We start from the raw sequence: 144,179 nt of genomic DNA on the forward strand, positions 1-144,179 counted from the left end.
ATGGGGTGCGTGTACGTAGTCCTGAATATGAACGTTTTTTGCAAGCGCTATTCAGGCATTATGGGGTTGTTCAGGAAATTATTTTGGCAAGCTGTGAATCTGCTGCTGATATTTCTGATTTATATCAGTGCGGATTCTTTCGTGAGGATAGTATAAAAAATCAGGCTTTTGAAAAGTTCAACCAGCTGATATTGGCAGGTAAAACTGATGGTTTACTTGCTGATGCCGCTGCTGAGCTATTAGGTAATCCTGTGAACTTACCATGACCAAGTTCTGCAAGTTCTGGGGAACCTATAAACTTGCCAGGGCCAAGCTCTGCAAGTTCTGGGGAACCTATAAACTTAGTAGGATCTGGTTCTATGAGTTCTGAGGATGTGCCTAAGACAATGGATGGTACGGGCGTGCCAAATTTTAAGATTGTAAGGAGTACATCCCGTAATTATGCGTATTTCGGGCTAAAGGGGACAGAGCTAACCATTAAGTGTATGGGTTCAAATGGAATCGAAGACCCGGAAAAATATATACGAAATCTGTTTGATTTTGTAATGACCCATACAATAAAGGATGTTGACAAGAACACCTATATAGGAATAACTATCGAGAGCAGTGCCTCGAAGTTAAATAAGCCAATTTATCCCTCATGGCGAAAAAAATCTGAATTGAACCCGGAGGCCCTCTTCTCCATAGTGGAAAATACCCTCAATAACAATGAGGAGTTCCTAATCGGAGGTGATGTCACGTTTAAGGTGCATAGTGTGCATCTCCGTAAAGGAAGAGGAAAAAGGCGGGATCGAACCATCAAAAAATACGCACCGTTGGGTGAATTTTTAGGAGATAAAGTAATTCCAATGGAGAAGGATGTGTACTGCCTTCCCAAGAGCATTATCCTTGGGATGGCAAGGGCTGACCAAAAGCGATCTCAAGTATATAAATTAAAGAATCATTCACAACGTTTGTTAAATCAGGCTGTTAAATTATGTGAAAGATTAAACATAGAACCTGGTGAACAAAACGGATGTACTCTTGAAGACGCCAAAAGGATACAGATCCATCTCGCGTCCAAGTACCAAATCATTGTCTTTGAAAGGAAACTTAATAGTCGTGAATTTCATGTGATATATCCGGGGATTAAGGGTGGTAAACAAATATATTTGTTGTACGAAAATAATCACTACCAACTGATAACTAGTGTCCGTAAACTTTTGGGGACAGAGGGCTTTTGTGATCATTGCTTGCAGGGGTACAATAAGGATGGACTTTATCATAAGTGCGAATTCAAGTGTTCAGCTTGTGAAAAATTCCATGAATTATTTACTTCTGAAATTAAACGGGAATGTGATGATTGTCATAGATTGTTTTCATCCGATGAATGTTTCAACAATCATAAAGATGTAGCAAAACGTGGCAAGAGTTTATGTGATTTAGTTAGGGTTTGTAATGAGTGTGGCGTAATGTATAATTTACAACGACGAAAATCCGAACATAAGTGTGGTGAGCGGTTGTGTAAGGCGTGTAACATGCATGTAGACCGTAAGCATGCTTGTTATGTTCAAAAAGAAAACCTTACCCGGGTCGAAAATTATTTGTACATTGTATTCGATGTAGAGACTATGCTACTGGATATGAATGTTAAGGGGGAACAACAACATGAGGTAAATCTTGTGTGTACACAACTAATTTGTTACTCATGCAAGGGTAATCGTTGGATGATACGTACCATATATGTGGAGATGAAAACGGAAATCTTGAGTTTTCTTTTAAAACTCTTGGCGGGTTTGTTAAGTTCGTGTTAACACCTCGTCAAGGGTTTGACAAGGTCATTGTGTTATCACATAATGGGGGTCGTTTGTCCATTTTGTAGCTAAACATCTTATAGAGACCGAGCATCTTTCCGTAAATTTAACAATGACGGGGCAAAAAATTATTGAATTGAGAGTCGGGAACGGGCATATTGTGTTCAGGGATAGTTACCTTTACATGGGAATTAAACTGTCAAAATTACCCAAAACTTTAGGCTTATCTGGCAACTTGCGGAAGGGATCTTTCCCATACTTGTTTAATACCCCGAATAATCAACATTATGTAGGCAAAATTCCGGATCTTAAGTATTTTGATCCCGACAGTTTGTCCCCCGAAGAAAAATGACAGCTAATCGCCTGGCACCAAAAACGTGCTTTAAGCGGCGAGGAGTATGATCTCCAAAAGGAGATGCTCGCGTACTGTCAAAATGACGTAAGAATTTTAGCTGAGGGTATCATAAAATTCTCAGACCTAATCGAAGAAAAAACTAACGGCATCCAATGTTTCATTTCTTCAAGTACTATAGCCAGTCTTGCTATGCATGTTTATTACACCTTATATTTACCTAAAGATTCAATTGGTGTAATTCCACCTCTTGGATTTGATTATCGTGACCGTCAAAGTGTGAAAGCACTGCAATGGTTGCGATACATGAAATTAACAAGAGGTACTGAAATTCAGTGTTCGGAAAATGGCACCGAAAGACGCTTTGGGAAATATAAGGTTGACGGATATATGAACCAAGTAGTAAAACTGTGCTAGAGTTCTATGGATGTTTTTGACATTCTTGTCCCACTTGTTATCCAGAGTTACGTCATGAACAGCTTGACGACCCCACGTCTTATCGTACAATTATGCAGCAACGTTATGAGCAAACTGTCATTAAAGCAAATTACCTACGTGGCCGAGGTTTTAACCTTATTGAAATGTGGGAATGTGAGTGGGATGATCAGGTGAAGAAGGACAAGTCCATACAGGAGTTTATCAAAACGCAGTGTAAGGATATTGTCGATCATTTGATCCCCAAGCATGCATTTAATGGTGGTCGCACAGAATGTTTTAATGCGCTGTATGAGTGTACTGATGATGAAAACATTCAATATCTGGATGTTACGAGTCTCTACCCCTGGGTAATGGCTCGTAAGCCGCTGCCAATAGGTATGCCAAAAATGCATAGGGGGCCGGACTTTCAAGATGTGGGAAGTATCAATGGGCTTGTTAAATGCACCGTCTTGCCTCCAAAGGATCTTTATTTTCCGATTCTTCCATATGTTGCGGGAGGTCGATTACTTTTCGGTCTTTGCCGTACTTGTATGGAGGAGGAAAGTGTCAATGATTGTTTGCATTGCGATAAGGACCGGGCTATTACTGGCACGTTTTGCACCCCCGAACTTCATAAAGCAATACATTGTCGGATATAAAATACTCAATATTAAGAAAATATGGGAATTTGAACTCACCGGCTCCGAGGATCGTAATGCGCATAGTTTGTTCCGCAACTATGTAAATTCTTTCCTCCAAATGAAGCAGGAGGCATCTGGTTTTCCTGCTTCGTGTCAAAATAAAGGAGACGAAGAAAAATATATTAACGAGTATCTTGCCCATGAGGGCATTCAATTGAATCATAGCAATATCAGGAAGAACCCGGGATTCAGGTATATCTCCAAAATATTTCTCAACTCCTTATATGGAAAATGGGGGCAGCGAACAGACTTGCCGCAAACAAAAATTAAAAATCCGGAGACGTTTTTTACATATCTTTTGTCGGCGCAATATGAGGTTCAATCAGTACTGCCCATTGGTGACGAACACCTAATTATCACATACAAAGACATCGAGAATGAAAACAAACCGTGGAAGTTCTCGAATGTTGTACTTGCCGCGTTTATTACGTCATGGGCAAGGCTTCGACTTTATGAAATATTGACATCAGTAGGACCTAAAAATGTTTTGTACTGTGACACGGACAGCATAATGTTTGTCCAGAGACGAAATGATAAGTCCAAGCGTACAACTGGGTCCTACCTGGGCGAGCTAACCAATGAAGTTCCGGAAGGGTGGGAAATAAACATGTTTATTGGCTTAGGGGCTAAAAATTATGCGTATAGGCTAAAAGAAATTGGGACGGGAAAACTAGATTATGTATACAAAATCAGGGGTATTATTTGGACACTAGAACGCGAAAAGAAATTAATTTTGAACATTTTTACAATTTAGTTCAAAATAAAATTGAAAAGGAGTTAAACTTCCCAGGGAGGATTTCACGTAAGACTGGGTTTATCATTGTTTCACGACCAGAAACAAAAACTCATCGAAAAGTAAATCACAAAAGACAAAGATTAAACCCCGACAATATGACAGATTACCGTACCATTCCTTATGGTTATCAAAGTCAAAGTCCTGTCACGTAATAGCTTGTGTGAGTGAATGTGTGTATATATGTATATATTTATCTAATTTTACATGTAAATATAGTGTAAATAATAGTGTAAATGGAGGAGAAATCATCTATGATAATCATACATTTTCGTTAACTTGACATGACCTGGATATAGCATATAAATATTCTATACTATCAGATTCCTTTCATATTCACAAGTACTGGTTATTATACCATCTTTATAACATATTTGCACCCCTCACATCGCACCCTCATTTTGTAAATAATATATTATATATTGTAAATAGATTTTTATACAAATTTTGCAAATAGATTTTCTTATAGTAAATAGTTTTTATATTTTGTGAATTTTTTCATATGTTGTAAATAGATTTTCATATTGTAAATATTTTTTATATATTGTAAATACCATTTTTCAAATATTAAATTAGTTTTGTTAATCAAGTACAATCAATCAATAGAACACTGTATATATCATTATATTCAAACACTTGTTATATATTTTACAATCTTTATTTTTATTATATATCGACATTTTTATTTTTATTATATATCTATATTTTAATTTTTTATTATGTATTTCACATTTTTATTTTATTATATTTACAATTTTTATTTTTTATTCTGCTATATAATTTTTTATCATTATTTTTACAATAATTTTTTTAAAACTAAATTCATGCCTTTAATTTCTACATCCTATAAAATTAAAAAGGTACTTAATATAAAAAGCATGTGTATTCTGTATAAGATAAAGGAAGAATACATATGCTTCATATACTATTATATAAACTTATTTACGTATATTATACTAAAGTATGTGTATTCTGTATAAGATAAAGGAAGAATACATATGCTTCATATGTATAAAAATAGAATATTAATAAAGGCACAATATTTATACTTTTCATAAAATTACAATATCAAATTCATATATTCACTCAATGAATTATTGTTTTATTAAGTTTAATAATAATCTGAATCAAAAGTCAACCGAGGTTATAAATATATCCTAAAAACCAAAAATTACAAAATGCGGTATCGCAAAATTTGCTTGTTCGCTCAACAAGTTCTTCTACGTCATAGAAAGATTGTCATCGTCAATGAAGCAGTGGCAGCAACCAGGAAATAGGCAGCAGCGGAATATTATCAAAGGTAAGTAAAGTTTCTCTTCTTACTTAAGTTAAAATATTAAATAAACATACAAAGTGTGCCGGAAAATACCATTAGCGTCCACGGCTATCGAGCGGCAAATTACAAAGCGGGCGGGCTGAAATCTCGCGACGGTAATGGCGCCAGCGGAAAGCTAACGTTCAATACTGCGCGGCTGTCGGGCAGTCGGTAATATACAAAGTGGACGGGCGGAAAAAGTATAAAGGGAACTCGCACTACAGGCAAACACTAATGGCGCCAGCGGAAAAATCACACATACGTAATAAAATATACAACGTGCGTGGTGTAAGTATAAAGGGAAGTCGCGGCATAACCAGACAGTAAGGCCGCCAGCGGCACCATCTGCCACGCGTTGTCAATCCAGGATAATTGCAGTCATTACTTCAATTGAAAATCTCATTGCGCTCTTAGAGTAACTAGACTCTAATTACAAAAACTAATTATCCTATATACATCATACTATATGATGAAATGTCGCCTTTTTAACAAAAGTTCCGGCTTAATTTCACGTTAATCTCTTGGTTACTTAACGTAATAAATACATAAAACACTGTAATCATAGTTTAATCCCCTTAGCATACCTGGGACAGGTAAAAGAAGATAACCCCTGTTTAATTCAGGTAATATACGTGGAAGGCGACGTTTTCCCCCCCTTACTACTGTCCGGTCCAGATGCAAACGAAACACAACACTTGTAAAATACACATTTTACAACCAATTCATAAATGTAGTCTACAAAGAAGGTATAGACGATTATTTTGGAGCATTGCTCTAGCAGAATGCAAGCACCGTTCACATGACACTTATTGCAGGGAGTAGTGTGACAACAAACTGCCTGCACGAACTTTACCAAGTTGCATTTTTCAAGCTAATTAACTATAGTAAAAGCAATATGTTCTCCTCTTGATGATGACAAATTGAGAACACCAATTAGCCTCTCGTGACCATCTCCTGTAATAATTATTGATAACTTGTCGACAGTCTTCCTACCAGTCAAATTCGGCGATAGTTTTCCGTTCCATTGCACAACTAACGCACTTGATGCACTTCGAAAATGTTTTTGTGGTCTTATGCAACTCCGCTACGGATTTTCTTTCAGCATCGGTGAATGGAAGACCTGTTTATCACTAGTTCCTATACACTATGGTCTAATGCTTCTGCCGTCGCTGTCCAAATATGTATTGTTGCTCTATCAGTAGCCTTGTATCGATCAAGAGCATCAATCTGTCTCGGAGAAATAAAATTAGTTTTCCCCTTTTATATCTCTTGTAGAGTCTGGGCGCACACAAGCATCCATATTTACATCTTCTTTAACATTCTTAACTGGGTTTTCCTTTTCATTTCTTGAAATGCTTACGTGCATGTATTTTGGTGTATAAAATTCAAACAAATCATTTTCAGAAGTGCATTTTTCTTTTGCGTTCCTCTTTTTTTTTAAGTCGTGCTTTTTCTTTTTCGACAAACTCATGTCTTTACTTTTAGTCATGTAAGTTATTACCTGTGAAAAAGGGATCATTTCACAGATAATAATTCTTCGACTAAAGCTATCTTTTAAACAGTGCCAGATTTGTGCTTCTGATGAAACGCCATCAAAACGATATCTCACATGACCCTCTTCCTATTTAAAAATTTTGACCTGAATCCAAGATGGCGGACTTCAAGATGGCCGCTATGACAATACTAGGTGTGTTTCTTCATCTAGTTCCATTATCCAGGATATCTTCGCATTCCCTTAAACCGTTTCTAAATTACATGAGTTTATTCCAGATTTTTTCCATATGCTATGTATTGTAATCGGCTTCAAAATTTTAGGTCTCTTGAGGCACAATTTAATATTATTCAATGGAGCTAATTCTTCTCCTGGCTTAATTTGGTCCCATATGGAATCATTTTAGGGGATTCGTTTAAAGAAATTCACAAATCAAAAATTAAGGACCACCCTAATATATATATATAGTAACAAAACTAGACTTTGTATCAGTGTAAGTTAAATATAAATGGGATTAAATTTTCTATCTGTCAGTCATTGGGTGTCCCTTTCTACAATTTGTTATGTGTATTCAAATGGTCTTCTACTGAAAATACAGTTAGTTAAATTCAAACGATGCGTAACATAAGGCTATATAGGAAAGCATTATTGAAAAAGAAGCATTTAGGCACCTCATCAACATGGGTTTCAGCTTGTGACGATTGGCACAAGCCATGCAATTTCTTGTATATTTGCTTGAGTTGCTTGCGGTCACAGGGTTGCATAAATCAGTTACTTTACGAGTAGTTTATTATAGAGATCCCGTGATGAGTCACTAATAACACTAGTCAACAAGGTTTTTGCCACATGAAAGAAGAATGCTGATCTTTAAGGAACTTTGGCCGCTGAATTCGAATCTGCAATCCGTTTTTCTCTATCATGCACAGTTTTCCCGTGACAGAAGGATTTTCGGGAAATTTCCCCCAAAATTTCCCTTTTTCTTCATTTTTGTACCTCTAGCTCGGGTACCCTTAGGCATATAAACATACAAATTATATTCTAGGTTAGCTTGATTTATACTTAGTAAACTCTGTAAGTTTCATCTGAGTCGCATCATTCTTCATTGAGAAATAAATATATTTCAATAAATATATGCTATGTGTACTGTCCATTTTACCATATAAAATAGGTGCAGAAAAATAGCATGTAACTTCCACGGAAATTACAATATAAGCAAGGTTTATAATTCATTGGATTTGTAATGGAACATACTTTACAATGATGTATACACCATGTTCGCCATTTTTATAAGAGGGAAATACTAGAGGGATTTTTCGGGAAATTCCCTAAAAAGTAGATTTTTTGTCTCATGTCACTTTTCATATAGTGATACAGAAACGGGAATTGCGCCAGATTAATCCTATTGAAAAACTGATCTTTAACTCAAAAGTATACAACAAAATTCTTAGTTTCCACGCCTTTTAAACGTTATTCAAGATAGTAAACAAAAAATTAATATTGACCTACAAAAACAAATATCAATAACTCACAGTGGATCAAATGCACAACTGCTTTACAAAGTATGAAAATAAAACATTTGTACTTACAATTAATTCTTCCTTTTGTAGTGCCAGTCACTTTCTCTAACTAAAAACCAGCAGTAGTCGCCCATCATATGAGGATCCCATTTACCTTGATAACGTTGCTCCATTTTTTGAAAGTCCTGATGGAATCGTTCCCCTTGTTCGTCACTTACAGCTCCTAAATTCTCGGGGGAAAATTCCAAGTGGGAATGAAGAAAGTGAATTTTCAGGGACATTCTACATCCTAACCTTTGATAGCTATCCAAAAGCTCTTGAACCAATTGACGGTCATTTTCTGCCTTATGATTTCTCAAAAATCCATACACCACTTTACTGAAAGCTCTCCAGGCGGATAGTTCATCATTATTTAATTTTGTCTCAAAGATGTTGTCCTTTAATAGTTTCCGAATTTGGGGCCCGACGAATATCCCCTCTTTTACTTTCGCGTCACTAAGTTTTGGAAACTGACTTCTAAGGTACGCAAAACCTTCTCCATTCTTGTCCATGGCCTTAACAAAGTTTTTCATTAAGCCTAATTTTATATGTAAAGGCGGCAGCAGAATTTTTTCTGAATTAACTAAGGGAAAATACTTAACATTGTGTTTCCCTGGCATAAATGTTTCTCTTGGGGACCATTCTTTTTGAATGTAGTGTGATTCAGTTGCCCTACTCTCCCACAAGCAAAGAAAACAACAGTATTTTGTAAATCCTCCCTGAAGCCCCAGTAATATAGCAATGACCTTTAAATCACCACAAATTTGCCAACAGTACTTGTTATAATGTATCACAGCTAACAACACAGACAAACTTTCATAAGTTTCCTTCATCTCTATGGAATATGCCATTGGAATTGATGGTTTAGTGTTCCCATTATGTAGCAAAACCGTTGTGTGCATATGCTCCTGAGTCTTACCTGGTCTCAGGGCACAGCGCACATTAAACGTTCTTGTCTAGATGAGGTTTCCGTACCTGCAACCTAGAACGTATCTTCATTTTTAAGTTATTAGGGAGAGCATTTTGGGTGAATGAAAGGTACACAGTTTTCGAGGAGGAAATGGGCGAGTAGAAAGGAAACATTCATTCACAGCAAAGGCAATGTGTGAGGCTTTAATGCGAGTGCCTTTGTTTCTTAAAACGAATCTAATTTGAAATTTAATTCCCGATAAAATTTTGGGTTAGTGTTGGATTGGAAACAACACAGCCTAAAAGGAAACATTCAGATATGAGAGCAGAATGGAGAATATATGTATAGAAACTGCAACTGACTCGGATTTGCCAATAAATGAGTACTACTTACGGATTTGATTCCATCCATTCCAATTCGTTGTAGTCTGTATTAACACTCACACTAACACATCACTAATACACAGTTCTTGAAGGTTATTCAGTGACACTTGTCTTAGTCCGAAAAATGAGGTGGGAAGGTCTTTAGTCCATTAAGCATCTAAATTGCTTGAAGATTAGCTCTGGGCGGCGACCAATTAGGAATCTGGACTCCAGCATCGTAGACTGCTAGGCAACCATCTCTTCCTTCTTTTCTGTATGGGCGAAGTTTTCGGCGATTTTCCCTCTTTTGGGAGGACCACGAGGGTGTCTCCTAAGGTTCTAAAATACCCTAAAGGTCTATTACAGTCCTTTTCTCATTTTAGGTATTTTCTTCTTCAGATTCGTATATGCTTGAATAACAAAATAAGACAAATCGGAGTATCTCGCACACGGAGGTGTTGCGAGTTTGAAATATCGAGGTAAAAAGCTTAGTGTTACAAGTTCTTGCTTCTATTTGTAACTTCGCTCGGCGTTGTTCGAAGGATCTGGCGTCCCTATCTCAGCAAATCAATTGCTTGTGATGAGAATGTTCTCTTCAATGTGTTTCCATCTTATGTCTGCAGTTTCGTTGTTTTTTTTTTTTTCTATTTTCTGCTCTATCTGCATGTTTGCTTCCGGCTAATGTTGAACGATTGCAAGCTAATTGCATGAGACACGAAAAGAAATCGTTTCTATGCAATGGAAAATTAAATTTAGAATAATCGCGTTTCTTGATTATTTCCTTTGTACTCTTTCTGATTTATTTTGTTTTCCTTTTAGAAATTACAAATTAGATCTGTTTTTCGAAACAGCTTAAGGCTTGTTTTAGAGGAGTCGATAAACAACCTCCATTCTTCAGGGATGTGTTGGAAACCTAGTGCATCCATTAAACCATCTATATTTGTACATGCACAGAGGGAATTTTGCATTATATAGTAACCTGAAAATTGTTCATGTCGGTTTCTGAAAATTGAAATTCTGGTGGTAGGAGCCAGTAAATTCCATTCTTGAAGTCTCGATCCGAGCAACTCAGCTTGTTGCTTACTCAGATTTAGATCCCTCACTAAGTCATTCAGTCTGAACTGGTTAACAAGAAGAGGTGTGTTTTTGGTTGGGCTATAGTTTGGATCAAAGGAAGTTGATGGTTCGGGCAACTCATCTACTTGCTCTTCTACTGGAGAAGATTCTTCTGACTGTGCGTATGGATCAGGGATTGGGAGTTCAGGTCCATGTGGTATGGGTTTTAGAGCGGATGGAACATTTTGGTACTCAATATTAGATTTTGTTCGTTTAGAATGACCCCAAATTTTTGTTAGACAGAAATAACAATCTTCAGCATGACTGGTTGGTTCTCGCCAGACCATTGGCACCGCAAAAGGCATAGCTCGAGTTTTATCGCCACTTTTCCACTTAATGAGAGTAGAATAGCATGTTACACAGCACACTTGGGGAGCCCACACTTTGTCTTGATCACCCACATGACACCTAAAATAGCTATAATAAGCTTGTTTTAACGTTTCTGTTAATGCACGGCGCTGACTTTTCACAGTATATTTTCCACACGTAACAGAAAGTGTTCGGTGAGTTTATACACACACGCCGCGATCTCTTCATAGCGGAGAAAGAAAACAAACACGCACACGCACTTACGACCACTTGTCACAGGTAAATCCAAATTAAAACTAAACCTACAATATGCATGCAGTTATACAACACTTCCTTATCTATTTGCCATGGACCTGACAATTTATCAGTAGAGTCCGATTTTGCGCAGCTTTATTGCATCAGCTAAACACGTGTTGTTGTACAACTGTATCAATGCAATCACATGCCAGGTGATAGAAAACCACAGACCTCTTACTCCATGTCGTATACTCTCATTTTTCGTATTTGTGCCTGTATGGGTAAATGAAATTGTGTTTTTTTCTTTCGGTGCAAAGAACGCAACATCACGTCTTAAAATAAGTAGTACAAACAACATACATGCAGCTATATTTATTTCTCTAGAAATAATAATGCGATTGTTCTGAAACTTGCGAGGTTTCTTAAGTATAAACCAAAGTTTTATATGGTGTCATTTTTGTATATTTCAAGGGCCAATGGTACGAAAATTTGGAAAAAAGGTATATTTTGAGAGAATTTCTCAGCCCCCCTCCCCTTGTCATGCAAAAAACTGTGGGTGATGGAGAAAAACGGATTGCACTTTTGAATTCAGCGACCAAAGTTCCTTTAGGATCAGATGTTTTCTTTCATGTGGCAAAAACCTTGTTTACTACTGAGCTATTGATTTATTGAATTGATTTAAATCTATATTCTGGCGCAATTCCCGCTTCCGTATCACTATATGAACAGTGACATGAGACAAAAAATCTACTTTTTAGGGAATTTCCCGAAAAATCCCTCTAGTATTTCCCTCTTATAAAAATGGCAAACATGGTGTATATATCATTGTAAAGTATGTTTCATTACAAATCCAATGAATTATAAACCTTGCTTATATTGTAATTTCCGTGGAAGTTACATGTTATTTTTCTGCACCTATTGTATATGGTAAAATGGACAGTACACATAGCATATGTTTATAGAAATATATTTATTTCTCAATGAAGAATGATGCGACTCAGATGAAACTTACAGGGTTTACTAAGTATAAATCAAGCTAACCTAGAATATAATTTGTATGTTTATATGCCTAAGGGTACCCGAGCTAGAGGTACAAAAATGAAGAAGGGAAATTTCCCGAAAATCCTTCTGTCACGTAACTGTGCGTGATAGAGAAAAACGGATTGCAGATTCGAATTCAGCGGCCAAAATTCCTGTATGATCAGGTGTTTTCTCTCATGTGGCAGAAAAAAAAGTTAAAATTTGTTGACTAGTGTAATGAATCCGAATACTATTTTTTGGGGCGTATTGTGGGTTACAGGTTTACTATGGAAACTAAAAACGTGGTTTCTAATTTGTTTTCCGATTGCACTTGTCAGTATTAACCTACACGTCACAGAAACAAGAAAAACAAAGTACACTAGAGCTAACTGGATTTGGTGACCACAATCCGAAATACTTTTTCTGTAGACTTTCTATTCCCCTAGAGAATTGCTGCCTTACATACAAACAGATAAAGGGAAATAATTCATGTCACCCATCACGGGCAAATAAATATATCTAGCAGTAAATAACAAGACTTATGTTTATAAATATTAATACTTTATTTGTGCATTCAACAACATATGTACAAAGATGTTAATGTACCGAAACTCGTCTTTTTTTGTTTACAGCTTGTTATAGATCAACGTTACTGGGGTTTCATGAATTCAACAACGTTAACATATATTCAACTATATTATTGACTTCTGCCAATAAACAAATACATCAATCAGAGAACAAAAGTACTACATGACACTAGTAGATCTCTTCTTCAACTTCTCTGCTTTCTACCTGTCATGACACATCTTCACTTCAAGTACGTCAAATTCTTCAACATATTTTTCGGAATAAACCAATAATTAAAACTTAGAAGTTAACACTTCTCTCATTTTAATGCAAGCACAGGGGGACAATATACAACAGTTAGAACTTTAATAGTGGCAAACTGCTTTGTACATGCACCATGAAACAGAAACAGTGCTTCTCGCCTATATCTAACATTAGTTTCTCTTTAATTTACCTAACATTTGTTCGATACCTAATTTCTCATAGTCAATGGACTCTCCTATCCAACTCTATAGACATGCGCCGTAACGAGAAGAACAAGAATCTCCTAAGTTCAAGGTGTGAAGTTCCGCACCCATGATGTTCTCGAAACAGAAACTGCAGAGTAGGATAAAGATTTAATGTGTCCGCAGTCTTACAGAACGACAGTATGATCACGGTTTTCGTGAGGCGTCCGGGGAATGTGCGTGCGTCACAAAACAGTGAGTAAACGCTTTTAAACGAAAACGCTAGTATCAGAAAGTGATGGGTACTGGAGCGTTGGTGGAAATGGATAGATGTCAGACAGTTCGTGAGTTAGCCCGAAATACAGGATTACCTCATACGACTGAGCTTCATATTCTAAAGAAACAGATCACTTTATTCGAACCATCAATAAAACAGATGCTGCTACAGGTATTACGATTTTTACATTACCGTAAACGAATTGTACAGAACGCTAGTGACTACATCTAAAGACAGGAAAAGTTTCACAGAAATATCTTTTTTGTATCCATTGTAAATAAATAGTTGCCATTATTAAAGTTCCCTTGCAACTAAATAGATGGTATTTTTAAACTCATAATATTTGACAACCTCATCCAGTGCGCTTAAGCGTTTTTTTTTTTTTTTTTTTTTTTTTTTTTTTAGATGATCAAATTCTATACAAGGTATCTATAATACGGCTACTGTGTATATTGTGTAGTATCAAGAACAAAATTGACATAGGATACAAGCTTTATTTAGAAAAAAAAAAATTAAAAATTAGGAAGAAACTAATTCGCTTTGCTGAATAGATAATGAAAAAAGTGGAGCTCAATCACTACTGGGACAAAGGATGGAAAACAAACTCCTATGTTTCTTTTGACATCATCTTACTACTGATGATATACAAAAACCTATAATTTTCATACGATATTTACTTCATAGATAGGTTTTCTTAAGGTAAAATCGAGCTGGTCTAACATCACGTGTAGGCCTTAATAATTCTTTATTTATTTATTTATTTTTATTTTCAACCTATCAAATTGTAAGTTTTTATTTTTTCGACCAAATAATTGAGATTAAATAAATTTCTGCTTTCATATTTGCTCACGCTAGTTCGGTACTACTTTCCCTACGAGACTGAAAATACATTTTTTTCCCTGGGTACACAAATTAAAATAGTTGTGAAGAAGAGGGAATGACAGAATCTCTATCCAAAATACCTGTCAAGAATTTTACTTTATGGAAATCTTACAAATCTTCAGTCAGGATGATCTGAGAAAAACCTGAATTACAAGAAAGATTTTCGCAATCATTAACGCAATTTGGTTACTTTAATCTTACATATACTTATCTAAGTTAATTATTAAGTTATCTAAGTTTCATAATTTACGAAGCACCCTATTTTTATTTTTATTGTGTAACTAGGATGATTCACCAATGTTTTATCTTGTCGTTGCGACTTAATGATCGAAAAATAACTAACTAGCAAAGCATTATTATTTCCTTCTCGTAATAATTTGAAAAGTAACACTATTAATTTTTGAAACCTCAGAAACATACGAAAATCTCATCTCTATGTATTTCTATTAAGTCTTAACATTACTAGGACTTTAAATTCCATGACTATCTTGCAAATATAGAGAACATATTTGTATGGTTCAAAGATTTCCACTTAACAAAAATTACAATAAATTCAGTAGAAAAGTACTTGTTTAGTAGGTCAATCTATTCTAATAGCTTAAAGTTGAATACTTTTCTTTGTAAGCATTCATCTACACGCATGATTTCATTTATTTCCATGATTTGTTTTCTCTGTCATGGAAAACTAATACATATGTCATACATCCTATTAACAAGTTTCTTCGATATGAACTTCATGTATTTATGAATCATGTATAAATATACGCATGATTCTAGGAAAACATGTGTAAAATGAAAACACGTCCTTGTGAGGACAATACTATCTAACCACTAAAGACTGGTAGAACTATTACCACATACAAAATCGCACATCAGACAAACTCCTTTACATTCTTAGTACACTAAATTTACGTTGTTTCTCCGATTTCTTCGGAACAAAAATATTTTCCTCTCACTACTTAATAGAATTTGACATACTTGAAGCACAAAAACTAATGTCATCTTTTATTCCCTGATCATATAGTATTCGCAATTCAACAAGTTTCATTATTTTCCAACGCACTAAACAGACAAAACATCTTTAGAAACCACTTTTTACCTTTCCTCATACTCACGAATACACATACATACACTTATCGTAATCAATTTACATACATTCATTCGGAAAAATAATAATAATCAATAAAAACTTCAATCTAGTAAGAATAATACCAATACCGTGTTTCAAATTCTACAAAAAATTGGAATAGGAAGAACTATACAGCTATTAGAAGTACATTTTTCAATTCAGAAAAATACTTTATCGAAGACAATATCTCATCAAAGAGACTATACGCACAACTGTTTAAATGAAGCTCGCGGGTTTAAACCTACAAGCCTTCGTATATATTTTCAACCACTAATTTCACTGAGCAAAAAATATTCTGCCTTCAATACAACTCGTTCGTTTTTGGCATATTCAACAATAATGTACATAAAAAAGGGAATGTTACGCAGCAGGTAAACAATTAACTACAAAAAATCATTTTAAATTTTGTATTATGTTCTTATTTTTTCATTTTATATATATATATATATATATATATATATATATATATATATATATATATATATATATATGGTAACCCTGTAAATATAAAACTATAGTCTGCAATTCACAAATACAAGCTTCTCTTAATATATATCTCTTATTATTTTTACGTCAATTAGGATACTTTATCATCATTGTTGCTTGAATCTGAAAGACTTTCAAAATAATAAAGCATAAGAAATGTTACAATTATTTCATATTTTACATTTGAGACAGAAAAGTTTAAATTTGTTTCTAATTACACATTCCAATCATCTGAATAAGGCCCACTCAACATAATAGACTTCATAGAAGTTGTTTAATTATTGTTATCAGAATAATATTCCTTTATACAAAATCTTGGCTTTTTACTCACATTTGTCTTTGACAGTTACCATTATCATATTTGTTTGATGAATCAGGTACAAGGCGCTTACGAATACTGCATTGGCCCTAGAAGACAGTAAAAATCGTATCATGAACAACCAAGTCTCAAATAAGTACGTAAGATCCTAAATATTTACATAATCAATTAGATAAAAATGAAATTGATCTTGTGGGTTATCGAATCACTGGAAAACGCCAGGACCGATCGAAATGAGTTTTTAAAATATAGTTATTACTCACTAAACTGTATCGAAATCAATCAATATTTGTGTCAACTCCATAGTTTTCGGGATCGCAAAGCACCCCTAATAGTGAGAGGCGCTGAGATGCACTTTAATCAAGCAACCCGTTAAAATACGTACAGAAAGGGGTTTCAAGTGGGTCAGCAACCTTCTCGCAGTAACCCCTGCCAACTATGATTGTTCTTGCATAACTACAGAGCATTTCAAACCAGAAGACTTTTTGTAAATGTAATCACCATATTGGATCCGCCATTTTGAATTTTGTAATTTTGACGTCAGATTCTGCATCAGCTGATCTAAACCCCCCCTGGCAGTATTTTTTTTTTCTAAAAACCCCTTGGCAGTATGTTTTCTTCTACATTAAATGATGTTTCTTTTCTTTGCTTGGACATCACCCCTACCGTTCAAAGGGTGGTTTCTACCCTTAAACCCCCACCATTGCCGAAATAATAGAAATGATGCGGTGAAATGATGGATGACGTGTAAAATTAATCGAGTGACCGATATTAGTGTCTAAGTTTTCGAGGTCGCTGAGATGAATAGTGATTATCTCGATGCCGTTCCAATTTAGTCCCAGTGAGAGGACAAGATTCATAGAACTCCTAGGGAGGGGAGGGGCGAAAAAAAAAAACAATCATACACGACCGATAGTCCATAGTTTTCAGGGTTGCTGAGATGAATAGAAACACTCCCCATGGCATTTAAATCCAAGTTTAGCCACTATCGGCATGCAGGTAAGGGGTAGAAAATAAAATGTCCTAAATAGACTGAAATAGTGATGTCGTCATTTCCTCTCCGTTACCATGGTGATCGCCATGTTTTTTTCTATACAAACGCGTGAAGCGAATGGTGTATTTTAAAGTCTAGTACAAACAAGGACAACGGCTGTAAATTTATTTATAATTATAAAATGTTTTAACGACTAATAAGGCTGGTGAGAAAGGGTACGGATTTAGAAAATGGAAATGCGTTTAGGAAACTACAAACAAAATCAAGGGAATTCATAACGAAAGACTAATATCTAAGGAACTTATTTCTAAAAGCGTCACATCTCTAAGTAATAAGATAGAAATTAAATAATTAATATGAACGTCATTATCATGTAATTCACCTTCAGAAGCAATTATACACAATATAAACTCCCTAACATGCAGATTGACAAGCTGTCGGCACAAGCAAAAGTAAAAATATACGATTTAAAAAAAGAAAAAGTATCTGTTAGAACAATGTTCATTCTATTGGGACATTTACTTCTCTTATATCCAGTCTTCATCATGGAAGTGCACAATATTAGTGCCTACAATATTATATATATATATATATATATATATATATATATATATATAAAGCCTTTGGAAATTTTCAATCCGGACCATCAGTGGATCGTAGGTGTCAGATCTTTCCTTATATTCTCTATCACTTTTTTTTTTTTTTTTTTTTTAATAGAAACAGTATAATAAGAAAACATCCAATTATGAATAGTTCAGCATATATGCTTAACAACTGTTAAACATTAATCCTGACCACGTATGCAATGTTATGAAACTTATATTAATGAATCAAAAATTTTCCAGAATTATTTGTTATCTGATTATATGAACAAGATGAGTACATTTGTTTTCTCTTTCTTTTTCTATATCTCTGTTTTTTTAGTTTCATTGATTAGAAATATTTAAAAACATAAATATTTCATTCAGTCTTATGTTCGCAATTCTGAAATTTTTCACCACTATTTTCGTTTTGCATTTAGGTAATTTAGGTATTTACGCTACTTGATGTTTAGAAAATAAAATGGCGATCACCATGGCAACGAAAAGGATGTGACGTCACACCATTTCAGTCTATTGCAAATTAGTGTCGGCTCCATAGTTTCGGAGTCAGGAATACGACTGACTCGTTTAAAAAGACTTTTAGAACATATTACAGACCTCAACCTGGGTTTTTATTAAGTCAATTTCATTAAAAAAAAAAGTGGGGGGAATAGGACATTTCAAAATTTATGCCTGAAGTAGAGTATCTTATGAATTTTTATCATTACACTTTCACTGAAATGTGTATCCTATATGAGATCCATGAACCTATTAGCGCCGTGCGAAGAAGGGTCAATTCAACTAATCTTATAAATAAAAGTGATCGCATAGTGGAAAAACGGTTGAACTGTCTGAAGTAAAGTTTTTAATATTCGTATCATCTACCTCGAAATGGATGTTTACAATGTTACTTTGATTACAACGCATATCCTAAGAGGGATAGAGGCGGATTCATAGTTTATGCCAAAAAATGGAGTATCTCATGATACCCTCAATTTCGGAAGATATAACTCGGTATATGAACTTCTCGTTAAAAATACGCGAGCCTATCGCAGAGATTTCGAAAACTTCTGCTTTTAAGGGGGCATTTCCCTGTTTAAAATTTACAATATTAATCATGCTTTGTTTGCTCGGAAACATCATATTGGCTGTACATTTAATTAAAAGTGATTCTAAACAAAATTCAATAATAATTACCAAACAATTATTAATTAATTATGCAATTTCATTGCTTTTTTCTCTGGAATCAATTACCGAAAAAAGTAAAACAAAAGTATGAGCTTTTTACATATTTCTCTTTGTCATGAAATATTATTGTAATAGATATTGTAATAGATATTTAATCAGAATTAGATAAAGATTGAAATATGCATTGCCAGCACTGCTGAAATCCAAGTGAGACACAAGCTTTTAGTTTTAGTTTTGTAGTTTTCGTAAAAATACTACGCTTTTTTCTGTGCACTGCATTTCAAGATAAAGCCTATATATTTGTCTTTAGGTTGGTACTATCTTTTTCTGGTATAGACATATGAATTTCAAAATCAACAATAAATTGTGACGCGACATGTAAAATGTCACTCTCTTGATGTATGCAGTGGCGCCACCCGATGTGGACGACGGTCGCTTGTGGAAGTTCATACGATCTTGTCAGTTTCCTTGCACTGTGAAGTTTGTGAGCTAACCACGGGAGAAACACGGGCTCAAACAGAAAGAGAAAACAATACTGTTTGACTGCTGATAAGATCAAAACTTGTTTCTTTCTTGTTAGTGAAGGCTTTTAAATTTCTTCTACACGCAATGTAAATATTGCCACTGCGCTCCAGAGTAAAGAATAAACTCGTCTTTCCCTTATTTGTTACTTAGCTGACAATAGTTTATATATAAAAATCAAATCAATTATTTACTCTGTTCTGATGGATGGTTAAATATAAAATAGTGGTATGCACAGATGCGGATATCTGCGCCGATATGTATAACTTTCTGTGCAGTGGATACAGTTTTACTAACTCTGTGCGGTTTGCGATCATTCCAGTTAGAAACTAGGTCAGTATCGTTCATATAACGAGTATCATTCACAGGTTAAATTTGAGCCAATAAAAACTACAAAATTATATTTATGTTAACCGACTTCAACAAAAGCGCCAAACAGTAGGAAATAATAAAAGTGCTAAAAGGTAGAAAATAATTCATTACCATTACCTATGAAAAATTTTAAAGTAGGTGCAAAGCGAAACCAATTAAAGCTTAACATTAGTTTGGATGCTAATTTTATGAGGCATTAATTTGACTTGGTACAGACTTCAAAAAATTTTTCATATAGATAATGGTAATGAATTATTTTCTACGTTTTAGTGCTTTTGTTGCGAAGTATATTGTTTTTTAACTGCCCTTTAGTGAGTTCTTGAAGTTTCTTTTATTCACATTTATTTAATTTTCCAGTTTTTCGATACCGCAATAGTTTAGTTAGATACCTAAATTGGTTCAATTCCATCTTGCTTATCGACTTATCAGCTACATATTTCTCCAAGATGAAAATTTAACCCATTTTAGGCTAGATGGGAATTTCCATCTTGCCTGAAATAGTGACAAGCAGGGTTGGCAAAAACCATGGTTTTTACTGAAAAAACAAAAAAAAAAAACAGATTTTTGGTTTAAACCCGGTTTTTTGGAGTTTAAACCCGTTTTTTTTTTTTTTTTTTTGTTTAAATCCGTTTCTTGGTTTAAACTTTTTTTTTGTTTAAACCAAGTTTTTTTGGTTTAAATAATTTGCACTATGTATTTATATTACATATGCACTGAAACAAGTTTGTTTAGCCTTGGTGTTATTATGCAACAACCGGGTTATGCTGAAAGGGGTCACATAAGCTTAAATCGGAATCCAAACCGCTTCTCGTCTTACATCCGAGAGAAATTGTTCTCCATTTGGACTCGAAACCGGGACTAATTGGATACAAATGCGATACGTCTGCCGACTCACTCACGAAGGATTCCTGATAAAAAAATACGTTGTACTAATCTTTACATAATTGTTAATATAACTGTCAAGAGTCATTTCAGAAGGACAAAAAGATAAACAGCTGCACAAATGAAACCATTATACAGAATTACATATGGACAATTTCAAAATACTGCAGAGTACAGAAGAACTAATTTAGCTCAAGTTAGTTCACTACAACTTTTATTAGTCCAAGTTATAGAAATACGACGACTTAATTTGCATATCAGTAAGAAAAGTGAATAAAGATACAAATTATTTGAGTCCACTTTGGCTCTGACTCATTTATACGTAAATAGGTACAAAAGGTTCTTCTAATTTCAATAAATGCCTCTCGTGGAGTTTGTATGATCCCCTCCACCCCTCAAAAAAAATATGACATTTCAATGAATTTTATAAAAAGTAATTATTAAACGAAACCATATTTAAAATTTTCCTTTTATTCCAATTGCATATTAATATTGATTAACAATATTAATTAACCATAAAAAAATTACAAAAGAAACATTCATAAACTTATATATAAAAAACATATATTATTCATATTATATTCAAGTTGTTCTTGTAGTATAATTTCTTTGAGTAATGAATTGGGACTTCAGGTCTGAATATAATATGAATAATATACGCGAGTGAAACTGAAAACCCACAAATGTGTGTTTAACAAGATTTTACGAAAATTTACACTTTTATCAACATTTTTCGTTTTTTTGGTTTAATTTTTTTTAAACCAGCTGGTTTAAACCAGCCAACCCTGGTGACAAGAGAATTTCTATACTCATGAGGGATTTCTTTCTCCAGATTAATAACCATCAACACTACGAAATTCTGAAATTATAAACACATTTGAAAGGAAAACAAAATTATTTATTTTTCTCTGTTAAAGATCCTGCATCGGCTAATAATAATAATTAACAAATCAACCCGGATATATATTTGTTTCAACACTGTACCTATTATAAGATACTCGTATTTAAACGTACGAACTTTTGTTAATTGAAACGCTTTCTGAGAATTCTACTACCTCCAATTTGCAATCATCATTGTTACAATACCTCTCTAGTTTTAGCCAAACTCGACACGAACTTTTAACCTTAATTTTCTTATATAAAACTATAAAGCTACTTACCAAGTCATGAGTATGTAATGATAGCCAATATTTAGAGATAATCAACAAGCAAAGCTCTATATATATATATATAGACGTGTTCAAATTATTAGACTCAACATTCAGTTTCTGAATATTTTACTGTTCTTACAATATTACGTAAGAAAATACGTGCGAACTTTGTCCAAATTACTACTTTGTAACTCTGTCCAAATTTCTAGTGGGTGTGGCATATGCTTTTCAATATCAATGAAACAAATGCGTACGTAACATTTAAATATAATTACCATAAAATGTGTATATCCAAACTGAGAACAAAAAATAAGTGGTATACTTACAAGAAAATTCTCTCTCACACAAAGATTAATATTTCTTATGAAATCCCTTATTCTTTATTAAGTCTTTAATCCTTTGTGGCATCCTATGTACGAGTTTAGCACATTTTGCCTTCAGCATCGTGATACCACAAATTGTTGATCTCCTTGATCAATTGAAGTTTGGTTCTAATGTGTTTCTTCTCTAGCTTTTCTTTCATTAAGCTCCAAAAGTTTTCAATCGGTATATCAGAACTAGTGCCTGGTCACGAAAGAACACTAATTTCGTTGTCCTCGAAGAATTTTGTCACAGCTTTGGCCCGGTGGTATGGGAAAAAATGAAATGAAATCATTGTTTTACGTCCCACGATTATGTCGGTTAGGCTAAAAGAGACGGTGATGATGAGTAATGAATGAAATGGTGGAATGAAGAAAGTGGGAGGAAACGGGAGAACACCGAGAAAACCCACGCACACGGTGTTTGTCCACCACAAAGTTCACTTGGGGGTACGGATCGAACCCGGGACCCCCAGCACCAGAGGTGAACGCTCTATCACTGAGCCACCGCCCCCCTCCTCCGGGTGGTATGGGGTTCCATCATGCATAAAGATGAATTGTACGTCATCAAACCACACCGAAGTCTGGGAAAGCAGTTCTTCTTGAAGAACTTATAGGTATTAGTCGTGCTTCATTATCCTCTCTACTATATGGTGCCTTCCATTTCAACTCAGGCAAAAAAATAAAAAATTGTACCATCACCATCTCAGATATTGTTGAAACTATTTTTTTTTACAGCAACTAGACATGTTTTTAAGAGACCCATATTTTTTGTTTTGTCGAAAAAAATTTTCCGACAAGTAATGGGCCATCAAAGACGGGGAGTACAATTTATGAATTGTAGAAGACGGAAAATGGTCAACTTCGGAGCCACACCATTCGGCTATGGAGACAGGTAGAGTTTTAATTCTTGTTGTGGTATGTACATAGGGATATAAATAAACTATATTTTATTATAGTTTGGTTTGCGCATGCGTATCTTTTTGTACATAAATTAACAAATGAACGTCAATTTATCTGAAAAGTCGAAGTTTGCGAATTTTTTTTCGAGCACTTCCGGTTCGAATTTTAAAATTCTGTTTTCACGGTTGGTAAGACCTAGCTACCCGCTTTCCGAAAAAAAATTTGTATCGCTTCTGTGTGCAACTGTTTTGTCGCAAAAAATTCGAGTAATTGTAAAAATTTCAAAAATCACCATTTTTGGGCGCCATTTTCTCGAAAACACCATCTTTTAAAATTCTGAAATTTTGTCAGATGGTTTAACTTTACATGAATAATAAACACACCAAATACCATTCTCGACCAATGCTTCATGAATTAACTGCAGCCTTTTAAAGTTAGCGAAGTTTCGTTAACTTTGATGTCACAGTTAGCAACACTGGGAACAATAAAAGTGCAATGATTTGATGATGTTTGTGGTTCACATTCATTAAATGAAGAATAAAAGGTTTTCTTCACTGCTTTTTTTTTTATTTATTTTGATCAAGAAGGCTCTCTGAAATAGTAAAATGAGCCTCCCCCTACTCCTCCGTTTTCTTAAACCGAAATAATCTGAAGTGGAAATTACGATTACGAAACGCACAAATTTCAAGTTTACTTACTTAAAATGGTCTTGGGAAACAAAATTTCACTGATTTTTTATTATTATTATTATTTTTTTTTTTTTTTTTTTTTTTTTTTTTTTTTTTTTTTTACATGGACCAATCAGTTGCTTGGTTGGTGTCTTCTTCGTTAATAGCATGTAACCGTGCAGGTGCTCCAATAGGTGTTGGCTCACTCACAACTCGTCCAGGAGTGGATCTAGGGGTAAGAAACTTTTTTATTTTATATATAAATAAAACCGATCTCAGAGTTTGGAGCTCTTAAAAGTACCTCTAAGTAGCAGTATTACCCCCCTCCCCTTCCAGAAGTCCGTCCTGGATCCGCCCCTGCGTAGCACATTGTCGATAGTCACAAATGCTGAAGGTCCATGTAGAATTATAAACAGCACTTCAACTTCACGTAATTCATGATTTATTCATAATATTTCTGCTACGCACCATTGGTTATCATACATATATGTATGTAACAAAAGTTCCTTTTTGCAGATTTCTTAAATCTACACTTTGAATTGCAGAAGTTCGATTTTGGGGAAAGCATGAAGTTAGTTCATGGTATCCCGTTACTGCCATAAAACCTTCGTCATTTTCCGAAAGCCAAAGATGACTTCGTTGAATACCAGTTACCGGTCGCATACTTTCCCTTTTTTTCTTCCGGAAGTCGTCGAATTCAGTTCCAGGCAACAAAACGAAAGTAATACCCGGAGTTTGTACTTGCACTATACTCACGATTTTTTCTGCGGTTTTAGTGGGGGCGCGGTGGCTCAGTGGTAGAGCGTTCACCTCCGGTGCTTGGGGTCCCTGGTTCGATCCCAGATCGCGCCGTGTGGGCTTTGTGGTGGACAAACACCGTGTTTGTGGGTTTTCTCGGGGTTATACCGTTTCCTCCCATTTCTCTGCATTCCACCATTTCATTCATTTCTCATAATCACCGTCTTCTTTAGCCTAACCGGCATAGCGTGGGACGTAAAACTTAAAGATTTCATTTTATTTATTTTGTTCTTCTGCGATTTTAATACTGTGTATCTGTTTTTGCTTAAGGTTATGCCGCGTTGCCACATTCTTTACATCTCCCCCCTCAATACTGTCGCAGAGACCCTTGCATGGCCGGTTTCACTGCAAAACCACTGCTTTATCGGACCTGTCTCCATCTTGAACATCTGAAAGCGATTTTTAAAATGGGATACAGCACCATCAGAAATCACTGACACGGTTTGGTAAATTGCAGACACTTATTTTCACGTATTCAAACCTTTTTCTATAAAATATGTTTTCGCTTTTCTTCGAGTATTTTTAGAATCTTGTCTATGGCTATGAGTACATGAGCCGAATCGTATGTTTTATCGTCGTTTATTACAACAAAACTGTCAGATGTTTCATATTCCGGTGATAACTCTGAATTTCCCTTTGCAGAATAACAGTCCAGTTTTCAGCGAAGTCCAAATGAAGTAAAATAGAATTTGTATCTTGAAATTTTATACGGTGCTTTTCGGTAGCAATTAATTCTCTTTGGATTTTCTGCATGTAGTCATGAATTACAATTCTTACAGTTAAACCAGCAATGTACGATACGAAAACAGAAAGTGGCACAGTTTTTTAACGATATTATTGTTTTCCCATATGGCATACGTAACACTTTCATTTTCATCAGGATCAATAATTAAAGACTCCACACTTATTCCTTCCACTCCAGGACATTCACCACATTGTTGAAGAGAACAGTTGTCATTTTCTACGGATCATACTACTAAAGGAAATAGGTCACTCATGACAGCTTCAATACAGGCTGTACCTTTGATTTGTAGCAACGCAGTAGCAGCTAAGTAGCAACGCAGTAGCAGCTAACTTAAAATTTGCACAATACACACACACACATACACACTTCCCTCGCAGGTTGCGGACTGACCCACTTTAGTCGAATACTGTAAAATTCCGAGTGACCCATTCTTATGTTGGATTGTTCTGTTTAAAAAGTCAGTAAATTTCTTTGGAACACGTAAGAAAATGTTTCGATTTTTTGTCCTTTTTCGATCACTGTAATGACATCGCACTTAATTGAGACTTTGTCTGGAGCATTTCAAATCATCACTAATGTAATAGTTCAGACTTTTGGTAGATCATCAGGATTTGTTGGATGGCCATTTCCGGTAAACTTAAAATTTGTGTGTTTCGTAATCGTAATTTCCACCTCAGATTATTTCGGTTCAAGAAAACGGAGGAGTAGGGGGAGGCTCATTTTACTATTTCAGAGAGTTTTCTTGATCAAAATAATGATAAAAACGATCAAGAAAACCTTTTGTTCTTCATTTAATGAATGTGAACCACAAACATAATCAAATCATTGCACTTTTATTGTTCCCAGTGTTGCTAACTGTGACATCAAAGTTAACGAAACTTCCCTAACTTTAAAAGGCTGCAGTTAATTCATGAGGCATTGGTCGAGAATGATATTTGGTGTGTTTATTATTTATGTAAAGTTGAACCATCTGACAAAATTTCAGAATTTTAAAAGATGTTGTTTTCGAGAAAATGGCGCCCAAAAATGGCGATTTTTGAAATTTTTACAATATCTTGAATTTTTTGCGGCAAAACGGTTGCACACAGAAGCGATACATTTTATTTTTTTTTTTTTTCGGAAAGCGGGTAACCAGGTCTTACTAACCGTGAAAACATAATTTTAAAATTCGAATCGGAGGTGCTCGAAAAAAATTCGCAAACTTCGACTTTTCAGATAAATTGACGTTCATTTGTTAATTTATGTACAAAAAGATACACATGCGCAAACCAAACTATAATAAAATATAGTTTATTTATATCCCTATGTACATACCACAACAAGAATTGTAACTCTACCTGTCTCCATAGCCGAATGGTGTGGCTCCGAAGTTGACCATTTTCCATGTCTTCAATTCATAAATTGTACTCCCCGTCTTTGATGGCCGATTACTTGGCGGGAAAATTTTTTTCGACAAAACAAAAAAATATGGGTCTCTTAAAAACATGTCTACTTGCTACAAAAAGAGTTCTGAGATGGTGATGGTACGTGCTCTGCCTGAATTGAAATGGAAGGCATCATATACAGTCTTCCAGGCTCGAAGACAGAGATCACACCCCAGACCATGACTGAAGTAGGATGCTTCACGGTTTATTAAAGACATTCTATCTTGAATTCCTCCCAGGTCAACGTCGCACATATTGTGAACATTCATCAGACACAAAGGTACATAATTCATCACTGAAATACACTATTCTCCAATCGTCAGCAGTCCAATATTCTATGCCTCGTGCTCATTCGAGGCGCTTCTTTGCCATAATTAGAGTAGACTCTAATTTTTGTTTTCTTTCTTGACCGTGTGCTTTTATTCCCTCGGCACAAAGAGTCCTTCGAACACTTTTAGGCCAAATGTCTACGTCATACTCACCCATTTTTATGCGTAAGTTTATTAGAAGTTGCACTTCTGTTTCCCAGAGCCAATCTTTTTAGTTTTGTGATACCTGTTAGCGATAGCTTTGGTTTTCGCCCACACTTCTCAACCCTATTTTGGCTCTTGTTCACTTCAACAGAGATTCTACTCACAGATTTTTGTTCTATCCCAATTCTACTAGCAATGTATTGCCGTGTATATCTTATTTCCACCAGAAGAATTTTGTTAACTTCCATTTTACGCGGAGAAAGATCTTTTGCTTTTCCCATTATGCTGCAATTACAGGACTACACAGAATAAAAGATTGATACACGAAACACGTCGATCATTTTAAACTGGCCCATTCGAACTGTTGAACGCTTTGAATGTCGTTAACTTCTTACGACAGCAACCACAACACTTCACAACTTGTTGATGAGAACCACAACAGCTATCTACAACTGAAACACCACTTTCAGAATTTCCCCCTCTCACTAATACTAAATGCTGTTCAACGGTGATATCACCACTTCAACTGTACAGTAAACAAAAGAAGGATCCTATATTTGTTGGTTTAACCATTACATTAAATGTTCTAAAACTCTAAAATTAGGACTCCTACATTAATTTTGCATTTTTCGAGCATGAGTCTAATAATCTGAACACGTCTGTATATTATTATTATTATTATTATTATTATTATTTACTGTGTTAAAGGAGACAAAAAGAAAAGCGTCCCTTTGATATTAAATCTATTTCAAGAAACACACAAACTGAGTTTCTAGAGAACCAACAAAACATTTACCACAAATAAAAGAAATTTACTTACTGTCCTTCTTTGAAGTATTCCTTTAACGTGTTACTGAAGCGTTTGGAAAATTTAACAAACTCCCTTTTCCGCTGCTCTAAAGCTTGCTTCCCAGTTGAACCTGGGATAAAACCAGCTACTTCATTAACCGCATCAAGCAACTTCTTTATGGCACTAGCAATCTCCCTAGGAAAATACAGTAATATTAGTTACAATGTACTTAATCAATTGGAAGAAAATTTTAATTGTTTCTCTAAATATCCCTATTCATTATATATATATATATATATATATATATATATATATATATATATATATATATAGTACCCACAGTTTACAACAAATTAATTACTTACCAGAAAATAATGAAAATATTATCACACAACAGTAAAAAAATAAACTAAAAGAACTTTCGCTGAAGTTTCATGAAATAGATATTGCTCGGTTAAAAAAAAAAAGACACAAAAAAGCAAAGTACAGAAAAGTACGTAGCTTGTTCTCTCCTCAACTCTTCAGTCAAAAATAATTTTTAAGTATCACTGCGCCCGTTCCAAGAAATGGATCACATACGAGCTTATGATCGTGTATATATATTAAACATATTTTATATATGAGGGCATTGCCAAAATTTCCTACCCTGGAAGTCATTTGAGTTAGTCAATTGTACGCTAAGCTTGCATACTGCGTTACAGTCCACACGGCTATTGCTGCCAAAGCTGCAGTGAAAGACTAACTTCGAAGAAATTCAACAGCACTGCAGCCTTGGTAACAAGAGCCATATGGACTGAAGTATTGTCATGTGGTAGTCGGGTTCAACGCACAGCGACTGCTTCAAATGACTACCTGCAATGAACAAACGCAGCTAGACAGCTGAAAAAAAAACTATTACATTATTTCTTCCATAGATGGCACTAAATGCCATGAACAGCGTAATACCAGTAGTGTAATATTTCAGTGTCAGGGTGAAAACTTATGGGAACATTTTGAGAAAGTAAACATGAATCAGTTAAAATAGCTTTTTGGATTTCATCAGGGCTCCATTTACTTTCACATTTGTTTCAATGATGTTTCGGAAAAGATTCCATTCCATACGTTTGCAACATTTCTTTTACGCCGATTTGTATTTAAGTACAGCATCAGAAAAGTGCATATGTTATCTATGAAAGTAAGACAAACTGCATTCAGTGAAATAAACAAAAACTATTTCTTGTTCAGCGTAAGCTCTAAACTCCGATAAACAAAATATTTGTATCCTTCCGCTTGTCACAAATACTATTGGCTAGTGATGTATCACTTCCAGTCCCCACGGGGAGGAGCAAATTATACACGTGCATTTTGACAATACTTTGTCGTGTTGTCCAGATACCTACAGCTGCAGCAGAAATGAAAGAAAAATCTCGAAAGATTATATATATATATATATATATATATATATATATATATATATATATATATATATATATGAATTTCGCTGGTAAACAATTGTTGCTTAGTGAGTAAAAGTTTACTTTGTTGATGTTTCACCACAAAACTCGCGGAACCGGGATTCATGTGAGCCATCTTTCAGACTTAAAAGCAGAACACGCTTCCACAATTGAATTGGCGCCGTAATTACTGCACATGCTTAGCATTTATTTCCATTGTTTTACTAACCACACTCGATTGCAGTATCATTACATAATCCATAATATATTTATGTCATTTACAATAATGTAGCAGTTTAATATGGAGCTTCATAGTAAAAGTAATAATTAAATAATATGAACTATTTTGCGGAGGAGCACAAGCGTCGGTAGGCCAACAGCAAATCAGCGAGATTTAGTTTCACGTGGCTTTGTTTATCGCAGTTTAGAGCTTACGCCGAACAGGGTATAGAGACGTCGTAAATGTATACGTTTCTTTCTGAATGTGAACAAATATGCATAGGGCAAACCGAACTGCGATACAAATTTTCAACTTCTACAGCAGATGAGAAATAAGTCAAAGTTCTCAAATGGAACATAGTTACTTCCGTTTTAGATTTAGAATGTACGCAAGAAAATACGGAACCTTGTTTCAAAAGTTTCTTTCTTTCTTATTTTTCTCATGTTTTCTTCGTCATTAAATAGTAACGGAGACAAATGGTCTCATCGCTCACGTCCTGTTTTCGTAGTACTTTTCACGATGCAGGCGAAAAGATTGCTTTCTGAAACAATATAAATATTCAATATAAATCAAAACCTACAACATTCAATTTATAAATAAACTTCTGGTCTGAATACAACACTTGCAGCTTATTGCAAAAGTTAAAAATGTCATCATTTAATTGAGTATTGAGTTAATTGGGAACTCTACCTACTTTGGCTTGCCTATGTGCTCACTTAAACAAAATGAGTTGAAGAAAGTAACTGAAGGTTCCTTTCCTTCGGAAAGGAACCTTCCCACCCCTTTTTCGACTTAACCCAATTTAGTTTTTCAGTATAAAGTTTGATTAGTTTTATACTTCATCTTCTTCCATTAAAGCCAGTGAAAATAATGTCAATTTACTGAATTATTTTTTACAAATGCGTAGGTTTCTATATTTTTGTGTATATAACATGTAATCATATGTGTATTTAGTTGCATGTAATGTTTGATTAGTAAGAATGGTGTGTGTGAGTGGAAATATTTCTATTGATGCTATGGTGACAATTTAATTAGCGATATGAACCTTTCATCTCTGTGTGTACGATAGTATTAGTGCGCAAATACGTACAGTTCCCTTTATGTCCAATTAAATGTTTACTCAATCGGTTTAGATATCAAAATGCATTTAGTTAATAATACAAAGGCAGGATTCAGATATTTATCCTATTGCGTTTCACTGTTTCAGTTTTGTATAACAGCGACCCCCAGCGCGAGGCTACGGTCGCGCCTCGTAGGTCATTTGTTATTACCGAACTGCCAAGATAAACAGCAAAGTAAAGTTCAAAATCGTATATTTTTTAAGATTATTCGTTGCTAATGAATAGTACAGCTATAGTATGTAGTCAATTCGTAAGAATAAGATATCGAAAGGATTTGCTAAAATTTTCATTCTGTTTTAATGTTAAATAGCTGAATAATATTCAAATTTAAACTTTACTTTAGCTCTTAACAGGAACCAGCTGTTATGAAGCAGTTTTAGCAACTAAATGTTAGCGATTGTTTACCCATGCGTAAACTCAGTCGTTCTAGGCGTATGTGTTAGTGAATAATCTTCAAAATATATAAATTAGTGTGATCACCGTGCTAATATATATGAAACATTCCGGACAGCCACGTAAATACTGGATTATTATTATCAGTAGTTTAAATGCAAATGAATGGTTGTGGTATATGTTAAGTCATCGGTGTATGTTGTCACTCTTAAATGTAGGAATTTTAAAGTCACGAGTCAATGCAGAAGTTTTTGCAGATGGAATAATTTTAGTATTAACGTAAGCAAATAAAAATGAAATCTTTAAGTTTAACGTCCCACGATTATGCCGGTTAGGCTAAATGAGACAATGATAATGAGAGATGATTGAAATGGTGGAATGAAGAAAGTGGGAGGAAACGGAAGAACCCCGAGAAAACCCAGGAGCACGGTGTTTGTCCACCACAAAGTCCACACGGCGCGAGCTCGGATCGAACCAAAGACCCCAAGTGCCGGAGGTGAACGCTCTACCACTGAGCCACCGCGCCCCCGTAAGCAAATAAATAGTGATAAACTTTCATTCGTACCTATGATATAACAAGTCACGAAGAGTAAATGTGGAGGAATGTCAGGGTTTTCGTAACAACAAATGTTGTGTAATTTCGAATCTTCCGTTGCAGTAGCCAGTGCTTGACAACTTTTTAGCCGAGGTTTATAACATCTATTCGACTATCCTTTATAGGATCGATGAATACAGATTATAAGAAGTAGCTTTGAGTAGTAAATACTCATATACAGTGACATATATAAATGAATAGGACGCGAATGCGTTAAGTGTTGGCATTGCAAGTGTTTTTGTCTTGGGGAAGCACTCCTATTATACAGGGTAGCCCAAAAGTAGGTATACAGACTAGCATCGATCAAGTATGGCATTTTGATTTATTAAAATAATGAATTTATTTGCTTCGGTCTGTTCCGAGTTTAAGTTATAAGTGAAAATAAATTAAGAACAGGTAAGGAAGAAACTAAGTCAATACCTGTATGGATAACGATAAGTAAATGATATAAAATGTCATGACCGATCAGTACGGGACTGTACGCCTACTTTTGGGCCACTCTGTATAAAGAAATAAATGATTATATATATATATATTCAGGGTGGTAGGTAACTCCACCGACAAACTTTGGGAGGTGATTCCTTATATGAAATGAAAGAAAAAAGTTCTAATAAACATGGGACAAAAAAAGTCTGCTTTCAGAGTTATGAATCGCCGAAAATTCGAAAAATCGTGTTTCGAAACGCCCTGCCTTAGAAACTATAGGACCTATCCCAAGCGATTTAAGAGATTACACAGAAACTAGTATGCAATCTATCTAAATATCCATGTTTTACCATTCTCCGTTATCGGCGAAATAAATGTGCCATTAGTACTTAAAGGAATATCCGTATACCTCAACTTCCTTTTTACAGTTCGTTTCGCCGATCACGGACCACGATAGAACATACAATATTTCGATAGAGCGCATACTAGTTCCTTTGTAATTCCTTAAACCGCTTGGGATCGGTCCTGTAGTTTCTAAGGCAGAGCGTTTCAGAACGTGAATTTTCGGTAGTTCATAACTCTGAAAGGAGACTTTTTTGTCCAATGTGTATTAGAACTTTTTTTTCTTCCATTTCATATAAGGAATCAACTCCCAAAGTTTGTCGGTGGAATTACCTACCACCCTATATATATATATATATATATATATATATATATATATATATATATATATAGGGTGAGTCAAAAGTCCTTGGACACCTGCATAAGTTTGAAAATCGACGGGAAAAGTAAAAAATGATGGGAACAGAGGTTTGATGAGGGGCCGCAACTTTTGGAATGTATGCCATTCATGGCCGCCATTTTGGATTCAAGTCATTTTTTTTTTTAATGGGAAGCGGGGTGTATGACACATCAAATAACACTAGCTTGAGCTCAGGAATTTAGTGGTGTGATTTTTTTTCTATCTTGTACTGTTTAGAAGTTATTAATGTTCAAAGGTGGGAAATTACCTTGATCTCTCTGTTCCAGGTGATCTAAAATGGGTCTGACACGTGAACAGAAGATCGAAATCATCCTTATATCAGGAGAACGCAGCTACCGAACAATAGCAGCTGACTACAACAGCAGGCACCCAGATAGAGAACCGGTATCGCACAGCACGGTGGCTCACGTGATCACCAAATTCCGGGAGACGGGCTCTGTTCAAGATAGGGCACGTAGTGGGCAACCAAAGACTGCCACGAATGAGGACACTGCAACGGCGGTTGTTGCGTCGTTTGTGAAAAGTCCTAAACGAAGTACCCGTCGTGTGTCCCTAGCACGTGCAATAAGCCAATCCTTCGTTGTCCGGATATTGCACGCCAATCAGTGGCATCCTTACAAGCTGCACACGCAACATAAACTGAACGAGGATGACCCTGATCGCCGGTTAGAGTTCTACATGTGGGCTACTGAACAACACGAACTGGATCTTGCGTTTGCCAAGGGCATACTTTCAGCGACAAGACATATTTCACTTTGAACGGGGAGGTTAATCGACATAATTGTCGATACTGGTGTGACGCAAATCCGAACTGGGTTGACTCGAGTCGAGAACATAGTCCAGCGAAGGTGATGGTGTGGTGTGGCATATGGGATACCCGCATCATTGGACCATTTTTCATTTACAACACCTTAACTGCATCACAGTATCTGATGCTGCTACAGGACTTTGTGTCCCCTACCACACTGAACGCTAACGGCACTTTTCCATCTTATTTTCAGCACGATGGAGCCCCTCCTCCACACTATGGACTTGGTGTCCGTGAATGGTTGAATGAGCAACTGCCAGGGAAGTGGATTGGTTGCCGTGGTCCTGTGGAGTGGCCACCCAGATCCCCTGACTTAACGCCCCTTGATTTTTATCTATGGGGATATCTTAAGCAGATAGTGTATGCTGAGACAATCCGTGATTTGAGACACCTGGAGGAACGCACATTTAACAGGCCTGTGACCAAATTTCAGGAGACATTCTCCTCCGTGTGCAGTCAGAGTGGTTGCGGCGACTACAGTTGTGCATTGCACGGGATGGACAACATGTAGAACATGTGTTGTAACATTCAGTATCAAGGTAATTTCCCACCTTTGTTCATTAATAACTTCTAAACTGTATAAGATAGAAAAAAAAAAGAATCACACCACTAAATTCCTGAGCTCAAGGGTAGTGTTATTTGATGTGTCATACACCTCCTTCCCATTAAAAAAAATGACGAATCCAAAATGGCGGATTTTAAGATGGCGGCCATGAATGACATACACTCCAATAGTTGCGGCCCCTCATCAAACCTCTGTTCCCATCATCACTTTTTACTTTTCCCGTCGATTTTCAAACTTATGCAGATGTCCAAGGGCTTTTGACTCACCCTGTATATATAGGGTGTTTCAAATCAACACCGACAACGTATGCGACGTGATTCCAGACACCAAGATGAAAAGTATAGACCAATCTGGGTGCACAAATGCTTCCTTTCGGAGCTGCCGAAAACATGAAAAAATGAACATGAAAATTGTGAGACCTACCGTTGTCGGGTCATGACTTCACTTAGGAACTAGTATATGCCCTATCCAAATATCCAACTTTCAGAATCCTGCGGTACTTCCGCAACGATTTTTACAGATGTAGTTGGTGAGTACTTCAAATTATATGCCTGTAGCCTAACTCCCTCTATAAAAATTGTTGAATGAGTAGTGCAGGATTCTGAAACATGTATATTGGGATAGCCTTTCCCCTCACCCCGTCTCCTTTGTCATTACGGAATCTCCACAATATGAGTACTTTTCATTTGTGCAAATTGAAGCTAATAGTGAATAGTGACGTAGCAGTAAATTACATTTAATAACACAGTTACACGATTTTCAAAATTTATTTGAGGCACTTCTATTGGTGACACTTTCCTTGCTGGATAATAACTTACCACATATCGGTACGTTCTTCAACATTACATGAAATTGTCGTTCATAGCTCTCAGTGTTTATATCAATAAATAATCTTCGTTCAGATTAACCATCATTTGAGAACCAACTAAATAATAACCTATTTTGAAAAATGGAATCTCGAATTATGACAATGATAATTTTGTGGACCCGACGTGTGACTATTTCGATTATTTTGATATCTTTCTTTATCTATATATTTTAGTATGGACAAGTACAAACGTTAATTTCGTAGAACTGAAATACTGGATAAGTGCAATATATATTGAAGCTCAAATCGTGCATGGACAGTGCAATCAGTAAAAGAGTGAATCCGATATATAATAGGAATAAATTAACAGAATCTGCGAGAAAGTTGGACTCGTTTTGAGATTTTCTGTTGCTCACCATCGAGAACTAGACCACATGAAGGTCTCGATTTAATTGTTTTATAAATACTCGTGTAAACATCAATGAGAATTCGCCCCTTTTAATGTAAACGTCATATATTAAATATTCAGCTACTTTTGTCATTTTGCATATGATTTTAACTTATGTTTAATAAGAAATTCTGATGAGGCGATTTGGAGAACGAAATATGTTTAAATAACTAACTCGAATTGTTAATTTAAATATTTGTCTATATAATTCAAAGTATAACTGAACCCTTGTGATCTTATAACTGAATTTATCTTTTTTCTTAGCTTTCATTACTGAATGTAATACAAGTGTATGAAATGTAGCTAGTTGATTTTCTTTTCTAAAACAATGATTAACCTAACTTATATGTTTCTATCCTGTTTGATATGGTATGAATGTGTGAATGGTCTTAGTTGTAAGTATAGAAACCTACAGCATAAGGTAAAAGATTGGTAACTATTTCACTGCATGAATATATATGACAGTTGGGGTTGTCACTGATGCATGACGTAGGTCATAAAGGAAGTAAATCTTCCGTATAATCAGCTATGGTTCTACGATGTAATCCAGACAACAGAACTAGTGATAATAGCCATCGAGTTTGAGAATATTCGAGAACTTCAAAATATGAATAATGCAACGTTTCAGTTGATTTTTCTGCCCTTCGTAAGTTCAAGAATGATTTAACTGTTGAGTAAGAAGCATCAAGTTAATAAATGAATACACTTTGACTAGAAACAATTATTACAGTAATCAAACCTAACATTTTTCATCGTCTAGGATGGGTTTGAGTAACACCGACTTGTATATTTACTTAGATCCAGTCTGAGTTGTATGGCTTAACATGTGTTACGCAGCAACGAGTTTAACCTTGATTCTCAGGAAATTTAACGGGAGTACAACATACGTACAATACTCATTTAGGATCTTAACTATATTTCAACGGTTATCCCCTGCATCATCTCCCTCTTTTCCCTTCTTCCACCTTTATTATGGACTTTCCTACATTCTTTACCTGCATTGTTTTCCTTTTGCCTCCTACTATTCCGAGTCAACTTATTTCTTGAATAAGATCATTCTAACTCCTCCTTCCTATCCTCCCTCTCCCTTCTTTACCTTCCCCTGAACTTTATATTTTCCTTTATTCATCTCTCTATTTTAATAAAACTGAAGACGTCATAACTGGGAGTCATTACCATTGTGCGCCATAACGCATGGTCAGTTAATTCATATTGAAATAAATCTTCGGAAGTTCGATATCAGATAAAAGTAAAACCATAATACCCACCATTTAACTATTAATAATACTTCTTAGTGATCATGAGTGAACATGTACAGTTTTAAAATGGCGACACCTCTTCTTATGTTATGACTTTTCAATCAGTCTCTCTGTCGACAGGAATCAGAGCAAAAAAACGTAAGAGATACTGAGAAGTGGTTTCTTGCAAGCGATTCAGCATCCCAAATCTTCCGTTAACCTTTCATTCAAATCGGAAGTAGTAGAAATCAAACGCTTCCAGTTTTAACGTTGATCGCCATATAACAAAAAAGGTAGCGACAACTAGATTTCAGCAATCGATTCAGCGTCTCACGAGAACACACCATCACTATCTGCAACACTACCTAAACCGAAAGTGGTTGGAATTTACATACTAGTATGATACTTTCGATTTCAATATTTATTTCCATAAAGCAAAAACGGTTTTTGACAAATTCAGCACTCCAAGAATACGTCTTGTCTAGACTCTTACCTATCTGCTGAAACCGGAAGCGATGAACGTTTATTCGATTACAATACTAATTGCATAGTGGATAAAACGGAAATAGTTAGCAACAAGTAGATTTTGTAATTAATCCAATGTTCTCGGGATTGCTGCCAGAGTGAATGTTGCTGTGCTGAGCTTTCGTTACCCTATGGCGGTAACATCTTCAGAGCTATGGGTTGGAGTGTGCTGGTCATACAATTTATATTGTAGTCTTAAGGGTTGCTGTGCTTCTATTGGTTGTTGTTATTGGCCAATAGTGTGCTGTAATGGTGCCGGTGGAAATTGTTCTCTGGCTGTTGGTTCTTTTCGTACTGAGAAGCTGAAGCCAGATGTCAGGTAGATGATAACCTTCGTCTCTGTTGGGGGACTTGTGTGTACGAATGAATAGAGTTTCAAGGATTTTCCTGTCCCAGAACTGTTTGCTTTTCTTTAGAACTTCACTTCAGTTCCATATAAAATTACGACTGTATTGTAAGCAGTGTTCGGCTATTGCAGATTTTTCCGGTTGTTTCGATCTGATGTGTCGCTGGTGTTCTTTCATTCTGTCTTCAAAATTCCTTTCCGTTTCGCCTTTGTAAGTGACGTTATATTCACATGTGCTCCTATAGATGCCCGGTGTCTATAATCCCAATGGGTCTTTTGGGGTGGGTAGTAAACTCTTGATCTTCGGGGGGGGGGGGGTCAGTGTACAGTCTCGATGTAGAATTTCTTCAGTAGTTGTGCTAGTTGATTGGAGTTTCTTCCATGTATGGAATGACTGCAGTATTTTCCTTATCTGCCATATTGTCCTCTTTTGTGACGCAATTTCTGTTGCTGTATTTTTTCATGGCTGTCTTGATCTGTTTCGACGAATATCCGTTGAATTTAAATACCGTTGCGAGGTGAGAGAGTTCTATGCTTATATTATCTGAATCTGCTATTTGATGTGCTCTATGTATTAGAGTATTTAACACCCCCATCTTCTGTGCAGGATGATGAAAACTTGTACCATCGAGGTAGAGATCAGTGTGCGTGGGTTTCCTATAGACTGAGTGGTCTAGACTTCCATCTGGTTTCTTGAATACGAGTACGTCCAAAAATGGGAGTCTTCCTTCTGTTTCTGTTTCTCTTGTGAACTGAATGTTGTGGTGTATAGAATTCAGATGTAAAAATTCGTCGAGTTCTGTCTGCCACGGGGCCATGTGACGAATGTGTCTTCTACATATCTGTAAAATACCACTTACAGTTTTAATGTTAATCCTCATAAAGCAAAAATAGTAAGATATAGCGAGTAATGACTTTTTAATATGGATTCAGTTTCCAAGAAAAGACGTCTGAGGAACAGAATCTATCTTTGATTGTATTCCTCTATTGCAATCAATTTCAACTAGTAGTTTCAGATGTATTGCAGTTGGAGTATTGAATTTACGTAGTCTGGAAACCTACTGTAGTTTCACATTGTGAAACGAAACTCAGTAGTTAATAACTTCGGAGCTAGCTGTCCAATTTTTATTGTTTTCTTTGATGTAGAGAGCATAATTTTATCCGCAGTACTGAAAACTGAATTCCAACTGATCCATTCGTTTGACAAGTTATTCATTTACCAGAAAAAGTAGAACGTATATACCTATTTTAATTAGTTACTGTGAACTAATAAATTATTATCAATAATCTGGTAATTCTAATCCAAAATTTCCTCTAATTATATTAGTAATAACAAAAAAGCATACAGTAAATAATTCTTCAAAGAATTACTTAATGACATTAACAGTCTTTATATCAAATAATCAAGACAAAAATGTTCTCACCAAAAGCACTCTCAAACAGCATCGCCATATTCAATGTGTGTCTCTTAAGAAATTCTGCCCTTGTAGAACTAAATGTTTTGATCAGTTTTCTCCATTACAGAAACATTTATGGTTCTAGAATTATTGCTATTAAATCTTCTTGGTAATAATCTATGCGAGAATTTGTCGCCGAAACGTTTGTGTTGAACTGCTATTTGGGTACTTTGGTAAGATTTTTGTTTTGATTAATGCTTGATAAATTTAAAAATTAAATAAAATTCAGTGAAAAGAAAATGAGAAATGTCACTAGCTTCACATTGATGCATTTACTTTACAATTTACTGAACATTGAAGGTGGTCTGATTAAAAGTAATCAATTAATTCATTATAATCATAGTAATGTGTTCTCTCTATACATATGATAAACACTTTTATGCATTTAAATATATATATATATATATATATATATATATATATATATATATATATAATGTACCTACTTTTATGGTACTATAACTCTTAGTTAAACAAACTGAGTAAAAACTAAATATGATTAAAAAACTTACAGTTAAGTAAAGGACGTACGGAACATTAGTTGAAATTAAACTTACTCATTTTCATGTTCCTGATAATCCAAATGTTTCGATTCTTAAGATCTGAATAGTTCGGATCACTTAACGGCTTCCTTTATTCAAAAGATCACGGTCTCTCCTCTATCTTGTATTGATAATATATATATATATTTTATATATATATATATAATGCATGTAATATCTTACGGAAGAAACGTAACGAGAGAAAATTTGTTAAATGGAAGAATGCATAATCGTTAAATCATGAGTTTCTTGGAATTGCTTTATATTACTACGTGAATTATTTCCAATAAAAATCTTTCACATAGTAAATTTTCTTTGATTATATTTCTTCCTCGAGATGTTATAGCCATTTACAAAGATGTAAATATTACCAACAGAAGATAAAATAGAGACCTTATTCCGTTGAATAAAGAAAGCCGTTAATAAGTCTTTTGAAATATTCAAAAACTGAAACTCAAACTACTGATTTCATTAGGAATATGGTAATAAATAAGTTTAATTTAAATCACAACTTACTTTATAGTCTCCAAAAAGGTTTTCCTATCATTTATTTCATCTGGAATACGGCTCAAAATTTTCTTTAAGGCAGCAGACTTTCTATTCAATTCTTGGAAGGCATCTTCTGAACGACTCAACCTATATTCAACAGCTGTAACACAATATATAAAAGTAATGCACAAAATGTTATATTCAACTATTTTCAGTATGATAGAGGCTTTACATATTAAAAACTTAGTATCACGGTCTACTGCTCATTGTCAACTAATACCTTGCCTTAAATATTATGTACAATAATTTATCTAGTATTCAGCATATTACATGGTTAATTTTTTGTAAAGCGTCTTTTCATTTCCTTTGTAACGTTATTTCCTGGCAATATAAGGCTCGAGTAAAAATGTGTATCTATCCACCCGTACTTATTCTTCTGTCGGCAACTTAAAATCAAAAGAACCAATTTCAATGAAGTTTTCAACGTCTTGCAAATCGGCACATTTTTTACGTCAAAGAAAGAAAACTTCTACAGTGTGTTCAACAATAATTTCGTTCGCTGCGATATCTTAATTTATGGTATGTAAAGAACAGAATCTACTTAGCGCATGATTCCGTAATCTTGAAATTTGCTAATGGCTGCCTTTGCACGAGTATTTTTCTTGTCGTAAGGACTTACTCCTGCTCTCTCTTCACTCCTTTTCCCCGTCGGTGCCCGTTATAACGCTCAATTAAGCTGTTGTTTCTCGTGATCGTCCAACGCGCGACGATGTAGAGTATGACGCCATGATTTAAATTTGTGATCTCATTGGTGCTGACAAACATTTGTTAACTGAACGTCAAACAAACTCGACAAAACAAAGGTTCCTTGTTTGGAGCGTTGACTGATTGATTGATCGATGTTTAATGGAGGCTATTTGTCCCCATCACGGAAAGGACAATGGCCAACACATATTACTCATAAAAAGACCGCCAATAAATAAATACAAAAAAAAAATAATCAAAACCACTTCTAACAGAGAGAAAAGCAAATGAAAGCTCGATAAAATGTAAAAATAAAACAAAATTATAATAAATATACCCAAGATAAAAATTAAAACAAATTCAAGAAAATGCAGGGTATCTACTAAACTTCCAATATGAAATTTTGTGCATTTTTCGTGATCTTTGCTTTACCAAACCATACAATTTCGTAATAACAATCAAAAATTAATAACAGTACCTATATTCTGTAGCACTTATCTTCATCTTCTCTCTACTTTCAAAGGCTTTTCCCTGGAGCAATAAGAACTTGGTGACTTCTCACATCACTTTCAGTATATTCACTGTACACTGTATATTCTGTTCTGTTCGGTAACTAATCAACAGCAAACACTCACAAATACACTAATCTTAAAATTACATAGATCCTATCTATACATGATGTACATATATTGAGAAATCCTTAGCAGTCCTTCAAAAATGTCACACTGATTGTAAACAGTTGTACTGGTGGATTCTATCTCTCTTTTAAGTTGACTAATATTGTTTTACCCTTGTTTGAACTTTTTCGATCTCCTTCTGAAGTGCTTCAACTTCCTTTTCGGTCTGTTGTAACAATCACCTTTTCTTCTCCTTCAACTCTTTAAGGTATTCTGCTTCCATTATGATTTTGTTCAGGCTTTCGCGTTCATCTCGTTTTTGCTTCAAAGCTTCCATTCGTTTCAACGAGGGATTTCCCACAGCTATGATCATAGATTTTGTTACCGACACCTTATATAAACCTCCAATGGATAGTACGGCACAATATACGGAACGTTGGGAAATCAAAGAATGTTCAGAGAGGTTCTCTACTGAACACTCTTTGTTAACAGAAAATCCTCTTTCTACAACACTATTTCCTTGAAACATTGTGAGTATACTTTTAGAAAATTCTACAAGTTTTTCATCATGATCAAAAATTTTCGTAAGAAATACATCTAACCTGTCTTTCTTCCAATTAAACGATTTACACACTTCTTGAATATGTGGTTTCTCACACAGCGATCAATAACTTTCCTTAATTTAATCTGCTTCGACGTAGGCTACATAGCTTTTCGAGATCAGTTCCAGTGTAGCACTACTAATAAAGATTCTCTCCAAGAACTATTTGTCATCACATACGGAGAAAGGCATGATGATTCTCTCACCGTAACTTTGCGCAATGGTGATTTCTAATGATATACTTTTCTTTTCTTTTTTTAAATCCAAGTTCTTATATTCCTTTGCATGATGCTGTTGAACCAAAACCAGTATCCACTGATCTAACATCCAGAAGATTCTCTGTCTCTGTCAAATCCACAGCTATCAGTTGCTTGGCTGTTTTAACAGAACACATTACACTCTTTTTCAAGAAGAGAATACCAATACTACGGACCACAGTTCGTCAATAATACGGAAAATACAGTTCGTCAAACATGAATGGTAAAAGAGGCTTGTCCCGACTGAAAATTTGTCAGATAGTGTATTAGTTCCAATGCTACTGGTTACAGGAATGAAAGTTTCGCTAGTTTCGCTTGTAGCAATTCGTCCACTAAACTCTTCCGTATAACGTAAAAATTTTGTATCCGGAGAGTTTGGTGACACTTGATTGACGTATTTCTTCAAGAAAGGCAACATCTCGATCGCTCTTTTGAATCTGGGTGCGAATTAGGCCGAATTTTCATGCATTGTATAGAAGCGTGCTTTGCGATTTGCCAGCGTCTAAAGTCGATCATCGACTATTTTGGAGGTGAATTTTGACGTTTTACAGAACAAAATGTTCCACTATCTATTTATATTTGTGAAAAAAAAAAAAAATCGTGACCAAAAGCTCAATTTCTTGACTTTCATGACTGTTTTGTGACTTCGTGACCGATAGACACCCTGGAAAATGTAAAAGGATAAGTAACAAAACAGAAAACAAACGAGAAAAAACAAAAGAATTGCAACAATAGCAAAAAAAAAAAAAAAAAAGTAAGAGCTCCAAACAAAGGGTAACTCGGTAATAGGTATCTCACCTCTCGTGTGAGAGGTTAATGATTCGAACCCAGCTTATGCCAAGTGAGCTTTGAACGGACAAAGACTAATTCTTTTAGGGCAAAAGCCACATTTTCTTTCGGAGAAATTCACCAAATTCACTCACAGGCAATAACCTTGACGGGCAAAAATCACGGAGCTGTGAAATGTTCCTCGTTTAGAGCCAGAATTTCCAAACTCCCTGGACTCGTCTCAACTTACTTTAATAAATATTTTATATACAGAGTTCCATCTAACTAACTAGAAGGGCTCGTGAGATAAATATTTTCGTCATAAATTTTGAACTCTTTCCCTCTTAGGATACGCATCTTGGTAAAGTGATAAGATAAAAACTCTGTCTCCAGTCAAGTGCTAACTATGTTCAAAACTTCATTTCAAATAGTTCACACCTTTTCCTGTGATGATGAAACAGACAACGTCGATATTATTTTTTACATACTGAGGATAACATAAAAACTGTATTCCCCCTTAGAAGCACAATTCTCTAAAACGCCAACTACTTATAATAAGGAGATTTTATACGATGTTACATCTTCCGAATATAAGGATTACGTAAGAACATCTTGGAATACATTTTAAATCCTCTCTTCCATAGCATTTAGGATATGCATTTCATTGAAAATGACATGATAAAACTGGTTCGATCCCAGTGTTATGTTCAAAAATCATTTCAAACGGTTCATCCGTTCTCACGTGAGACAAGACAAAAAACATCGATTTGAATATGAAAGAAAAAGTTATGGAAAAATTTTCTTCTTTTCCCCTTACAAGTGAAATTGTTGAAAACATTGCAACGCGTATCCAATTCTTTTTAATGAGGAGTTTATATAACAAGTTTCTTTCTCCTAACATGAGATGCTCCTGAGACCAGGGTTTGAAAAAACCCGGGTTTTTTTGAAAAAGCCCAACCCACCTGGGCCCATGTGGGTTTTTTGGGGTATTTTCGGTTTTTTCGGGTTTAATTGGGTTTTTTCGAAATATTTCAATGTCTTTGGGGTAAAAGTGTTAAAATGTGATTTATATTTCAAGATTATCATTGTCACAACTTGCAACAACTTTCTATTCTCTGCTGTTTTGAAAAAATGGCCGCCATTTTGAAATTTTATGTTAGATAGCCGCCAAAATATATACATCTAATTTAGAGTGTCTCTTGCTTATGTTCTAAAAAAATTCAACTTAAAAGACCGAAAATTGCACTTTGTAGCGTGGATACCCGCTATTTTTTTTTAAAGCCACCATTTTGAAATTGTACGCTGGTATGCCGCCAAAATCTATACTGGAAATTTAATGTGTCTCGTGCTTGTACCCTGAAAATTTAAACTTAAAACATCGTAGGTGGTACCCTGTAGTATGTGAAGTACAGGCAGACGAACGAACAAATGTAGATCCCAGAAGCCTCAGTGACGTTTGCCAAATACGAACACCAAATAACAGCGTGTTTAATAGCGTAAAATAAATGGTTGTATTTGAAGGTCACTTTCGGTATTTTGTGCGTTCAATTAGGTGAAATTCCCGATCATTTGTTGCAAGACGTTTCTTTCCAGAAAATTAATTTAAAACAATTAACAAAGATATAATTCATATTTTATAAAGTAAATGTTTCAAAATGTCTTAAATGGAATTAATTATCTTCCAGCGTAAAATAAATAGTTTTATTGTTGAAGTATTCAGTTCCGATGCTTTGTGCGTTCAATTGCGAGAATTTCCCGAGCATTTCTTTCGCGATTTTTCCCCCCCTCGAAAATGCAGCTTTCTTTACTGTACATCGAAACTTCCACTAGTACGGAAGTTTGAATTCAGCACTTGAAGTAGTAAGTGTTACGTAGTTTTCGGAACTCTGAGCATTAAGCTTCTTAAATTTGACAAGAATTTTTACGCTGTTGTTGGTGTTGATTCTAAAGAATGCTTATTTGAAGAGTACCAACAAATAACTGAACTAAACTGTTATTGTTGGAAAACTAAATTTTACTGAAGAATACTTGTGCTACCATCAAAGGTAAGAAATAATACTAATAGTTTTACTAATGCACTACATATTTACTGGTAGTACCGGCACATACGGCTTTAAACTCGCCAAACGTAGGGAAGACTGGGGCACGTTATCACAGTAGCAATTCTGAAAAAAGCGAAAACATTAGCGCGCCGGTGCTGCTTTCTTGTTTACTTACTAGATGTCACTACTAACTGTACTCGTTTGGAGATGCGCTGGAACAACGGTGCTGCGTCAGTTGAACTTTGTTTTCAGTGCCGGAATGTAAATTTTCCGAGTCCTGAAATTGTTGTTTGGTGTGCTCGTGAAAGCGATAGAAGCAAATATTTTTGTGTGTGTTATGTAGGTTAGAAATAGAACTTCATAATGTGCTACTTTGAATGCGCCTACTTTTGTCGTTTGGTATAGATATTTTGTAAAAAGAGTAATGGCGACGCGTTGGGCAAGTTGTCACAAATAAGACGGGGCATGTTATCACTGTGACAATGTGCCCCACTGTGTGTTATGTATAATACAAACGATAGGGTTATCTCGGTTTCACAGACGGTGAGAATATACAAAAGAAAGACAGAGAGGAAAGCACCACCAGTGGAAGATCTACTAGTTGCAGCAAGAGTTATGAAAAGAAATAACAACCCCATATCAATACGTAGGCCTAAAGCTACTAAAGAATTTCATGTCCATAACAGAACATTGGCAAGATTTTGTGCACGTGTTACAGATGGCGTACTACAGTTCGGCCAATGCTTATTTACATTAGGTTACTCTTCGTAATACTAATACTAGGAAGAATTACTAGTATCATACCAAAACAAGTTTCGCACATATAATTTGGATTCACTACAAAAGAGATTCGCGATTTGGCTTACAACTATGCAAAAGCGCTAGGATTGAAATGCCCAGAGTCGTGGAATGAAAAGGCCATTGCTGGCCCAGATTGGTATCCGGTATTTCTGAAAAGACATGGTGATCTTGCTATAAGAACTCCCCAAGCAAATAGTTTTGCACCTATAAACAATGTCAACGAAGGTCCACAGAAGATTACGATTCTTCCTCAGAGGACGACGATACATTGTGTTTAGTTTATGGCGATCCATACAGTGCGAGTACATGTAGCGAGAAGTGGATTCAGTGCATTCGATGTACGGAATCAGCCTATGAAAACTGAGGGAAGCAGAACTTGTTTTACGTGTGTATTAACTGTGACTCTGAGGATGATCTCCAGGTATGGTACTTTGTAGAAGCAAAAGGATAAACGTTTTCAAACTAGTTTGCGGTGCGTACTAATAAAACGCACTAAACTTCATAATAATATTTACTCCTCTTCTAGCTATACAGTAGTCCTATCCGAAGAATTCTTTGCAATTCATCAACTACAACAGGAAACAACTTAAATGCAATTGGCTAATTTTGTGTAGGCCTATTGTAGACGTAGGCTATGATTTGATAATTTCGTCATTTTGTTATGACCTTTCAGTTTGTAGTTTTGATTCCTTAGCTATGAGTTAGTTCCGTTTTGGTTTTCCTACAAAGCTTGATGTAACAATAAATCTTTTATGTTGAGAAAATATAAGCTACAGGTCCCCCTACTTTCTTTCCTATTTAACTAATATAGTTTCCCCTTTCATTTAATTATGTTTTGATTCTCTTTCAGACGCTAAGTATTTAATGCTGGTAACATTTACAGTCTTTTTGCATTAGTAATAGTTGCATTAATAATATCTACCAATTTCTGGAAAGTGCCACAAGAATAACATGTGACAGTTTGCCCCATATATTGTGACAACTTACCCCGAATATGGGGTACATTGTCACAACTGTATTGATCATAAAACATAGTACATAACTTAAGTCCAGTTCAGAGCGAGTTACATTGGACAGAGAAATATACGTTATGCACAAGATAACAAAGTATGTGTATACTAAAAATTATAATTTTCGGCCTTACACGAGCATCACAAGAAAATAAAACGTGAAAATTGTGACATACTCCCGGTCCCCCCTATGAGGGATAACGTCCCTCGGCATAGCCGAGTCGGCGAGCACACTATTTACGGAAAGTATTTTCTAAAATATAAAATTGCATTTTTTTTTCAAATAGGCTATAAGCATAATCAATACATTAATTTGTTATATAATTATCTCAAGCTAAGGTAAGGTTTTTTTTTTTTTTTTTTTTTTTTTTTCATTTATTCAGTGCATTCAGAACTTTATAAAGGTCTTATGTAGAATGTTATTGTATACCTTAACGTGAAAGCATTTAATTCGCCCGAGGAAAGTCCAAAATTTGATAAAAATCACTTTCAGTGTGATCAACTTAGTTGTAGCAATAATATATTAACAAAAAGCTCAAAAACCCAGGTGGGTTCAGCCCGAAAAAACCCACCGGGTTTTTTCGGGCTGGGCCCACTTGGGCAAACCCTGCCTGAGACACAGTTCGATCCTCCCCTCCCGTGTGGACACGCATTTTAATCAAACTGGCATGGCAGAAAGTCACTTTGAGGTAGGTACAACTATGTTTAAAATTCATTTTCAAACGGATCAGCCCATTATATATACGTAGACGTTCTAGTTACGGTAAAAAGGCTATGATATGCATTACTACGATATGCATAATTCTGAACTAAAATTGTGAATCCAAATGTTAAATGGATTCATGCATTTCCTTTAAGTCTCCTATACAATGTGAAATGATTACATCAGTACACTGCCAAAATTCCTGGCTCATTAATTGTAATCTAAAAAACGATATACAGTACTTTGTTTAAAATTGCATTACGATCTTATCATCATACGGATTAAGACGCGAGTTTTAGACTTACACTCGATTAGTGTTTTAGAAAGATTCAAGATATTGGATTTTATTTCTGCTTTAACCAAAATAAATTTGATTTAAATCATTTCTATTTGAATCAATCAACTCTCCATAGAATACAACGATATAGTGGGTAATACTCATAATTCGACGGCATTAAATATATTTGAGTTTCAAGGTAAATTGGAAACTTCGAACTTAATAACGAATTTATTATAATTTGTTTTTAGTCCATTTAAATATAAAAATCAGAAAACTGGGGATAATGTTAAAAGATAAGCTTGGTGCTAGAGTTGTATTTCTAGATGCCATGGCAACCTAGCGCCTGGAATAACCATTTACAGCCACGAAAATACACCAGAGATTTATTCTTATGCATTGTCCATTTTCTAAACTTAAAGGACAGCTTTTCCTCAAATTTACCAGCAATTTCAAGATTCGTATCCAGTATGAGTGAAACATGTACTGTCAAATAAATGAAACTAAAATTTAACAAATAAAATAATATTCGCAAAGCCTACGTAAAATGAAATAATGTAGCATTAAGAGATTTATGAAAATTATATAATGACTTGTCGTATGGAACATACCGTCAGTGTCAGATGCTGCACCCTGAAGTCGAAGAACACTTTCATTCATATTCACACTAAGATCTCCACGTCGCATTATACCAACAACAAAGTCGTACGTGAAACCTGGATGTGCCGATTCAACCTTTGACAACGCCGCCCTAAGAGTCTGTGATGCAGCCACATCTCGACGCTCGAGCTGTACATATACATATAGGGGAAGAAAAGAAGAAAGAAAACATTAATAAATCACACAATTTAATTTCTATAACACACAAATTGAAAACTCTAAGTTACTTTAATATTAATTACTCAATTTTCTAATAAACTTGATAAACAGAATAAACTTGAAAATATAACAATTATTGTATACAACAGAAGACGGACTGCTAAAGCAGTCCATTGGCACCAGCTATCATACAAAACAACAATTTCTTATTGTACAGGGCACTATAAGAAAATTTCTTCACATAGCTAGTTTCGTACAGTAACATTATTACGTAAAAATACAGTAGGTAAAACACTGGAAAAATCATGTAAATAGAATTATGAATTCGAAACTAACGGTGTCTGAAACCAAGCAAAAATATTTAAGGTCAGTTATGCTTACCAAGTTCTAGGATTGACACAGCATGCTGCTTGTCCATTCCTAGAGGCGAGGACGAACTGACTCCTGAATCGAACTGTGTTTTTGGTACCAACTCTAGAGTACCATTCGCCGAAATATCCGACACTGCTGACTGAAGCGTTTTTGCTATATCACGACCATGCCTAACTTCATCTAGCATAAACAATTTAAGGCGTCTTACGGAATTTGGATGGCAACTCCCTCAAGCCGCTGTACAGCTCATATTTAGCTCCAAGTGGTTTTCATCTGTTTGATTCCAATTATTGGTATACATTCCGCATGAGTTGGGAAGTGGAACAGGAAATACGAAAATGACTGACAGCAACCGACTGACAGTACATATTGGAGCGCTCATACATCGATGTATTTCGAGGTTATGTGATCTATTTATGTACATATATACACTAATATGTTATATCAGTTTATTGAAGACAGGGTTTGAAAAAACCCGGGCTTTTTTGAAAAAGCCCAATCCACCTGGACCCATATGGGTATTTTCGGGTGTTTTTTTTTTTCCGAAATATTTCAATGTCTTTGGGTAGAAGGGCTAAAATATGATTTATATTTCAAGATTGTCATGGTCAAAACTTACAACAATTTTCTACTCACGAAAAAATGGCCGCTAATTTGAAATTTTACATTGGATCGCCGAGAAATTCTATACAGCAAATTTAGCATATCTGGTGCTTCCACAGTCAAAATTTCAACTTTAAAGACTGAAAATTGCGCTATGTAGCGTAGATACTCTCTATTTTGAAAAAATACCGCCATTTTGAAATTTTACGTTGGTATGCCACCAAAATCTATACAGGAAATTTAGAGTGTCTCGTGTTTGTACTCTGAAAATTTTAACTTAAAGACCGAAAGTTGTACCCTGTAGTGTGTGTGATATAGGCAGACAAGCGAGTTGAATTGAGCTGATTTTATGTTTAACGTCCCTTTCAGCAGCGAGGCTATATGAGACAGGACCTACTGATCACCGTGGAAACCGAACAACATGAGCTCCTGCGGGAACCGAACCCGGATCTCCCACGCCGAAGACGCGTATGCTAACCGCTTAGCCATGAAGGAGCTCGGCAGATAAACGAACAAATGTAGATCAAGTCATCCAGAAGCCTGACTGACGTTCGCCAAATATAAATACTAAAAGGGATCTATTAATTTAAAACAAAGATACAATTCATGTTGTATGAAATAAATAAATGTTTCAAAATGTTTTACATGAAATAAACATCTTCCAATGTAAAATAAATGACTTTATTGTTGGAGTTCACTTCCGATACTTTGTGCGTTCAATTACGGAAATTTCTCGCAACATATAAGAGTGAGTGGTCCATTGAAACAGTTTTCGCTATTTCTTAATCTGACAGAGTTTGCAAAGGTACTACTTTAGCGCAGTAATACAACAGTGATGCATACGTAGTTAGTGAGGAATAAAGAAACTAGGATATTAACAAATATATGCGAAATACAATTATACCGGTAACTGGAGTAGCGAAATGAACAGGAGTAATTGTAAGTAGAGATGCAAAAAAGCCGGCTTTTTTGGGGGAAAAAATGAGAATTTTGGAAATTTTTGCTATTTTCATTTTCATGATTTTTCTATTTGAATAGCCTTCTTATAGTATACTCTAAAGTTAAATAAGATTTCATGACCTAAATACCATATTTCGCTCTGGAATTCACCATTATGATGGATGGAGCACGTGTTTTATGAATTCAAGTAAACATACAGTACGTAGTATTTGAGGACAATTGTAGAGGATATTAACTTCTGAGTTATCGACATTTTTTTCTTCTCTACGTCATTTCTTTTTAGTCATCCGTGTTCCATTTCTTAGAGATTAGTAGGCCTTCTAGCACACAAGTTAAACTTATGTTTTTCAATATATCCGTCAGAGCGTACTTCCACATTTATGTTATACCGTAGCTGTGCAATGATTTAGCAATAATCTTCCGGATACAACCTTGAATACCGTTTTATAGAAATAATCAGTAGCGGATTCAGAAAAGTATTTTATGAGGTGTTTCTCTGCTTAATGTTTGTTTTTTCTAAAATTTCCTAATTTTTATTTGGGAGGAGTTTGAAGTTTATGAGGAAAGGCATAACAAATATTTTGACTGTTTTAATTTCGGGGTACAGGCTTCAATCTGTAAGACATCCCCAACCTAACCCCCTTCGCAAATCCGTCACTGCTGGTTAATTAATAATAACAACGATTTAAAAACGATAAAGGAAGTCGGCCAGGATTCACAGTACACGGACTACCTCTACATTTACAGATGGAATTAAGAAAAACTTTTTTTTATCAAAATGCTCGATTTCGGGGTTGAATCCCGGACTTCCCAATAGAAGTGCAAAAACTAACTCCTCACTCATGGTTGTTGTGCAGTTGTGCTTAACTTAAATATAATCTCTCTCTCTCTATGGCTTATGGAAAATCCGAAGGTTCAATGCCCGTTCACAAATGCTCTCCACTGACTTCTATCCTTAGCTAACTGGATCCAGTTTTTACTTTGTATTCCCATTTGTGCAAGATCCATCTTAATAATATCCTCCTTTCTGCCCCTAGGTTTTCCTAATGGACATTTTCCGATTGAATTTCCAGTTAAACCTTGAAAGCGTTCCTACCTTCTTCCATTCTGACTGCATGACTTGCCCACCTGATCCTCCTAGACTTGATGACCGTAACGATTTTTGCAAACCGTATAAATTATACATTTCTTCGTTATGAAGTTTCCCCCCCTATTCCCGTTCCTCTTGTGTCCGAATATTCGTCTCAGGATTTTATTTTTAAACACTTTCAGTCTATGTTCTTCCCTCAAGCAACCATGTTTCACAACCACACAGGGCAGGCATGATTATCTTTTTTATATATTTTAAGCTTTAAATTCCTCGACAGAATTCGCAACGACAAAATATTTTGAACTAAATAATAACACGAATTTCCTGATTTCAGTCAACATTTAGTTTCTTTGGGGATATGATTTTGGTCTGGTAATATTGATCCTAGATATTTGAAAGTATTTACTTTGTCGAAAGTATTATTTGATAATTTAACGCATCAACAATTTGCCGTATTACTAACCCCGTGAACTTCCATGTATTTAATTTTCTCTGCATTTACTTCTAAACCAATGTCGCTGCAAGCGTTTAGTAAGGCCTATGCATTCCTTTTTATTGTTTTCCTATCATCCCCTATTAAATTTATATCATCAGCATACGCCATAACCTGGTGAATACCATTCAGCTCTACGGCCTGGTTGATATCTTTAATTTTCCTTATGGCGTACTCCGGAACAATGCTGAATAATAATGGCGATAATGCATCTCCTTATTTCAGACCATTCTCGACGTTGAAGCTCATGGACAAGGAATTTTCTACTCGGGCTTTACTTTGGGATTCATTTAAACACATTTTAATTAGTCTAACTAGCCTTTTCGGTATTCTGAATTCTGTAAGAATTGTACAATACTTCCCTTCTATCCGAGTTGTAAACCTTTTTAAAATCAATAAACAGCTGATGTACTGGGTAACATATTCCCATTTCTTTTCGAGTATTTATCGAATAGTAAATTTCTGGTCGATAGTTGATCGATTTCCCTAAATCCATACTGATAACCTCCATAGTAAGATTATTTATGGCTTTGGATTAATTGTTTTAACAAAAGAGACACTGACCAAAGCTTAAAACTTTACTTTATTTTAAATTATAATTTGTAACTGTTTCGGATATCTAGCATATCCTTCTTCAGACACGATCGAAATTAATGAAAATACAGACATATATATAAATGTTGTTATAACAGAGAGTTACAAATTATAATTTAAAATAAAGTAAAGTTTTAAGCTTTGGTCAGTGTCTCTTTTGTTAAAATGATAACCTCCAATAATTTCATCTGCGTATGGAATCAATCTTGTTAACATAATGCTAAGAGAAATACCTCGCTAATTATTACAACAAGTTTTGTCCCCTTTCTTGTGAATTTAAACAGCGATCGATTCTTTCCACTCTTCTTAAATATATTCCATATTTTTTTTTAACAAAAAGTTGAATTCCTGTCGTTAAAAATTCAGAAACATTCAGGACTGGGTAAACCGAGATGGTGGTTATAAGCCTAGGAAACCACACGATCAGATGAACGGTCCATTACGCATATGATCCATGAACAGAAAATTCGGAACTTGCCAGATTCTAAACAAGCTTAAAGAACAGTCAGTGCATTATAGGATTCGGAATTTTACCGATTTTGCAGATCCGAAGCACCTGATAGGTGGTAACAAATTATTACGTATGTGATCAATGAATGAAAAATTTGTCCGAAATATCCATACAATGTATATGAAAGTTAAAACTTAAAAATTTCAGGAATGTGCAGAGCCACCCGAAACCAAGCTCTTGATGCGCAGCCTTTAAGACTACTCTCATGTTTTATTTTATTTCGTTTCAAAAAGAAGGTGTGTGATATTTTGAGGTAAAAATACTACATACAATTTTGCTAGTTATTTGTGTATCATTTTTTTAAAAATAAAAGTACTTACTTTTGTGTATAAGAGGTTAAAAAATTATTACATCCATTGGTTAATACTTAGGAATTCATAATGTAAATATGTTAAGAATTAAAATAAAAAAATCTTTTCGAAATTCATGGTTTATTTTAGGTTTTATATTATTACCTACATGAACCACTAATTAAATGAGTTTCTGTGCTGTTGAGAAGCGAAACAAAGTCTGCTTAATCAATTTAAAGCACAATTTTGAAAAAAGCCCAAAATTTCCCAAGCAAAAAAGCGAATCAGAAAAAAGTTTTTTTTTCGAGTTCTTGCATCTGTAAATGTAAGTAAGTATATCAACACAACCATAAATAACCAGAAAAATAATGTTAACAACTTTATGTTCCTCCAACCACAGGAGCCATCAGCAAAACGTTGGCCGTAATTTCTAATGTATACGTAAGGACACAAACTGGAGCAGATATTGTAAAGTTCGTTCCCTTCCGTCTAAAAAAAATTAACTTACAATGCTCAATCCAGTTGGTGTCCTTCCACAGACCCGAAAAATTACACTCGATTTATTTTAACGAAACGGGTCCAAACTTCCCTAAGCTAATTTTATCTCTACGATACTATACCCAATGAAAGCGGTCCTACTTACTGATGTACAGCTGGGGCGTATGACTTTTTTTTTTTTTTTTTTTAACCATTGCCACAAATATCTGTCTTCTAGCATACAAGTGCAACCTTTTAAGGGTTAACTGCCGCAGATGGCGACCCCGAAATACAAAGCTTACAGAGAAATGAACAAATCACACGAGAAATCAGCATGAGAGTAACAAAAAAAATCATAAAGGTCATAAGTGTAGGATGATAAATTAGGGAGAAAAACGAAGTTAAATTCTGGAATATATGACTTTGCGTATTGATGCGAACATATGACAGTCAAACCTACTTTCTTAATAACTAACCTTAGATATGTATGCTGCAGTAATACAGGGAATTGACAAATGTAAAGCAGACACTAATAAGAGGGATATTGCATCTTAACCCAATGTGATAAAATTTTGGATGCTATCTCATTTTGTGGTGGCATAATTTGTAAAACCCATACATATTACTTGACTTCATAATATGATTGAAAAGTAATTAAAATATATCGAAATCTACGTATAATAAGATAGAAATACAAAAATGAAAAGTGAGCTGTTTACTTCGTAGTACTCCATGAGACATACAGGATAAAGTACTATGTAACGGCAATGTACAAAATGATAATACGAGTCTCGCAAACCTTTGTCACACGCAAAGCATGTGCTCTTATGCCATATAAAGTATTTTCGACTAGCCTCGTCTATGCGTATGTCTATCAACGATGACGGCAAGGCTCTAGGACCAGGTCCCCTTTCCCATTGAGCTGTAATAAAGACAAAAATAACATGCCCTACGGGGCTCTAACCCGCCTTCACTCGCTAACGCTCGCTCGGCAATACTATGTAAATTAAATATAAACTTTAGTAGAGAAAGGAACAAATCTAGCTACTAACCCATATGAGCGACCTGTGTTCTAGAACCTTCCCGACGCGGACACGCCAAACTCCCAACAGATGTACTCCTCGTTACCGTCCGGTTAATCCTGCTGCGCTTCTGCCCTGACTCAGTTATGTAGCATCCATCCTTTTTGCTGGCCACCTAACACAAACTGGTTTCTATACTCAAGTTGATTCGTGTATCTTGTACTTCAATTTTTATGCCACATATACACAGGTTGTAGTTATACTCACTCAGCAGCTCTAAAGTCACACTTTCCAAGGCAGAAAGAGTGCATTTTTTTCTAAAACAAGTTCATATTTCATAAATATAAGTATCCCCTTGTGTAGTAACCTAGTACAGGAAAGAAGTATTTTTATATGCGTTTTGCATATTTTGAGGTCCCAGGGACATGTATTTGATACATGGATTTGGATCTTCCCTGTAAAAGCTTATTTGACATTACTCGAACAGACGGTTCTCCCAAATTTAACACATTTCTTACATTTTCAAGTTAGACTACAACTTTGTATTTCTTTTAGCAGAGCATGCGCTAGATGAGGAACTCCATTACTACTAGCAGATTGCCTTCAGGGCGGCTCAGTATAAATACAGGGAGGACGTATGGCATAAAACACGAAGCAACTTGTGCTAAATGGCCAATAAAAAGCACGAATGCTATCTAACCAGTCATGACAGCAGCGCAGCAGGAGGACATTAGGGTGATCGAGGGGGCGTCCGTAGGGAGCAGACGCGTCAGCAACGGGAATATAGCATAAACGAGGATAGTGGAAGAGCACATCTACACATAGAATACCGGTATTTTCACTATCACTCAAAATTCATTTCAATATGCTGTGTACTGACAGTAAGTACTTATATTCACGCTCTTATTCTTCACGAAAAATGTTTCACATCATATTTTACCTATAAATTTTCTATTTGGTAGAACCGTCTGCTCGAGTGAATTCGTTTACTTAAATAACACGTAGTAAGGCTTTGTTCATAGTGCTGATTGGAAACATGAGAGGGGAAAGTAAGGATTCATTGTTTTCGTTATATCTAAATAGGGGCCTACATAGTTTTCAACAGTTAACAGCTGGAAGGTACAAATTTTGCACAATAATGCAGCATATATAAATACGTATCTACTGAAAAGCAAAGAAAGAACGGAAATAATAGTAATAAATGATTAGCAATTAAGAGGGAACAACGGACATGAAAGAGAAGTAATTCTATGTATAGTATATTAAAATTATAACAAATAGCAGTAATATATCGTTGAACATAGATTCATGTTGGTATAATCAGGGCCTGCCATTTGGGGAAAATGTGTTGTTTTTAATTTCACAATCTACTTGATATTCCAACACAATTCAAATATTTTGCATTAGTTGAAAGATGACCTTAGGAATTCTGAAAATTATTTTCGAACTATTTCACTTACGTATCGGACGAAATACCCACTATTCCACCTTAATAAATCTTGGTTCTAATAGACCAAAGTTATATCCTGAACAAATTTAAAAAACACCTATCTTAATATTTTAAGTATTTTCTACCCAAATGTAATGCTCAATGACGTTTAACCTACCTGAGACAATATAGGACGAATTAACACAGGTAACACAAGTGAAGTAACTGGTGTTTCATCTCCCATTGTCATCCTTCTTAAAATCTTCTTATTTGAATCCCTTACACCAAAATAAGAAGTTTTAAAAACAAACTACACTTGAAAACAGATTATTTATAATTTAATAGTTACATTCAGCTACGATAGAACTCTTCCTTCCACAGACAGGGTTATCTTTTTTTATCTTCTTTTTATCAAGTTTCCGGACCAGTGTTGCCAGATAGGAAGATTGAAAAGTAGCGTAGTTGCGCTTCAAAAGTAGCGGATTTGAACTACTTATTGCCCAAACATAAAAATAAATTACATTGCAGCTTTGTAGTTTTACTAATTTTATTTACATAGGGGAGGGGAGGAATACGGTGTTTTCTCTCTTTTGTCGAAACTAGGGATTTTTTTTTTTTTTTTTTTTTTTTAAGGAGCGACTCATTAGTTTTGAACTTAGAGATGTAGCGACCTCAGCTATTGTTTTCAATTATATAAGTTAATTAACGTAAATTATATGCATTTTACTTTTATTTAGGTTAGGTAAGATTACATTTTGTATGGTTACGTCTGTTTAGACAACATAGGTTAAGTTGACTTTACGGTTAGATTAGGTTGGGATAAGATATGTATAATGTAGGTAGAGTACGCATAAAGTTTAATGCTAATAATCACAGATATCTATTTTTCACTACATTACAGTCGTATTTGCATTGAACAATTCTTGATCAATAAGTAAAAAAATATAAATTTAGTGAATACAGGTCACTCGGAATAAAAATCACATGCTGATGAGAGTTAAGTAATAAGCTTAATTTATATTAATTTTTGTCTAACGCAATAATATTTTATATATCGTAAGATTAATTAATAATATAATAAGTACAAAATTATTTATCACATACTCTCTACTTAAAATTGTGTAGCAGAAAACAATGTCTGTAGTCTCATCATTTTCGTTTTTGGCTGGTTCTTTGTAATAGACTGACAAATTAAATCTGAGTACTTTTGCTGATGGTGTGAAGCTATAACAGCATATATATTTCGATCTTCAAACATCATTTTAACTAGTAGAATCGAAGAAAGAAGTTCTAGCTCCATTCTGTCTCGGAGTTTTGTTTTCGTTACAGTTACTCTCGAAAACACTCTTTCAGCTGCTGCATTGCTAATTGGCAAGCTGTACATAACCAGAAGAAATTGAGGCAATTCTTTCACAACGAAATCACCAGCAGACTTCTTAATGGTTATTGCTTTGCACCAGAAATCTGCTCCATTTATCGGTGTGCCATTAGGAAAAAGAAACATTCCCAGTCCATCGTCAACAGATAACGCCACTGAACTTCTATCTCACCAACCTGAGATTTCTTAAATAATAATTCTAATGGTAGAGCAAAAAAAAAAAAAAAAAAGGTGAGAGTGCGTGAGACGAACAGATTTTAGGAGAAAAGTTACGAATCTTCAGTAGAATCTCCGTATTTTGGGGAATACGATTTAGTGGTTCCTTACCATCGTTTGTCAACTCCATATGGGAATCACTATGCAGAGCAGATCTGTGAAACCACTTATATGTTTCTCTGAGCAAATAAGATGGCAGATGCACTTTATTAATCGTTTTTCGGTTATCATTTCGTTATCGTTTTTCATGCGTAGGTAAAGATAATTATTATTACCACACAGGTTAGATCAAGGCCGGCCTTAGGTGGTGCGGGGCCCGATAAGGGAACATTTTGCGGGGCCCCAGGTAACTTGCACTAAGGTCTGTAGAAGATGCACTCTTCCTGCTAGTTAGTGGTTTTACCCATTTCCTTTTATAACGTTTTTGCATCTGCAAAATATTCTGGTGAAAACGCTCACCTTGTTCATTGCTTATAGCAGCTAATTTTTCATAGAATAACTCAAATGTAAATGAATTTTAAAATATATATTTCAATCTTGTGCCTAGCAATTTTTCAAGAAGGTTCTGTACCAATCGATATCGAAATCTAGTTTCTTGACCAAACATTTCATACAAGGGGTGGAATATGAAGAAACGAGCGTAAGAAAAAATTTAAAACGCTTCAGTCCATAAAGACAGCCGCAGTGGCCAAAAACTTGATTCATCAAAATAAGCCATAATAATGTGTTTCAAGTTTGAAAATTTCACTTTATTTGCAAAACGGGTAAAGGGATAAAAAAAAAAAACATTAATTTACACCGGAAGAAGTAGACATCTATTTGAGGGTACGTTTATCATGCTCGCCATCTTGTATTTCGCTCGACTTGTTTTTAAATAGTGTAATGCGTCGAGCGATCGAGCGGTTAGAAAGATCGCTGCCCCTGGCAATCTTCGAGGCTTTCCTCAACTCTAATTGTTAGTAGTGGTGGCGTTTTTTTTTTTTTTTTTTTTTTTTTTTTTTTTTTAATGAAAACTAACGATTTTTCGTAGAATAGATATATAAAAGTTTATTGGTTAAATTGAAAACGAGTACAAGGCCACTCTCGTTCAATTATAAGTATAAGAACACTATACTTCTGGATCGTATAAGTAATAATTTCACGAGTTAAAGAGTTTGTCTAAGTTGTCGTAGTGAAAAATTCACTTATACGAATGAGATGCAAGAGCTAATGTTCACAGAGTATAAAATTGAAACTTCAGTTCGTAAATTGAAGTGAGTCGAACACACCGATAGAGCAATGAATAGAATTTGGAACTGGAGACCGAAAAAGAATGGAGTCAGAATTTTTTCTACGTTCGAATGAAGAACACACACGCAGACACGCGGTACTACAACGTTGGATTGAAGACGTCGACTGACTCTTGGAGAGCGTCTCTAAGGTTTTATACTACCCTTAGAATTGGGCGTTGGCTAATTTGCATATTAGCTCAAGTTTACTCTCTTTCTGATTGGATTTCAGAAGGACGTATTCGCTTCTTCTGAGTTTTTAGTTTGCGCACAGTGTTCCTATACCCTTACACGGAGAAAAAAAAATGTAGGTGGCATACTTAAAAACGTAGGTTACATTCGTAATTCCTGTAGTTTCTGGACTTAACGTACAACCGTAAATAACATCCTGCAGCAAACGTATAGCTGAGAAAGCATGTATTATACGCACTGTCTGCATAAGTGCAATGACGTCATTCGTGTGACGTCATCTGCAGTAACAAGTATATACGGAGGTGATATCTAGCTTTGTGACGTCAGGACCATATACAGCATATTAGTTAATAATGATGACACACGCTGACTCTCAGGACAGAGCATAATTTCAAGTAATATGTATTATACGCTATGTACGTATGTTTCTTGCGTTCAACCCCGAGACAGCATCTATATTGTACTTATGCACCGTACGTACGACTAGATACAGTGTAAGTATTGTACGTATGTATTATACAGATTTTCCTTATGTCGCACACAGCTTGTCCAGATACAGCATACAGAATATCCGTATGCACCATACAGAGTGCACATATGTAGCTTACAGACTGTCTGCATGCAGCATATAGATGATACGTACGTCGCGTACAGGTTGGCCATATGTAATGTATGGATTGGGTGTATGTAGCTTATAGGTTGTTTGTCTGAAGTATACGGATTTTACGTATGTCGCATACGTATTGCCTTTTTGTAATATACGGATTGGACGTATGCAGTATATAGATTATACGTATGTTTCTTGCGTTCAACCCCAAGACAGCATCTATATTGTACTTGTGCCCCGTACGTACGACTAGATACAGTATACGTAATGTACGTATGTATTATACAGATTTTCCTTATGTCGCACACAGCTTGTCCCGATACAGCATACAGAATATCCGTATGCACCATACAGAGTGCACATATGTAGCTTATAGACTGTCTGCATGCAGCATATAGATTATACGTATGTCCCGTACAGGTTGGCCATATGTAATGTATGGATTGGATGTCTGTAGCTTATAGATTGTCCATATGAAATATACGGATTTTACCTGTATCGCATACGTATTGCCTTGTTGTAATATATGGATTGGACATATTCAGGATCTAGATTGTACGTATAGTGCACCATTATTGAAGTGCTACAACATACTGCAAAATGCATGATACATTCTTACTGTAATGTTGTCGCATAGTGTTTTTCTCTGTATGGAAACAAAAATAGTTTAAAATATGGTTGATCTCCTTTGTGCCAATAATAATAAAATTAACAATACTACACTTTTCAAATCTTAGTTTGGAGCAGTGAAACTGTCAAAAGAAATGTATTTACCTGCAGGGTGTCCTGTAAGTTTGGGCTTCCTGCTAATTCGTTGGAAAGCTACTGCAAAGCCAAGTGTTGAAAAGTGACACAAGCGTTAATTTTAAAATTATGGGCACAAAGAAGGTTAACCATATGTTAAACTATTTTCGTTTTCATACAGAGTAAATCAATATGTGATATATTACTGTAAGAATTTATCATATGGCTTGCAGTTAGTTAGTTGCAGCACTTCAATAATAATGCAAAATGCACAGCCATATACAATCCTATATTCAAACTCAAACAAAATTTACGTACAATCATTTATTAAGCTGTTATCATCCATTGCTTGTACGATATAAAGATTATTTTACCTCATTCTTTTCCTTAATAGTATCTTCTTCTAAAGTGCAGTTGTTACCACAAGAGGCCTGAATAGAATTTTCCAGAAATAACTTCTCTGTACATTTTAATTAACAGGTATGTTTTTTTTGTTTTTTTTTAATATCGCAATAATTAAAAGTATGCTGACAGCCGAAAACGTGTTCGCTCACAAGATGATTCCTACTCAGTACTCGCCATTAAAAATGCGACACCAAGAAGGAGACTGGGTAGCTGCACCAAAGTTCCCAGGCAGATACCTAATAGTAAGTGCAGAATATTCTTAACCGTCCGCTGTATTCGCTGTGACAACGTGGTGACAGCGGAGGCGTTGTGCAGCCATCGACTAAACATATTTATCCTTCCCTGCTCTAGACATTCTGCAAATTTGGACTTTCCGGGATGCATCCTTCTTAGTGCAACATTTTAAGCAACGAGCAGTTTAACAGTCTCATACATTGCTTAAAGAAAGAGCAATGATTCTCAGAATTACTCAGAAGATATATATGCAATAATTTAAAACGGTTATTTCAATCTTTGCAATTCAGAGCACGAAAAGAAGTATAGCTAAAGGAACACTGATTTTAGCCAGATAGTAAACTCAATCACACTCAGTACCATTAGTTGCTTGGTGTTATCCGTAAGTCAGAGATCATGGTATCTCATTTCGTGTAGATTTTTACATTTGTTTAATGCTAAAAATGTATTTTATCGCTAATTGAACCCAGTACCATATATATACCGACAGGACGTACCTTAGTCACAAGGTGACATGAGTGAAACACTAAACTGTTCGATTGACACCTGCGGCCTTGTCAACCCTAGAGAAAGTTACAAAGTGATTAAGTAAATACGGAACATAGTTCATACAAAGTATAGCGATGTATGAAGTCTCCGTTTCATATGACTTGGATAAAGGACACATCTGAAATATCAACAAAGAAATATATAATGATTTCTGTGGATAATTTGGATTAGTCCAGAATTCGAACACATACGTTGGTAAGTCCAACGTTTTTTTTAATATATATATACTTCTTTCTTCGGATTCCCAATAAAGTTGACTACTGAAAAGCTGAGTTATAGATTCTATATTAAAACAACTTCGCTAGACATGTTCAGTATACACATTGCCTTACATACAGAACAATACATTAGTTCTTAATGCATGTCTGAAATAATAGTGCTTCGTATAGAATTTTACTTCATCCAATCGTAATAGCACAAAGATAAAAAATATTGCGAGGGATAATATTCTTATTACAGAGAAAAAGAGTTGAAATGACTTAACACTAACATTTTCTTTAAACAGAGATAATATTTTATTATAATTTATGGAAGAAAGAAATAATTTGTAGTACAGTATCTTTATTAGGGTTATATATTCGTACAAAAGAATGTAAATACAATTGGGTCTGTCTTCAGAAAGAACGTACTTTTAGCCACAACCTACACTGCTTCTTTTCACTGTCTTCCAAGCAGAATCCTGGTTTTGTTTTGATGCACGAAATACCTGAAACAAAAATCAGAAAATATTTAAAATATTAAATTCAGTGTGCTTAACTTGGTTGTACTTAACAATACAAAGTATCTTAACATTTTTGAGATTAAATGGACAAAATCTGTTCGGTCAGGTATGGACTTTTGGGTTGCACGTAGAAAAACTATGAAGTGTTTATTGATGCTGAACAACAACTCAAAATGTATTACTATTCAAAAGAAAGTGGGTACCCTAATGGTGTTCGAGGTACCATGGGGTATCTAATGTCTGTATTTTTTAGATATGTGGAAATTTATGTCTCTAAAATGTAGGGAACTGACATTTGTTTACCGAAAACCTCAACTCGGTAAGCCTTAGGGATATTGAGATATGGGAAAATAAAGAGCGACACCATAGAAGTGTGGGGTTTGCGTACTAGGTGGTGCAGTTTTGGAAACGTAATTACGAGGGCTTACAACAACCTCAAAAGTAGTCTCAATTAAATACACTACACACACGCCCTGATGGGGGTTTTCGGGTGTCATGATATTCGCAGAACTCATTTCTAAATATTCTAAAATATGTCTTAATAACGTTTTAAATAACGTTAGAGGTGTGTGTTTACCGAAACCGCAAGTCGGTACGCCTAACAGTTACCGAAATATGATGAAATAAAAAGCGACACCATAGGTACGTGGAGCTTGCATATTAGACAGTACAATTTAGAAAATTAATTAAAATATGACTATCAAGATATTGTCAAATAAAGAGAGGATCCATACAGTTATGGGGTTTTCGTGTTAGGTGGTAAAATTTCCGAAACCGGTCATGTAAAGTTAATAAGCATCAGTATCAATTTCATCTTAAAATAATTAGGTATTTCCATGGAGTTTAAGAACATCATGGGGTCTACCAAGATTAAATTTTAAAAGTTTTGGAAAATATATTTTGACATTTGTAAAGAGTACCGTATTAGAAATATGTATTTAACTAAAACTTCCAGCTAGTACATCTAGCAGCTAGAGAGACGCTATACACCATCTTGAAATTTCAGAAAACAATTATTAATCCTAACAAAAGTTAAATAAGATGGTACTTATATGGGTTAAGTGAGTACCTCAGACTCGTCAGTACAATTTCGATCGAAAGATTAATTCAGCTCTAAATTTTCTTTGGACAATTCCAAGCGTTCATCGGGCTCTGAAATAAAGTGAACATTTTTTGTCAATATCTAATATAGCAAGCGAGATATAAGGAATTATGTATTTTATGACGTCGTAAAAATAGAGACCCACATGGATTTGTACTTTTGAGTATTTGCTGTAAGAAGAAGAAATTTCAGAAAACAACCGTATATACCTTAATAGACAATTAAATGGGCGGGGCACAGTGGCTTAGTGGTAGAGTGCTTACCTCTGGTGTATTGGGTTCTTGGTTCGATCCACGGCCAAGTCAGTTTGTAGTGGACATCGTATTCGTGGGTTTTCTCGGGGTACTCTCTTTCCTCCCACCTTTGCATTCCATCAATTCTGTCAACAACATTCACTTGCTTTACTCATAATCTCCCTGAGACTAAAATGCATAATCGTGGGTCGCTACACTGAAATATTTCCTTTTATTTAATTTTAAAATTAAATAGGGAGTTAAGTATGATCGTATTTCTATGGGTTAAGTGAATACTCCAATAATTTCTGCAAAAAAAAAAAAAGATTAGTTAAATACCCTACCACTAAGCTACTGTGTCCCCGCCCACTGAATTGTCTATTAAGGTATATACAGTAGTTTTCTGAATTTTTTTCTTATAGGAAAGACCCAAAAGTACAAATCCATAAAGATCTCTATTTTTACGTCATAAAATATATAATTCCTTATATCTTAGTTACTATCTTAGATATTGACAGCGAATTTTCATTCTTTTGCACAGCTCGATGAACCCTTGGAATTGCCTGAAGAAAACCTAGGACTGAACTAATCTTTCGATCGAAATTGTACTGAGGTACTGATTTAACCCATAGAAGTACCATCTTATTTAATTTTGTTGCGACCAATAATTGTTTCCGAAATTTCAAGCTTTTATTTCACAGTGTTTCTCCAGATGTTAGATGTACTAGCTGGAAGTTTTGGGTAAATACATATTTCAAATACTGTTTACAAATGTCAGATTATATTTTCAAAAGCTTTTAAAATTTAATTTTGGTAGACTCCATGATGTTCTAACACCCCATGAAGATATCTAATTACTTTAAGATGAAATTGCTACTGGTGTTTATTAACTTTCCATGACCGATTTCGGAAATTTTAGCATCTAACACGAAAACCCCTTAACTGTGTTGGTCCTCCCTTTATTTGACAACATCTTGATAGCCGTTAGTCATATTTTAATTCAATTTCCGAATTGTAGCGTCAAGTATGCAAGCCCCACATACCTATAGTTTATTCCCCCCCCCCCAAAAAAAATCAGTTCTTTACATTTTAGAGACATGTATTTCCATATATCTAAAATGCAGAAATTAGGTACCGCATTGGAACCCCATTGGAGTACTTACTCACTTTTGCATAGCAAGGTAAAAACGCCAGTGGTTCTCACTTTAAGTTTGAAAACATACTATTTTGTCTCTTCTCTGAGCATCGTGAATCTGTCGGAGCTGCACCATAGTTGGAAAGACTCACTGATCCTTCCTATAGTGACCATGTAGTCAGAATTCAAAAAGGAGTAGCCCTTGAAGGAAAAACAATATTTTAAAATCCTTGCACCAGTAGTCGTCACCTTAAAATCACAATGTTCCAGTAGTAGTCAGGATTTTCTACCAGTTTTCATCACTCAAATAACTTGACAATTTATTCAAAAACGCACTGTGTATCAGTTTAGGGTTGAGAATACAATATAACGTAGTAAGCTTAATAACTTTGCATCACTTTTAGCACTCAAGAAAGAAAATAAAAACGTTTTTACATACTTTTTAAAGCAATTTCAGAAAGAAAAATGTTAACTAAATTCAAAAGTTAACTGTATATCACTTCCACGTTGAGTACAATATTAAATACTATGTTTAATAACTATACGTCACTTTAAACTCTCGAGAATGAACATCAACGTTTGTACATACATTTTAAAAACAATCTGAGAAACAAAATAAGTTAACTGAATTCAAAATTTAATTATACATCACCTTAAGCTTAAGAATACACTATAAAATGCTGAGATTAATAAAAAATGAAATCTAAGTTTAACGTCCCACGGTTATGCCGGTTAGGATAAGGAGACGGTGATAATGAGAAATGAGTGAAATGGTGGAATGAAGAAAGTGGGAGGAAACGGGAGAACCCCGAGAAAACCCACGAGCAAGGTGTTTGTCCACCACAAAGTCCACCAAAGAAATATCGAAAAATACAGCAATATCGAAATATAAACAATATCAAAAATCGAAAATATAGAAATATGAAAGAGATAATGTTAAAAAATATGGATATATCGAACTAAAATGGATATATGATCTTGGAATACGATTTGGTGGAATAATGAGGGAGAAAAATAATCATTGATTAAATATTAAATTGAAAAGAAATAAGAGCCTGACGCTCAAATACTTATCTATCCGGCACCCATCTTGATCCCCATAAAATATCATGAAGTGCTTCATTGATTCTAAACCCAATAATAGTAATTTAACAATAAACACAATATATAATTTACTACGCACCTTGAAATGTAGAAATTAATGATTGTAATCCCCAGCTTTCCAATAGACTTTGATTTCTCCAAATGAAGATTCGGATATCTTGTTTCTTCTCAAGCAATAATGGGTTACAATAATCAGTTGCAGTCCAAAGCCAAGTCACTAAGTTAAGCATAAATATAAAAGAATTCATTAGTTAGATGCATACAAAATCCTACGCATGTAAATCCGAATCTACTTGTATTAAATTGTAAATTTAAACAAACTAAATTATACTACAGTTATAGTGACATCAAACATACATTAAATAAGGTATACAGGGTGTCTCAAAAGTCCCCTGACATAGGGTAACTGTTATTATCAGAGTTACAACAGAATGTAGGAGGGAAAAGCATATCCAATTATGATGTTTTCAATCTAAAGTGAAGGAATTTTTAAAATCGGATGGCCCGTTTGCGCTGTACACTCTCTATGCGCCCAATGTGAAATGAAAATGCAACGTTGCCATTTACCTGGATCCACAACAGAAGTGAGTGAAGTTACTGTCTTTTACGCTAACATGTCGATGGCCAGCCCCCGTTTCAAACAGTAACTTCATTCACTTATGTCGTGGGTCCAGGTAAATGACAACGTTGCATTTTCATTTAAAATTGGGTGCATAAAGAGTATACAGCACATTCATCTTGTCCGATTTTTTAAAAAAGTGTTCACTTTAGATTGAAAACGTCATATTTCGAGATGTTTTTCCTCTTACATTTTGTCGTCAGGGAACCTATGTCAGGGAACGTTTGAGACATCCTGTATACATCATAAGAAGTTCCTTTCTAAATTCTACACGGATGTGGTTTCATTGAATGTGAGGTGGGTGATACACATTAGGCCTTTTGGGAGTACGTCACACGGACGACCGTAATTTTGTGTTCAAAATTTTTATGAACTGGTGGGATATGTGATACATATGGCCACGGGCTAGAATTTTCTCAGTATGTCAAATATGCAATCAGATTTCATGCAGCTTAATTTGGTGAAAAGCTATTGCCAATTGAACGTTACATTTACCTCTTTCTTGCAGATGTTGAACCATGCCGTTAGCACGTGAGGAATGGATCGAAATAATCAAACTGTGGGGCAGGAGGAGTATATGTGCAGTGGTTGCCGATTGCAGAGTCATCCACAATGTGACTCTGTGTCACATGTTTCAGTGTCACAGTAATTAACTAAATTTGAGAAGACGGGCACATTCGTGAACATACATCGTAGCGGTTCAAACTCGCGGGACCTTGTTCCTTCCCCATTTTGAACCGGTACATGAAAATGCCATTTACTCCATGTTTGCCTGCGCCGATTTTGAAAATTCCTTCACTAATCGATTTCTCCCGTCGAGTACTACAAGAACCAGTTAAAATCTCGCGGGCCCTTTTTTCTTCCCCATTTTGAACCGGTACATGAAAATGCGATTTTCTTCATGCTTGCCTGCGCCGATTTTGAACATCCCTTCACTAATCGATTTCTCTCGTCGAGTACTACAAGAATCAGTTAAAATCTCGCGGGCCCTTTTTTCTTCCCCATTTTGAACCGGTACATGAAAATGCGATTTTCTTCATGCTTGCCTGCGCCGATTTTGAACATTCCTTCACTAATCGATTTCTCTCGTCGAGTACTACAAGAATCAGTTAAAATCTCGCGGTCCTTTTTTCTTCTCATTTTGAACCGGTACCTGAAAATGGGATTTTCTTCATGTTTGCCTGTGCCGATTTTGAAAATTCTTTCAGTAATCTATTTCTGTCGTCGAGTACTTCAAGAATCAGTTAAAATCTCGCGGGCCCTTTTTTCTTCCCCATTTTGAACCGGTACATGAAAATGCGATTTTCTTCATGCTTGCCAGCGCCGATTTTGAACATTCCTTCACTAATCGATTTCTCTCGTCGAGTACTACAAGAATCAGTTAAAATCTCGCGGTCCTTTTTTCTTCCCATTTTGAACCGGTACCTGAAAATGCGATTTTCTTCATGTTTGCCTGTGCCGATTTTGAAAATTCTTTCAGTAATCTATTTCTGTCGTCGAGTACTACAAGAATCAGTTAAAATCTCGCGGGCCCTTTTTTCTTCCCCAAGCCAATATTTTTTGTATATTTTGAATGTATTCAAGTATGGAACAAAAGTATTATATAATTCCCTTAGTAGGCTTCTCAACTTAATATTTTTCAACTTAAATTTTATTTATTTTAATTATTTATTTTCTTGTGACTCAATATTTAATTGCAATCGTTCATTGGGGAGAAGGGTGGCCATTCTCAAATATATAAATATAGTATTCTTAAAATTTATGTGTTCTCGTACTATTAGTTTCTTCCACTAGACCTGGAAATTGCAAAATTAATACCTGGAAAACCTGGAAAATTCAGGAAAATTGAGTTCCATATTTATCTATGAACACTGCTATTTACAATTTTTTTCGAATAGGGAGAACTGTACAAAAGGGTGTTTTGGGAATGGTATAACAATAGGTTTCTGGGAGTGTTGTTCGAAATGAAATCTTTAAGTTTTACGTCCCACTATTATACTGGCTAGGCTAAAGATAACGGGGTGTTGTTCGGTGGGGGTCAATGTTGCCAATTTTGGGTAAAGTCGCTAAATAAGGGGAATTCGACCTCAACGATAGCGTAGGTTGACCATAAAATTTTCAGTTAAAAACGGGACAGGTTCTTGCAACCCTAGACTTTTAGATCTACCTTTGTTCTTATCAGTGCCTTGATATCAGATTTCCTCCTCTCTCTCTTTGTTACAGAGCGGGTACTTATCAAAAAGGAAAGACACGTTGAAGTTTGTTCAACACACAACCAACTGCTAAAACCTCTGCTGCCTTTCGAGCAGTACTGCGAACTATAGAGTATGTTTAATATAGGGAATTTCAGTTCAATTTTTGCCGCTTTGTTATTATTTATACTTTTAAAAGGAGTAAAGGTATTGGGTTTGTTATTTACTTCTTTCATTTACATAAAACGGGACGAATACTACTTTTTTCCATCTACTGACGGAACGGCCGCGACACGCCCCTAAAACGGGACTGTCTCGGTCAAAACGGGACGTATGGTCGCCCTACGATAGCGACAAAAAAAATTCCGATTGGAGACTTTTTTGGGTGATTTTTAAATGACGATTTACCTACTTACACATTTAGCGACTTTTTGCTGCAAACAAAATGTTCATCTGTAGAGAAGCATTATTAGTTCAAAACAGTTTTTTCTGTTTGTTTGTTTTAATCAGCGCAAGTGATGAAGAGTTTGGAAATACAGCGTCAGGGCCGGCGCGAGGGGGGATCGAGCCGTGCCACCGCCCAGGGCGGCACGTCTAGTGGGCGGCAAAATTTGAAAAAGAAAAGAATATTATTAAAATATAATGCTTCGTAATAGGCCCACATGGAAAAATAAAATTGTGTTCCCTGAGAATGTAATTTAAACTTACTTCACTCAGATTCAGGAAATTCAAAGCATTCCCCCTCATTTTCAATTATCAAACTACTAGCCACAGGTATCTCGTTCAAGATTTCCCTTGCAGCAGCGTAGATAAGATTTTCAGCTAGAGCGGATAAGATTGTCAAGTGTCTTTTATATTTTTTTCTATTCAGCAATATTCTAACGCTCCACTCCAAGTACGCAAAAGGTACACTCCCACTTGAGACAGGCGGTTCTAGCCTACAGCACCTAGAGACATTTAGGTTTTAGCAGCGAGTTTTTAACCAATTTACAAATTGTTCATTATCATGTCTTATCAACAATATATATAAATATATATATAATTGTTTTTATATTTAAGCAATACAAATCATGGCCGAACACATTAAAAGAACCATGGGAGGGCAAAATAAATGCGACCATTACTGAGGAAAAGATGTCCAAAATTTTTTAAATTCCTATTCTTAGTGAGTAAATTGAAAGTAAAATACTGTTTTTGTTGAGAGCTGCAACATATTATACTATAGTGCTAGACTGTACACCAGATATTTCTGGTACAAAGGATCGTTCGTTTTGTACAAATCACATACAATAATGGAGAATGGCTTACAAAAATTTGCGAACACTTTCTTGGTTTCGTACCAGTAAAAGACATCACTGGTCTAGCTAGAACTGACAGAAGTAATAATTAAACGGCTAAAAGAAATGAACTTCTATCGAAGATATGAAGGGCCAAAGATATGACAATAGTTCCAATATGAAAAGAAAAAATAAATTCTCAAGATTTACATGTTTCTTTACTAAACTTTATCGTTAACGATGTAGCCACAACATCTCAAGTCCACCGTTTCATTTTTTTTTTTTTTTTTTTTTGTATAGTTAAAAAAAAGTTTCTGACTTCTTTTCTGCGTCAGTTCAACGTTGGGCCATACTAAAGGAACCTATTAGCAGCCTCACTTTAAAACCATTCAGCACCACAAGATGGGAGAGTCGAGTTGATGCTCTGACTTCACTTAGATATCAAATAGAGGCTTATGATACCTTACTTCAAATAAGTAACGACAATATAATAGAATGATCGCCCATGATGTTCTGTGTATAGCAAACCACCTGCGTGGCTTTACTTTCTTTACTCACTCGTTATGTGGTATGACTTTTCACTCCACATAAACATAGTAAACAAAAGTGTGTTTGATCCAGTAGGGTTTCTTTAAAACAAATCTGAGAACTTTCAGAGGAGCAGAAATGATGCAAAGTTTCAACCTTGCTTAATTGATGCGATGGAGTTGGCATCAGCATTAGATATGGATGATCCATGGATAGGCAATACAGTGCAAGCTCGAAGTCGAAAGAAGAGACAGTTTCAATAGAAGGCAGAAGATGAAGCTATTGAAGATCCACAAACAAGATACAAGATCGATTTTTATTACAAACTTCTAGACGTGATTGTGTTAGATTTAAGAGAAAGGTTTGGGCAATTTAAACATCACAGCGAGTATTTCGATTTTCTTTACGATATAAATAATCTGAACGATATGCCACCTGAACTTTTGTCTGAAAAGTGCCTGCATTTTAATACGCGAAGAATCGAAAGATATTAACCCGTGATTTGAAAGACGAACTGAAACTATTAACCGCTATAATTAAGCCTAAAAGTTCATCAAAAGAGACTAAAATTAATCAAGAAATATGACTTTGCTCCCTATGTCAGTGTTGCAGTTATGATTTGGTTTATCTTACCAGTAACCGTGGCAAGTTGAGAAAGAACTTTTTCGAAACTTACTCTAAGCTTATTAAAAACTATCTACATTCTTCCATATCTCAAACACGTTTAAGTGCTCTAGTGATGATATCAATGGAACATCAATTGGCTGAAACATTGGACTACGCGAATGTGATAAAGGAATTTGCTCATACCAAAACAAGAAAAGTTTTTTCAATTAAACTATGTTAAATTGTGTATTTCTATTGTGTTTTAGTACATTATAAATCTTAAGCTAATTACTTACTTTTGCCGTAATATTTGACTCACTATATTATCTTTTTGCTCCATACTCTATTGGAAACACCTTTTGATATAAAATAAGCTTAAAAATTAAAATTCTTAGTCGAACTAAAGCATACATTAAAAAAAAAAAAAAACTGTATGCCCTGCTGTATATCACGTACAGCAAAATCGAGCATACTGAATATTGTGTCATGTATGGAGTCGTTTAAATATTAAAGCATTCGAGAGAGGCAGTTCAATTTTTTGTTTACTTTTCCTTTTCATACATGTTTTTAAATATGGTATCTTACTTTTTCTTAATATCTGAATGTCTTCTGTCAAAATAAGGTTTGTGGATTAAAGGGGCGGCATTTGAAAGTACCGCCCAGGGCGGCAAAACTGTTAGCGCCGGCCCTGTACAGCGTACTCACTACTCCACAATCCTGCATTGTTATGTTACCCTTGCCCTCTAACGAAGAATAACTACAAACTTGATGTCCTTTAGTTCGCAGAGTTTCCGTTGAGAGACACACGTAATACATCATTACCGATAGCAACAAGATTAGCTATAGATGCGTGAATAAAGGCGAAGAAGGTGTTTGTTATATTTGTCCTCTGGGGTCTTTTAATTATTCTGCATGTTTTCTTTTACAAAAAATTGCTTAACGTAAGTACTGTAGTGTTAATTATTTCGGAACTATTTTGACCACAACATGAACAAAAGTACCCGAAAAAACCTGAAATGATCCCTGAATTAAAGGATTGGTTGCGCTCTGTTTACAAAGATGTGAATAGAACCAGCGGCGCAAATCTGTCTTCAACATTGGGGGGGGGGGGAGAGGGTAAGACCGTTACCATACTTTTTTTGGCGATGTCCAAAATACTTATGAAGTTGAAAAACAATGTTGTGGAGGATCAGAGTTGTCTTTAGCGTTAGGAGGCTGCAGATTTGAGGCTTATTCTGGGGGACATCTATTTTATCTCACGTTCCTTTGTAGCAATCGGACAAAAATCATCAAATTTCTCCCAAAAAACACATTTCAAATCGGATTATTTGGGAGAAGTCCCCCTCAGTTCCAAGATTGGAGGGGACATGTATCCGTCATCCCCCCCCCCCCCGGGATTTGCGCCAGTGAGTAGAACATATTGTTTAGTTTACATCTACAACTTTTACAATGCTTATAGACAATGAATTTCTCGATTATTTCTTATAGCGACTTTTCACCCAAAATTGGAGTCGTCACCTCTCGTTTCGCAAACTTATTGCCAACATTTTAGAAACTGGTTGCGGGGAGAGCTACAATGGATGATTCAAGTTATTTCGTCGCTTCCGCTGTGAACCTAAGTACAAGATTCCAAAAGTCACATTTTTTTTGGTTCCAAACAATATGTCTGCTGGGTGAAAGCATAGACTGGAATGTGTTGCCTTTCCTACCTTATCTTTAATCCCATAGTAGCTTCTTTCCCAAAGTTAAAAAAATGCAATTCTTCCTTTCTTAATAGTTCTTATTACCCAAAGTATTACGTAAGCATTGTATGTTACTTATGTAGCTCACAGAGCCGCAGCTATGAGCGAGCAAGCAAAGCACGTGTCCCGGGCGCGTGGTTGGAGGGGCGCCTAAAAGAGAGGTTATATATTAGTACTTTTCCTGGCGGTATTTAATACTTTTCATCAGAGTGCGAAATCATGAAATCAAAGTGAGAGGAAAAAATGAAATGAAATCTTTGAGTTTTACGTCCCACGGTTATGCCGGTTAGGTTAAAGGAGACGGTGATTATGAGAAATGAATGAAATGGTGGAATGAAGTAAGTGGGAGGAAATGGGAGAACCCCGAGAAAACCCACGCACACGGTGTTTGTCCACCACAAGGTTCACTTGGCGGGGCTAGGATCGAATCCGGGACCCCAAGCACCAGAGGTGAACGCTCTACCACTGAGCCACCGCGGCCCTAAAAGTGAGAGGAGACTGGAGGAGTGAAGAGAGAGAGAGAGAGAGACAGAGAGAGAGAGAGAGAGAGAGAGAGAGAGAGAGAGAGAGAGAGAAGAAAACGCTCGCACTTTTACACTTCAAAGTAAATTAAGTCATTTATTTTTTCTGTCCCCCTCCTCCCCCTCCCCTAAGTTCTACTGTCAAAGTAAATAGCTAAAAACACTCCCAGGCCAGAACCGCATCTACGTTGGAAATTTGATCGAGATCGGTCGGTCGGTGCAAGAGATTAAGAAAAAATGAAATGAAACCTTTGAGTTTTACGTCCCACAGTTATGCCGGTTAGGCTAAGGGAGACGCTGATGATGAGCAATGAATTAAATGGTGGAATGAAGTAAGTGGGAGGAAATGGGAGAACCCCGAGAAAACCCACGCACACGGTGTTTGTCCACCACAAAGTTCACTTGGCGGGGGCTGGGATCGAACCCGGGACCCCAAGCACCAGAGGTGAGCGCTCTACCACTGAGCCAGCGCGACCCATGATTTAACAGAGAAAATACATATATTGTACATTATAATTACATTACATTACCAATCTTTCGCAATTAATAAACCACAAGTCATTACACAAGCGTGGTTGGTTCGAAGTTTAGCATCCAATTCAGGTCCGAGGCTATCTGAGACTTGGTTCTAGATCTTTAACGTGGAATACGCACCACATGAGCTTCCAGAAGATTCGAATGAACGGGAGGATGAGGAAGATTTCCCCTCTCCAAGTAATTTAATAGTGTTCACTCTAAAGATAAACCGTATATAACTCTATAACTCTCAATCTTTGTCGTTGCGGGGCACTAGTTTGAAGTGAGGTGATCGTGAACAAAAATTGACCTGATGAGAGAGCATTTTCGTATTATGATTTATTACGATATTCGGCAAGGGTTAACACAACAACAATGTGTTCATCAGATAACTGTTACTTTTCCTGATGAAGCCCCATCTCAGACAATTTACAGGTGGTTTCAGGAATTCACGTGTGGTCAGCTCAGCCTGACTGATGGAGATTGTGCAGGTAGTCCATCGACAGTCATTATGCCCAAAAACGTTGCTGCTGTTCGTGAAATTATGAACACTGATTGGCATGTGACTTATCGCGAAATTCAGGAAATCTTAGGCATTGTAATGAGCCAAATACAAATAATATTGCACTATTATTTACGTGTAAGAAAACTTTGCACTCGTTGGATCCCACACAATTTAAGTCGCGCACAAAAGACGCCCGTGTAAAGTGGTGCAAAGTTATAACGAAACTGTTCAAGTCTGGATCATCTAATTCGGTGTTTAACATTGGAGCAGGTAATGAAACTTGGATATATACGTACGAACCGGAAACAAAGCGACAATCTGCTGTGTGGGTGTTCCGCGAGAACCTAAACCAATCAAAGTTGTTCATGCACACTGTGCCTCCAAACAAACGATTGCATAAGTTTTTGGTAAATCAGGTCATATTGCAACTGTACCATTGGAGAATTCCAGAACAGTCAATGCAGAATGGTACACAACCATATGTCTATCAGAAGTACTGAATGTGAGCAAACAGTTCAACCGTCGTATCATTCTGCACACGACTATACGAGCTCGCACACAGCAGCTGCCACAAATGATTTTCTGGACCAGGAAAGCGAAGTCATGACATCCGGCTTATTTCCCTGATTTAGTTCCCAGTGATTTCTTTTTGTTCCCAACAATAAAGAACATGTTGCGTGGGAAGCGCTTTTGCACCTCCAGAAGAAGCCATCGAGACATACAAACTGCAGGTTTCACAGATACCAACCTCGGAGTGGCATACCTGTTTCAAGATTTGGTTCTATCGCATGAAAATGCACTGCTATTCATGGGGAGTACTTTCAAAAGCAATAAAAAAATGCACTTTCATGTTCTTGCGTTCTATCATTTTCCCGAAACTTTCAGTGCAACCCTCGTATTGCATCACTGAGATATAAATAGCTTTGATTGTATATCTAGAAAAGTCACCCTCTCGTAAGAAGCTTCATTTGAACCCTTCGAGTTACTGCACTTCCCACCTGGATACAACAGGGTAAACGTAGTCTCAAGCAGGCCCGAAACCAGCCACATATGTTTAGAGGGACCATGAATATATTAGGGGGGCAAGTCATCAAAACTTCTCTTACAAATATCTAAATTGTGTTTTCTGTATTGAGGTCTGGAGGGGCCATGAAAAGTTTAGGGGGCAGTTGCCCACTAGCCTCCCCCTCTACTTACGGGCCTGGCCTCAAAACAAAACACTAGAATGTGCGCAACTGGGGATCAAAACACAAACGGAATAGGAGAAATAATTCAAGTGAATCAAAGCCTAGCATAGCGAGTTTTTGCGTATTAGTTGCTTTGTTAATACCTAATTCCTTCTAGAAATAGTGAAACAATACTATGAAGAAAAACTAATAACCGAATGAATCTCAAGGAAAAGGAATAATTTCTGACTGATTAAACTAGTTATAAATTCTATAACTTACTGTTCCGTTGAAGGTCTCAACTCCAGCAAGTAGACCTACACAAAACCAAAACTAGGGAATTAAAAATTATTTTTCTTTTTTCATGTCGCACAGCTACGACCTTAGGCCAAAAGAGACTGACAATTAATAGAAGTGAACGCGTTTATGGAAGTAATTTGTTTCCACTCTCCCACCGAGAATCGGACGAGGGGCCACGTTTAGCAAGGCCACACGGAAATCACTAGACCAGTGGGGAAGACTACTAAAATACAAAGTAACAATATATTTAATGTATAGTAGAAATCAAATTAGTGTAAAGAATTGAGAAGGAATCTTATTCTAAATGCCAACAGGGTATATAGTATGCTATTTAACGCAGTTTATCTGAAATCGTGAACTGAGCACACCAGTGGCGTATTTAGGGGGGTGGCTTCCGGGCTTAAGCCCTCCCCGAAATCTTACTTAGTAAAGTAAATGAAATATCTTGCAGAATTTTCACATTTCCAGGCAAAGTTAACAAAGCCCCTCCCGAACAAAATCGTAAATACGCCACTGGTACACACCAATATCACGGAACGATTTTTATGACGGTGCCCTTAAACTATACCAACTAAAGAAGTAGACCCAATTATCTTCGTGACATTAGGGAATGCAGGCAGGCGCATTAGCCCAGGTTGGGCACAGCTATAAAGAAAACGCATGGAAACAAAGTAAAAAATCTTTCAGTTTTACGTCCCGCTTGTAACCAGAGTCTGATCTAGAAGGTAAAAACTGGGGGGGGGCAGAACCCAGACTATGGTAGGTATATCATGAGTTTACTATAAACTTTGAAAGAAATATTAATAATACCTTAAATTATATCTGTCACTCAAAAAACTGGGGGGCCTAGCGCCCCCGGCCCCGGGCTAGATCCGCCACTGCTTGTAACGTAATAAAATGTAATACAAGTACTTGATTGATCAAATCTGGTTATCATACCGTGAACCACCACTCGTAAAACAATGAAAATACAGTTACCAACTACTATGTGGTCTTCACGTTGCTGTTAGTAACCACATTATATCTTTACTATTACTTATCGATATATAACATGCTCTGTCTCATAACATCTATAGCATCTGTCCAAGTTAAAATTCAGTTGTTTTACGTTTTTACCAAGCACAGAATATGAACCCAGTCCAATCCTACAATAGTCTCACTGTGAAAGGTGAAATTAAACTGCCTGGCATTCGAACCCATGTCAGGCATTTGCTTTAACGTCCGTTGCAGACTCTCGTGGCGGCTTGCGTGCATACCCATGGCTTTCAATTATGGTTTAGTAACCAAATCAAGTGCCAAGACAAATACAAATAGCAAACACGCCAACTCTCCATATCAAGTTAACGCAGATGGGAGGGGAGGAATGTATACCTAAATTCCAAATTTATGTATCCAAAACAATGAAAACATGTTTTAATTTTGAAAATTATGTTTTCTAGACCAAATATGAACTAACCAGAGATTTCAAGGAACCAGTTCGTCATAAGCTAGAACCATCGCATATCACTAACTATTCAAAATTATATTACTAATTTCTAATATTTCAAACTACTAAGGCAAGGGAATGAGTTAATTTTTTGTGGAAGCTAATTTGAGCTCATTTTACTTTCATATATACATACCAATAAGCTGAAAGTTTCAAGAAGGCCTAAAGATGGTCAAAAAGGGTTCTCAAGCCCTCTCTCCTGGCCTACATCCTAGCTACGGACATGACCGTGTTATACTACTCTATGTGAAGATACGTTCCTCAACCAACATAGGACATTTTTTTCGATTACTTACGTAAAGAAAAAATATTTTATGCAACCTATATACACCTTTGAGTAATTTCAAAATGCTCCAAGATTTCAAATGACTTAATCCAACAGTCAATATTGTATGATATTTAAGTTATGAAATGAGAGCTCGGACCACGGTGGCTCAGTGGTAGTGTGGTCACTTCTGACGTGAGGAATTACTCCCTGTTCAATCCTTGTTCCAAGGTTAAGTACCATAAACTCCGTCGGTCCAGACCTACTATGTAAGTGAACCGGTAAAAATGCACTTTAAACAGAACATTCATAGGAACCAATACTAAACCGAGCCCTGCGGGGTGTCTAACCCCGTTCGCTTGCTGTCACTCGCTCAGTTATATTTCCCTTAGTAAGTAACACTGGAGATCTTATATTTGCAGGATTGGGGGAGAAACTAAAAGATACCCAAAATCACTTGTTCTGCTCAAAGTGCACTCTTACCAGTGAACGAAAATTAAGCAAACCTAACCAAAATATATTTATACGTAATTATGCCAGTTTTTTTTTTTTCCTTTTTAATAGAACCACTCAATCGTAATAAAATAATCACCCTGACTACTAAGTAATCTTGACTCGCTATCGCTCACTTGGCATTAGTATGTGAATTGAATATTGAGCTTTGATGAAGAAAGTAACCACCCTGGGTACCAACTCTCTTTACTTATATATGCGCACCAGCATTCTAGAACCTTCCCCGTAATTACTGTCAAAGTTGAAGAGCTATTGGGGCTTAACGGAATAAATAGGTCTACACTGTTCCCAAGTGCTTTGTGATGAACAAACACCATGGCCCTTTTTTCCACAGAGTTCTCTCGTTTCCTCCCACTTTCGTTATTCCAACATAATCATTCATTTCATAATCAGTCTCCCTCAGCCCCAGTGCATAATCGTGGGACATTAAACTTAAAAAAAAAAAAAAAAAAGAAAAGAAAAGAAAGATTAACGTAGTCTACACAAACTGCTACTTCTATAAACATACCTTCATACATTTACGTAAATAAAAAACAAACGAGCTTACGGAATCTCGCAGCACTGAGGTGAAAGTAAAACAAAACTAATTGAAATGTAAAATAGTAGATCTTCTAGTGCAGGAAAACCAACTTACTTGAAATCCTAGGTGAGTGACCACGATCAAAAATGCTTCCACTCTCCTTCTTATACTAATTTTGCACATCAAATGTCAAGCCAAGACGAAGCTAAGTCGCTTCTATGCTACTGAATTCTGGGTATTACAAAAATAATGACAACCCGCCCGCTAATGCTACCAATGAAAAGGATCCACCAGTTAGTAACCCCTACGGGCAATTTTACTATTGGGCAATGGAAATAAAAAAAAAATGCTTTTTACGTCAAGCAACTGATAGCAGACACTGATATATTACTTGTTTTCTCTGTTGTTTTTTAAACCTTTCAATACCCACGTATTTTTTCTGTAGTGGGACTGGGTTGTTAGTACACAAGATATACATGGAAAGATACAGCAGGCGGCGCGGTGTCTCATTGGTAGAGCGTTCACCTCCGGTGCTTGGGGTCCCTGGTTCGATCCCAGCTCGCGCCGTGTGGACTTTGTGGTGGACAAACACCGTGCTCGTGGGTTTTCTCGGGGTTCTCCCGTTTCCTCCCACTTTCTTCATTCCACCATTTCACTCATTTCTCATTATCACCGTCTCCTTTAGCCTAACCGGCATAACCGTGGGACGTTAAACTTAAAGATTTCATTTCATTTTCAAAGATACAGCACCGAGGCTACTAGGCTATATTAGACGTAGATCCGTAGCTTTCATTCAAACCACATTAGAGAGCACGGTGGCTCAGTGGTAGATCCTTGTCTCTGTGGCGTGAGGTCCCTTGTTCGATCCTCGACCAAGTAAGTTTGGGGTGGGCAACATCGTGTGCGTGGATTTTCTCGGGGTACTCCTTTCCCTCCAACATTCTCATTCCATCAATTCTTCCATCATCATTCACTTACTTTGATCATCGTCTCCCTTACCCTAGCGGACATAAGTATGGGACGTTAAACTGAAAGATTTCATTTCAATTCATTTCATTTCTCAAACCACAGTACCTACCATCGAGAATCAAACCTGTTCTGCATAGGCAGCGAAGTTCTAACTACTTGGCCATGAGGAATCCCATCAGGGGTGTCATTTAGAGAGGGCAGGGAGGGGCAATTGCGCCCCTGAGATTGAGATTTATATAGATTTTATCAATAGAATAGTATTAAATCAGTAAGAAAACGCAAAATTTTACTTATATCAAGAGGTCTTGCCCCCCCCCCAAGCAAAATCTGAAATGACGCTCCTGAATCCCATCGATGTATGTTTGGTTTGGTCAACAATATATTTTCTCCTTTGCTTCTTTCTTTAGTGGTTGAATAATAATAATAATAATAATAATAATAATAATAATAATAATAATAATAATAATAATAATAATAATAATAATGAGTTTCTTCGTGGTTAAGCGGTTAGCGTACGCGCCTTTGGCATGAGAGACCCGGATTCGATTCTTGGCAGGAGTTCATGTGGTTCGAATTCCACATTAATCAGTAGGTCCCGTCTCATATAGCCTCGCTGCTTAAAGGGACGTTAAACTCAAAATCAACTCAACTCAATAATAATAATAACATACATCCAGAAATGCTTTAGAGGTGGCTGCAAATCGGATGATTAATATGTATGCTTCATATACATAAAACAAAACGTAATAGACGACTAGTTAGCTTCCATGGGCACGTTGTATTACAGAAAGATCAGTATTATAAACGTAATTTGGAAGATGGTATAAATATAAAGAAGGCAACAATGTAATCCTGGTATCTTATGCGTTCATCACAGGGATGATACTGCATTGTAATATATATAGAATATAGGAATAGTCTATAGTTGTTTTAAGACATCGGAGAACTCCAGTATGTGACGTAAAATAAAGTGATAAACAATTCCGCTTTTTTCGCCTGTGATCAGTACTCCAACTAAGATTTTTTTTTTTTTTTTTAAAAAAAAAGGTACATTGGAAGCTTGTACGGTGGCGTCAACTGCCGTGTCCCCGTACGAATCCTTCCATTTAACACAATGCTTCTTCACGACTGCCGGGTACGAAGAGTTGCTCGAGACAGTTGTTCTAAAGCTAACGGTGGCGGCGACTGTTTTAGAGGAAGCAACTACAGTTGCCCCGTACAAAAGCTCCAATTTAAGCAATACTTCACAAGCAGTGACATAACTCGGTGGTTGCGTGTTAAAAGGACATTAGAAGAACTAAAACACGTAAATGACGTAATCGAATTTTCCGAAGAAATAAAATAAATTTCGATGATTTTTTCCAAACCAAACTTTGACTTTCCGCTGAATAAAATGAAATGAAATGAAATCTTTAAGTTTAACGCCCCAGGGATATGCCGGTTAGGCTAAAGGAGACGGCAATAATGAGAAATGAGTGAAATGGTGGAATGAAGAAAGTGGGAGGAAACGGGAGAACCCCCGAGAGAAACCAAGAGCACGGTGTTTGTCCACCACAAAGTCCACTCGACGCGAGCTGAGATCGAACCAGGGTCCCCAAGCACCGGAGGTGAACACTCTACCACTGAGCCACCGCCCCCACCCCCGCTGAATAAAGTCGAAGTCACTACTTCAAAAATGAAATGAAATGAAATCTCTAAGTTTTACATCCCACGTTTATGCTGGCTAGGCTAAAGGAGACAGTGATGATGAGAGATGAGTGAAATGGTGGAATGAAGAAAGTGGGTGGAAACGGGAGAACCCCGAGAAAAAACATGCACACGACATTTGTCCACCACAAAGCTCACTTGGCGCGAGTTGGGATCGAACCAAGGACCCCATGTGTCAGAGGTAAAGGCCTTACCACTAACCCATCATGGCCTCTATTAATAAAATTGCAAACTTTTTTTCATGTTATAAGTGTACAGCATACAGTACATATATACATTGTATTATTTATACCTTTTATAAACCATGAGTTGTAAGTAACAGACCGTCTAACGTCGTAAATATATTTCACGTGAATTACTTTTCTATATTGAAAGTATTTATCACGAAAACCTATCAACATAATATTTTCAGATTTGAAACGTCAAAAACTGGAATGTTACGCGCTTACAAGTAGGTCAGATAAGCTAGTAAATTTGCATGCATAGTAAAACTAAGCAAAGTTGACTGATAATAATTTCCGCCCCATCACATTTGGTGCCTTAACTCTCTGTGCTACTCGACTATTTTTACAAATTGATTCCCTCCCTTCACAGTGTTTCACGAAACAAATCTTGGACCCGGTAGAGTTCTCACCTCTGACGCCTTGGGTCCATGGGTCGATTCCAGCTACTGTCAAGTGAGCTTTTGGTGGGCAAACACTGTGTGCGTGATTACTCTTAAGATTCTTCCGTTCCACCCCACTTTCTTTTTGCAACCATTATCACCTATCTCATCATCACCTTGGTGGATAATCGCAGGACGTTAAACAAAAAGCTTTATGTGAAAATATTCTAGCAAAAATGGCTAACAGTCTTTTAGACTACACGAAGACGATATTCGCGCTGAAAACGGTTTCTAAGCAAACATGTTATGAAGTTATGAGATTTACTCTATGTTATAGTAATTCTCCTCCGAGGAAGGGACCGTCTAAAAAGAAATAAATAAACACAACATTTACTTTGTGCACCTTGAAATGTAGAAAAAGTTTATAAGCGCCAATGTTCAAAGAATTCTCAAAATTCAGATTCGCCCATTCTTTCTTCTTAACTAACGGGTTAAAATAGGAAGAGTTGCAACCAGAAGTCACGTTAACATGTTAGTGATTTATTAAGCTTAAAGAGAGTTATACTAAAGTAATCGGTAATTAAAGGAATATTTAATTAATGTTATAGTTAACTATTGTACTTACTCAGGCTTTTGTTTCCTTCCTTTGTTCTTTTTAGCTGTAAACAAACCTAGTTCAGTAAATGACTCTTCTTCTTCTTCTTCTTCTTCTTCACCAATTTAATGCCCGAGGCAACAAATATCGTTGGATAGTTAGTAAATATATGAAGCGTATAATAAATTAATAAGATCGTGTTACGTAGTAAAGTATTAAAAGTATAAAGTAGAAGATATAGAATGAAGGGTGTTACGACCTCCCACGCCGTGACACGATATGCATAAACCGACCCGCAAGAAAACGACAGTTGTTCTTTGTTCAATGACGTCACTCATGATGAAAGAAAGAACTGTCCATGGGCGGTCAGAATCTCACATACAGATGGATGTATGAAATATATAGCTGACGTATATAATATACGTATACATATGTAATATACGGAAGTTTGTTCGATGTCAGACATCCTGCAGCAACATGATGTAATATCTAAGTGAGAAAAAGGCAGTAATTATGTAGTATATGGATAACGTATGCTCCATACAGATTTCCGTACTAAACGTAAGGATTCCATATATTTGTACAACATACCGCTGTCCGGATAACGGATTTTTCTCAGTGTACGAGAGGAAATTTGCTATACATAATTCCATATATGGTATTACACAAAATACATAACATTTGGGCTGGGAGGAAGCAGCTGCTCTCTTCTCCTACTCTAAAGTTACTATCTTTTCACTCGGGCTTACACATAAATGTTAACTAGTACCATTCAACATTCTTCACACTCTATAAGGTTTATTCTGAGAAACATTAGGAATAGTTATTCGTTAACTCATAGCTGCTTCTACTAGTTATGGATTTACAAAAGCTAATTTACAAGTCCTCCCTTATGGGAAAGGTTTCTATTTAATGTGTTTGCAGACCTATTTTTATAACAGTACCAAAAGCTGAATATTCCACAATATTGTTCACATCTGTTACTTCCGTTCCTTAAATACTATATCTGTCTCCGAGTATGCAATTGGGTTGGTCTTAGAATTTTCTTAAGGCAGTGCAATTTATTTTAATTGCGCTAAGAAAGTTCAGTCGCAACGTGTTGGCTATCCAACCCCGGATTCCTTCTTACGGAGATGGTGAGAGAGATGAACATAGCAGCTGGTTTGATGGGAAGCAAGGGGAAAAGAAAAGGGAGACGTGTTATTTCTGTTTCGTCTCTTCTGTTTCCTTGCAACATCCAAAAGAAAAAGAAAATTTTCATATCGAAAATTCGGGTATCTTACAATAGGAAGGGGGTCATGTAATACCTAGCTATAATAAGAGAAAAGGTACATATATTTGATGATGGAGTTACCATAATGGAAAAGCAAAAAATTGTTGAAAGAATTAAAACTATAAGGGGAAACCGTGAAGCAGCAAAGAGGCTTGACGCAAGAGATGATACCATAAAAATTCTTGTGAAAAGAGAAATAAGTGATTTTGTTATGTAAGGGTGTCCCCTGATTCGTATTTAGTAATCTTCAAAATAATTCAAACGTTTTAACACTTTCTTAGCTGGTTTTTAATACTTAACCATGAGAAGCGTACATAATCAACTTTCTGCATATACAAGATGTCTACACCTTTATACAGACACTTATTTACTCGACAAGATGTCTACGTACATGTACATTTATTTACGACGTTGCTATAGTAACAACTTTCTTTTTAGTTAACGGTTACAAAATCGAAATCTCTATGTGTCTTTCTTTTCTTTATACATAATACTGCTCAAATAATTCGCCTCTGATCCCATTTTATAAACTGGCACAGATTGCTAATATTATATACAACGTTATCGTTGTAGTTACAACAAATAAATTTTCCTCGAGAGATATAAAATACCCAAAGGGTTTCTTGAGCGTGAACCAACTTCATGGCCAAATAACAATGACTATCTTATGGGAAAGACAATAGTTTAATTCATCCACCTAACAAACAGTGTGCAGAAAGGGGAGTGTAACTAATAGAAAATTACAACAACATTCTTACGAAAAGTGAGGAGGTCAAACAGTTTCTTTTGCAGATAATAAAAGCCCACAGACAATCTTTTCCTATATGCGACAAAGTGAACTATGTAGCAAATAAGATTCATAACTTACTAAAAAGATACCATATACATAAATAAGGGATATTTCAATTTCTTCCAAGTTATAAATTTTCTTTTTCCTCATAATGGTCTATGAATCATCTTGATGAAAAAAACTTATTTGTAGTTCAAAGCGAAACAAGCAGTTTGTTTCAGTTTATGTAAAAGACTTCCAAAATTCTTCCATATCTGTGTTCCATAACTGCAATAAAATAACATTATATACATGAAGCATTTATTTTTTTCACACGTAATAACTCTTACATAAATATAGGTAACTTGAAAATAATACCAGATTTGTGCATCTGGTGAAATGCTACCTCAAAAAGATATGTCACTTGACCCTCTTCCTATTTAAAAATTTTGACCTGAATTCAAGATGGCGGACTTCAAGACGGCCGCCATGATAACGTATACAAGATTAGGGTGGTCTCTTCCTCTAGTTCCATTATCCAAGATATCTTTTCATTCACTTGAGCCGTTTCTAAATTACGAGAGTTTATTCCAGCTTTTCCTCATACACTATGTATTATAAACGCATTCAAAAAATTAGGTCGTTTGGGGCACCATTTAAAATTATTCAATGGATCTAATTTTTCTCCTGGCTTAATTTGGTTCCATATGGAACCATTTTAGGGGGTGAGTCCAAAGAAATTCCTAAATTTATTTTTCCCCATATAAATTTGGACCACCCTAATTCCATATAATATGTATATATATTAAAAAGTACGAAACATCCTACCTATAAACAACTGTATCACAGGCGAAAAAAACATTTACTGGGAGCATTTTTGTACATGTTATAATTGTAGGTTAATTGTAAAAACTACAGGTAATTTAGATGCAGTATATATTAGATATTAACATGTACTGTACAGGCAACGCTTTGTAAAGAAATAGAGTACGTGGGCTGTACACGTTCCATTACTGCATGTAAAGATATAAAACATGCTCAAATTCTAAGTATTCATGTATTGTAAAGGAAAAATACATGGATTATATATATATAAAGTTCCACTGCAAAAGGATTTTTTACACCGTAGGAGACCAATACTTTGTTTACAAATTTTACGTTTAGAAGTGTGAAACTATTATAGGACTATACCAAAGTTAAAATGAACGTGTGTATATTAAATATGACTGCGTAACATACTCATTTCCGCCGGTGGAGTATTTTTGCACAATGTAGAAAACCTGCATGTTTACAAGTATAGTGCTACAAGAGTGAAAAAAATGCAAGTGCTCCCTGCTGGAGCTCATGTGGTTCGGATTCCACGTTAATCAGTAGGTCCACGTCTCATATAGCCTCGCTGTTAAAAAGGGACGTTAAACTCAAAATTAACTCAAAATTGCAAGTGCTGTACTCTATATGATTTAATACGATTTCTCGTGTTTTTCACACTGTTCTCTTTAACGCGTATAACTTCCCCTTCTGACCAGTAACGCCCCTGCTTACACAGGACGTACTCCACGTGAGCTCTGCTGTGCTCCTGCTATTATTCAGTTAGATAGCATTCTAACTTTTAGAGGATACCTGGCACAAGTTCGTTTGTGTTTATTCCTAAGTTATTTTTATGGTGCAATCCGTGACGCATATTTATACCTGTAAGCAGTATTCGCCATGCCGTGAAATGTGGATTCCTGTCACCACAACGTGGCGCGTCCTGAGGTTGCGATCGAGGAGAAAACTTTTAGATATGAAGGTTAGCTGCGAATACACTGAATAAGCAGCCCCCACATATGAAAACCTCCTGAATGGTTCTCCAGCTTTGGGGTTTGGTGTGAGGTTAATAACCTTATCCTTTTCTTAAAAAAAGTACTTGCTCAAACACATTCACAGAAGCCTTGGGGTACATTGGCCCATTACTTGGGAATTGTCAAAAAGTAAAAACTAGTAAATGTCACTTACGACTTGAGAATATACTTCTGTACAATTGCTTCTTCCTGCTTGTCACGTTCTGTTCGTACAAAATTATCGTACACTATATTTGGCAGAAAAATTTAATTAGCATGAGGCACGAATTTTGAATTTTGTGCTTAACGTGCACTAAGAAAGATTGTAACATATCATCAGATAGATGAATACAGGAGTCCATTGTCTTTCAGTACATATGTGTACCTCGAGACATTTTCTTAAATTTTGGAAGTACATTTTCAAATCATCAAAAATAAAAATTGATATGTGTTCTCTGTGACTGAGCTACATCATTTTTGTAAATGTGGATGGTCTAATTCCTGTTCTTTCATGGGTAAAAAATTGTCAAAATTTAATTCTGTGCATGTTGACTTAATACAAAATCTTAATACTTTGAAACTTAGTAACATATCATAGTCTAAGGGCATTGATGCATTCAGATAGGTGTTCCGTTTTTCTAATTCACAATGTCGCACTTTCAAATTTAGAGATTGTAACCTATGGTCATTGGTAGAAATTGACTGGTTGATTACTACCTCTGATTGACTTCAGAGGTCTTCTTAGTCTTAAAATCGAAATTTAGGGCACGAAATCTGACAAGTAATTCCGTTTGATATACTATCCTTTATTGCATAAATTCTAATCCTGGCGTACGCTGTAATAACAACTGTGAAAAAAAAATAGTGATATGTGGACATCAAAAATGAGAATGCTATTTAACGAAATTAGAGCAAAGCGCAGCATGGGACCTCACACGTAGCACGGCAGTGCCTCCGTAGGAACCAGGTTCATCAGGGACTAGGAAATGTGCATAAACAGAGATAATGCGCAAAAGAAACTTGACATCACATAAAATCAGATAAGCTACAGGCATGGGTGGAGTTAGGAATTGTCTGTTGGAGGGCACGCTAAACACAAATGAGAATTGAAGGATCTTATAAGTGGCATTTTTATTTTTTGTCAAAAAGTTGGGGCAACGCCCCCATAACTCCGCTCATGGTTACAGGACTGGAATGGCAACACACTGTTTTATACTAGTAAATCTATATTGGTAATTAAAAAATTCAGGTTTCTAAATAATGCAGAAATACTTCGCTGGTGGGAATTAATATGTTACAAAATCGATTTCAATATGTACTCACGCATTTTAACTCTAGTATAATCCCTGTATTGGTTTGATACTATTAACATTATGCTTGTAAACATAAAATACTTGTGTTCTCCATTGTAAAAAATGCTCTGACATTGGAAATTAACCGCTTAACTTAAAACCACGAATTATTACGTTGTTTTTGTTTTGCCCTAAAATTATAAACACGAATATATTCGTGCAAAGAGAAAAGATCTAAATATTAATTTAAACGACGAATCCTTACGTTCGCCATACGCAGCTGAGTGTATGGGTGTTCGCTAGATGTCGGTAAGATTCATTTAACTATTTTCGGCTAATATTTTGCATTGAAGGCCAATGCTTATTGACGAAATGACTAAATTGAAATAGCATATTTACATTGTACCGAAAAAATTATAAAATTTGGAACGACTTTTGCGAAAAAAATTATAAGTTAAGCGGTTAATATCCTAGAAATCCATCTTTCTTATGTAGTCAATCATTTTAACCATCTTTGCGTTGTTTTACGCTTAGTAATTTTTCCTAAGGATTGTACGGAATGATCCTGAAATGGCAAATTTTTATGGGTATTCTGTGCTAATATGAAAATTGAAAGCTACCAACAATTTGCCCTTCTTCAATCAAGACCGATGAGTAATCTGTGAATGAATCAAAGGGCGAATAATATGGCGTCTGCAAGGAAAAAGCAGGATGAAAAGCATCTTAAAATATTACGTGAATTGGTTTCTCTTCCATCGAATAAGCAGTGCTTTGATTGCCACCAAAGAGGTCCAACATACGTTAACATGACAATAGGTTCCTTCGTTTGTACTTCATGTTCGGGAATGTTGTAAGTATATAATTGTCTCTTTTTATGGTTCTTGATTTACATGACCCCAGTGTGTTCTATCAACGGGGAGGTGTATTATGTGTATGTAAATTAAAAGATGTGAATAATGGAATATAAAGAAAATGCGCAGTTATTCACAATTTGATAATAATTTGAAATAGTTATACATGAAAGTATTCACCAATTAAATGAAAAATAATAGGTTGTCCTAATTTTGTATTTTTGTAATTGGTGTCATCAAATGCGCTTAACCAGTCACACGCAAGTTCGCAAAAGTTTGTATATGTTTTAAGTTACGTTCTCAGCATTCCTTACTTGTAAGCCGAAACGTTTGAACTGTCGGGGAAGTTACGTATTTATGTAAACTTTTTAAAAAAAAACTAAAATAGTACTTAAGTAACACTTCAATGAGTAAATGGTGTATTTTTTAAATGGGAGTCAATCTTTCAAAAGAAAACACGAGAAAATGGTTTCTTGGTACCGTAGAGGAGTAGCGTTTAGTATCTTCCCCAATCTTGCACATATAAGGTCTCTAGTGTTACTTCACAAAGTATAGCTGAACGAGCGAAGAGAGTTAGAAGCCTCGCAGAGCTCATTGTTTTCTACCTTTATCTCATTTAGACAAAATAATGTACTCGGTTCTGGAGCCATTAAACGAATTGGGAAAGATTGTAAGTGCCATCTTCCTGGAGTTACTTGGTATGTTTTGTTGATTACAATTAACTTGCATTTATTTATAGGGTAGGTTACTTCAATAAAAAAGGCAAGGTTCTAGAAAACAGGTCCCCCTTCACTTTAGCTATAATAAAGACAGAAAACGTTCCCTACAGGGCTCTAACCCGCCTTCACTCGCTCTCGCTCGCTCGGCAATACTATGTGAATTAAATATTAAACTTTGGTACAGAAAGGAATCAACCTATATGGAGGGACCTGTGTTCTAGAACCTTCCCAATAAAAAGTGCATATGAACGCAATTTTCATTGCTCTTTACGAGTCCCCTTGGGTTTTCTTGGGATTCACCCACATTCATGTTCCACCATTTCATTCATAGTCATTCACTCCCATTAATCATCCGTTTTCCTTAGCCTGACGGACATAACGTGGGACGTTAAAGTGTAAATTTCATTTTATTTCTCTCAATTCGTTCTGCGTCCATATAGCGCTTCAGGCTTAACTTTAGAGGTGCCCCTCCTTCAGGCTTAACTTTAGTGTTAGTAGTAACTTTTCTGAGTACGTAGTAATTCTGTTGAACATTTATCTTTCCGATTTATGCATAGACTAAACTTTAGTGTTTAATGTTTTAATCAGACAAAGATTTTATGGGGAACAAGTCGTTAAAATTCGTCTTTCTATTTTGAAGTCGTTAAAATTCGAGAAAGAGGCATTTAAAGACGAAATACCCAAGTTTCACATTCCAGACATAGTGACACGATATAACAGTGGGAAAAATAATAGTTCTGTGAATAAAGAAGTTGTTCAAAACGGGACTGAAATTATAAGCTTAATGTGATTATAATTACTTTCTTCAATCTTGTTTCTCAATACACGCCTACTTTTAGAATTTGCTTCAATGTTATATTTGGTCTAGGAATTAATTCGTGCGGGTGGACAAGAGATGACGCAACGAACGGAGCGCCCCACAGTTCCGTGTATCCACACATGTGTTGCAAACCCCTGTCATCGCGTATCGTTCGTAGTATAGGGCAGTGGATTAAAGCGTCAACAACACCAGTTTGTAGTTAAGTGAACATGGCGCAATTTGTGCCTGATAAAGTGCTTTTGCGGGGTGTCCTGCTGCATTACTTTAACATGCAGAAAAGTGCGACTGAAAGTCATCGTATTTTGGTGGAAGTGTATGGTGACCATGCTCTAGCTGAGCGAACGTGTCAGAAGTGGTTTGCACGGTTTAGAAGTGGTGATTTCGGCTTGGCAGACCAAGAGCGAGCTGGACAGCCAAAAAAATTTCAAGACGAAGAATTGACAGCATTGCTCGAGCAGGATTCGTGTCAAACGCAGGAACAACTTGCAGCAGCATTAGGCGTTGATCAAACAGCAGTCTCCAAACGCTTGAAAGCCATGGGAATGATTCAAAAGATGTCACATTGGGTTTAACATGAATTGAAAGACAGAGACGTTGAAAGACGAAAAACCATTTGCGAATTGCTGCTTCAACGACAGAGCAGAAAGGGGTTATTACGGGTGATGAAAAGTGGATCCATTACGAGAACCCTAAACGAAAAAAGGCCTGGGTGAAACCAGGTGAACCAGGTCCATCACAACCAAAACGAGATATTCACTGTGCAAAGGTTATGCTGTGCATATGGTGGGATATGAAAGGTGTGGTGTACTATGAGCTGCTGCAACCGGGTGAAACTATGAATGGAGAACGTTATCGACGACAATTAATGCGTTTGAAGCAAGTTCTGGCCAGAACACGACCAGAATGGGAGAACAGACATGATAAACTTATTGTTCAACATGATAACGCTCGCCCACATGTCGCAAAACCGGTCAAAACCTATTTAGAAAATGTCGGATGGGAAGTTTTACCCCACCCGCCGTATTCACCAGACGTTGCTCCTTCGGACTACTACTTGTTCGATTGCATGAACAACGATTTGATTGGACAGCGGTTTACTTCTTCAGAAGATATCGAAACATGGGTCTCTGACTGGATCGCTTCCAAGGATGAGGACTTCTTTCGCCACGGAATCCGTACATTGCCTGACAGATGGGCGAAAGTGGTGGCTAGCGATGGACAATATTTTTCTTAAGGTATTTATGTATTTTGTGTTTGTAACACAGCTTCAATGTGTGCGTACCAACCGCACAAATTAATTCCTAGACCAAATATGTTTTATTTTATTGTCAGTTGAGCACAACAGGTGTACACAGATGATGTTTAGCGTTTACAGTACCGGTATATATATAGTTAAAATTCATAAACCTTTCTTCCATGTACCAAATTATATGCTCAAAGGGCTGTTTTATATGTTTATCTACAAGGTCGCCAAACAAGGTTTTGCAGATTTTGACGTCCCATTAATCTTGCACTCACAGAAAGGAAACGAAATGACGTACTTGTAACTGTCAAACGATGGGGAGTTAGTCTGACCATCGACCTTCAATAATACAGGGACGTTGCACACATACAACAGTCATAGCTTACAGCGATATATCCCTATATATCCCTATTATAATTAATCTGTACCTATATTATCAACATTGATCAGAGGCGCAATAATTAAGCATATAGCTTATATATAATTAAAAGAAAGAACGCTGTTATTGACAGGACATGTTGTCATGAGTAAGATTATTAGTTTGTTATTGATAGGACATGTTGTCATGGAAAACATTATTATTGAGAGGATACGTACACAAAACGGTATGGTTGTTATTGATCCATAATATATGTATAAAGGAAAGAATAAATCGACGTTAGTTGGTATGTATAATGATATAGTTCATTGAGATAGATTAACGAATTAGGGCTAGAACTTGAATTAAAAGGAATATTTATCGTTCTATCTGGTGCCGAAGACACGGGACTATACTATACTATTTAGTTCCGAAGAATAGTAAGAACTGAGTTTATGTATATACGTATTTTATGAGTTTCACTACTTTGAGAAGTGGGAAGAGAATACAAAGAATTGCTAATATGCAGAATTCCGAGATTGAAGAAGTACCCAGCATTTCAAATGAAACCATACCTGGAAATGCCGTAACTCTGTCTGAACATTCCTATTCTAACCTTATTGATATGTTTAGTCAACTACTTGATACTAAATTTGATCAACAACAAACTAAATTGGATCAACAACAAAAATTGAATGATGAAAAGCTAGAACAGATACTAGCGCAGCATAAATCTCTTTCAGATAAAGTACAAGGTGTGCAAGAAAATTTTGACCGCTTGCAACACAATTTGAAAGAAAATTTGCAAGTATTAGCTGATGAAGTTACCATCAAAATTACAAATGATATGACACGAGAAGTTGATACCAGGTTTCAACAATTTAGTAACAAATGGCAAGATAGACAGGATCAACTAACTCTAGAAACCGAGTCGATAAAGAAAGTCGTTGAAAACATGGAATCGACGACAGCCCAACAAAAAAGTCAGATAGCGAATATTACTGCCCAGGTCGATTCACATAGCATACTGATATCCAACATACAAGAGGAAATCAGATCGTTACAAGAGAGGGAATGTGACTACAATAATCCTATGTATAAGGAGGCTTTGGGTACTCCCAATCAACAGGAAACAATGCATCATCAACAGGAAACATTGCATCACCGCCCGAGAACTCCATTAATAGAAACTGACGGGATATCTTCTTCTAAGAGTTCTACTGATGATGGTTTAGTTGTGGAAAACCACAGTAGGCGATTCCAAAGTCCAGATCGCAAAAGAAGAAAGGAGATAAATAAGTGCGAAAGGGTTCCAGACCATTATCAACGCCAACAAAAACATAACTATAGTAAAATAAACGTTAAGGTCAGTGAAATTAAGGCCATGACTAAATTCAGCGGTAAGTGTGACGAAACCGCAAGCTCATTTTTAGAAAAATTTGAAGCAGAGTGTGAAATTATGGGTGTAGATCAATCTAAATTTATGAAGTTGTTACCACATCTGTTACTTCCTCCTTGTTCCTTGTGGTTTAAGGCTATTCGCGACCATATAAAATCCTACGAAGAATTTAAACGGGCCTTGTTGGCTAATTACGAAAATGATTTCTTGTTAGCTAACCGTGATGCGATGGTGCGAACTCGACACTATTCACCTCGGGTCGATAAATCTCTTACGGATTTTACAATCAATGCATATAATGAACTTAAACTCGTCAATCCGTTTCAGCCCGAATCCAGAATAATCGCTTCCGTACGCATTTTATTGCCGTATAAATTACAACAGATTCTGTTGTCTGCTCAATGCGTAAACTTCAATCATCTGATAATTTTAGTTCAAAACTTTGAGAATCAATTCCCGAATCCTAATGGGAGTAATCGTAATCCATCGAATCCGATTGCCGTCAGAAACTTGAATATAACTAATGAAAATACCGAAAATCTTCGCAGCGATGAGAGGTCACGTGACAATACTGGCATTGGAATTAGTGAAAGATCTATTATACGTACTGGAACTGGAGCTAATGGAAGATTCAATTCTAGCGGTAGAAATGGAACGAATTATAATAATCCGAGGAACAGTTGGATGAACGGGAGAAACTTTCGTGGAAGACGCAATTACAGTAACAATGTCATGCATACCGGTGTAACTCAAAACAGATGCAATTGGAGATCCCGAGATGGCAGGAACTGTCGGAATAGGACCGAAGTAATAAATGAAACGGGAAATGGATCAAGAGAAAATAACCAAGATTGTGGTGTTCAATGTACTTTGATTGACCCATTTGTTAATCATAATTTAAACTAAAACCCGCTGATATGGTTGGGGTTAATCCCATACCAGCCGAAGGTTCCCACGGTTATTCAACGCAAAATTCGTCTATTAATTTATTTGTGAATAATATTGATGATAAATATAATTTAGATATGAAAAGCTGGAGCAGGTAAACGGCTAAAGCTGGTTAAAATTTCAACCCTGATATGTTAACTAAATTAAATTTGGATACCAATTCTTAATTTATTCTCTCAGATGTTACGAGTTGTGTTGTGAATACTTCATTTGGACTTTATATTTCTGCAACATGTTATGGTGTGATTAATTTATTTTATCTTTGTATTAACTTTGAGTGTTATGTTTACCTTTATTTTACTTTACATGTTCAAAAGAGATTTGATTATGTTAACTTGAAATCTATGACATTGATTTTAAATTGAAGCCTTTAAATGTAATTATTGCCTTCTGATCTTGTTGTTGTTTTGATAAGATGACGATCTTAATTATAAATAATGTTGTTTGTATATGGATGTTATCGTTCAATGTAAAAGAGGAACAACTAACTAGTAACTCTGCGTAAGTCATCAATTAGTTATAATTTTGAATAGATCCATAAATGATATTTGTAATGAATCGACGTTTTATGATACGTAATTAGTAATAAAAGAAAAATGTTGTTATAAATGAATTGATATATATATATGGAGAAAGAAGAGAAAAGAAAAATATTTATATTGATGTAATAATAATAATTAATACGAGGATTGATGTAATAATAATTAGTACGAGGGCTATTCAAAAGGTGAGTGTTTTGAAAATATCCAGGGTTCTTTCCTTCACTGTAATACTGTTACGGAATTCCCGTTCTGGGCGACATTTACAGCGATATATCCCTATATATCCCTATTATAATTAATCTGTACCTATATTATCAACATTGATCAGAGGCGCAATAATTAAGCATATAGCTTATATATAATTAAAAGAAAGAACGCTGTTATTGACAGGACATGTTGTCATGAGTAAGATTATTAGTTTGTTATTGATAGGACATGTTGTCATGGAAAACATTATTATTGAGAGGATACGTACACAAAACGGTATGGTTGTTATTGATCCATAATATATGTATAAAGGAAAGAATAAATCGACGTTAGTTGGTATGTATAATGATATAGTTCATTGAGATAGATTAACGAATTAGGGCTAGAACTTGAATTAAAAGGAATATTTATCGTTCTAAGCTTTTCAGTATCGAAAATAAATGGAGGTATCGAAGCAGCTTGTTCGCATGTGTTTGTTCTATGACTTCAAAGTGGGCCTGTCAGCTTCCGCACGAAGTCGACGTATATGCCAAACATTTGGGGAGAATGCCTTAAAAGAACACACCGCCAGGCATTGGTTCCGGAAATCCCATTCGGGAGATGTGAGCCCTTCGGATGTACCTCGCAGTGACGACCACATGTGTTGGAAAACGAAGCTTTGAAAGCAGCCATCAAGGACAGTTATGTAACATATGATGAGCTTGGATAGGTTTCATGTTTCCGCTGAAACAGTCAGACTGCACTACATGGGATAGGGAAGTCATACAAGCTAAGCAAGTGGGTACACCACAAATTGTCGGCAACCAACAAGAACAATGAACAAGGAACCTGTTTGTCCTTGCTCACTCGGGACCTGAACACACCCATCTTCGATCGCTTGCTCACTGGTGACGAAAAGTGGATCCTCTATGACACTCCCAAGCGTACCAATCATTGTTTGTGGCCACTTGAGCGTGTTCCTCACACTTCAAGACACCCACGAAAGGTTTGCTTCCTGTATAGTGGAATTGTCGTGTACATTACGAGCTCCTTTCCACCTGGTCAGATCTGTACTCTAAACAGTTGCAAAGTGTGCACCACTGCAACAGGCAGAAAGAGCAGGCATTGGTGAATCGTAAGGATGTGCTGCTCCTGCATGACAATGTCGAGCCACGTGTGGCAAAATAGGACCTGGGAGACACTGCCTGCACCATATATATATATATATCAGACCTTTCGCCAGTAGATTACCACTTGTGTCATTCCCTCGACAACCACCTCCGTGGGAGATCCTAAGCAAGACCTGCGAATCGCATTCACGACCACCTAGTTGTATCACCAAGATGTTGTTCAACTGCAGGAATATTGGCAAAAGGTATTGGATGTTGATGGAGATTAATTCGAGGCCTAGAGGTACGTACCGTCCACTTTATTGCTAGGTGTGTATCACTGCTCTAGAATGGCAAGGACTTTTTTGGTTACCTTGTACTATGGAATTTATTTGGACAAAGTGCACTTTTTGTAACAGGCGATGTACGCTATACATTCACATGGTGTGAAACTTTGTTTAAAAAACACAAAAAAAAAATCAACTCTCCTTGCTTCAAGAGAATACAATAAATAGTTTGGTGAAAGCGCAACGTATTTTTCATATCGAAAACATTCCTGTGTCCTTGTATACAAAATAACGCACAAATTTAGATTGAATTTACTCTACCAGGTTGTATTTTATGAATCTGTCAGAGATTTGAAAATGAAACGCAGACAATGTTGACGATACATTGATATCCTTTTGTAAGATGATACATGGAAGTGTGGAACATAAAGAGCACCAGTCTTTTTTCAAAATGTCCACTTTGAACGTGGATGCAGGCTCAGAGTCTGGCGAGTCACTCGTCAATGGAATTACGAACAGTGTCGATGACGAAGTGTAGGGCTGCTTTAACCAGGGCGCGCTTCAGGGAGTCCACCTTAAGTAGTCTCTTCTAGCAGGCCATTGATTCTAGCTCTGACCACCAGCTCTGAGAGTGCCCCCCAGAGGAGACCAAAAGAAGACTCTATACTATAATAATAACTAGAATAGTACCAGCAGTGCCCCCTTCCCCCCGAAACATTTCTTCAGAAAGAACGACTGCTAACCATAGTTTGTTAACGGTGTCAGATTCGAGATGCTAGAGTGCCAGTCTGTTGTAGAGATGAACTCCGGAACTTTGTCCCGTATCCATTCGTGTGTTGACCGTGTCTTGTGCGCGGAAGCAGAATCTTGTTGAAAGGTCCACTGTTGGTTGAAGACATGGCACTCAGTGGTTTCACAATGGGCTCCAACACTGCAGTTTGGTACAAAGTGGACGATGTCTTCACCCCTTGTCAGCAGAACTAAAGCCGTGTTGTGTCGTTGAAACTCACAATCCCACCACTCCATGACTGATACTGGGTTATAGGACCTTTGCACCCTGACAGTTATTTTGAGCATTAAAGGACTGCCAAACTGTGAACAGCTTCTCCTCAGAAAAGAAAATTGTCTTGGGATCATTTCCTGCGTAACGCTACATTAAGAAAGTAACCTGTATGTTGTTCGTAAGCTCTGAGACCCAAGTACTGACTGAACACTCGTGACATGGTTGGTTAGTCTCGAAGTAGACATCTCTCGGGAGATCACTGATTGAGTCCGGACAAGAGTTTGCCGAATCTTTGTAGTACGGCTTTAACTGCTTGGGGTGTCTTCACTGTGCGTGGTCTGTCACTACTCAGCCGGTCATTGACATTTCCCGTTTCATTGTAACGCTGGATGGTGCTGTAGACAAATTGTCCACTGATTTGCAGGGATTTCAAGGTGACGAAGATCCGTGGTGGTGACATGCCCACTTTATGTAGCGCTATGACTGCAACACAATTCTCGTAGTCGCCCCACTCCATCGTTACTCGTTTTAACTGCCACACGTCTCACCGTGGAATAAACAGCTCAGGGACCCACTTGGCCTTCCAGATGGCAGCACGCACTCATACTCAGCATGGTCAAATATCTGAAAAATTTATGAATAGTTTGAGACGTACAAATTGCATTTTACAGCATTACATGCACATTGATGTTCTTAAATTAATTTCCGAGTCTCATAACAAACCTGAGGTTTCTGTAAGTCTCATTTACAATCCGATTTAGATGAATATCGAATAAAAAAATTGATCTTACTAACATACCAAGAGCAGTTCCCGGACAATTAATTGCGGCAGTATGCTGTTTATGTGATATTCAAATTCAAAGTGCTTTTTCTTTCTTGTATAAGACATTCTACTGCAGTTCCCAATATTTAATGGTAGTTTAGTTTGCACCAATTAGAACGTCCATTAATGTCATTTTGCAAAGTGATACAGGTATTATGCTCTCTGAATGTATGATGCGGTAACACTTTAAATCATTTACACATAACAATTTTTGTGACTATCAAATTACATCAGGTAGATACAAAGAAATCTGCAGAACAGGATACAACATATATATATATATATATATATATATATATATATATATATATATATATTTAGATAGATAGATAGATAGGATGTTAATGAACTAGTCCGATATACTATAATAGGTGATTCCTCACGTTAAAGTAAGTAAAAAGTTCATATGAGAAAAACTGCATAGTTCCGGAGCTACTAATACATCGCAGCACTCGGAACACTATTCACCATGGGGCTATTTGTCCCTAACACTTCTGACTTCCCGCCCGACACATTCCGTTTTCACTGCGTCAAGGCGTACTTTTTTTGCCTACTTTGGACCCATCAAGGTTGGGTCCAAAATAAGCAAAAGTTTCGAGCATAGCTGGGAATTCTTTATGTCCTATGGAGAAGGAAATTCCTTATGCATCCATTGCACATTGCTGAAATTTGCTTATTATTATTATTATTATTATTTCTATTGCATATGTGTCACTTACTTTATGCTGATTTGAACGTCTACTCCACCGTTCTCCGTGTTCGTGAGGCGTTTTGCAATGTAATGGTGGACTAGTAACTTTTCCCCACAGGTTCATATGATTTTTTTTTTTTTTTTTTTTCTTTCTTTGATGTGAAGAATCACCTATTACAATTCGTCGATCTCGTTTATTAGTACCTTGAATAAGACTAAACGAACCATTCCAAATTTACGTTTATTAAAAAAAAATAAATAATTAATAGAAGCATGTCCTAGTGTGATTTCAAATTAAATAACCAACAATTATACCATTGAGACCTTCGGTCTCTTTCAACCATAATATTTCTGTCCAGATGTTAGCCTTCTAAATTTAAAAACAGCGTTAACAATTGCATTTAGAAAAATGCCTATATTGTCCACGCTGCTAACTAATCTGCCCGTGGTTTGATCCCAAATATGCGTTGTATAACTATCAATATGCTGTCATAATTTGTAGGAAGGAGTTTTTGTATTACAAGGAAGTAAAACATTTGAGAGTACGAGATGTAGAAAACTGGTATTGGGGAGAACATCAAAAGCCATTTACTAGAAAACGAATAGCTGGATTAATAGTAGTCATACACAAAAAGAACCGTATATCTACAGTGCGTTCATACTGTGAGTTGGCAGTGTAGAACAGTTTAGTTGTAAGTCTTTTCTTCATGAACTATTGCTACAAGGGAGAATCAAATAAAAACCGCAGGACCATTCTTGTCCCATAATAAATTCAGCATGATTTTCCGTGCATGCAGAGAGCTGGCTGTGAAATTGCTGTGGTTTCTTCATAATTTTGCTTGCACGTTTCATCTCCGGTAATAAGTGGTAAACCCAACTTTCATCCGTGGTGAAAATGTGAGCTAGAAAATCCTCACTCTCCTGTTCTTAATGCCTCAGCAGCTCTTGACACGTGTCAACCCAACTGTCTTGCAGTTGGTGCGTCAGCTGTCGAGGAACCCACTTGACGGACACTTTTCTGAAGCAGAGTTTTTCATGTACTACTTATTGTACTGAACTGAAACTTAAGTTCAGCTAGGAAGCCATTTCAGCTAAGGTGACACTTCGGTTCTGTCACAGCTCGATGAGCTTGACCCAGACGGAGAGCATCATTTAACAAAGTGGTACCTTCTGTGAATTTCTTGCACCACTCGTAGATTTGCTACTCTTGATAGATAGGCGTCCTCATACTTCATTCTCCGATGAATATCAACCTTTACACTTTCACTGTATAAAAATCGAATAACTCAACGGTATTCCTTGGTGCAACAGCGTAGTGGCTGCTATATTGAATCAGCTTTACTCAGCTTCATCCCCATCTACCGGTATTTCTTCATACTATCAGCTTGTAAAAACGTCAAGAACTTTGCAGATTTCCAAACACGTAGAAAACAAAACAGATTTTTAATGCGGTTTTTTTTTTTTTTTTTTTTTTCGATTTTCCTCCTTTTGGTGTATGGCATGGCAATGGAAATGTGTAGGTATATTTATGCGCTTTGTTTTTATACATTCAAATGCATGTTTAAAATGTTCAGGAAAGTAGAATGCTGCACGAGCAGGAAATCGGATGATTGTATCTCTCTTGCCGATCTATGATTGGAAACATCTGCTTTCTGTGTTCCTTATTTTGTTCTTGGGTCTCGAATGGCGGTAATATTTTTGGCAATTATTTTGTAGAGACAGTCTGTTATTCTGTCGATATTTTGGTAAGTATTTTTCCACTTTAAACTACAAATATACGAAAATTTGATTTTTCTCATCATCAGTTATGGTAGGAAAAAAGATAGAAGATGAAAAGAATGGACAAAAAGCGTACTTTTTCGATTGTAGCTTCTTAGAATTTTCGGTAACAGATCACACTTAGATTTTGCGCCAGACCTGTAATAATTTTTTTCTAGATTTCTATTGCATGTAATTTTGACTTCAGCGTATGCTTAGAGTGATAATTTTTATACCTATACATAAGATGTAAAATAACATATGTATACAGTAAACCCTCCATTTAATGGTGGAACGAAAGGATGACCGTAAAGTCGGAAATCCATTAAATCACAAATTGTGTTGTGAATAATATTTACTATAGGCTATTACACTTAAAATTATGCTGTATATTGTAAGTGGAAAATATTTAATGTGCATATCGTATTAGTATTTAAAAAATCCTTATAACTGCTTATTAGACGAGTGAAAAAAAGCCTGAAGCTTCAGTTGCTTTCTCGTTTGATATTGTTTCTTAGTAATCAAAGATCTAAACCAGGGACATACGCAAAGCAACGGTCCCTAGTTTTAAGCCCCCACCCGTTCCTAAGCAAAATATTATGGAAAAATTAACAGTTACTGTATAAGATTCGTATCACCTGAAATGATATGAACGTGAGAACTTGAATCCCCCCCCCCTTCCCCGATGAAATTTTGCCTATGTTACTGGTCTAAACGCCTGAAATATTCATGATAAAGCCAACACCTCCGGATCTGAAGATCTCTCTACGACCTTGAAATTCGTTCATTCGAGGTCCGTTAAATCTTGGGTTTACTGTATTTTTGTTCAGTAAGTAATAAAACTCTTAATGGTTTTTATTAATGCGCCTTGAACACTCATTAGTGTAAACTCCGCTATACGTAGCTCTTTAACTTTTCCTTTCGTAGTGAAAGAACTTCAGGTAATATGTGTTACCTTACGTAACGTTCAGTCCTTGACATTAGTCTTACTTGATTGACAAATGCATGACTCATTGAATATTTTTATTTGCAACTTCCGTTTTATTTACAGACGTGGCTTAACACCACCGCATCGAGTAAAATCAATATCCATGGCAAGTTTCAGCCCAGAAGAAATTGAACAAATTAAGTCCAAAGGAAATGAGGTGTGTTTGATTTTCATTCTTAATAGCGAGTTAACACTATATGTATGAATATCTTCACACATGCACACACACATTATATATATATATATATATATATACACGAGGGGTGTACTGTAATGATTTACACTTATTTTCCAGACATATTCATACAGATTGCATAGTATCCAATGTGTCCACCTTCTTAAGATAATCTCCCTTTATTTTTATACACTATTGCCAGCGATGTGTCAGCATCAGACCTTCCTGGAATCCCACGCACCCATCTTTGGACAACTTGTTCAAGTTCATGAGCATCTGCAAATCGACGGCCACGCAGAGATTTTTTTCATTGTTCTGAACGGATATTAATTGCTGGGAGCCAAGGCCAGAGAGTAAGGGGGGTGGGGTGGCAAGACTGTAAACTCTAGTTGATCAATGTCAGCAGTAGTTTCTCGGCTGGGGTAAGGACTGCATTACCATGTTACAGAAGCGCTCCTTTTGCCCATTTTCCTAGCCGCTTCCTTTGAATGGCACGATGTAAGTAAGTATGTAATGGTCTCCACCTAGACTGCTGTTAATCGTAGCTCCTCCTTCCAGCCAATTGATCAGGACAATGCCTTTCATGTCCCACAACACTGCAGCCATACGCCTCCCAGCTGAAGTTTTTTTGTGGTGGACTGAGTGATGTTTCCACGGCATTGATTGCTGTTTCATCGCCAGTTACAAGCCTAGACGTGAAATGTTTAGGGTCATGATCATGGCGTTGCGAAATTTCCCAGCACGTCTAAACGACATTGTTTTTGCTCTTCAGTCAGAAGTTTTGGAACCCATCGAGCACCGACCTTCCCCAAATGTGCACGATGCACGTTAAAGTGTTTCTGGTTAGTCCTGTGGCAGCCTTCATGTCAGAGAACGTGATGCATTTGTTCTCTTGAATGGTCTTTTCTACTACGGTCATGATGGCTGGTGTTGTCACTGTCACTTTCCTTCCAGAACTGCTCCTCGTTTTCGTCGAGATGCTACCCATTTCCCTATCTTCTACCCAGTTGTACACTGTATTCCGCAATGGTGAATGTTCTCCACATACTGCCACAAATCGCGTATGAATTTCAGGAGCGACCGCGTCCTCTTTCCACAGGAACTACGACGTCCAGCGCTGCCCTCCATAATCACTTTCCATGTTGTCCGTTAGTAACACTCATATGGGTTCAAGAAGTGGGCTGAACAGGGTGCTGCTGCTGTCCCCGTTGCCAGTGACACTCCCATATGGGTAGAGATGGTCCTAGATGCCTGTGATTGCTTTCCCAACTTCAGTAGTCTACTACACCTGGAACTAGAAAAGAAAGTGTAAATCGTTATAGTACGTTCCTCGTATCTAAAAGCAGAAGATAAGCAATAGAGTTCCTTAAAAGTATTTAGTTAATTTTTGTATTACTACACACGATTTTGTTTTACAGGCTTATGAAGATTATGAATGTAATTCGCCGCGTGTTACATTGGTTGTTATCATCGAGTTCATGTGGTAATATTTAGAGTCAACTAACAGGAATGGAAGAAATAAAATAAAATCTTTAGTTTAACATTCCATTTAGGATGAAGTAGACAAATCAGAAGTGAGCGTCTTACTACTGAAGGACTATGTTCCGTATATATGTTCATTTGAATCACCACCATGGATAGTGGGCTCGGTGACTTAGTGGTAAGAACGCTCACTTCTGCTGCGATGGATTCCTGGTCTGGTCCCAGGCGATGTGAGTTTCTGGTGGACAGCATCCTGTCCATCGAATTTCTTGGCGTTATCATCTTTCCTTCTACATTATCATTCCGCCATTTCTTTCATAATCACTCACTTTCATTAATCATTCATCTCCTTTAACCAAAAAAGCATAATCATAAGTTGTTAAATTAATAATTTCATATCGTTTCATTTGACCATCGTGGCTAATTTAAAAGCATTACTGGTCGCATTTCGCGTATTTTTTCTTTCTTTCTGTTGGAAGTAAATATTCTAGTATTCATGTTCCCTTCTTTTGTGGGAAATTGTGATGTTTAACTGCGCTTCTTGAGTTTCTCAATAATAAACATTGTACATTCGTATCAACCATTGTCAGTTCACTGCTGGAACGCTTCTGTGCAACATTTCTCGATAATAATGAATCTTAGGTTACTTTTTCCATGTTACTTCACACTGTTTCTTTACTTCGTCACACCATCTTGTATGAGGACTTTCCTAGGTCCTTTTTTGCCGCTTGATCTCCAGTCGAAAATTTGCTTTTGTCCACCGATCATAGTATCTAATATGTGCTGCCCACTTCATGTCAGTCCATCTATTTTTACTTAATATCGACACTCCTGTCATCTTTCTCATCCATGTAATTCTTTTACGATTTTTTTTTCTGGTAATTTCTACCATACATGTATCTGTGTTTCAAAATGTAGTCTTGAGGCTGAATGTCTGATTTCGGCTATACATAGACAAGTCAATCCAAAGGGTTATAGTGGTTATTGGAATGCAGGATCACATGATAATGTTGTCATACTGTAAGTAGAGAAAGCTTAGTGAAATGAAATGAAACCAATAGGATTGGTGAATTGATAAGAATACATTAGAATAAAATTGTAATTACTGAAGTGAAAAATGTTCTTAGTAATAATACAAGAAAAGAAATTGAAAAATATAAATTAATGAACATAGTTATCTTTTTCTCTGTATCTATGCAGAGGGAATTATGTACTTCATTAATTTATATTTTTCAATTTATGTATTATTCCGCTCATAATGAAGGGCGGGACTCATCGGCAGATTATAGAAGTTGGTTGGAAGATCAGCCTGGTTAGAATAAGTGTAGCCGGAGTTAAATAGTGTTTAGCAGACTTTTTAAATAGTTGTTTCAGATGAATCTTGGAGTTAGGCAAATAGAAACAGTGCAATATCCACCCAATATGTTTTTGTTTGTCTAATGACAGTGTTGCCACTCAGTAACAAGGGACTGTGGTATAACTGAAGAATTGTACAGAGAAAGCTTTAAAATTCCCTCGGTTACTTCCCTTCCATCGGCATTACTGGGATAATCAATACACTGAGTGAAAGCTTACTATGTAACTTTTGATGAGGTATCAGTTTCGTCAATACATCACTCGAGGGTGTACCATTACTCGGATGCTCGAAGGGTCCACCAGTTCCATATCTTGGAAAACAAATGGAATAAACCATATATTTACTATTTTTGTTTATATAAATTAGTAGAAATGAAAAATGAAGAGTCAGAAATCACTCCAACATGAATTAGATTTTATACACTGACTCTATAGGTAATGCTCTATAGGTAATGATAGTGCAAACAAAGACAATCGCACCTATGTACACAGTGTATATGATATTTAAAAGACTGTATCACTACGTTGTCCTTCTCCAGCTTCAATGCAAGTCCGTGAGCCAAGAGGTGCCAAATGTCATTCTGGGAAATCGCATCCATGCGTTTTCCACTTGGTGACGTAGTCAATGTTTGTCGTCTGGTTGCTTACTGAATCAGACACCATCTGGTCGAGTCCCATACTTGCTCAATTTGAAACATACCTGGTGGTCATGCAATCCAGGAAAGGCAACACACGCCTTGGAGAGTGTGTTGGGTAAAATTAGCGATGCGTGGATGGTTTTTAATTGATTGTTTAAGTAGTACATCGCTGATGTTATAAAAACGGCAGCAAAACGGGTTGGAGGATGCTCTAGGTATACGTAGTACTGATCAGTCTGTCTTACATCAGCGCTAAAAGCCATTATCATTAAAAGGTATGAGTCTTCACACCATCATTCATAGTATTGGTTCGTGTATGTCACTACAGTATACGCTGAAAAGTATCGCTTATCCGGTCAACGCCACGTTTGTAGGCGTCAATCATCCCTGCACTAATGTTGGCAAGGCGTAAGGAAAAATCTGGCCAGGAATACTCCTACATCAAGAAAAGTTTGTAGATTATTGTAGTTGACACCAAAAGTGCAACATTGCTCTCAGTCGGTGATACGGTCGCCGTATGATTCGCAATGACAGCTCGTCTGATGCAGATGTCTGGACGTGCATCCGTATGATGCTGCCTTCCTAATGAACCAAGAGCACCAACGTTAATGTACACTTCCCATGCATCATGTTGCCCGATTCTACGACATAATCCACCCGGTCTCCCACAGGCGCACGATTGGCCGCCATGTCTCCAACTCGGAAGAATTACTTTGATGTACTATAGTGCGTGAAGCACTCCATCACGTCTTTGATTACTATTGCTTGTACGAGCTTAAAGTGTTGACAGTCAGGACTCGCTTCCTACTCCTTGCACACTGTGACGCTGTTGATATTGCGTGTACAGCCGTCTGTTAATAGCCCATATAAACATGGTATTTATATCTACATCACCCTATAATTTCCACTGTGTACTAGTATACATATAAAATAGAAATAACAGGAACTACAGGGTGCAATTATCTCATACTATTACATTGCAATGAAACCTGAAGTTAAATAAATCAACAAAGTGTTGGGAAATAGAGTAAAACTTCTAATTTTAAAATATTACTTAAAGATGAATTATTAGGCCATATTTCTTTCAAAAATTATTTAACTCTGGATTAAAAAAAAAAAAAAAAAATCATTTTTATCCTAGCATGTGTCAAAATTTTCTTCAGCGACTATGAGTAGAGAGAGAGATTTTGTAAGAAAGAAGGATGTTCAGGTTTCTTTAATTGGACTTGTATTCATTTTAACGTTTTACTTAATTTAAACATTTTAATTTAATGTGAGTCACCTTTCTCATTTGGCTTTACATCTGTGGAAACATGAAAATAATATGTATTTAAATTAGTTTCACTGCGTTACAGAACAGTAGGCATAATAGGCGTAGGAAATGATTTTTTGTTGATTAAAGATATTCACACAACTTCTTGTAAGTTTGAGGATTTAATAGATGATACAAAAACATGTAACTATGATAACTTGAAATCGGAACGTTTATATGATAGTGATTAGGTTGTTTTCTCAGAGTATACTTGTTTATCACTGAGGTGCATTTTATAATCGACTATATTTCTTTTCATGCCATAGTTATCATGTTAACCTCAAGATTACCTAAGTAATGTCAATGATGCTCAATAGTGTTCATATAAATTTGACAAGATGAATATGGAGTTATGTAAGTACTTTCTTTTTTTTGAAAGAGGATCCACATAGTTTTTTCAAACCGTACATCTATTCCCTTAAGAAGGATCTCAGTACGTAAGCATAGCATTTGCAAGAAAACTATATATTGGCATCTTTGTATTATTTCTTAATTTATGTGTTAACTTTGCCTGTAGAAGTAGACTGATTGAGTATAACAATTCTATATAATTTAGACATTTTGTAAGGGAAATGTCGTTATTATAACAAAAATGACTATCTATATAATGTTTAAGTCCACAAAAAACATATTTTATTTAAACAAATTGACTCACGTAATTTTGTTCTGTTTTTAATTTTGTAGTGAATATTCTGCCTTCGTCAGAACACGTAAATAGGGTGGATTTGGTTTGAAGTAATACAGAAGGTCTTTTTTTAAAAAATCCAATACGCCGAAAGATAATATAGTCGTAATTGCGACTGTAGTCTTTCTCTCGCGTCTTCTGTGCTTCTTGTCGCCTCACACTTTCTTTTCTTTACTCAGTTTTTATCAGTATTATCATATTATGAACAGTTGAATGATTAAATTGTAAATTGTTTTTAACTATTCTTCGTAAATTCTCTGGGGAAGGCGGTAGAGAGAAAAAGTCACCAAAATTATTAACAAAAAATAAAAATACAACTCAGGTGAGGTGAGTTCATATATTTATTATAAAAGTAAACAACACACTTTGTTCACATGTCTGAAACCAATTAAGGTGTGTGTATATATAGATACATATATATTTTTTAAAAATCTTATTTACGCTTTATCGTCACATTTTGCGGCATAATAAGATATTATTTTGGCCTTTTCATTAGGTAACTTAGTGAACTGGCTTATATGGGTTATTTTTTTTCTTCTAGTATTGTCGAAGGATATGGCTAGGACTTTTTGATTCAAATCACGAACAAGACACCAAAGATGAGCAACAGATCAAAGACTTCATGGTTGCCAAATACGAAAAAAAGAGGTATGATCGTAAATAAAGCCTTTAATGTTTCCGTAATGGTATAAATATTTACCTTGTATTTCTAGTGTTTTGTTCATTGTATTAAACAGCTGAACTTTCAGTACGTGGCGCTGCAATTACCCTTGAGATCTACAACTAGCAGAAGATTAGGGATTCATAAGTTTTAGGCTGCTAGTTAAGAAAAAGCTATGGTAGATATCTCTTTTTTAATTTTAGTTTATATTTCCTGAGCAAAATATTTTTTTCTTTCTTTTTTAAACCAGCTGAAATGCCAGTCTTCGCACGAGAAGGAAAGTGTTTCCCTTCCTCCGTAGGATATACATTGCAATGAAAGTGTAACGACAAAAATCTGTAATGTGACCTCGTCTCAAACCCACCCCTCACACTCTATGCATTCCCCACGCCTTTGTTGAAATTAAAGGAAAATGAAATGAATAACAATGACCAGCGCCTTTGGCGTCACCGTCTATATCAGTTTTCAAGACAACTGACATATATATAGGAAGAAAAAGGCTTATATACGAGTTTTAAAAAAATAACAAGGAGCAACGAATTCGGAGTTGCCGTACCCATACGTAGGTTGAAAGTAAGTGAGTAGTAAATAAATATCGAAGAGTAATTAACGCCTTTACCCGTCCGCCCCTGTTAATTTCCAGGCCAACTGACGTGCACAGGAAGAATAATGTTAGAAGCAAAGCCTTTTTCATTGTCATTCCCATGTCTCTACCTCTGCCAATTTCTAGACAACACCAAGTCAACAGAGAGAATCAACTGCGGGCGATGTGATATTTCGCTCCGAGAAATGTAGGGGAAGCTAGCAATTATCCGCTGACCTATAAACTCGGGAACACGTAGTGAACAATTGTGTGTAATGAATTTCAAAAGGAACAGAAAGTTTTTAAAATATCGACGAAAGCATAATCAAGTATTAACGTTATAGTAGTGCAATATTGTAAAAATTTCTGTCCACATGTTGGCAGGAAATCTCTTCCTCTAAAAAGTAAAAAAACTGCAAACGTTACAAAAAGAAAAGCAAGGACTTTTATTATACAACAAAGTCAGAATCGTTATTCTGCAAAGCATTTTGTCGATCGTAAATGGAAGAAAAATATTACGTGTGTACTGTTTTCTTCTATATTCTGTAGTATTTTGTGACTGATTAAGTAAAAACATGTGCATTTGTATACATACAGAAGTACGTGGTGCTTACTTTTTTCTTAACCAGAAATAAGTGAGTAATGTTTTTTGCAATGCGAGTGTTGGTGTAGTAGTGTTGTATACATTAACGAATAGTACATACTTCATTTTATATACATAATCCGTTTATTCTTGTTGGGAACTTTTGGCGCAAAATTAGTAAATATAAGTTTCCAGGAGAAGTTCCCATCTCCCCAGGCTGTTAAATAAACGATTCAAAATAGCCGATGCTAGACGCATAAGATTTTCTGGGAAAAGTTATATCAGGGTGTCTACTAAATTTCCAAAATGAAATTTCGTGACCTTTTCTTTATCAAACCATAAAATTTCGGAACATTCTCAAGAGTGAAGCTGGATACGAAGTAGGCCGAATTTTCATGCATGCGATTTGGTAGCGATTTTGTAGCGTCTAAAGCCGACCATAGACATCTTTGGTGGTGAATTTTGATGTTTTGTGCAACAAAATTTTCCAGTCTGTACGTACATTTGTACAGATAAAAAAAAATCGTGACCCAAAAGCTAAATTTCTTGACTTTCATGACCATTTTCTCATTTCGTAACTTTTTCGTGACTTTCGTGACCGATAGACACCCTGGTTATATGGATATTTTAGATTCAGAAGATAAAGAGTAGTTACCAACTTCGAACCCACAAGAAAGACCTAAGAAAACAAATTTGGATGGTCAGTAAAGTAATCAAAATATGGAATATGAAAAGAGGAAAGGGAACTTTGATCTAGAAAGAGAACAAGCAAAAAAGAAAAAGGAAGGGGAATGCCCCTAATAAAATGATGATAATGGAAATTCTGATTTCGATACACTAGGCTTAGAACCATATCTTCAAGAAACGTAGAATGATGAACAAAAAACAAACAATTATGAAGATCAAATAAGTAAGAAAATAGAGGAGGATATGATGGCCGATTTCGATTCATCACTCGCGTTTGTCGAAAATGATATGAGTTATATATATATATATATATATATATATATATATATATATTATATAAAGAGCAAAGCGAACTCAAATATAACGAAGAGCATCAAAGTAAACTTAATCAAGTGACTCATTAAATAATCAAATACTAAAGACATCATTGAATCCTTGAGAGTAAAAAAAAAAAAAAAAAAAAAAAAAAAAAAAAAAAAAAAAAAACGAAAAGAAAATGAAAGACTAAAAGGAGAGAGGAAACAATACGGAGCAAGGGCCATTATATTCAGCAGTGGTTAGTAACATTAGAAGCCAAAATATTGCAGGAAGCAAAAAGAACATTAACAATCGAACAAAATGAAATGAAATCCTTCAGTTTAACGTCTCACGGGTTTGCCCTTTCAGGCGAAGGAAGACGATAATAAAGCAAGTGAATGATGATGAAAGAATTGGTGGAATGAGAAAGTAGCAGGAAATAGGAGTACCCCGAGACAACCCACAGGCATGATGCTGTCTAGCACAATCTTGGCCGGGTATCGAACCAGGACCCCACGCAGCAGAGGTAAGCTCTCTACTGCTGAACCACCGTGCCCCCAACAGTCGAGCAAACCAAGACCAAGCAAAGACCTAAAATATGTATAAAAGGAAAAGACAAAGAAGACCAGACAATTCAAGCTTAAGGAAGACACTAAACCAAGCTGTAAATCCATCCAGGGAGAGAATAAAAGTAACAGGAGTAAAAAGCACTAAGAATACACTAATCTTAGAAACGGCCACAGAATAAGACATTGTGTCATATAAGAAGCTGCTACAACTGAACGCCATCGGAACCACTAAGAGAATAATATTTACTTTGAAATTTTATGTTTGTTGATGGAGGAGGAACTCCATAGGCGTCTTAGTGCCCATAAAGCAAGTCAAATAAACTTCCAGTGTGATTAGTGCAAAAGTCCAATGGACATTTTGGAATAAACCAAGACAAGGGATAGAGGTGAATTCCGAGTAGCTGAGATAGATAGAAAGTGAAAATACGATGTGCCAACTTTGAGACTTCTATCTGTGCGGAAAACAAACCTGAGTAGTGCAGGAGAATTCTTAAGTGAATTATACACAGTACGATGTATGTAAACTGTGATCTACAGCATAAAGTCGATAGAACGTGTCGTGGTGCATAGGCATACAGGATTCCTACTGGTCATGGAAGTCAAGGAAAACGGTTCAGGTCAGGGAAACTCAGGGGAAAAGACTGGAAATCAGGGATATTTTATAAAACATATTTTTTGTAACATTAATTGTACACCAATTTCAACTTAGCCAACTATTAATAATCCCAGTGTAGAACGTTGCTCAGATTTTTATCGGTGGTAAGTGGATGTTTGTCTCTGTAGAATAAATCTTATATATAAATATTCACCGTTATTTATTCCTTCTCAACGTCATCCGAAACCTGTCATGAAAGTCAGGGAATTTCCTGCCAAAGGTCAGGGAAATAGATTTCTCCAGATCAGTAGAAACTTTGGCATAGCTATGTACTATGTGCTATGTAATATGTTCTTAAAATTATGACCCCCTCCGATCCCCCTTTAGAATATGCATTTTTTAAACAATTTAATGTAATAACGGGATGACGAAGGTTGATAATCACACCAAGTATCATTTTAATTGGTTTATGAGTTATTGCGTGATGTGATCAGACAATTACATTCACTTTCATATAATACTATGGATTGGACACCAATATTGTCATTTTCCTTTTTTGCGTGCCACCTTTCCACTTCGCCTTATCGCCATGCCGATGGGCACGAATTTGAACATCTCAGCGACATCGAAAACTATGGATTAGACACTAATATTGGCCGTTTTCGCTTGTTTTTACATGTCACTCTTTCCCGCTTCTCACCCCATGTCAATGGGAGATAAATTTGGACTTAATGACCTTGGAAGTGTCACTATTCATCTCAGCGACTCTGGAAACTGGATTCAACTATAATATCGGTCATTTTCAATTATTTTTACGTTATCACTCAATTTTTCGCATACATTATGACCCCCTTTCCCCCTTAAAACAATAATTTTCAAAAACGCTGGGGCATAGTTCATTTATTTTTATTGAATTGTTTATATATCGAGTTTCATCATCCTAACTTGACTAGCTCATAAAATACTCAGTTTTTCTGCCAGACTCCCCTCTTCGGGTATAGATTTTCATAAATTTAATATCATATAATCTTTGGGAGGCTTAATTTTTAAGAAGATTTTTAATCATGCCAAGTGTAACTTTAATTGGTTTATTGTTATTATGTAATGCAATCAAACAAACTCATATTCACTTTTATTATATAGATTAGTAACATGTGACAGTTTTACCAAGTATCTACTTTGGTTTAATCAAACACTGTGATCCTTTTCTTAAATTGAAGGGACCACGGTGGCTCAGTGGTAGAACACTTACCTCTGGTGCGTAGAGTCCCTAGTTCGATCTCCGCCAAAGTAAGTTTGTAGTGGACAACATCGCATCCGTGGATTTTCTCAGGGTACTCCCGTTTCCTCTCACATTATAATTCCACGAACTCTTCTATTATCATTCGTTTGCTTTAATCATTGTTTTTCTTATCCTAAAAGGGCATAATCGTGTAACATTAAATTGAAAGATTTCTTTTTTTTAAAAAAATTAATTTGCTAATTAGTATTCCTTTGTTGTCTTGTCTTTTTCTGCTCTGACTTTTCCGATTTTGAAATTGAGCTATTCTTTACCAATTTTACCGTAGAAAATTCTGTAAACACCATAAAGATGATTACTAACTATTTGTAAGAGAAACATAGGGTTTTCCTACAAGAGTAACATTTATGTCTTCAGGATTCTGCTGACTCTTAAACTGCACGGAGTAAAGTCTAAAATTCGTATGAGATCCAACACTAAATAACATTTGGTTGAGAGACTGCTAATAGATGTAAATTTTTGATGCTCTGGAATCCTGTTCCTGCCTATATCTATGATTTAACACTTTCATGTAACTAAATCTGTAATATGTTTTTCATTATGAACAGAAGCATGAAAATTAATAATTTATCGATTATCCACTCTAGACATGTATTATTTGTTAATCTTATATGTATATTCATCATTTATTCTGAATCATAACTCTTTTATACTTCTCGATAGTTAGGTAGGCTTTGATGTGCTCTATCAGATTCTTATTTGCAGCAGCGAAATGGATATTTTGTTTTCTGGTTACAAAGATGTGTAAATTAAAAGTAATATGTAAATTTCTTGATTAGAATATTGTGTGCATTTGATTTTTTTCCATTACTTTTTTTAAGGTATTATTTGGATCCCTCTGTTGCTTTTAAGAATGGCACTGTTGGCCCGTCAACTCCAACTACTCAAGCTCAACCGCGAACGTCCACGCCTGTATCCATTCCAGAAGTAAAGCCATTGTCAAGTCTAGTGGGGCCAACGGCTCGCCCATTAGTGGTAAATGTAAGAATTTAACTGTTCTTGATTTATACAATGTATTTGAGTTTAATTCAATATCTGTTTACAGAAAATAATGATATATGGCCTATACAAAAAGGTTGTGCATCAATAGAAGGTAAAAGGGTTAAACATTTTGCAGATAATGCAGGTCTTTGTTGCTGATTAGTTTGATCATAGAAGAAATATGATTAAATACTGTTGTAAGCCTTTGGAACGTGGTACTCAAGATAGAACGGAGAAAAATCTGAAGAAACGTTCAGGAAATTTAGAATAGAAACAAGAGTTTAAAAAGGTTAGAATGCGATAGTGATCTTGAGAAGGAAGTTGTGCCAATTATAAAAGTCTGAAGAAAAAAAAATGATTAGCTTTCAGTATCCCGGTCGCATTTATAAAAATATAAAAGAAAAAATACGAACAACAAAGTAAGCTTTTACAAAGAAGAATGGTAAGTTGTAAGTCCTGATAAAGAAATGAAATGAAATGAAATCTTCAGGCTACGTCCTACGGTTTTGCCGGCTAGATTAAAGGAGACGGTGATGATGAGTAATGAATGAAATGGTGGAATGAAGAAAGTGGGAGGAAGCGGTAAAGCGCTCTCCTCTGACGCGTGAGGTCCGTGGTTGGATCCCAGCTCCCTCCAAGTGGACTTTATGGTGGACAAACACCGCGTGCGTGGATTTTCTCGGGATTCTCCAGTTTCCTCCCACTTTCACTATTCCACCATTACTATTCATCTCATGATCACTGTCTTCCTTAGTCTCGGTAGGGCATAATCAATGTTGCATAATCATGAAAGTTAAAAATAACGAATTTCGCATTGTATTTGTGGCAGCTTAAGTTGATAACACCAGTCGGACCAAGAAGCAGGCATTGGCTCCACTCACAGGCATAATTATTTTTCAATACAGGCATCGCCCAGTATTGCTTTGGAAGAAGTGTAGTATTAATGCTGGCGTTATTGACAATGAAGTATCTTTCCTTATGCCCCCGCTTGCGTATTTAGCAGTAGATTTTGCTGACATGTCTAGAGAATATTTGACAGATGGAATCAACTATAATAAACTTGATATTTAAAGAGTTGAAGATATAGAGGGTGAATATTTTAAGAGTTGTCACTTTCGCTTACATAGGAATAATCTTATAGAAATTTGGTATTTCTAAGGAAGTTGTAAGATTGATGAAGACGTGTCGTAGTAAAACGTTAGTAAAGTACGAATAGGAAGAAAGCAGTCTGATTATTTCTGAATTTATAATGGTTTGTAGTTATGAGACATTGCCTTATATTAATGACTTTTTAAATTTCATTTTGGAATTTCATTCACTTCATTACACAATTAAAAAAATAATAATATAGCATTGAATGGTTGCTGATAGTTGCTTTAGAATACATGTTAAATAAATCAAATATAAGATGATCTTGTAGGGGAATTCAAAATAATATGAAACAGTTTCAGTGCTAATGCAAGGCATTTATGGAACCTAAAAAGGCAGATTTATGTCAACTTCATAAACTTCGCAGATTTTTATGAGCGTAAATTCATCTTTTCATTTTCAACACGCAGACAAGTGGTTTAATAATACCAAAAAAAAAAAAAAAAAAAAAAGCCATCCATTTTTTTTTTTTTTTTTTTTTTCATGCAGGAAGAAGACATCAACCTTCAAGAAATGAAACTCCTATCAGAAAGTGCGACCAAGTTTAGCCCCAATTTAATCTCCCTATGAATTTGCCCGAACTTATTGCAATCGATAGTTTCCGATGCGTAGAACACGCCTGTGAAGGAACCAGAGTGGTCAGATGCACTGTTCCTGAGATATCGCGTTCCAAAAGTGTGGGATGCCACGAGATGGCGCCAGTATCGAGGTTAAGATCGATATGGCACTTCAGTTTATGAAACTCAATCAGAAACATCCTCATCATCGGAAGCATTTTCAATGCAAAGAGAAACGTGGGATAGCCGATGATCGGGCACAACAAACTCATAGTTGTGGCCGTAAGAGAAGTACCAAATAATAATACGCACCAAACACGAATACATTCAGTTGAGAGAATTAAAAATATAAACAGCGAGCTTGATCAACGAGTTTAATACGATACGGAGTTTTGTCTGTGACCACTATAACGTGTTAGCTTCACACTTTATACAAATACCCTCGGGGCATGAAGAGGCGATCTCGTAACTGCCCCTCGATACATGCTCCATCTCGTGGCATCACCTTTGGAACGCGATATTGCAGGTACGGTGCATCTGACCATTCTGATTCCTTCACAGGTGTGTTCTACGCATCGGAAGCTTTCGCTTGCACTCAAGTTCGCGCAAATTCATTGAGAGATGAAATCGGGGCTCCAGGATAATGCTTTGTTGATCGCACTCTTTGTAACATATTGTTTCAAGAAGCCAAGTTCTTTACAGTTTGAGAAGTGAGGATTTCATTTACTTTTTTTCTCACAGAAGGGTTCCACAGGAAGTCATAGCCAGTTTAGCAGCAATTAGAAGTCATTGATAAGATGTCAGGGAATATCAAAAGTGTTTGATAGGATTTTTGATTCTCCTGGTACAAGATCATGTGGTTCGGATTCCACGTTAATCAGTAGGTCCACGTCTCATATAGCCTCGCTGCTGAACGGGACGCTAAAATCAACAACTCAACTCTCCTGGTACAAGATAAGATATTTTGTATTTGAGTTGGCATTAATAGATTGAATCTGCTTGTGTGGGCGGACGACGATATAGACTTGATAGAATATAAATAGAGTTATTGTAAGAAAACGCAAATATCTTTCTGACTGTGTCCCGAAACGAATGTCCAGAAGATGAAATGGTGTGGCAGGTGAGATCGGATTCACACATTAGTAATGATAATGCAAAGGAAATTAATAACTTTAAATAACTAGACGTAGTAACAAGAAGTAAAAACGAAGTAAGCGAAGAAATAAGAAGTAGATGGAATGTACTAACAGCTCCATAGAAAACATTTTATCGTTGAGAATATTATCAAAGAAAGTAAAAGGAAAAATGTTGAAAATCATAATTTAATCATTCTCTTTGCAAAGTGTTTTCCTACGTTGTAAAAGCTTGAATTTGTACACATTTGATGTTCATATGTAAATTGAACATGGAATGAAAAGTAATTTGACGTGTTTGTATGTTCTTGTAGGCATCTAAAGCGGTAACAGGGAACTTTTCACCCAGTTCTACAGTACAGTCTTCAACTCTGCTAGCTGATGTTGGCTCTCCAGATCCATTTAGTTCCTCTCAGGCTTCCTCTAATGTCACTCAACCTTCATTCGCAAATTTCGAAAATAATCCTATTTTTAGTTCGCCAGGTAAGTTCATTTTTGAACTAATTTACATTACTTTCTATAGTAGAATGGAAATAAATAGTAAATGTGTTTCAGATTGCCACTGAATAATTTCCAAACCATGTTAACTTGAGATTGCAAACCATAAATTTGATAACCAGAATATAACGTTTTCAGTACTCAGCATGATCTACTGATAGCATTACTTGTGTAGTCATGTGTAAATGTTGATATCCTACCTTATTGTTTCGAACTTTCCTACACATTAACCAATTGGAATAGCTTCTAACACTATACAGATAATCCTGCATCCAAGAAAACAATTAAAATTAGTATATTTGTTCTGAAGTTATTGACAAAATACCATGTACGAGACGTGCTGAGAAGTTCCTGGCTTTTCCCTCCTCTCGTCCACATAAAACCTTGAATATAGGTTCATATGAAGGCTTACATGTTAGTATCCTAGAATGTACTATTTTACTTATATTGCAGAATTTTATTTATTGCTTATTGTGATGTACTCAGTGAATTATTTTTCATTTCCTTCCAGGAGTGTCAACAGCATCTACAGTGCCCGTCGTACATCATTCCTCCTCTTTTCTTAGTCCGGTTAAAAATCCTGCCAATTCCGCTACAACTGGCCAAACAGTCGCCAATAACTCACAGAATAATAATCTCCAACAGCCTCCTTCAGAAGATAGATATGCTGCTCTAAAAGATCTTGATAGTCTAATGAAGACAAAAAGCACAGATCCTTTATCTGATTGGTCGACAGGTAAGGGCATACTGCATTGTTTGTGAAATGCTTTGGTGAATATTGAGTCTGCTATGTGGTCTCTAGTTTTATTTCCAGTGGGAAAACAGCGTTGACAAGGTGTTTTGATAAAGTTAGTCTTGTTCGCTCAAGTGGGGTTAGTTGTCAATAAAGTGGAATTTCGCATGATCATTTGATTGGTATTGATGTTCCTGTAATCCTAAATGGTTCTGCAAGATATATTGATGGATTCTTTTTCAACAATTGTTTTCTTACTTTTTAATTGCGATATCACACGATCGAATCCAGTGGTTAGCCTTCTTAATAGATTTTTCCAAAGTTTACACCGCAATTTCATGGGTGAATGTCTTAATGGTACTTCTTAAAATATAGGCTCTGACCGACTTCCTCTTTCTCTAGGATGATAGTATTTTACATAGAAACATGAACATCTTTGCTTTCGAGAGTGCACATCTATCCTGAATTCATGAAAAAGGAATCCAAATTATTAAACATATGTAACATTTCCCAATAATTTAGCTAGTTATCACTGATAAAACTCTCAATTGTAGAGCGCTAACCTCTTCTGTTTGGGTTTTCTCGAAACTTTACATGTCCGCCACTTTCTTCATTCCTTCATTTCGTTCATTATCATCATCACCGCTCCTTAGGGCCTTTCGCTAAGCTTACTCAGATTTTAAAATAAATAAATAAAATTAAACAAACTTGAAGCAATGAAAAATATTTAAAATACGTAAAGTGAGTCAGATAATATCAACATAATGCTATTATATAAGATAATAACATTTTCCGAACTTTTTTGTAGACTAGAAATTTGGATTCGCAGTTTATGACGTTATAATGTTGGACACCCAAATTTATCCATTATACTGAGGGTCTTGGAAACAATTATTAGTTCGTATAATATCGTTTTGTAGATACTATTTGATTCGCTTTCTACATTTTTTAAATATTCTTTATTGTTTTTAAATTATTCACTTTTTTTTTTTAAGTGGAGATAGATTGGAAAAGAACAGATTGAATTGAATTGGAATAGAGATAAGTTTGATGTGAATTCAGTACTCAAAACTTGAGGTAGTACATCTATAACTAGTGGTTGCGATAGAGGAATAAGATCAAAGATGGATTCTGTTCCTCGGATGCTGAATCCATGTCAGATAGCCATTACTCGCTATCTTCTTCTGCTTTTGCACTATGGGGATTAAATTAAAACTGGAAGTGGTAATTATGTCTGTCGCCTCTGGTTGCAATAAAGAGAACAAAATTAGAGATAAAACATATTCTTAGTACTGAGTCCATATCAAAATTCTGCTTGTTGCTAACTGTTTCCGCTTTATCCACTATGTAGTCAGTGTTGTAATCGAATAAACGTAATTTTCACCACTTCTGTTTTCAACAGACAGATAAGAGTCGAGGCAAAACTCATTCTTGGGTCACTGAATCTGCCAGAAACAGTATTTTGATTTCCCTTACCGTTCTTGCTCTATGGAAATAAGTATTGAAACTGGAACTGCTAGTAAATTCCAACCACTTCCGGTTTTGATAGTGTTGCAGATAGTAATGGTATTTGTTCTTGAGGCGTTGAATCGATTGCTGAAACGCGCTTATCACTATCTGTTACCATTTTTCTTGTATGGCTATCAACGTTAAAACCACAAAAGATTGATTTCTACCATACAAATTTGAATAGAGGATTTATGTAAAATTTGGGACCTATTCTTGGAACACAGTCGATTACAAGAAACAGCTTCTCGATATCATTCATTGTTTTTGCTCTATGAAAATTAGTATTGAAATCGGAGTAGTAGTAAATTTCAACAATTTCCGGTTTTGGTAGTGTGTTGCAAATTACAGCTTGTATCTACCAATTTTTTGTATCGTTTTTGTTCTACATCGAAGAACGTTGAGACCGGAAATGTTACTTTCAACCACTTCCAGTTTGAATAACAAATTAACGAAGAAAAAAGATGGAACATATCCTTAGAACGCTGAAGCGATTAAAAAAAACTTTTGGATATCTCTTGCCATTTTTGCTTTGATACTTGTCGACAGATAGATAGATGGACGGACGTACATAGCCGTTCTGTAGGACTTCCGACACTTATTCCTAGTATAACTTGGAAGTCAAAAAAATCTAGGTAATATTTTAAGGTCAGGTCTTCCCCTCATATTGTTGTTGGACGAAGTTATAGGCACAAAAAGAAGGGAGAACGTTTTAAATAATACTAGAGAAAACAAAAATCGAATTACTGTACATTTTTAAAAGATGAGCATATCAATAGTTTATAACGCGTTTGCCTTTGGTTCATGTGGTCCTCGGTTTGATTTTCAGTGAGAAAGCATTAAAAAATTTAAACGCATTGTGGTGGTTCAGATTCCACCTTAAATTGTAGGTTTACGTCTCTTATAGCCTCGGTACTGAAATGGGACGTTAAAATTCAACAACCATTCAATAATTTCTTAGACACATTGTTTGTCATTTATTATTATTATTATTATTATTATTATTATTATTATTATTATTATTATTATTATTATTATTATTATTAGAAAACTTGTTTCTTATATTTATTGTTGTTTATGCGAGTGAGTATGAGTTGAGAAAATCAAGTTAATGGTAATAAAGGTATTTTCACTTCTTATTTTCAGTATGTGTTGGAGTACGTTAGAATTTATCTATTTCAATACTTTGATACGTTCAGATGTAATAAAGTTTTATATTCTGTAAAGCCTAATGGAAGCGGTAGACCTTCCTCGTGGATATATGGATAACGTACGCGCCTTTGATGAAAGAGACCCAGGTTCGATTTTCAGCGGGAGCTTTCGTCACTTAAATCCACGTCTCATATAGCCTCGCTGTGGAAAGGGATGTTAAAATCAAATCCAAATTCCAAATCCTAATAGGAACGTTAGCTTTTCAAATCATTAAAGGTAGTTAGGTTTCAATTAGCGAGTGAAAAATAGACTTCATGTTACATATTTAGTCTTTAATTTAGGAGAAAAGAAAAAAAAAAAGTGAAGCGAAAGAATGCACAAATATAAGCACTCAAGTAATGGAAAAAATAAACAATTCTCGAATGGCATTGTAATACAGTTGTTTCATGCCTAAATCTCTCAAGCAATACACTATGATTATTTCATGGAATAAGACTCTATTCTTTGTGATCTACATTTTTCTAGTCATTGCTATCAGGATGTTCTCTGTAGTAATTGTTGGATTCAGTATTAAATTTGCTATTATTACTTTTGACAGGCTCTTCATCCGGTCCCAGCTGGACAATAGGTACTGCTGCAGACACTGGAACAACCTCAGTGTTTAACACGAGTTCTCAAACTTCCATTATGGAAATTGGTGTCAACGGGACAGCATCTGTGAATACTAGAAATAGTGGTGGAATGTTAAGCAATGTCGATAATTGCACAGGAAATGTCACCAGTATGCCCTCCTCTAATCCTTTCACAGGTAAATCCCAAGCAAAGTACAAGGTTATTCTAAAAGAAGGAACAGATTTCAAATATTTATTGCTTCCAAACTAGAAAAGATAGAAACATGATTCGAACGTTACTTGATTAAGAAAAGTTTACAATTTAAACAGCCCGGATAGAAGTTCCAATCACGGCCGCATTGGCGCTGTTGTTTGTTGTTTGTTTGTAGTGAAATGGCGGCGTCACCCCATGAGAATTCTTTTGTGTGCTATAATTGGCAAAACTTGAGTCCATTGTTGTAGTTCAGCAAGCATTTCGCCGTCAATTTAATAAACAACCGCCGCATCATAAGCAAATTTACGAGTGGCATCGAAAATTCGTAGAAGATGGTTTCATCTGCAAAGGGAAAGCACGGGACATCCACGCACATTGAACGAGAATGTCGAGTGTCTTCGTATACTTTACGAAAGGAGCCCAAAGAAATCCACATCACGAGCAAGCAAAGAACTTAACATTCCTCAACCAACGATATGGCGAGTTCTAAAACATCGTCTGCACATGAAGCCATACAAACTGCAGTTATTGCAAGCATTGCATCCTGATGACCACAACAAAAGGTACGAATTTTGCATTAGCATGTTAGATGATATAGAAGAAGAAAATTTTGCTCAACGATTAATTTTTTTCCGATGAATCTACTTTTCATCTTTCTGGTAAAGTTAATCGCCATAACGTTAGAATTTGGGCAAGTGAAAATCCTGCGGCAGGTATTCAACATGAAAGAGATTCACCAAAGATGAACGTCTTCTGTGCGATATCTGTAACCAAAGTTTATGGGCCTTTCTTCTTCATGGGAAAAACTGTGACAGGATTAACCTATCTAGACATGCTTCAAAACTGGTTATTTCCCGAACTTGAAGATGATTCAGATGACTTCATCTTCATGCAAGATGATGCCCCACCTCATTTCTCTAACCACGTTCGACGTTACTTGAATGACACCATTCCAGGACGTTGGATTGGAAGAGGAGGAGCAGAGGCCGGTGGCCTCCCAGAACTCCAGATCTCACTCCGTGTGATTTTTATCTATGGGGTTACGTAAAAGACCGTGTTTTTATCCCTCCTATGCCTGACACTCTTGAAGGTCTACGACATCGAATTGTTGAAGCTGTGAATTCGATAACTAGAGACCAGCTGATTCGTGTGTGGCAAGAAATGAGCCACCGTTTTGACATTTGTCGTGTAACACACGGTGCTCATATTGAATGCACACCATAATTACTAACAATAAATTGTAAACTTTTCTTAATCAAGCAACGTTCGAATCATGTTTCTATCTTTTGTAGTTTGGAAGAAATAAATATTTGAAATCTGTTCTTTCTTTTTGAATAACCCTGTATAAATAAATATTAGGCTATTTTTGGTTTTAAAAGTATGCTGCAGTTTTTAAATTCTCTCAGATTTAAAAAAAAAAATATTTTTATCAGTTTTTGCTAGAACATTCAGTTTTTCTTCAGTTCAAATTATTAATGGAATGTATTCTGTAAACAGAAGCCACACTGTGTGTTGAATAATTGACAGAGACATGTAGTTAAAACGATGCATATTTTATTTAAAATGCTAGAACTGTATATTTAACTAAAATTCTGTAGGTTTCCTGCAGATGAAAAAGCGTGTGATAATGCATAAAAGAATGAGAAAACGGTAAATCTAAATTGAATCATTTATAGAAAATGTTACTAACTATTAGCATTCGTACTAATACTTGATGTGAAGTTATTTCGAAAGCTATTTCTGCTTGATTGATCAACCATATTTCAAAAGTTGAACGTCAGTGTCGAAGAATCCATATATATATTCGGGTTTGTCATCTTCTAACACTAAGCTGAATAATGAGTTGCTTCTATAAACGAGAAACCATCTGGCTAGTTGTACTGATCCTTAATAAAAGAAGTCACCAGCTATAAATCATAAAAAGAAAAACCATGTAGAATTCATTTATTTACAGGACATTTCACAAATTGTAACCAAACTATATTTTGCGATTGCGTCGAATAAGTGTTGCGAAGTTTGCAATGTTGGCAAATCATGAACCCACAGTACAGATTGCTCTTGTATAGTGCGTCTGAGTATATAGGTAGGATTTACGCCAATGAGACCTAAATTTTTGATTGATGCTGTTTCCTTGGTATCTGTTCCATGTTTCTTATTTCAGTTCTAACATTCCTTTTCATTATACAGTATATGAACTACCACATAGATTGCAGCATTACTTCGAACCCTAAACATTCAATAACACAGATCTTCATCCAACTTGCCCAGTTTGTCCATATCATAAAAATTTTACATTAGAAAACAACCATTTATATAATAAAATGTTAGCTTTATGTGTTTGTGGCAAATTCTTTTGACAGTGATAATCTCGGAAACCGCAAGCACTAGAAAGATGCCGTTTTCACTGATCGATTGCAAATTTTGTATAGATTGTTCAGTTCTAATTGAATATTTTAAAAAATGGCCGTTATTTCTCTATTACATTTTTATGGGTACACTGGAAGTATTGAAATTTTAAAAAGTAAAGCATCATATTCTGAGAGTTGTACATTCCAACACCACACATTTGTATACGGGATTAGTATATCTCTCTGGCTTTTGTTTCATGGCCAAACGATAATGAAAAACGAAGGATAACCATTTCTCCAGTCTAAGATGAGTCTTTATTGTGTGGAGTGTTTTGCCCAATTAACACCATATATCACGGACATAATTAATTGTGTGTGTAATTGCTTATTACATACTGCATGCAAGAAGAAAGAAATGAAATGAAATGAAATCTTTAGTTTTACGTCCAACGGTTATGCCGGTTAGGCTAAAGGAGACGGTGATGATGAGTGATGAATGAAATGGTGGAATGAAGAAAGTGGGAGAACCCCGAGGAAACCCACACACACGGTGTTTGTCCACCACAAAGTTCACTTGGCAGGGGCTGGGATCGAACCCGGGACCCCAAGCACCAGAGGTGAAGGTTCTACCACTGAGCCACCGCGGCCTGCAAGAAGAAAGAAAACACTGATCATACATGAATTAGAAACTCCAACAGGAAGTAAGCTCAGATCTTTCAAACCATGCGAGATATTGAAAAATATTCCCTTTATGATACCCCTCTCCGAATTTTTTTTTTTTTTTTTTTTTTTTTTTTTTTTTTTTTTTTTTTTCAAGAAGTCCTTCACTTGTGTCTGTAAAGGGACATGTACAGATGTTGTTAGGAATGACAAGAAGATTCATGTTCATATGTGAATGATGCGCTGTGTAGAGAGAGCAGGTTCAGTTATTACCTTCAAAGATCACTGCTCTGGATATTTGCAAGGTCTACTCCTATGCCTAGAACAAGTACTCTTCCCATTACGTCAACTTTTCCTTTGATATCAATTCATAGATATGTTGCCGATATGGGTCTACAGCCGGCAGCATTGGAACAATGCTTCTTCGAACATATTGTTACCTGCTGAATGCGTATGTCATGCTTCAGAATGAACATTTCGTGACTGAAACGTTTCCTATCCTGTGCCTTGACCATTCGAGGGAACTGTATCTATTCAACCACATTATACAAAAACAGGAAGATTATCGTAACACCACTTCCGAGCCGGGTATACCTACTCACCTGTAACAACAAGCAATTCAGTCGTGCAAGAAAGAAAGAAATTTAAAAAAAAAAGAAAGAAAGAAAAGAAAAGAAAGCAAAGAAACTCGCCACTACAATGCTACAACTCCCAACTTCCCAACTCGACATAATCTCAATCCCCATTCCCCACATAATTACACCGGCAATATAGTAATCAAAGGACAGGACAGCCGAGCCGAGATTCAGTACTGTGAGCAGTGTAACAAAGCTTCGTGCCACTCGACCACGTGGTAGACAAAGGCGTCTCCAATGTTGGGACTGAGACACACATTCGATGCACTCAGGGCTCTCTCTCTTCATCCTTTTCTGCCTCCTTCTGCTTTGGCTTGGCTGGTATTCCTTTGTTCAGTATGCAGCCGGCCTAAATCATAGTTACCTCATACTCCCATCTCAATTGAAACCGGAAAGGGTTTTCTGACTCTCCCCTGAATCATCTACCGAAGGCCTTCAACATCTACATTCTCATTATGAGAACCGGTATCATAAAATACCTCATACCTTCTTCACCTAAGAAATGCCAGAAACCAGATGTAAAACCATTCCTATATTCAATCCCCCAACACTTAACACAAAGATAACATACAATTCCGGCAATTTCGATTCTTCCAATCTAATTTATATTGTTCAGTGTACCTTACTGTCTACATTGGCAAAATTCGTCTTTCGATTCGCATTACCGATCACTGATACACGTGCAGGGCTCAAATTCTCTTATACTTCTCCCAGAATTCACAAGTTATCACAAGAGTATATTTAACAATACCTTCTGCATAAATATCGTCAAATTCTTTCCCGCAAACTCCCATGCCTCTCAGAAAGAATTGAGAAAATTGCCTGTCTTTACATTACCATACTGTCTGTGAACCGCCCCCTAATCTTAAATGTTTGCTATACTCTACTTCATTGTACTTACTCCATTTCCCATATTTTTATCTTGGCCAATTTCTTCTATAGTTATTGTTGTATTTTTATGTATCATCATCAATAGTTATTTCTGCAACACATTTTTCATTCTTCCTTATCTCGTATTTATATTTATCGTTATATTTATTTATTTATTATTAATTTTTAAAATTAAAAGTATGTATTTAATATTATTTGTTAATTAAGTCATTAATTTTCCTTTGTCCTGCTAAAAAGGACTCGCAGATTAAGATTGGATTTATCTTCAATATTTATTCCTTCGCTTTATTGCACTCCTACCAACCTTCCCGTCCCATTAGTTTTATCTTCCTCCATTAAATTTCTTCTACTTACAATTTTGGTAATGTTATTACATAACTATGTAACCTGCACTCTACCTCTTCTCAGCGTTTTCTCTTTGTTTTTTATGTTTTATTTTATTCGTGCTTCTTCCTTTTCCCAGTCTGATGAAGCGTTTTAAATTCATTATGCCTTTACTCATTCGTCTCTCGTTGACTGAGAAGCACAAATCTTTAGCTACAGGGTATCTAAGTGTATTACTTCCAGGAATGTTTCACTCAGAACTGAAACTAATACATTTTTATTATTATTTTTACAAGTGTTCAATATTGGCGCCATTCATCACACGGAATATGTACCGGCGGTAATCGATTTCCTGCCAGATCCATTTAATCATGTCTGAATCTATGGTGGGGCCTGCTTATGTTTTCCAATCCCGCAGCTTATCGACGTTTCTGGGAAGAGCATACATTCTTTAATACAACACAGATAGAGAAATCCAGGGGTTAATGTCAAGTGAAGGAGGGGGCTACGGAATTGTTCCATCATTACCAATCCATGTCTGCACTTGGCGATTGAGATAGGCAATAACTTCATGGTAAAAATGCCAATGTGCCCCATCTTGTTGGAAAATGAAGTTGCACCCACATCTTGAAACAATTGTGGTGTTGGGTAATTCTCAAGCATGTAAAGTGTGATACGGTATTGATAGTGGACTCTGCAAAAACTAAAGGGCCATAACTTTTGTTAACGATTAAGGCACAAAACATATTCCTTCGGTGAGTCCCGTACATGTTCGATCTGTTGATGTAGATTCTGCTCACCCAATATCCAAACATCATGTTAGTGGTCCTTACCGCTGCTGTGGAATATAAGCTCATCAGTAAACATAATTCAATTCAGAAAATGATTCATTAGTCTCAAACCTAAACATTTCCTCATAAAATTTAACTCGATTTGTGTTGTTAAACCTGCGGTTTGTATAATTTAAATTTCAGCCACTTATTGAATACCTTCAGGAATGTTCAACTCGACTCTGGCACGTCTAGTTGATTTCCGTGAGCTACGTAAAAATGTGTGGTGCACTTGTTCGACTTCTCTTCAGAAACTGCAGGTCTACCTTGACCATCCGTCTTATGTGCTGCACAATTGGTATTGATAAAAGGATTGTACCGTGCAATAACAGTCTGTCTTTGGGGTGGCTCTTAACATGTCTTAAGGTTTCTCTGAACGATTGTAGCCGATCAGAATTCATGAAACCACAAACATCACAACGCATGCACTGCACCCATGTATGACTACTATGACTGATGCAATATTCACAGACGTGCGCGTGCTCCAGTGACGGTCTGTGAAACTCACAATCTACGTCTGACGTTAAAATTTACAGTATCCTGGTTTCAGTATATCATATAAAACATTTCTGTAAATAATACACTGTCTTGTGACAGTTTATTCCGCAAGAATAAAGGCAAAAATATGTATGTCTATATATAATACCTCAACTTGAATTTTAAAACAGACAAAAGTAAAGATGTGGTGGAGGACATGCGTGTCCATGGATTTTCTCACGGTTTGCCCCCCTTTCTCTTACATTTTTCTTACTTCAGTTTGAGTCATCATGCGTCTGCTTCAGCCTAAAAGGCATAATCATGAGACAAATTAAAGATATCTTTCATTTTTAAGAAATCAAGATACTTGGTATAAATAATGTGCAAGTTAACACACTGGTTAAGTATTAGTATGTTAATTTCGGAGAAATTCTGAGATTGATGCCGAGTTCTTAAAGAAATAATGACATTTGAAACTGTCAGTCTTCGTAAAAGGAATGCAAAAGTAAGTTAATTGTCTTTCCCTAAAACTCAAAATTTCTTGTAGACTTTCCGCGTTCAAACTAGGAGAAATATGGTACATAAAAATATAAAATGACGTGTACACGTGAAACCCAAATTATTTGTAAGAGAAAAGTGTGCTTGAGTGTTCGTCTCTATAAAATGTCAACTTTGTTATATATATATTGTTTCTTTTGCCAGGAACAAGTGCCAATACCTGGGTAACGTCTACAGCTAGTAGTGGCGTACAGGGCGTCCAAGGTGGAATGACTCCGTTCGGAATGCCACACATGTTTGCCGCGAACCCATTTGGAATGACCATCAGTCCAGGTCAAACAAATTTTGGAATGTGTACAGGTTTGTGAAAATTATACTCCATGAAATATTAGGAAGTAAATGAAAAATACACTGTCTTTGTAATATGAAATAAAGCGATGAGTGGCAAGTTATGAACTTGCTTCTGAAAGTTCTTGGAATAAACTTGTATTGTTTGAAATAATATTCGTTGCATAGAAATTAAGTTTTAATTAGTAATATTTACTTAGTGTGCCTAAATTGTACACTCATTCTAAACTGTTTCAGCAATCTCTTACTCCATCAGTAGCTCAGGATAATACACATCTTGCTACTTTTGCGTATGTCCAGTTGAACAATGATTATTCTTACGAATGTAAATTTCTTGTACTCGAATAATTCATTCTTTGAACGACTTGTTTGTGCTACTATAAACACTGCGCTCTGTATCTTCTTTTGTAATGACAAATGTAATGTAGAACTAACTTCGTAAAATCGTGATAACTTTTCAAAAGCACTCATAAAGTTAGTTATAATCATAAACTTATATAGGTACATTCATTTATAATTTACCACTCAATTCCTTAAAATTCTTGTTAAGCAGCCGCAACATACCACTATAAATTTTTTCGGTGCAATGTAGAATCCATTTTTGTAAAATTCTGTTGGTCTCGAAGAAAAAGACTTCATAAGAATTACTGCTGAAAACCTTAATCTAGTTGTGTGTTTTTAACAAATTATGAATCATTTACCTTTTGATATACAAATGCATTTCCATCACATGTCTCTTGATAGAAGAAATGTAATCGAGATAGAAATGTTAGATGAAATTTAATAAACATGTTGTCTGCCATCTTACAGTTTGCTACTTGCGCCATACAAAAAGAAAAAACAGCCTGCTTTAATTTTCAATCTGATTATATCTATAGACTCAACAAACATGGCTAAGTTTGGCTCTCAGAGTCTAAAGAAATCAGATATTTTCGAATTTAATACATTCTAGTTAATCCGATTAACTGTCCTGAATACTTTTCTCAAACTGGCCCAATTTTAGTAGTAAAACAAACAGAATCATATCCAATATTACTACTAGAATAATTAGATACGTTTCTGTTTTACTTCGTGAAACATCACGAGAATTTTATTTATTTATTTATTTATTTTTTTTTTTAATTTTATACTCCAAAGGTATAAATGAGAATAAAATAAACTAGGATTGCCTCATTTTCGTTTACGATCTTATTCTCTTGCTTGATTAATTACAGAAAGAATCGTGACGTGAAACCGATGCCAGCTAGCTCCGAATTGTACAACCAAATGCGTGCATAGCCTTTTTTTTTTCCATCAACAGGCTTGCAGAAGATACCGAGATTTGTAGATCAACTGACACAGTTATAAGCCTGCGACATCTCTTATTGAGTATCTTCTATCTGCCCTAAAATGTAGGATATTGGGGTAAAATTAATAATGTGATACTTTCTTTAATTATTATTTAATTAACAGTTGTAAAGTATTGCTAAACATAAGTATTGAACTTGAGAAATCAAGAATGCTACATTAAAATTCGACAAATAGCTGTAAGCACTAGAAACGAAGATAACTATAATACTGATTATTCGCAGTCACCGTTTGCGCTTACAAGGACAGTATTTAGATTTATATATATATATAAAGGTAGGGTAACTCTCACTCCATTCCGTAATGGCGATTTATTTATTTATTTTGTTTTATTAACAGATGGGAATTTTGGTCATCAAATGGGCTGGGGAGGTGTAGGAATGAATTGTGTGCCCAATGGCCAGATCCCGAATGGTGGCCTTCAGTCGTTTCTTCCAGCTGCTTCCGTGCTAAGTAATGTCAATGCAGGATTGCACACTAGTCAGTCAATGAATTTCCCAAGCAAAACGTGGCAGCAGACGAATGCTGTAGGAAACCCATTTGTGGTAAGTAACTAAGAAAATGCATTTAATTGAAAGCTTTGCTTGTCCTAACAATAAATGTTTATGTTCATTATCATCATTGTTCCATTTTCAAATAATTAAATCGAAACAATAAGTTGCAATTAAATCATCACAGTAGTTTCAAATTTGCAAATTGCGTACGCGCTAGCAGTATCTTTTGGCATCAGACAGGTAAGTAGTAGAGACACTATGATCTTGTCTGTTCACTGTTAGTAATCAACGTTACTTACAGACTGGCGTTACTTACAGACTGTATTAAAAATAGGATTTATCGCCATTCAGTGTATCAAGTACTTGTGTTACTTGAAAAAACATGACATAAAATTCACTTTGTAATTAAATCTTGGGTGTCTTGCTGTAACAAGTGTAATTCCATATTCATACGCAACGTTATAAGCTTTAAGTTGTATAATGAAAGTTTGTATCACCTGGTAATAAAAAGAACATCGATATTATGAGAAATTGAGGAAAGTTTCTGGCGATTAGTCTTTGCTGATAGTATTCTGTATAAGTGACACGTGAATTTATTTCCCAATCTGCTTCCTTCCCAAACTTCAGAGGGATAGAATGTGTTTTTCCTTGAGAATGAATTATGAGAGAGCATAAAAGAAGACAACGGGCTCAAGGCAGCGAATGTGACTGTCAGATCCTCACACGATACTGTAAGAATAATTCAGGCAGACTTATCAATCAAGTTTAAACTCGATCATAACGTTGTAGCATTACTGACTCATAGTGATGTTCGGTCTTTATAATAGCGGCAGTAACGATTAAACGTAGACATTTGTCTTTTTTCATCGATGATCATCTTTCCAGAATATTATTTCACATTTGAATAGAATAATGGCAGTGAAATATGCATACTTGTCTATATTTACTTCAGTGGAACATGCGTAAGATGCTTCGTGTCTAAACAGTTAGCAAGAGATCTCGATTTGTTCCTGGTAGGGGTTCATGTGGTTCGGAGTCCACGTTAAGTTCCACGTCTTACGTAGCTTGAGTGCTGAAAAGGGGCGTTAACTGTAAGGCAATTAGCCAAATTACTTAAAAGCTAATTATGAGATGAAAAATAAGTCGTCCAATTTCTTCGTAGAACGACGTGTAAAAAGTCAGAAATGATTGTGAAACGACAGTATCTGAACTGCAGATTTATTATATACACATGTTCTACATTTTATTGTAAATTAGAAATAGTTGTTTCTAGTGAGCTTCTCGTTATACAAGAAAATTAGTGGTGTGGAAGTAACCACGGAAGAGTGTCAGTCAGTATTTAAAAGTAATAAAAAGCAAAGAACAAACTGAAAAATAGAACCATCTGAACTACATATTGTGAGACCAGTAATAACAGTAAAGGCAAAGAGTGACTGGCTTTGCTGCAGTATTGTACAAGCAGATATAAGTAATAATGCATCATCAGCGATTGACACGTTTACACACCAAAATATCATCCAAAACGGCGGATGTGATGACAAGTCTAAAAGGAAATATAATTTCCTCTAGCTCTAATTTAGGTCCCTCAGGAATAGTTTCAAACATGCTCTGTCCCGCAGTTCTTTGTGAAGATGTCACCGATCTACAGAAAACCTGTGGTCCCGTTACCAGATGCTAATCTAGGACATCCCAATCATTCTGGATGGTGCTTAGGTCAGGGGAGCGAGTTTGCCATTCAATTCGTATAATATCCTTCAGATAATTGTTCCTTGCTGATGTGAAGAGTAATATCATCCATGAGAAATAAGTTCAGTTCTGCCGTATTCGAGCCTTGAATTGGTTCAAAATCTGGCCCATCTCGGGCGCTTTGATTCTGGGTCTTACTCATACCCATATCTCATCAGCATCACCAATGATGACTCTACGAAGCAAGTCTGGTTTCGTTTGGAGACACACGATGATACCATGGCATTATTTTTATACAGATTTTCCACACACCCAAATCTTCAGATTTGATTTTCCGAATACTCCGTTTTCATGTACATCTGATTGGCGATCATTTGAACAGTAGCAGACAATCATCACACAACATTTGCCTTATCCGTTCTACGTAATTAACGTCAATTCTGCTTCTTGAAGGTCTTCCGTTCCTGGGGTCAACTTCCGCTTCGTCCCGCTTCTCCTCTTTGAACCTATTGGGCTACTCAAAATCTTGTATGTGATAGGTGTTCTGTTCAACACTTGACGAAACATTTGATGTGCTTATGATCGAGTTTTCCCCAACCTTACCAGAAATTTCAGGTCGATTTGTTGCTCCATGTTCGTCAGCTTTCACGGCTAAAACGACGTGCAAAAAAAAAAATAGTTGTAAATAAAAATATATGATCAAAAAGTAATGATTTCGGATAACTGAGATCACAGCCGTACGCTACCAAGACATTATTAAACACCCCTGTTTCATCCATAGCCGATCAAGCACAGGAAAAATTACGGTAAGAAATATGGTAATCCAATGTTTACAAGATAACACTAGAAAGTTGGCATCAGTTAATCTAGAATACCTTTAAGGTAAAAAATAGTAAGAGAAAAGGATTAACACTATAAAAATTATTTATTTCGTAATCAGACATCATTAAGTGGGTTTTGTGAAATTAGGTGCAAATGTAAAATCATACACTAGTATGACAAAGAAATATTGATACAATAATCCAAAAACAAATTAATTCCAAGGAAGAAAAAGAAGCAAACTGAACATTCCAAACGTAATATTTAAGATATAAAAGTTTTCACCCTTTCTTTCCATTGGTAATAGGAAGAAGTGCGTCTTAAGCTTTTTACATAAAAAGACAAACTCAGCAAAGAGAAAGGAAACCTGGACAGGGAATGGGATACTATGATAACTAATTACATTGTTACAAATATTTAATTAACTGCAAAACCAGAACAATAACAGTACAAAATGGCTCAATCAAAAGGTTTTATAAATATTAAAATGTAGAAAGCTCTGCCTTTTAGGTACACCTAAGAAGAAAAAATAATGTTTAAATACGAGTGAGTCAGTACCATTGAGAACTGTTAGTATATTTTATATAGACTCAGTTGAGTCAATTATTCTCCAGGTTTTGAATGTGTTTAATAGACGCACATCTAATGAATCTCAATAATAAGGACATATGAGAAGAAAATGTAATCTTAAACGTCAAATAGTTTTTTTAAATATTGCAGATGTTTATGCACTATATTTGTCTTCAAGAAACACGAAGTGAATGACAAAATTAAACTGGAAACTTGAATATCGTAAAAATTCTCCCATTTCCCTCTCTAGAAGTGAAATCTTCGAAAACGCTGAAATACGTGTTCGCTCATTTTTAATGAAGAGTTTATATTTCGTAATGTCACACCTCTAATTTAAGCGAATCTTTACATTGTGCATTTTGTAAATAAAGAGAATGAATCGAAAATTGGGATATAGTAGAAATTTTCCTCTTTAAGAGCAGAATTTTCGAAAACGCTGAAATTAGTATTAAGTTATTTTTAATGAGAAGTTAATATGCCGAGTTTCATCTTCCTAACTTTATGAAACATTCTTTCTTGGCAAAAAATTGAACTCCATTTTACCACCCTTATGAAATTTTATTTTTTCCTTCTAAGTTTTATCTCTTATTTTCGTGCTAAAACATGTTTTTTGTCCAAATTGCTTGCACGTTTCTGGCTGTAGTGATATGATCTGGACGTTGATGAGTGAGTCATTCTTATTCTTTTATTAATATATACAGTGTCTTAAGATGGGTGGAATATGTAGCCCGCGTTGGGAAATATGAGTAGGGTGCATAGTCTTAGTTGAGAAGCTTCAGGAAGAAATATCTTTGAGTAGTTCAATAGAGTGATAAGATAATGTAAGGCAAGATCTTAATCCATAGAAAAAATCTACTTACCAAAACACCCATATAACAAACAATTCGTCATACGTTTCAATGATCAATTGTCATCATGCTCAGTTGGCGTTCCTTAGAACATCACTCAGCTTGTAGAACCTCATTGAACAGTTTCCTCTTTTGTATTGGTGTTAATGGATCTTAGTTTACCGCTTTTAAATTTCTTATATTTTCCGCCTTACTGAATTCAAAGCAAATATTAACTTCAAATGAACCTTATAATTTTCTCCCAAGTTGATCTGCGGATTTAGATTGAATTTTGTAGTGTTACTTATGAGGTATGTAATCATTAATTAACGTTGGTTGAAATAAAATTCATGTTGCTCTTGTAATCTTTCCAAATTTTAAAACTTAAATCTGAACGTAAGTTTTATGAAGCTGGCTCTGGTTATCTCTTGTCCTACTTAAGTACGCTATTCTTCTGGTTGGAAAATTCTTGTCATTTGTGATTTATTGAAAAAAGAAAGAAAGAAAAAAAAGTAACATCTTGTGTAAAAGTAGAATACACTTTTCAAATAATGTCAAAGTGGACATTCTAATTTATTCACCTTTGACATGTTCCTATGACGACAAAACTTCTCAAATGGTCTAAATATTTTAAACAAAATATATGATTGCCCTTCTCCTTACGTCAACTTGTGAGAGGAGGAAAAAAAAAAAATCGGTGACGTCCTAGGAATCTGTAACATCAGTAGAAATAATGAAATAATTTTAATTACAGATACTAATACGTAACTGCAGTAACGAAACGCTCATTTTCAAGACAAAAATTCCTATTTGTAACTTAGGATGAGTGACTAATACATCACCTGTCATTACAATTGGTATTTCAAACTGCAGTTATGTACTGTTATCAATAGTTTAAAATTTTTATATTACTTACATTAGAGTTAAAGCATTTTACCATATGACCGACTTTTTGCATAAGGTGATATAAGTTTGTTTATCACTACTGAAGATGGACTATATAATATTTTGTCCGAAATATAAAGACTATTTCAGAAGATTTGGTCATCAAAGGAGAGTAAATAGGATTATAACATTGAAGTATGTTCCTTAGGTTTTATAAGCAATTAAAATTTGATAATTATTTTTATAATTAGTTTAGTAATTCTGTATTTATTTTAGATATCTTTTGTTCTCCATTTCAGTTTGGTGCTAGTCCTGGTACCACTGGTCACTCCAGTAACCCGTTTTTGTGAAAAATTAAATAAATGTCGCTTAGTGTTACTCGTATGAATAAGAGAAGAAAAATCTCTTATCTTTTCTTTTTACACAATGCTGCTTTGTCATATAATTATTTTTAAGTTGTTAAGAATGACTTGATAATATATTTCTTAAATAGGTAAATACTATGATATTGTAAATACTTTTAAATGTATACATTACGTGGACTTTGAGGATTAGTTATTTTACGAAACGTAACAATTCACTGGAGAATTTTCACAATATTACACCAAAGATATTGTAAGTAGAACTACGACTATATTGTATCGAAAAGCATAATGTATTATTTTAAATGAACGTTGTTGATATAAAAAATATTATAAACGAAAATATTCAACACTGTAATCCTATGTAGAAATGTAGATAAGAAAAGAAATCCGCGTAATAAACATTGGTGTGCATATAAATTAGAAAACTGAATAGATTTAGTCTCCAGTGATTTTTCTTTCTCTATTTTAAAACAAAGACATTGTAAAAATATTTTAAGAAATAACTGTTTAAATAATAATATAAAGAAAGAGCTGTATTTTGTGTGATAAGCCTCCATCCATTTCTTGACAGATTTTGTGTGGATTAGCTAGTGATTTCTTATCTGTAATTCGTATAGAAAATAAGTGCCTAGTCTTATCGGTCATAATTTCTGTATAATGGACAGGAAGTATTAAGACCTGTAAAGACAAGTTTTTAGCGTGGTTGATTTCCCTACCTCATTGAGAACTAGTGTGTGTTATTTGTTTTTTTTAAATTGAATTTTTGGCGTAAAAACCCATCGTGACTAGTGTAAACCCTGAAATGAATTAACATGAAAGAAAGAAATGTTCTTTTAATGTTAGAAACGTACAATTTTCTTCTTACATGAAATTAAACGTTATTTAATAATAATATTTGTCGTATTGGAGGCTTATTGCAATTAATATAGTTTGCGTAATTCTTGTATATAATCACATAACCGCATGGTTATAGAGATAAAGTAAACTGATGCTTTTATAGATAAAATCGTTATTTTGTTTATCGTAGAACAATTACAGCGTTGTCAGCTTTTCTACTAAATAAAATTATATTTTTCCCCGTTTTTGAAGCTACCTGGATGTTTTTTTTTTTTTTTTTTTTCGTAATCCATGTAATCGTGTAATTTAATCAAATGACTTAGACTATTTATTACGTAGCGTTTTAATTGATAACTGATGTTAAAACACTAGAATTGTTATTTTAATTTGTTCTGCAGCAATGTAAAAGTAAGAAAGAGTTCATAATTTTATGTATTTTTTTTTATAATATTTCTCTTGTTATGTGAGACAAAGGGAAGCAATCTCCTTTGTAGGTAAAATTATTAACATGCAGTTACATCTTTTTGTCATTTGTATATACTACATGAAGTTGGCCGAAAGACATAATTTACACTGGCTGGTAATTATATATATGTATAAACTGTTCTGTGATAATTCTCTAAACATTTGTTATAAAATCGCCTCACATTCAGAATTTTATGTTAATATAGTGGTAAATTATAACCCTTATGTAATATATATATTTTACGTTATTTGCTTGGCTTTGATTAAAGTAATCATACGTGAGATATGATTGAATTACTTGTCAGTACGTTTTAAGTTAAAAGTCTTGAGTGTGTTTGTTACGTTGACTGGTCATGAATTCTAATTGGATTTCAAAATACGTATATGTTATCTACCTTATGTTGTTGTTCCATCCAAATTGTTGCTGATATATCCATATTAAAAATATTCTCTTGTCTGAATGAGAGGCTCCGATGCACCGTCACGGAAGCAAACTATTTTTTGACATTTACTTAATTTAAATAAAGCGGTAACTATTTGGGTGTGCAGCCAAGTATATTTCTGTGATATATATATAGTTTTTTTCTATCTGTGAATAAAGATCACTATTTTTTAAGAAAGCATTACCAAAATATGTGTTGCAAAGATGTATAATTGAGTATTTTTAATTGCAATGATTCAGAACATGTTTTATGTCACAACCTGTGCGGCGTGAATGTATGTATGTGTCTCTGATTTGTGTAAGTCCAGAAAGCAAAATCCTACTTAAAGTTATTCTTACGTTTTTCGTTTCAGATAATTGTTCATTAGACAGTTTAGTTTTTAATGGGCTTTGAAATGTGTTTTTATGGCTATTTTTTCCACCTTGTTTGAAGCATGTTGGTAGAATCTGTAAAAATATTTAACAAGGCAAGTGTATTCTGGTACTTTCGATTTCAAGATATGTAAGGTACTTACTATTTGTGGATCACGCATTCATTTTAATTAGGTAATGTCTTTTCATTATGCACACACAAATATAAGATATTGTGGATGTATATCATTGCATTATATACAGCGTATTTGAAATTAAAACTGTTTCTTTTAAACAAGAGAGCTATTGTTTCGGTTGAACTTGATACAGAATCGCCAAGCCGACTTCAAAAATAAATATACTGTTGCATTAAGACTGTAGATAAGCATGGTCAGTTACTAAAATAATAGAGGATACCTATATACATAATATATATTAAAAAAGAAACTTGCTTTCAGCTAAGATGAATCCTATTATGTAAATCAGAAATTCTGTATGCTTATCAAAGCAAACTGCTTTGGTGCAATTTTTTCTATAGATACATTTGTACACTAACGAAATATGCAATACATTTTATTTTTGCAAATTGCATTATATAACTTTTGATCCGTAACATATTTTAATAACAAACATCGAAACATAGTGTGTATTTATTGTATTTATTTAGAAAATTGTTAGTGCTTTTAAGCTTCCTTTCCGAATTTTTTAACAACATTGTTCCAAATGTAAATGTTGCTCTCTTGAACGGAAAATTAATTTTTTAATTTATTTATGTATAACAAAAAGAACAGAATTTGAAACAATATTTTTTTAAAAAGTTAAATCAACATATATATATACTTCATATATACTCTTATCTAGACTAGCCAACGTATCATACCTCCCAAATAGGAAGTAGTTGCTTCAGCACGTTTCAGAAGACCTGTTAATTCATATTACATTATTAATGAATTACCAGGAACTATGGTAATTGTAATCACATACACAGCTGAGGTTGTTTCTATTTTGCAATTTCAAACAGTAATTCCTTAAAAGAAGCTATGGCGCTGTATTGATTGACCCTGAACCTTGGCAATTGCCCGTCAGTAGTTTCCACTATAGGAAATTGGCATGAATAGGTGGCATGTCTATTCTTAACAACCCTCCTGACAGGCTTTCCACAGTATTTAATGGTACAGGGTCTCCTGTGAGACGGCTCGTTTCAGTAGGCCGAAAACACAATAAACCATCAATAAGGCATTAGAAAATTTCACTGGAATGTTTATGAAAGAACTGATACGAATGCTAATTTCTTCTGTAATGTGTTAGAGGAAAAGGTGTGTTGAGAAGAAGCGTGATTTGATGCCGTGTCTTGATGCACCCACACACGATTCTGCTCCCTTCCGCAAAGATGGGGAATATCATGGCGATAAACGGATGTCAGGACGTTAGCCTGATAATATTCTGAGTAAATCTTTGTATTTTTTACAACACGGTGTATGGTGAGCTTGCCATTGTACGAGTACCCAGCAATGATGATGAAACCTGTACCAAAAACTTTCCGTACATTCAGTGAACCATCGTAGAAAGTTCCTTACACCTTTTGACCGATAACAAATTGTACGTGGCTTGTAAATCAAGATAAACATACACCTCGTTCATTGTAATAACAAATTTTCGTTTTTTTACCCGACAAATGCCGCTCATAATGTTTTCGACACTTGGTGCGACGTTCTTGAGTGTACTTTTGTAAGAGCTTATGTGCATGCCTCTTGTGTCGGTTTTCCAAAAGCAAATCACGGTGAATTAGGATACGCACTGTTTTCAGTGGTGGTTGCAGCCGATTCGCGATACTTTTGTGTATGGCTGGATTCTTGCTGATAAGAGATCTGACTTCCCGAATCGTAGTCTTGCGGCTCGAGGCAGGCCGGAAGTTGGCCTGTTTTTGCTCCCCAGGTACTATTCGACGATGCACCTTACCTGCCTCTTTCACCACCCATGAGATACCATTTCTTGACGCAGTGAATTCACACTCCTTGCACAATCTTTAAATGGCACTGTAACTATAGTTCACGTCGGAAAGTTATGTAACCTTCTCATTATGCATTGAGTTTCGGTGGTATGCTACACAATTGCCACACGTGTTACGCACAGTCAGCGTTTCGAGGTACCTACATGATTGGCAGCTTGGTTCCTTTCTTGCTTGGTTTTGCTGCCACAGCTGTGCAGTCGTCACCTTAGATCGGAAGCACTCTCGATATAGGCTTGTGCTAAACCTCCATCAGATGAAAAGAGGAAGAGTTAGGAAGAAAGGAACAGAGAAATCGTTTTAAGCATCGAGATTGGCACTATGTAGAAATGCAGTCACGCGATAATGTTAAGCTGAAAGTAGTATAGTATTTTGATAGGAAGAAAATACCCAAATGGGACGAGTGGGTCGTAATGGAGAAATGAAGAACGAAGGAATAATACATGAATATTAATATATATATAGTGTATGGAGAAAGAAGACTGATAAATAAAAATGCATAAAAGCCAAGATCAGGGGGACAGTTCGGGGATAGAATCGTAGTCTATCTTCCCATTTCTTCTCAAGGAACATGGGAAAATCTTGTGGAGAATTTTGAGAATATTTACGCAGAACCTGTTGTCATGGAGTGATGGAGTGTATGTTCTGAGGCATTAGATGAGGAATTTGAGCGCTGCAAGAATTTAGATGATCATTGTTGCGAATTGAAAGAAAAGTTAAGGGATTCATCTGCATAGAAGACTGAATAGTGGTTGCATTTAAATATGTTAATGAAGGTAAAAAATCGCAACTACCAAAATGGTAAAAACCGTGTATTATCCTTTTCAGTTTCAGGTAAAATGATGAGTATAGTGTACAAGAATCATTAATTTCTGTAAGGAATGGCATTGGGTAAGAAAGTTCAGAGTAGAGGTCTTAACAGTGTCGGGAAAGGGAGGTGCAGGCTCGACGATTAAATGTTTACAGATAATACGTATGAAACTATACACTGACATTGTAACAAGAGAAAATGTGAATGAAAAGAAATTTATAGCACAAGTTCTATATATAACTACATAGAAATAATTATGGTTTCAGAACTGTACAACACAACTAACCTTGACAAATCAGTAAGACGTGAATCTTGTATGCGCTATACATCAAGGTATTGAATCAAACAGGAATTTCATGTGTTCATAAGGAGTCGCCTGAAACTAGAGATGCAAAAAAGCCGGCTTTTTTGAATCGATGGTATTTTTCACATAAAAAGCCGGCTTTTTTGGGAAAAAAACGAGAATTTTGGAAATTTTGGCTTTTTTCAACTTCATGATTTTTCTATCTAAATAGCTTTCTTATAGTATATTCTATAGTTAGATAAGAATTCCATGACTTGAATGTCATATTTCGCTCTGAAATTCACCATCAAGATGGATGGAGCACATGTTTTACGAATTAAAGCTAACATGAAGAATGTAGTATTAGAGGGTAATTTTAGAGGCTATTTAACTTTATTTTAACTTTTGAGTTATCGACATCTTTTTTCTTCTCTAGTTTGTCATCCGTGTTTCATTTCTAAGAGCTTTTAGTACTCTAGCTTCTAGCGCAAAAGTTAAACTTGCCCGTTTTTCTATTTATCCGTCAAAGCGTACGTTTTTCAATATATCCGTCAAACCGTACTTCCACATTTCTGTTATACTGTAGCTGTGAAGTGATTTAGCATTAATTTTCCGGACACAACCTTGAATACCAATTTATACAAATAATCAGTAGCGGATTTAGAAAAGTACTTTAGGAGGGGTTTTTCTGATTGTTTCGTTTCCTAAAAAGTCCTAATTTTATTTGGGAAGTGCTTGAAGTTTATGAGTACAGGTATAACTAATATTTCGCTTCGTTTATATGTTTAGCAATAATCTTCCGGATACAACTTTAAAAATCATTTTATACTGAGAATCAGTGGCGGATTTAGAAAAGTATTTTGGGAAGGGTTTTTTACTAATGTTTAGTTTTTTTAAACATTCGTAATTTTTATTTGACGGGAGCTTAAAGTTTATGAGTAAAGGCATAAATAATAGATATTTCGTTTGTTGCAGATATTCCGTAACTTTGGGGAACGGGCTTCAGTCCGAAAGACCGCCCCCCTAACCTTCGCAAAACCGTCACTGCTGGTAATTAGTAATAATAACGATTTAAAAACAATAAAAAAGGAGGTCGCCCAACTCACAGTACACGCACTATTTCTACATTCACAGATGGAATGAAGAAAAGCTTTGTCAGAATGGTCGAATGCTGGTTGAATCTCGGACTTCCCGATAGAAGCTCAAAAGCTAATCACTCAGTCATGTTTGTTGTGCAGTTGTATTTAGCTTAACTTAAATATATTCCGTAGTCTTTTTTGGGGAGGAGTTCCGTAATGATATGTTGAATCCCTCTTGTTAAAAATTCAGAAAACTTGAGGATTGGGTAAACTGTGATGGTGGTTCTATAAAACTTAACTGTAGAATTTCAAGAATATACAGAACCAAAAGCTCTAGATGTTCAGCCTTTAAGTGTATCATATAAATCTAAGTATTTCTCTTGTGTTTTATTTTAACTTTATTTTGTTTCAAAAAGAGGGTATGGAATATTTTGAAGTAAAAATACTACATACTATTGTGCTAGTTATTTGTGTATTCTTTAAAAAGAAGTGTTTACTTTTAGTGTTGGCTGGTTAACACCAACTTTTTTTTAATAACTGGTTTAAACCACAAAAATAAAAAGAATGAAAAATGCGAATCGTGTGAACTTCATGGTGACGTTTCCAGATATCAAACCACCTGCAATAGTTTTATTTCCCTTTGACCTTTTAATCAAGGTGTCCCATGTTCAATTCTCGGTCGAACCACAACCCTTCTTTCATGCGTAACCCAAGTAGCGGTTCGGATGTCAGTTTAAGCGAAAGTCTTCTCCTTGATAACCTCGGTATTTCGTAAGGATGTTAAGCCTAAATATACGAAACAAACCAAATTGTATATTTCTGCATGCCTAAATGTGTGTTGTTTTATAAAGAAGCCAATATTGCTTAAATATATTGATAGAAATTGGCAAAATTTATCGATTGCCTACGTAGCTTCCAACATTAGCTTGGATTGGACTTTCAATGATAATACCTCAGTTTTAGCGTACTGATTATGGTACGTTGACCTTTAAATTTTACATGCAAAGCAATAACAGGATTTTCCCGTTATTGTCTTACATTTCAAGTAATGACGGGATTTTCCCAATGGCTAGGGCGGGAGATTCTCAACTTAAGAAATTTACTGACCGCACTTCTTTAAGCTTATGGGAGTTCTTCCGGCATAACCCCGCTGTTGCATAATAACATCAAGGCGAAACAAACTTATTTCTGTGAATATGTAATATAAATACATAAAGCAAAAAATTTAAGTCAAAAAAGCCTGGTTTAAACCAAAAAAGCCTGGTTTAAAACATCCCCCAAAAAACCGGTTTTCGGCATTTTCAAAAACAATCACGGTTCTTGCCAACTCTGCTTACTTTTGTATATAGGAGGTTAAAAAATTCTTATTATATACATTGGTTAATCCTGTGGAATTCATAATGTAAATATGTTGAAGAAAAATTGTTTGAAATATTTTTTCGAAATTCATAGTTTATTTTCGATGTTTTATATTATCATCAGCATCAACCACTAATTAAATGATTTTTTGTGTTATAGAGAAGCGATACAAAGTCTGTTTTATTAATTTAAAGCAGTATTTTGAAAAAAGCCCAAAATTTCCCAAGCAAAAAAGCAAAGCAGAAAAAACCGAGTTTTTTTCCAAAAAGCCGGTTTTTTTCCGAGCCCTTGCATCTCTACCTGAAACATTGCTTGTTTGCCCAAGACATCGAGACAGGTTGCTAAATAATCGGTCACAAACAAGGCTACGAATCCGACATATATCCGATACGCTTCATATTAAGTGGCCGTACAGGCCTGGAAAATAACGCTACTTATCTTCTTTTTTCCTTTTTTTTTTTTTTTTTTTTTTTCTTTCTTTCTTCGAAAAGACACTCATATTTCGCGATGCATATGGCTAGGAATTAAACTACTGATATGTTGTTCGGAATTATCTGAGGGACGATTATCACCTTGAGTTCTGCATTTCCCTTAATGTTGCAGTCACTGATGTAGCTTACCTCAATGTGTAGCAACCGAGTTCGCATTTGTGTCTGATGGCGCCCAACACTACCATACCTGCCGTTCGACCGCTATGGC

The 144,179-nt window shown here is 35.7% G+C and overlaps 2 protein-coding genes across 3 annotated transcripts; one reads left to right on the forward strand and one right to left on the reverse strand.

Annotated features, from left to right (window-relative positions):
* Positions 1-12,912: 12,912 nt before the first annotated feature.
* Ccm3 (programmed cell death protein 10 Ccm3) lies at positions 12,913-57,401 on the reverse strand. Its single transcript, XM_081769025.1, has 5 exons — positions 57,165-57,401; positions 48,938-49,115; positions 40,534-40,666; positions 28,360-28,524; positions 12,913-16,568 (listed from the first exon to the last, which is right to left on the reverse strand). Exons 1-5 carry the CDS (start codon positions 57,234-57,236, stop codon positions 16,484-16,486), a joined length of 633 nt encoding a protein of 210 aa, XP_081625151.1. The 5' UTR covers positions 57,237-57,401; the 3' UTR covers positions 12,913-16,483.
* Positions 57,402-89,299: 31,898 nt separating this feature from the next.
* drongo (Arf GTPase activating protein drongo) lies at positions 89,300-138,531 on the forward strand. 2 transcript variants are annotated; one of them, XM_081769027.1, is made up of 10 exons: positions 89,300-89,509; positions 102,448-102,541; positions 108,574-108,680; positions 114,129-114,282; positions 117,442-117,610; positions 118,137-118,361; positions 121,615-121,824; positions 128,709-128,864; positions 130,539-130,744; positions 135,780-138,531. In XM_081769027.1, the coding sequence occupies exons 1-10, from the start codon at positions 89,325-89,327 to the stop codon at positions 135,828-135,830; spliced, it is 1,557 nt and encodes a 518-aa protein (XP_081625153.1). In that variant the 5' UTR covers positions 89,300-89,324; the 3' UTR covers positions 135,831-138,531. The 2 variants fall into 2 exon arrangements, with proteins under 2 accessions (XP_081625153.1, XP_081625152.1); XM_081769026.1 differs by having other exon boundaries at positions 89,301-89,509; positions 114,129-114,288.
* The last annotated feature ends 5,648 nt before the right edge of the window (positions 138,532-144,179 follow it).

The sequence above is a fragment of the Thermobia domestica genome, chromosome 8 (assembly GCF_964235325.1).
Source record: "Thermobia domestica chromosome 8, izTheDome1.hap1.1, whole genome shotgun sequence".
Lineage (NCBI taxonomy): Eukaryota > Metazoa > Arthropoda > Insecta > Zygentoma > Lepismatidae > Thermobia > Thermobia domestica.

Coding starts and splice junctions, on each gene's coding strand:
- drongo (XM_081769026.1), top strand. CDS start 89,325: ATGAATCAAAGGGCGAATAATATGGCGTCTGCAAGGAAAAAGCAGGAT. Junction 121,825..128,708: donor CTCCTCTAATCCTTTCACAG/GTAAATCCCAAG, acceptor TTCTTTTGCCAG/GAACAAGTGCCAATACCTGG. Junction 128,865..130,538: donor AAATTTTGGAATGTGTACAG/GTTTGTGAAAAT, acceptor TTTTATTAACAG/ATGGGAATTTTGGTCATCAA.
- Ccm3 (XM_081769025.1), bottom strand. CDS start 57,236: ATGACAATGGGAGATGAAACACCAGTTACTTCACTTGTGTTACCTGTG. Junction 49,116..57,164: donor TTCGTCCTATATTGTCTCAG/GTAGGTTAAACG, acceptor GTATATGTACAG/CTCGAGCGTCGAGATGTGGC. Junction 40,667..48,937: donor TGCAGCATCTGACACTGACG/GTATGTTCCATA, acceptor ATTGTGTTACAG/CTGTTGAATATAGGTTGAGT.